This window comes from Miniopterus natalensis, chromosome 4 (genome assembly GCF_054644295.1).
Source record: "Miniopterus natalensis isolate mMinNat1 chromosome 4, mMinNat1.hap1, whole genome shotgun sequence".
NCBI lineage: Eukaryota > Metazoa > Chordata > Mammalia > Chiroptera > Miniopteridae > Miniopterus > Miniopterus natalensis.
The window spans coordinates 62,604,226-62,734,751 of NC_142084.1; the positions used below are offsets into that span (position 1 = coordinate 62,604,226).

At 55.5% G+C, this 130,526-nt stretch overlaps 5 protein-coding genes across 5 annotated transcripts; 1 reads left to right on the top strand and 4 right to left on the bottom strand.

Moving 5' to 3' along the window:
• The first annotated feature begins 27,430 nt into the window (after nt 1-27,430).
• ONECUT3 (one cut homeobox 3) lies at nt 27,431-45,674 on the top strand. Its single transcript, XM_087815992.1, has 2 exons — nt 27,431-28,601; nt 45,385-45,674. The coding sequence occupies exons 1-2, from the start codon at nt 27,431-27,433 to the stop codon at nt 45,672-45,674; spliced, it is 1,461 nt and encodes a 486-aa protein (XP_087672118.1).
• Nucleotides 45,675-50,515: 4,841 nt separating this feature from the next.
• Nucleotides 50,516-70,456, bottom strand: ATP8B3 (ATPase phospholipid transporting 8B3). The gene is given in 28 exon segments (XM_087815993.1): nt 50,516-51,220; nt 51,296-51,429; nt 51,621-51,759; nt 51,953-52,186; nt 52,763-52,846; nt 55,357-55,580; nt 55,663-56,047; nt 56,292-56,409; nt 56,626-56,701; nt 57,572-57,683; nt 57,813-57,977; nt 59,497-59,609; nt 59,687-59,875; nt 60,310-60,480; nt 60,483-60,575; nt 61,940-62,139; nt 62,236-62,426; nt 63,274-63,362; nt 63,761-63,919; nt 65,445-65,527; nt 65,974-66,044; nt 66,177-66,249; nt 66,767-66,828; nt 67,206-67,304; nt 68,375-68,488; nt 69,000-69,091; nt 69,571-69,629; nt 70,350-70,456. Coding segments are annotated over 28 exon segments (4,338 nt in total). The 5' UTR covers nt 70,454-70,456.
• A 2,882-nt stretch (nt 70,457-73,338) lies between these two features.
• Nucleotides 73,339-95,102, bottom strand: REXO1 (RNA exonuclease 1 homolog). Its single transcript, XM_087816602.1, has 16 exons — nt 94,946-95,102; nt 83,364-85,129; nt 82,285-82,386; nt 81,235-81,445; nt 79,217-79,371; nt 78,251-78,382; nt 78,011-78,134; nt 77,221-77,334; nt 76,949-77,086; nt 76,691-76,804; nt 75,963-76,036; nt 75,601-75,711; nt 74,918-75,033; nt 74,627-74,765; nt 74,341-74,461; nt 73,339-74,244 (listed from the first exon to the last, which is right to left on the bottom strand). The coding sequence occupies exons 1-16, from the start codon at nt 95,100-95,102 to the stop codon at nt 74,156-74,158; spliced, it is 3,663 nt and encodes a 1,220-aa protein (XP_087672728.1). The 3' UTR covers nt 73,339-74,155.
• Nucleotides 95,103-99,103: 4,001 nt separating this feature from the next.
• Nucleotides 99,104-107,879, bottom strand: KLF16 (KLF transcription factor 16). Its single transcript, XM_087816603.1, has 2 exons — nt 107,329-107,879; nt 99,104-100,666 (listed from the first exon to the last, which is right to left on the bottom strand). The coding sequence occupies exons 1-2, from the start codon at nt 107,783-107,785 to the stop codon at nt 100,365-100,367; spliced, it is 759 nt and encodes a 252-aa protein (XP_087672729.1). The 5' UTR covers nt 107,786-107,879; the 3' UTR covers nt 99,104-100,364.
• Nucleotides 107,880-118,887: 11,008 nt separating this feature from the next.
• Nucleotides 118,888-127,684, bottom strand: ABHD17A (abhydrolase domain containing 17A, depalmitoylase). Its single transcript, XM_016209734.2, has 5 exons — nt 127,619-127,684; nt 123,539-124,074; nt 122,172-122,366; nt 119,447-119,626; nt 118,888-119,359 (listed from the first exon to the last, which is right to left on the bottom strand). The coding sequence occupies exons 2-5, from the start codon at nt 124,006-124,008 to the stop codon at nt 119,134-119,136; spliced, it is 1,071 nt and encodes a 356-aa protein (XP_016065220.2). The 5' UTR covers nt 124,009-124,074; nt 127,619-127,684; the 3' UTR covers nt 118,888-119,133.
• Nucleotides 127,685-130,526: the final 2,842 nt, after the last annotated feature.

Genomic DNA, 130,526 nt, shown 5'->3' on the forward strand with positions numbered 1-130,526 from the left:
ATAAAAATAAAAAGAACTGCTAACCTTTTGGTGCAGGTGGCAGAGAAGGTATGAAGCCATTTTTGTAAACTTCTCGAATATGTATGTACAATTGTTGTACATGAGTGTGCACACGGGCGTGCGAGAAACCACACAAGCTTTCTCTCTGGAGCAGTGAGACGGATATTTTTAGTTTCGGTCGCAGATGCACTTCATTTTACTATAATTTCACCACCATAGACATGCAGCCTTTGTGTAATAAAATAATAATGGTTTTATTCTTTCCAGCCGAAACACCCCCCATGGCCTACTTCAAATTTGCCCAATGACCTTTCCCGATACCCACAATACCTGATCCTTAATCAAATATTCAAATGGGGGCTTTAAAGAAAGACGCAGCAATTCGGCAATTTTGATGATAAATATGTCTTTGCTTTGCCCCCTAGCTTCTCTGGTTCCCCCCTTTTCGCAGCCCCGACATCACCCTCCTCAATGGAGTCTTGCAAATATCTTTTGGTTTTAAGAGTTCCCCGGGGAAGCCTTGTTCTAAACGAGGTGTAAAAATCTAAGCGGCACAAAAAAAAATATAGCGTGAGGTGGGAATCAATATTCTCTTCACAGCTCCATCGATTAACAACCATATTCTTCATTTATTAATTATGAAGGGGGTTTCAGAGCCGCAGCATCCTTCTTTCACTGTGACATGGTGGCTTCCCCCCCATCCCTGCCCCTCTGCTACCTCCCAGGTCTGGGGCCCAGGTGCCCTGCCCTCAGCATCCAGGGCCTGGGAGAAGGGGACACAAAACACCTGCCCCACCAGCCAGGAGCACAGTTTCGGAATCGACCTTGCGGCAAATCATTCTATTTCCTTGCTCCTTTGCTTTTTTCTTCCCTTCCTGTCTCCTCCAGTAGCACGTAAGCTCCATGCAGGACCCTGCCTGCTTTCTTCCTGCTGGGTTTCGAAGGCCAAGCACATGTGCTCAATAAAGATCTGCAAAGTGATGGAGCAGGTGGAGACAGAGAGGGGGCAGCCTGAGCTGGGTACTGTGGGGAGAAGAGTTGGAATGAGAGCACTAACCAGAGTAAATTCTTGTGGGTTGGCCCACAGCAGTCTTGCCAAGGCCACCACGGAAGTGACAGCTAGCTTTGGCTCCAGGCAGTCCTGGCATCACCCTCCCTAACTGTGCAGGCTTCTGTTTGCTTATCCCTAAAAGGGAGCCTTGTTCAGATGAGGTGCTTCCCTCATGTCAGCCCTTGTCTGGGCTGACTCTGGTTGTACATATGAGGGTGACATGCCCTTGGTCTGGGAACTCATAGGGCAGACTCATCTTATCCTCAGAGTGCAGCATCAGGGTAGCCAAGAAGTTGCCAGAAAATGCTTGTGGTGAATGTGAACGAATGGGTGGATTGCTAAATAGATGGGTGGGTGGAAGGGGGATGGAAGGAGGGTGAATGAATCAGTGAGTGGGTAGGAAGGTGGTTGGATGGGCAGATGAGTGGAAGGGTTAATAAATGGGTGATAGGTTGGTACATGAACGTGTGGATGGATGGAAAAGTAAATGGATCAGAGGAAGGAGGAGTGGATAGCTAAAAGGATAGATAAGTGGGTGCATGAAGGAAAGAATGAGCTATTGAATACATGGGTAGGTGGGTGAATGGTTTGGTGAATGGATGCATGGATGGATGGATGCATGCATGCATGGATGGATGCATGGATGGATGGATGGATGGATGCATGGATGCATGGATGGGTGGATGGATGGATGGATGGATGGATGGATGGATGGATGGATGGATGCATGGATGCATGGATGGGTGGATGGATGGATGGATGGATGGATGCATGGATGAATGGATGCAAGGATGGATGGATGGGTGAGTGGATAGGAAGATGAGTAAATAGATATGTAATGTGTGGGAGAATGGATAAATGGGTGATGGATGAGTGGGTAAATGAATGGGTAGATAAATGGATGGATGGATGGATGGATGGATGGATGGATGGATGGGTGGATGGATGGATGGATGGATGTGGATGGGTGGATGAGTCATTGGGTATCTTAGTGAATCGCTTGTTGACTGTCTGCATGAATTGCTAAAAGGATAAATAAATGGGTGAATAGATAAATGGACAAGTTGGTGAATGCATGGATAGATGGGTGAATGGTTTAGTGAATGGATACATGTACAGATGAATGGCTATATGGGTGAGTGAATAGGTAGATAAATGAATAGGTATGTAATGTGTGGGAGAATGGAGAGACGGATGGATGGATGGATGGATGGATGGATGGATGGATGGATGGATGGATGGATGGATGGATGGGAGAATGAACGGGTGAATCAGTGACTGGATGAGTGATTGAATGAATGGGTGGATGAGTCATTGGGTGCATTGGTGAATGTACAGTTTGTTGACTGTGCGGGTGAATGGCTGGATGGCTAACTGGACAAGTGCCTTGGTGAAAAGGCAGATGGATGAGTGGATTGGTGAGTGAATCAATAGGTACAAGTCTGTATGAATACGCGGATGGGCATGTTGGTGAGCAGGCATCTAGGTGGATGAAAGAAAGGGCTTAACCTGCACATCCCCTAAGCTTTCTGGAACTCCATTTCCAAGTATTTACTGTACCTGTGCAGATGCTGTGGGAGAAAACCTCAGCCAGCATTCTTTGCAGAGAATGGCACACGGGTCGGGGAGGAAGGGGAGACCTATAGGAGAGTGTCACAAGAAGCAGAAGTAGCCCCTGGACTTGAAGCTGGCACAGGCGCAGGCCTGGGGGGTAAACAGAGGGACTCCGGGCAAGGGGGCTTCTTACTGAGGGGTGGGAAGCCAGAAGGCCCAGTCGCTGCCGTCTCCTAGCCTGGCCTCCTTCCTGAGGGATGCCTCACACCTGCAGCTGCCCCCACCTTCCAGAGCCTTTGCCTTTCCTCCCTCACACACACAGGTTCTGTTCACTCTGAACCTCCCTCCCCCCCTTGTCCTGTCTGTGCCCCGCCCCCAGTCCTTCTCTCCCAGTGTTGCTGGAAGAGAGGGAGCTGCTCTGTGTGGGGTGCTGGGGTACAGAGCCAGCAGCAAGAACTGTCAGCGCCAATCGCCAATCACCAGTCACAGGGAGGGTACCTCCGCCTGCCCGAGGTCGATGGGAGCGGGGGCTCAGGCTGCGGTTTACACTGAACCCACGAAAATCACCGAGGCTTGAAAAGTGCTCAATACACCATCGATCGCTCTCTGCTGATCGGTTCTGCAGCAGCAGGCTGGGAGCAAAGGCAGGCAGCTCCCCCCACCATGGGCCCCAGGCAGAACCAGGCTGCACACCTCACCCCACCTACCAAGGCTCCGGCCCTCCCCCACCTCCACCTCACGTGTCCCCTCTGTGCCCATGCAGACTTCAAAATCCTCCCCAACTGTTTTGGGTGACAATAGAATTAAGACAGAAAACCAGACTCCTCCATTGCTGGGCTGTGTGACCTTGAATGCATTTCTTAACCTGTTTGGGTCTCAGTTGTCTTCTCTGTAAAGTGGGTATTATAACAACTCCTGGTGCCTTCCTTTCCTTCTCAGCTGGGGGAAGGGTTTCAGGCAGAGGGGAACAGCATGTGCAAAGGCTCGAAGGCTGGACATCACATGCGGCATTCAGGTAATAACAAGGACAAGTGCAGGCTCGATCCCCAGTTAAGGGCATGCAGGAGGCAGCCAGTTAATGACTCTCTCTCATCATTGATGTTTCTATCTCTCTCTCACTCTGCCTTCTTCTCTCTGAAATCAATAAAGATATATTTAAAAAGAAAAAAAGAGAGAGGGGGGGAAAGAAAAAGAGAAAGAGAAAGAAAGAAAGAAAGAAAGAAAGAAAGAAAGAAAGAAAGAAAGAAAGAAAGAAAGAAAGAAAGAAAGAAAGAAAGAAAGAAAGAAAGAAAGAAAGAAAGAAAGAAAGAAAGAAAGGAGGGAGGGAGGGAGGGAGGGAGGGAGGGAGGGAGGGAGGGAGGGAGGGAGGGAGGGAGGGAGGGAGGGAGGAAGGGAGGAGGGTGAGCGGGGAGAACTGAGATCTGTGTGCAATGTTTGGAGCAGCTTTGGTGTTTAATTCCAGAGGGAACAGAGTCTGCAGTGGCAGGAGTAGATTAGCATCTTTCCCCCAAGACCTATGCCTCCTCTGTCCCACCCCCAGGGCCCTTGAGCCACCACTTCCTGCCCTTCTCCCTCAGGGTTCCTCCCTGCCTGACCCCTCTCTGGCTCCCAGGGACCTTGCAAGTCCGGATCTAAACTCGCCCCTCTCCTGCTCTAAGCCATCCCATAGCTCCCACCCCACTGCCAGTCCAGAAGGCTTGGCCTGATGGTCCATGAAGCCTGTCCCACTGAGAGTCTAGCCACACATCTACCAGCCTTCCCTGCTCTGCCTCACACTCTAGCACAGCAGTTACCCCACCTGGATTTGTCCTCCTGCCTGAGTTCTGTCCCCACCCAACATGACTGCTAAACCCCTCCTCACCCCACCAAGTCCCTACCCCAGCCCCCCACCCCTGGCAGCATCTCTCCCACACCCTTAGCCCTGGGCTCTGTCTGGTTCTGTTTCCTCCAGCCCAGAACTGGGGGGCTTCCTGGGGAGCTTGGCATCACCCTCCTTGGGACTGGGCATGTGGGGACGTCAACTAGGAGCTCTGAAGGGTAAACAAGGAGAGGTCGAAGAATGGGCCCTTTGTAGCAGAGGCTGGGAGGGGGCATTGGGGACACAGAGCCTTCCTCCAACAGCCAGGGAAACTGAGGTCCAGCTGGGGAGTCCTGCTCCCCCCCCCCCCCCCCGTTGCCTTTGAGCCCAGCCCCCAACCCACACCCAGCATGACTCTGCACCCCCCAGTGGTTCCCAAGAGGAAAAGAGAAAAGAAAAAAAAGGAGAGAAAAGGGAATGAAACCAGTGGCTTCCCCCCCTTTCTTTTCACTAGACCCCCCTTTCTGGGCTCTTCTGAAGGATTCCTCCCTTCACATGTCCAAACCCCATGACCCCCACCTGACCTCTGTGAGCAGGGGCTGCCCCACCCCACCCCACCCCCATGTCCTTCTCCCCAAAGGTCAGGGAGCTAATTTCATTCCTGTGTATCTCTCACACCTCAATGATTAATAATTGAAGAAAAATGTATTTCTTCAGGGGCCCAGGGTAAATCAGAAAAAACTACAGCATTCATATGAGTCTGTAGGGCTGGGAATGCGGTGAGGAAGGGAGAGCCAGGAGGCGGGTGTAGATCTGAGGGTCCAGCACCATTATAATAGTAAAAAATCATTTCAAAATCGCAGTAATGGCAGCAATGGCAAGAATCTTTACTAGGCACTTGTTCTGCTTCACAGGAGCACTGTGCTTGTGAAGTAAAGGATCCCGCTGCCCCCAATTTACAGATGAGGAAACAGGCATAAATCAGGGTAAGTGAGTTGCCCAAGTTTACACAGCTGGGATTCAGACTTAGGGGTTCTATCCCGAACGTGGGATTCTGTCCAGGACCTCTGGTGACATCTTCTCTTCAATTGGGATCTTGAGACACCGTCCTACATGGGGTGGGATGGGGGATGCTTGATCCCACATGGGGTCTGTTCACTGCCCCAAACCTGCTTTATGGAAATTGAGGTCAGTCATTGAGGTACACCCATGTTCACAGCGGCATGATTCACAATGGCCAGAAGGTGGATCCAGTCCAAGTGTCCAATAAAGGATGAATGGATACACAAAGTGATCATGCCACACACTGGAATATTACTCAGCCATGAAAAGGAGTGAAGCTCTGACATGCTACCATGTGGATGGTCCTTGAACAAACGATGCTCAGTTAGAAAAGCCGGACACAAAAGGATATAACAGTGGTACCTTGGTTTTCTAACGTCTCCGTTGACGAACATTTCTGTTTAGGAGCATCATAAACCGAGAAGTAAATGCTTCGGTTTTCGAACACGCCTCAGAAATTGAACATGCCACGAGGCTTCCGCTGAAGGCAAGATCCTGAGGCCTAGCTGTCAGTTTTTGAACATTTCAGAACTCGAATAGTCTCCCAGAACAGAGTACATTTGAAAACCGAGCGACCACTGTACTCTGTGATTATATTCATATGAGGTCCCTACAGGTGTCAGATTCACAGAGACAGAAAGTAGATGGTAGGTGTCAGGGGCTGGTGGAGGGAGATGGGGAGTGAGTGTTTTACAGGGACAGGGTATCAGTTTGGGAAGGTGAGAAAGTTCTGGAGATGGATGGTAGGAACGAGTATACACTATGTAGATTTACTTAATGTCACAGAACTGCACACTTAAAAATGATTATGATGGTCAATATTATATTATGTATATTTTACCACAATGTAAAAAAATAATTTTAAAAAGGAGTAAAGAATTGACACGCTACAACATGGATGAAACTTGAAAACATAATGCTCAGTGAGAGAAGTCAGATACAAAAGGCCACATAGTGTGTGATTCCATTTATGTGAAATGTCCAGAACAGGCACATCCACAGAGATACAAAGTGGAGGATTCATGGTTGCCAGGGAGTAGAGGAGGGTGGTGGTGGTGACTGCTATAGGATATGGGCTTTTATTTTGGGGGATAATGAAAATATTTAGAAACTAGATGATAGTAATGATTGTACAACACTGTGAGTGTACTAAATACCACTGAATTGCTGAATCTTTAAAATGGTGAATTTTATGTTATATGAATTTCACCTCAGTTAGAAATAAAAATGTACAGTAAAAGTGAAGCAAACCATCCCCATCACTGGGCATCTGCCTGTGTTTTGGTGATTCTGGCTCCCTATGGGTAGGGTAACACACTTTAAATACTTTTTATCCAGTGTAGAGATGCAGCAATAGGGTCTATGTTACCTACATTCTCACCCCCAGTGGACTTCTGTCTGTTATGCTTACCCTTGCCATTTGCCAGAACAAAGTGCGCTGGGCCTAGCCTTGCTGCCCAAGTAAAAAGGATTAATAAATAGTGGATTTCTCTTCCATTGGGGGCAGGGGATGTTGGGTGGCTATTAAAGGCGATGGAGGTGGAAAAATTGTAATAACATGGAAGGATGCCTGTGTGATTAAGTGGAAGACACAGACCACAGGACAACCAGGGATTACATGAGCCCAATTTGGTAAAACCCTGGGGTTCTGTCAGCATTTTCCTGGGGTCCTAGCCAGAGTCAGTTATACCCAGCAATTCCTGGAACCCTGGAGAAGACCACCCTATGTCCCCGTCCCTCTATGTCCACCTATAGCAAGTGCCCTCCAAAAGTCATGTCCATCCAGAACCTCAGAATGTAGACGTATTTGGAAATACAGTCTTTGCAGATGTCATAAGTTAAAATGAGGTCATACTGAATCAGGGTGACCCCTAAATCCAATGACTGGTGTCCTTATAAAAAGAAGAGACACACACACACACAGAGAGAAGAAGGCCATGGGTCTACGGAGGCAGCGATAGAAGTGATGCAGGCACAAGCCAAGGAATACCACCAGAGGCTGGGACAGGCAGAAAGGACACCACCCTGCCCATGCCTTGGTCTCAGACTTCTGGCCTCCAGAACCGTGCAAGAATAAATCTATTGTTTAAGCCTCCTGGTGTGTGACACTTTGTTACAGCAGCCCCAGGAAAATCCTATGTACATCCCCAATCTTGGAAAAAGAAAGAGAAATGAAGGAAAGTGCAGGAGGGAGTCCTATGGAAAATGTCTGGGCTTTACACCCAAACAACTCAGAGGAATGAGGGGAAGAGAGGGGAGATGGAGGGAGGAAGGGCAAAGTAGGAGGAAGAGTGAAGAGAAAACAGAAGACGGTGGAGGCGGGGGAGGTGCTGGGAAGGTGCTAGGAAGGAGAGAGAAGGGCCCTTTGCTTTACCGATGCACTGGACTTTGCAGAACCAATGGGTTAAATATGTGCAAAGCACTTAGCGCAGTACCTGACTCACTGTAAATGCTCCATGAGTATTATGCAGGTAAGTCGAGGCTGAGCAAAGTGAGGGTAGCAGGAAGACTAGGGGCCGCCCTATTCCGTAACAGCTGCGGACTTTGAGCCAGGTGACTTCCCCTCTGGGGCCTCAGCATCCCCACCTGAGAATAAAACGTGGCTGAGGCCCCTGAGAAACAAAGCACGTTACCGGACAACTCACAGCGCCCTTCGGGCAGGTGCTATCTTTACCCCACTTTCCAGGTGAGAACCCTGAGGCCCAGAGAGACTAGCTCAGTTGCCCAAGGCCAGTGAGCTGGGGTGGGGTGAGGATGCTGACTTGGGGAGCTGGCCCCTGCGTCCACCTCCGGGACGAAGCCGGACATTCAGCGACTCGCTTGGCTGGGACGTTGGGAGAATTTTAGTGCAATTGTGCCGCAGGCAGGAAGCGCTGCGTGAATGTGAGCTGCTGTCATTATTATTATTATGGAAGGGAGCAGCAGGGGAGGAGGTGGTGGGCGGCGGGGGCGCCAGAGCCCCTCCCTCAAGCCCTTCTCCGAGCTTATTAAGCGCCTCTGGCCGCGGCGATCGATGGCCACTGGGCGCCGGCTGCAGCCTCCCTCCAGGCCTCGGGCCACGCATGCGCACGGAAGTCGGATTGATCGCTGCCATCTCGGCTCCGTGGCTGCGCCGGCCCCGCCCCTTCTTCCCGGGCCCGCGTTGCCCGGCAACCAAGGTCCGGCGCACTCCCATTGGCCCGCGGCCGGCGGGGCTCCGGGGCAGCGCGTGGTCAGTTGGTCAGCGCGGCCGCAGCGTGGCCGGGGGGCCTGGCTCCGGGCGCGGGTCGATGCCACCTCCCATCTGACCTTTCCCGGCGAGGGGAGGGAGCTACAGGCGGAAAGGGGGCCCGGGAGGATGAAGCAACCCGGCGGGTCTTGGAAAAAAGTTTATTGACCCGTTTCTTATCTCCGTGTCACACGGCTTCCGCGGCGGGGACGCCCGGATGGCCGGGTGGGGTGGGGGGCGAGGGCCCCTTCCCCGCTTTCCCGGGCCCCGCACGCACGGGGCTGCCCTGGGAGCTGCACCTGCCGCTTCCCACGCGTGTCCGAGTCACAGGATTTATAGGGGGGACAGGGGCCTGGTAACCAGAAGCTGTGGCCCAGGGCCTTGGGATTCCCTCTGGCACACCAGGCTGGCCCCTAGGCCCCCCTCCCCCCAAAGGGGCCAAAACATTTATCCCGCGCACGCTGGGTCCCACACACCCGCTGCCTATGGCCCACAACTCTATAGATGATGGACAGTGATTTTTTTTTGGTGTGTTTTTTCCATTGATTTTTAGAGAGAGTGGAAAGGAGGGAGGGGGAGGGAGAGAGAGAAAGAGAAACATCGATGTGTCTTCCCTCCCACTGATCTGAATGGCGGGCCTGGGATGGAACCTGCAGCCCAGGTACGTGCCCTTGACCTGGAATCAAACTCTCGACCCTTCAGCGGGTGGACAGACGCTCTAACCACTGAACCACACCGGCCAAAGCAGGAAGGACAATGATTTAAGTTAATAGGTAAGGTTGACATTAAAGGGCTTGGGAATGCTGTGGAACCTTCTTGCCTAAAGAGCACCTCCTCCCACGAAAGTCCAAGGAGGGGCAGGCCCCGACCCAAGGCAACTGACTTCAAAAAGGACACTTTATTTTGAAGGGATGGTTTGTGATGTCCTAAACTTTCCAGCTTAGTAAAAACACAAAATCCCAAAGGCCCCAGCAACCACTTGGGTTTATGAAAAGGAACAACTGGATTTTTGTCAAAGGAAGGTTTATTGTAAAAATTAAAATGCTGTTTATAATAACATGGTAGGTTTCCCTCTGTGGGGCCAAAAGTATTTTCTTCTTCAGGGGTGAAAAACAAGGTTGAATCATTTAATGCAAATGGGTGATTGTTTTAAAAATTTAGTGTACATGACAGTTTTACTATGCATTCTGTGCCAACTCCAGTGCTAGGAGACTTATTTAAATGATCTCAATTAATACACACACACCCAAACTCCCCCAAAATCAGCATGGTTTTACAGAGGAGGAAAGTCTCAGTGCAACTCTAAACCACTTTAAATTAAATAGGACAAATCCCTCCGCTACAGCCTCCACCACCTAAAATCAGCTGCGGTCATTTGTTCAGAGGTCCCTAGCCTCTGTGTCACCCACAGATATGCTTTACAGAGCTGTAGTCTTCACGTCCCCCCCCCAAAATGTTTGCATTTATTTTACTTTATTTTTCACATAATACTGCACCTGATGAGTCTCCAGTCTCCCTCCATGGCTTTTGCATTTCTAATTCTTAACAGCTGAAGAAGGCAGCACTGACCGTTGGTTGGGGGGGCGGGGGTGAGGGTGGGGATATTTTTTAAAGCAGATGCTAGAATTCAATTTTCATTTTAACCTGGTTATTGAGTGGGGAGGAGGAGGGAGGTGGAGATGGGCCAATTCAAGTGCAAGATAAAAAAGCTGGATTTTATCAAAAGCTGAGCTATTTTGAACATGGCTGGTTGGGTTTGTAATGTATGAATGGTCCTATGAGTGTGAGTGAGCATTCAACTGTGCATTTTAGTGTGTGAGTAAATGTATGAGTGGGTGTGGGTGTGTACATGTGTATGAGTATGTGCTCGAGTGGGAGCACATGAGTGACTACATTTGTGTGTGCACATGTGTGACATGTACATGAGTATGGGTGTGTGTGAAATGAGGAGAGAGGCAGGCCAAGGCTGCTCAGTGTATGTAACTGTGTATTTACATGTGCATGTAAGAGTGCACATGCATGTGTGTGTGTGTGCATACATATACATGAACATGTGAGGGTGTATTCGAGTGTGTTTGTACATGAGTATGTGTGAGTATATATATACATATGAGTACATGTTTGTGTTTGTGTGTGTGTGTTTATACACATGTATGAGCATGTGAAGTGTGTCAGTGGTTACTGGTCACATGGATGTGTGAGCATGTACCTGTGTTTGTGCACACGTATGAAGGTGTGTGGGGTACACATGGTTTTGTGTTTGTGCACATGCATAGGTGTATAGAGGTGTGCACAAATGTTCCTGCATTTCCGCCCCTACAGCCCTTCTCTCTCACCCAAGCTCCCAACTTTCTGTGGACACTCTCCCTGCCTGGCCTCCTGCTGTTCCTGTCACAGGGACATGGTTATCTCTCTCACCTGCTGACCCTGCTCATCTCAGGTCCCCTTCAAGTACCACCATCTCAGAAGCCATCCCAGGTCTGCCAGGCCCAGGTGCCCCACTTGGAGAACACTGGCAATTCTATATAAGCTTTCATTTCATAAATGTTGGCCATCCTTGGAGGCCCTCTGAGAGCAGGGGCCTGTGGTCTTGAGCATTACTTGGTCCCCAGAGCCGGAACAGGATGACTGGATGAGAGAATAACAATCATAGGTGGGCTGTGAGACAACTGGCTTGGGCTGTGCCTGGCACGAGGTGCCATTGCCAATGGATGTCCCCTTGCTACACGGAGAAGCTGAGGTCAAGACACCATGTACCCCTCCACCCCAGGATGTGTCCTCCTCCCAACCAAGTGCCTGCCCGGTGGGTGTCAGCTGCCCTGGAACGCTGCCCCAGGTGGATGTGGTCTGGCGCATGGATTTCCGAAGCCATCTCTCCATCTGGCAGCTTTATTAACCCAATTCGACTGATCAAGTGATTGACGTGTTTGTTTATCAGCTACTCCTGCCCCTCCAGGGACCTGTGTCAGGTGCCTGCCCCCTCCATCTTTATCGGCCCAGAAGGAGAGGGGCACCAGAAGCCCTCACAGCCCCATCTCACACACACACAATTATACACTTTTGATGATTGGGTCAATTTGTGTGGATCTTTCCAGGGGGCAATGGGCAGTGTCTAACAAAATTTAAAAGCCAAATTTAAAATGAGAGCTTGGTGACTTTTATCTGTCACCTTCCCCACTCAGTCCTGAGCCCCTTAAAACCATGGTCAGCACATAGTAGGTGCTCAATAAATGGTAAACAAATTCTTCAGGCCCCTGTGTTCCCATTGCTGGACATTTATCCCATGGGTATGCATGCAGAAGTGTGGCAATATTTACACAGGAGCATGTTCCCAGAAGCATTAATTCTGGAAACAACCTAAATAGGCAACAATAGGATGCTGGTTGAATGAGTTACAGACCATCCACGCCACAGAGCACTGAGCAGCTGCACCGGGTAGCGGCACTGAATATTCCTAATGTATATTTGATGAAAGGTTAGCTGCCCCAAAGGAGTTAGCAACCTCAGCCACACAAAAACCTGCACAAGGGTGTTTACAAATTTTAAACATAACTGCCTAAACCTGGGAGCCACGGAGACGCCCTTCAAAAGGTGAATGGATAAATCAACCCAGACAATGGAATGTCATTCAGCACTAAAAACAATGAACTATTGAACCACGAAAAGACAGGGAGGTACCTTAAATGCATATTACTGAGTGAAAGAAGCCAGCCTAAAAGACTACACACTGTATGGTTCCAACTCCAGGATATTCTGGAAAAGGCAGAACCATATTAAGAAAAAGATCCACAGGCACTGGGACCTCAAAATGAGTGGCTGAAATACAGAAATTTATCGTCTCCCAGTTCTAAAGGCCCACAAGTCTGAGATCAAGGTATCAGCAGAGCTGGTTCCTTCTGAGGCCACGATGGAGAACATGTTCCATGCTCTCTCCAACTTTTGGTGGCTACAGCTATCCTTGGTGTTCCTTGGCTTACAGACGCATTACCCCATCTCTGCCTCTGTTGTTACATGGCCTTCTCCTCCCTGTGTGCATATCTGTGTCCTAATGTCACCTTCTTATAAGGACACCAGTCATACTAGATTAGAACCACCCTAATGACTTCATCTTAACTTGATCATTTGTAAAGATCCTATTTCCAAGTAAGAGCCCGTTCACAGGTCCTGGGGCGAGGACTTCATCTTTTGGGGGAGGGACATGATTCAACTCATAATACTTAATAATAATGTATTAATATTTGTTCATTAATTGTGACACATGCACCACACTAATGTTATAATAGAGGAAACTGTGTTTGTGTGCATGTTGTGGGAATATATATATAAATTCCCTATACATTACTCTATTTTTCTGTAAATCTAAAAATATTCTAAAAAGCAGAGTATATTATTTAAAAAAAGAAAAGCTAGGTGTCAGTGAGTAGGGGATGCTGACATGTGCATAAAGAAATGGGAGCATATCTATATGCGATGCTCACATTCTTTACACACCTAAGGGGATCCGGGAACAGAGGCTCTGCGCAGATGGTGACTGTGGAGCGGGACAGGTGAAATGGAAATGGAGGTTTATGGTTCCCTGTAGGGTTTTTGTTGCTTAAACAAAATTTCATCCCTCATGCATATATTCCTTGCTCAAAAACACTTAGAAAATATAAGAGTACAGAGATTCCTATTTGTAACTCAGCTTTTCTGAAGTTAACTGTAGCAGGGGAGCACTGGCCCTCCCGCCGTCTCCTTTTCAGATGACTCTGCATGATGTTCTCTCTCCCCTGGGACCTGGGATCTGTCCCCCATCACCCCTGCCTGTGGCCTCCAGTCCTCCCAGCTCATCAGCTCTGAGCAAGAAGGTGTCGGCGACTCACATCGATACAATGCAGTTTCCCTTCTCCACAGTGAAAATAACACCGCTAGCTTATCTTGAAAACGGTGTTTGTTTTCATTAAAATAATAATAACCATGCCCCTCCCACTTCACACCCCCCCCCCCATGGGCCCTGCCTTATCCAACCGCTCATAACCCCTCGGTCCCCTGACCACCAAGCCTTAGCATATTCTGTACCCACTGCCTGGAATGCTGTTCTCACTTCTCCTCAGTGAACTCCTGCTCCATCTACGGTTATCAGGGCAAATGTCACCTTCTCAGGGAAGCTACCAGTCCCTCTTTCAGCCCCTTTTGTCCGGGTCATACCTTAGAGTCTGCAACAACCCCCCTTCCCGCGCCCAGGTCTAGGCTTGGCACACAGTAGGCACAATAAACATCCTACGGGCAACTGCACAGAAGATGAAAATACATGGAGATTCCACAGCTTCATGCAGCAGGAACTCAGCAAATGGGGTCAGCAATTAAAGGGTTATTAGCAGCCCTCTGGAACCCCCCTCCCCAAGCCCCCCAAGATGGGTGGGGTGGGGAGAGGGGGCAGAGGTCCCTTTAAGTGTCCAGCACCACTTTCTTTTCTCAGCAGCCCGACACCCACCCACCTGAGTGAGGCTCAAGCTGCCCATTAAGCGATTTTTCCCCTCTACTTACAGCTAGTAGCATTGACAGGGATGCTCAATATCTGAAGGGCTGTTGGCCTTGGAAGAGAGATCGCAGCCGCCTGGCTAAAATATTCCTTCTTGCCCATGCCTCCCCCAACCCTGTAGAAGGTGCATGTCTGATCTCCTCCCCTAATGACCTCAGTTGTCTGCCCTCCAGGTGGGTGAGGCGCTGCCCACCTCCCTCAGCCTTTCAAGCTTAGCTCAAGGTTTGTGGGGGGAGGGAGGATTTGGATGGAGAACCATCCCACCTTCCACTTGTCTGGGCTTTGCTGGGGTCACCTCCCCCAGGAAGTCCTCCTAGACTACTTGAGCCCAGGCTCTGGATTCCTGCAGCCCTGATGATCTCATGATTTGAGGTAGGGGGGGCTGGTGTACACAGAGGGACAGGAGCCCCTATGGAGTCACACCACAGTGTCCGGATGCCAAGATTCTTGTCTGTTCATTTGTTCCACACAGGAGGAGGCAGAGGGGGGCTCTTGTACTCCCAGCCCCGTGGGGCCAATGTGAGGGGATGGGTAGGATGGGGTGGAGGCACGGGAGATGAAGGGCGGGGGAGGGGACGAGACAGTGTGCAGGGCTGGAGGGAGGCTCCTCAGGATGCAATAATGGCAAACTGGAGGAAAGACAGTCCCAAAGTGACTGGACTGGGCTTGTCCAGCCTGCCAGAGAGGGGAACATAGGATCTGACCACTGGGGCAGGGGAGGGGACTCAGGTGGCTGGGTGAGGAAAGAAACCCCAGAGCCAACACCTCTGTTTCTAGCTTCAGCACCAAGAACAGCTCCTCACTCCACTGGAACTGGGGAGGGGTCCCCACTAGTCAGAGCGTCTAGAGCCTGGGACCTCACGAGAGATCCCCCAGATAGACCCAGGTGCCTCCTGGTGGGGCCTCAGTGTCCTCACTAAAATTAGAATAATGCCTCGGCCTCTGTTGGGGGAGGACCGAGAGCTGCAGACAAGGTTGCTTGCAAACTACGAGTTTCTAGTGCCCTCCAGGCATTTTCCTGAGCTTCTAGAACATCACAAACTCTTCATACAGAAGGGGCTCAGTGTTGGGGGGTGAGTGAGAAAATAAATGATTCCACAATTTAAAATGTGATCCAAACTCCTTGTTTTATAAAAAGGGAAAGAAGCCTGAGAAGAATGTGGCTTTGCTTCTCCTCAGCCAGAATCCAGAACCTTCTCTCCAGGCCTAAGGGGAGGTGGGCGTGAGCCCAGTTCATTGTCCAAATACCAACCCACCCTGCGGGATGATGCTGAGGTCCTGGAGGGACCAGCTCTTGCCCAGTCAGTTCTCAGGAGCCCCCTGGCTGTGGGTGAGACAGAAGGACATTGGGTGGGCCATAGAGAGAGACACCTAGAGCTGGGGAGCCCCTGGGGGGAGTGAGGGTTCTGTGGTTGGGGGATGGGGAAGGGCAGCAAGGGTTCTTTCTGGGAAGGGAGGGGAAATTGTATAAAGGAGGGGCATTGGAGCTGGGTTTTGCAGGTAGAGCAGGAGTTCTCTAGGGAGAGCAGAGGGGCAAAGGAAGAGCAGAAACAGGCAGGAAGTTGGGAGGACATGGCCCATTTGGGGAGAGTTGGAAGGGGCTCAGCTGGGGCGCATGCCCCCCTTCAGAGGAGGATAGAGGTGGATAGGGGGGCCACGCTTATGGCTGGAGGCCTGCTGGGGGCTCTGTGAAGATGGGGAACAGGTGGGAGTGAGTCAGAGGTAGGACAAGTGGGACAGCTGCTCAGAGGGACTAAGGCACCCACTGGGAGCAAAGCAAAGCCTCTCCCTTTCCCCACTCACTACACATCAAACCCAGACTCCCCCTCCTCTTCCAGGTTATTAATTTTTCAGAGAAGAAAATGCTTTTTGTATTTTTTCCAGGCAAAATATTGATAATGGGCTTAATGTGCCTTTCCAGCTTTTGTGTGTTGAAAGGGCTTTTCTGTCCTGGTTGCCGCAGAGGCTGCACACTACACACAGGCACCCACGTGTACACACACACACACACACACACACACATCACAGCCCCTTACCACCAGATCACACTTGTCTGCAGAGACGTGGCTGGAAGTAGGATGTGGGGTGTTTTGATTGCCGCCCAGCAGGTTAGTGCAGCCCCCTCCCTGTCTGGAGCCCCCACCTCTGCTCCACAAAGCCAGACACTCATCAGCAAGGGAGCTGGCGTTTCTGGTGGCTTCAGGCTGAGATACAGCTTCGAGTTTAAAATTTGCCTTCCTTTCTCTTGGCAATGGGGAAGCAGGAAGGTAGGGCTAGACCTCTGTTTGTGCATTCGTCCATCCATCCATCCATCCACTCACTCACTCATATACCAGTTACTCATATACCAGTTACTATGCACCTATTGTGCACCAGCCCCTGCCTCCTTGAAGTTCACAGTCTGGTTGGAGAGAAGGGTACTAAGCAAAAAATCCTAGGGGGGAAAATATCACTATGAATCGTGATAAGACTTCTGTAAGAGACACGGAAATGTGAGGTAGTAAAACAGGGCGGGGCTGATGAGTCTGGGGGCTGGAGGGCTTCCCTGAGGTGGTGACACCAGCTAAGACCTGAAGGAGCAGGAGGAGTGACCTCTGCAAAGAGAGACAGCAAGGATCTTTGTCCTCCTCAGGAGGGAGCAGCCTGTGCAAGGGCCCAGAGGCATGAGACAGCAGAATTCACTCTCTCAGCCCAGCCGGAATGGTTCAGCGGTTGAGCATTGACCTACGATCCAGGAGATTGCAGTTCGATTCCCGGCCAGGGCACGTGCCTGGGTTACGGGCCTGATCCCCAGTCGAGGGCATGCAGGAGGCAGCCGATCAATGACTCTCTCATCATTGATGTTTCTCTCTCTCTCCCTCTCCCTTCCTCTCTCTCTGAAATCAATAAAGATACACTCTCTCAGTTGTCTCCAAATGTAGGCATGCATCAGGATTGCCTGGAAGGCTCATGGAAGCCCCACTAGCTGGCCCCCCACATCTGGAGGCTCCCCCACATATGAGGACACCAATTCAGCAGGTAGGATCCTCACTCTAAGAGCCACTGTGTCAGGGGAAGAGTCAGGAGGTTGGTGAGATGAAGAAATGGGACAAATCTCCAGGGACAATCAAAGGGGGACATAGGGGCCAGATACCCTCAAGCCCCCATTTACACCTATGTGCTCTGGGATTGCTCACTTAAATCTCCAAGCCTTAGTTTCCCCATCTGGAAAATGAGCACGATTTCCTGTGCCTGGAGAAAAGATGAATCAAGATGATCCAGATCAAATGCTTAGTGCACAGCCTGGCACATAGTAGGTGCACATCAATGCAAACATCAATGATGACCATGTGTGCAGTTGATTAAGGAGTAGGCGGCCTATACTGAGCCGGTGACAGGCAGAAAGCAAGATCGCGTCACCCCATGTATTAGCTAATTAGCTGTGAACAACCAACACGAATTTACCAGCCTTAAACAACATATGTTACCAGGCCCTCTGCTTGGGTCCCACAAGGCCTCAGTCACCTGTTGGCCAGGCTGAGTTCCTTTCTAGACTTCAAGGTCTTTTTCCAAGCTCTCCTGGTTGTTGGCAGAATTAAAGTCCTTGTGTTTGATGGACTAAAATCCTGTTTTACTTTTTGGCTGTCTGCTAGGGGTTGCTCTTAGGAACTAAAACATGTCAACTGTTCCCTAACAACGTGACCTCTCCAGGGACCCCCAAAAACATGGCAGCTCACTTCCTCAAGGCCATCAGGAGAATCTCTACTAGGACAGGGTCTTACATAACAAACCACAATCATGGAGGGACATCCATCATCTTTGCCATGTTTTATTGCCACATTTCGTTGTGACATGGGTGCAGAAATCACAAGGGCCATTTTAGAAGTCTGCCTACACACACACGTACCCATGACCATGCCTTCTGATGGTCACAGATGTGTGCATGGCCACAGATAGGTACATTTTTGTAAGTGTTTCTTTTTGCATTGCCTGCTGAGGAGCTCAGAGCCAAAATGGTAGCCCACCTGTGGCAAGGGTTTAGAACCACCTGAAGTAAGTTTTGTGGACTCACTTCTCAGCTAGAGCTTCTCTCCACCTCATTTCTATTTTCTTTTCTCTGGCTGCCTTGCCTCTGCAACCCCCTTCACCACAATTTTCTGGACCCCAAACAGGCTGGAAAGGACAGCAACTCCCACCTGGTCAGCCTTTAAGGGCTTTCGTAAATTCTCTCAGCCCGGCCAGGGTGGCTCAGTTGGTTGACTGTCATCCTGTGCGCCGAAACATTGCTGGTTCAGTTCTGGGCCAGAGCACATACTCGGGTTGCAGGTTCCATCCCCAATCAGGGCACGTAGGGAAGGCACAGAAAGCAACCGATCGATGTTTCTCTCTGCCTTTCCCTTCCTCTCTCTAGGCATGTCCTCGGGTAAGGATTAAAAATAATAATATAGCCTTGGCTGGTGTGCTCAGTGGTTAGAGTATCGGCCCAGCTCTAACCACAAAGGGTCTTGGGTTCAATTCCCAGTCAAGGTCACATACCTGGGTTGCAGGTTCGATCCCCAGCCCCAGTCAGGCATGTGTGGGAGGCAACCAATTACTGTGTCTCTCTCACATCAATGTTTTTCTCTCCCCCCCCTCTGTTTTCCCCCCTCCTTCCATCCCTCCCTTCCACTCTCTCTACAAAATCAATGCAAAAAATATATCTTTGGGTAAGGATTGACAAAAAAGGAAAAGATAGCCAGGGAGCTGGAGCCTCAGTTTGCTCACCCATAAAATGGGTGACCACCCTGCCAGGATATGGGTGAGGTGAACTGAGGCTGATACACTCTGATGATGCCTAAGGATGCATAATCCAGGACCCCCTACCCCGGGCCAAGCTCCATCATATCTGCCACAGTGAAAGGAACCAGAAAACCAGCCCTGGTTAGGTCCAAGGAACAAAAAATCAGGGGGTTGGTGAGCAGAGGCTAACCCAAGGCTACCTAAATCCTCCCGTCATGGGCCCGTGCTGCCTCCTCCCAGAACCTCCTGTGAGGTGGGGTCCACTTTGTCCACCTCAGAGGGTCCCTGAAAGCAGCACATGTACCTGCAGAGCCTCCCTCTGCCTCTGCCCACACTTCACCCTTCTTTCCTGCCTTCTCCCAGCCAGGGAGCTCCAGTTCCCTCAGGATCAATAGGAGAATCAATCCCAGGCTCCAGTCCTCTGAGCTCTGGCTCAGGGTCCCTCTGTCCACCCACCGCCACCTGTAGGCTCTCACTCAGTCTGGGTGAGGATAAGGCTTGATGGCTGCGCTCACCACAAGCACTTTCTAAGCATCTGTTGGACACCACGGAGTTTGCAGTGAGAGGGTGTTTGTGCCCATTTCACAAATGAGCAAACTGAGGCTCTGAAATAATCAAGGAGGTGGATAAGGGGGCACTCGGGCTTGAATCCAGAACCCACTCTTAATCTTGTGGAGGTGAAGCCAGTGGCACCTAGGAGGTGCTCAGGGAATGATCCCCTTCAACACTGGGCACCTCAGAGGGATGTCAGCCCAGTGGTTAGATCAGCTGCTCCACTGAGCAGCCAGTACAGGCTCAGTCTCCCCACCCATAAAATGGGCAAATGAATTAGCCACAGTGACCCTGAGCCAGCCCCCTCCACCCCCCCACACCCACACCCACACCCACACCCACACCTCACCTTTTTTTCTGCTTCTGGGATCTAAAGGGCTTCCACTGTCCCAAGTAGCAGAGAGGTGGCTGCTCTGGGAGGCAGAACCCTTTGTTCCACCTCAGTTTCCTCCCCTGGAAAACAAGCAAGGAGTCACCAGACTGCACTCAACCCTCCCCAGCCCCTCCCCCTCCTGCTGGAGCTATGACCCCAGGAGCTCTGGCTTCCCAGGCCTGGCAGCCCACCCAGGGCCCTCCTGATGGGTCTGTGAAGGAAGGAAATGACCCTGGTTTCTCACTCCACCTGGGCCCCAGCCTTCTGTTTCTCTCCTCCTAGTGGGGGGCTGGCAGGGTGAGGAGGGGGCTGGAGGTGGTTCTCCCCACCCCATTCCCGGGAGGCAGTGCCTATGGGCGCCTGTCTTCTTACCTCCAGATGCACAGGAGTTCAATAATAATAGAAATGTCATGCTGTGCTTGGTTTTTTTCCAGCAAGGAGGAGGAAGAGAGGGAACCCCAGCGGTTCCTACACAGCCAAAGTTTGGACCTTCATTATGAGACAATTACAGAGGGAAGCCATGGGGCGCTGCTTGGAGGGGTGGAGGGGTGGAGGGCTGCGGGTGCTCCTCAGGGGGGCTAACTAGCATGATAGCTTTTGGCACTGGAGGGGAGGAGAGGGGAGGAGTGAAGAGGGGAGCATCAAGAACCCCCTTTCCACCCTGGCCGGGTGGCTCAGTTGGTTGGAGCATTGTCCCATGCACCAGAAGGTTGCAGGTTTGATTCCCGGGCAGGGCACATACCCAGGTTGCGGGTTTGATCCTGGGTCAGGGTGCATAAGGGAGGGAACTGATCAATGTTCCTCTCTCACATTGATGTTTCTCTCTCTCTCTCTAAAAATCAATTAAAAAGAAAAACATTTTTTAAAAAAGAACCCCCTTCTCCTTACCAGCAGGAGAAACAGGCTATCCTCACCCTGAGCCCCTACAAACCTCGCAGTGTGGGGGTGCCTGCACCAGGCTCTGCTTCCCCCACTCCCCATGCCTGGCCTGAGGGCTCCCCAAGAGGTCAAGTTCAAGAGCCTTTGGGGTGGGGACAGCAATGGTCTTCTTTAGGAGCCCAGTTGACTCTTCCCCTCTGGATTCCTTTAATGATTAACTGGCAGGGGTTGAGCCATGGCAGGCAGGCACCACAGACACTCTACACCTTTGTCCCCACTGCCTGGCTGCTGGTCACAGGCCCTGGAAAAGGAGATCCTCCTCAAGTGCAGGCTGGACTGTCCCTTCTGGACTCCTCACCATTGCCCCCCAATGCCACAATCTGGGAGATCCTGGGTTCCCTGGAATTGTTTGAAGGGCTGAATTAGAGAGAATGACCCTAGTTGAGGACGTTCTGTGTAGCTGGAACCGTTGTTCCACAAATTCAGCCAGGGCTTCATTCAGTGTTGCCTCCGAGACCAACTCTATTGCTGGCTGTCCACATAACTCACAACTAGAGGCACCTTGAGACTCAGCTCAAGGCCACCCAGTCCTGCAGATGTGAGGTCAGCTCACTTGCTGGGGGTTTGGGCAAGTCCTGGGACCTCTCCGTGCCTCAGTTTCCTCATCTGAAAAAAGGGGATAATTAGCCACTCCCTCAGTCTCAGCCCAACGAAGGCAGAGTTAGGGGACAAATAGAATGGGGTTCTGCTGGGAACATCATGTCCCCAGGTTAGCACGACCCCCATGCCCACCCCCTGGGAAGGGAGGAAGGAGGCGGCTGATGATTGAAGGAAAGAGAAAGCCTTTTCTTTCTGCACACAGTGACTCACCTACTGGGATCAAGAACAAAGAGCTCTCCCTGCACTATGGGAGGGGGGGTGTCAGTCATTCTACACTCACCATGTCTCTGATGACTCCATTTGTGCAGTCTGAGGCTGGAGGGAGTTGTCCTAAAGGCCACTTAAGACCCTCTCTTGCTGGCCTCCCTAACAACAAGAGAAAGTGCAACCTGTTAGCCTGGCATTCAAGGCCTGGCTTTGACACCTCCCCCTCCTGTCCTTCTCCAGCTTTATCTCATTGACTCATTCAACAAATGTATCCTTAATGAAGGCCAGCAACTGTGGGGCTAGTGCCAGCCATCTGCCCTGGCTCCACTTCCTTCCTTCCCAAATTATAAGGGGTCTTTTCACCCCTTCACTCACCTGCCTGACCCGAACATCTACACATCCTACAAAACCCAGCCTCAAGGCCCTCTCCCAGGAAGTCTTCTCTCCCTGCCCAGTCCTAACCCCAGGGGGATGAGTGATTGCCTATGTTTTGCTTTCCCCTCCCCAAGCACTTAGAAGGCAGGGGCTGAGGCCGCAGCTCTAAGGAGAGGACTACACAGACAGGTTTGTTAAATCAAGTGATTGGCCCAGCTCCCTTCCTCCATTCTCGACTTGCAGATGCCTACACCCCCTTGCCCCAGCCTCAAATCCTCAGTGTCCCTCAGAGAGGTCTCTTAGGCCCCCTCGTCGCCAAGGGGTACTGGCAGAGGAGACAGACTGGAGGGCAGCGGGGAAAGGGAGGAGGGCAGCCTGGCCGCCTCGTGGGGCACGAGCCCTCCCTATCTCCCCACCCCCTCCCGGGCGGAGCGGAAAGGGCGCGGGTTTGTTCAGATAAATGGCGCGTTAATGGGGCGCCAAGCAGGGGCCGGGCTCCCAGCCAGAAGTCACCTGGGGCGGAGGCGACGGACGCTCAGAGGGCGGGGTCCTCACTCCCCGCTCGGCCTCGGCCTCCGGGCCTGGAAAGTGGGCGCTCGCCCCTGCCTGTCCGCGCTTCTGTCGTCGCGTCTGGGGCTCCCGGCCCAGAGCCCCGCACTCGGGCTGTGGAAGGCGGCGCGCTCGGGCTCCGCGGAGCAGGCGCCGGGACGCGGGGCAACGCGGTGCCTGGAGGGGCCCCGTGGCAGCCCTGCTTCGGCCTCGCCGGATCCCCAGCTTGGGGCCTCCGCAAACTGACCCCAGGCTCCAGGGTCCGCCGGCCGCCTCTCTGCCCGGGAGAGCGTTGCGGACGAAATACATCTATATTTACATTTTTAATTGTCAGAGCCTCCTTCCCAGGAAGGTCCAGAGGGCGCTCGGGCCGCGAGTGGGCAGGGGTCTCACTCAGCTGCGGGCCAGAGCTCCGCCGCGGGGCTGGTGCGTGGGCCCCTCCGGAGCGCTGCGCCGGACGCGGGTTTCGCTGCGCGCGGGAAGCCCGCGGCCTCCGGGACTGGACTGGCACGGTCCGCGGAGTTGAGGAAGGGGGGTCCTCGAGCCCCGCGGCGCGCGCCGTCCTCCTCCCCCACCCTCCAGAGGGCCGCAGCCCCGCCCTGCCCGGCCTAGCCTCAGTTTCCCCGACTGCAAACTTCGGAACAGACTCCTTGTTTCCTCACTGCCTCAGCTGGGGGTGGTGATCTCGGCAAAGCCCAGAGAGAAGGGGTCTGGGCCTGAGGTCGGGGGGCTCATTCGTGTCGCCAGCTCTTTCTGGTTGCGCCTCCAGCTGGATCTCGCCGTACTTTCCACCTTGGGGTCGGAGACTCGAGCCCCTAGCCCAGCCCCCGGAGACGCCCTGAACCCGAGGCGCGCTGAGGAGGCCAGTGCAGGCAGAGGGAGCGGGACGGGGCGAGCGGACCTCGCGCGTCCTGCGACCCCCGGCTCCTGCGCGCCTCTCTTCAGGCGGGGAAACTGAGGCCCAGGCCCTCGGAGTCTGCCCCGCCGGACTACAACCATCCACCCCCGAGTAATGAGGGGGAAGGGAGGGGGTGGAATTCCCTCCGCTGTGCCCCTCCAACTCCGGGCCCGCTCAGGCCCAGCAGCTGGCGGAGAGACCCAAGACGCGCGGCCCCGGACACACACCCTGCCCGCCGCCGGCGCCCAGCCCCGGGGCCCCAGCGCAAACAAGCGCCGTGTTTGCCGAGAGCGCGGCGGGCGGCGCGGCCCCGGGGCAGTGAGGATTCGATGGAGCCGCGCGCGGCGGCAGAGGCAACGGAGCCCGGGCGGGCGCGGGGATCGATCCCGCGCAGCTGTTGCCGACATGCCCGCCGGAGCCTCCAACCCGCGGGCCCTCGCGACCCGGCGCCCCCCGACCGCCCGCAGGAAGCTCGGGACGTCTGGCCCGCCAGGGGCGAAACCCCAACGTCGCTGAGCCTCAGGTTGGCCCGCTGGGAACGTCCCCGCGGCCCGATGTCCAGACGGTGAAACCCCGCGGCGTCAAGTGCGCAGCGTAGCCGGGACCCCCGCCAGGTCGGAAAATCCTAACACCCTTCCCCCCAAGTCTAAATAAATCCTCTGACCCCGCGCTAACGAAGGAGTCCGAGTTGGGCGGGAGGAGCGGCCCAGCCAGGTGCGCACCGGCCGGGATTTGGGGTGTCTGCAGGTTCGAGGGGCTGGAGCTGGGGCCGACGCGGATCTTGGGCTCTAGCGAGACTGGGGGAACATTAGTCTCGTCACTATTTATTAAAACCTCGCTCTAATAAAAGAAGGGGTGCGCAGCAGCCGGTGACTTCCACTTCCGTGGGAGACAGAGCGAATCAGAAATCAGCCGCGAGCCGCGGAGGGGCCTTGGAGAGGTGGAAACTTCAGTGTGTTCTCCCCCCTCGGTACCTTCAGCATAGCTGGAACTCGGGAACCAGAGCAACGCCGATCAGGGCCTGTCCTAGAAGACGGGAGGTGGAGGGTACGGACTGAAGATTCCAGCCTGGAGGGTGGGTTATGAGGTTGAGGGGTGGAGATGGCTGCGCCCCCCAGGGCGAGGAGTAGACCCGAACCCCAGCAGGTCCTCCCACTTCTCGCCGGACACTTGGAGCCTCCGGGTCAGTGAACCCGAGCCTGTGCTTTTCAGTTCTCTCAGGGCTGGCTGGACACAGAGAGGGTGGGCATTGGCCAGGGGCAGGCCAGCACCTGAAGAGGCGCCCCGAAGCATAAGCACAGGCTCCAGGGATCAAATTCCAATTTTCCTGGAGGGGATACTGAGGTGGGAGATCTTCCCCCCAGTGACTAAGGTCCCCACAGAGGCAAGAATGGGGGGCACCCTGCCTCCATCCAGCCCACCCCTCCCTGGCTGCAATTTGCCTAATGATTCAAAATCGATCAGGTTCCAGCCACCAGCCCGCCCTGTGGCAGGCTCAGTTCTATTTTACTAATTACTAAAAGGCGGATGGTGGGGGGAGCTGGTTCTGGGGCTCCCGGGGGCCATCTCCCTCTCTTTCTGGAGGTTGGAAAATTTTTCTCAGTCTCCCAGTGGGAGGATAGCCTCTTTGGGAGTGAGACCCTGTCCTGGCTGAAGCTGATTCTCTGCATCCAGGCAGCCTGTCCAAGACTTGGGAACTTAGGGGGTCCTGAGGCAGCAGAAGGGAGGGAGCTCCTTCTCAAAGCCATTAGTCCCACCTCTTTTCTTTCAAAATGGTTGCTTTCCTTATTAAAACAGAAAATCCACAATGCTCGTTATAAAAATGAAAATGATCACGGAGCTGGAAGAATGTAAAAAGGGCACAAAAGACTGCATGGCCATGGACCCCATGGAGCACCCTTTGGTTGACATTTGGGGGTTCATCTTTCCATTTTTTCTTTTCCACCCACAGAGACTCTGATGCCCAGTTCTGGGCCTGGGATGTGATCACATTATGAGGCTGATTGATTTTTAAATCCCATGATTATTTTAAATTATGTTATTTGTGATCGTTGGAGGGTGGGATGGGGGGGGCCAGGCTGGGGCTCAGCACAGCCAGAATCTGCCCCCCTCAGACTCAGAATCTGCACAGGGAGGGGAGTAGTCAGTTGTCCAGACCCACCCCTCTCCCACCTGTTTTCCCCCTAGAGATGGGTGTAATGACATATAACCTGAAGTTGTATGAAAACTATGAACTTGAAATGCCCATGGACCTTGGACAGTGTCACACTTGGACAGAACAAGGGAACCAAGGGGAAGCCCATGCCGCTCTACCTGGGTCCTGAGGTAGATGGAGAATGTGATTGACTCCCCCTCCAGGATGAGTGAGGAGAGAGCGTGCCTTGGAAACAGTAGGCAGTCACTAAACGCTGAGTCCTCAACACCAAGCAGGAGCAGGGATCCCCTTTAGCCCTATCCCACCCCAGGGCTTGGATCAGACTGCTCTACTGTCTGATTCCCCCCCCCCCAGCAGGGGGTCGGCTCACCCAGGCCCCTGGCACACAGAGAGGGTCATCTCCCACTCTGGTGCTCTGCACAGATGCCCTCTGCTCTCAGCTGGGGCAAGCAGGAAGGGGAAACTGAGGCACAGAAAGGGCCCTGCACAGGTTTGCAGTGCAGACAAGTCCCCAAGGTGTAGCCACAACTACAGTGGTGGGGAATCCCACTGAAGGTGGGGTAGGGGTGCCTAAACGGTTTGCCTAGGGGACTCCAGCAGAGGCCTTAATAGCTTTACCCTCCCTTCCTTCTTCTGGAAAATGGACACAGGGCCCCCTGGGGTCAGATGTAATGGGGAAGTGGGGAGTGGGTTGATCTGAGGGTTCCCTCCCCACCCAAGACTCTGGCCTTGAGATGGAAACACCCTTTGGGGGCTGGTCTGGCCCCCTCCTGACCTGCATCTGGCCCCACTTGAGGGATCACCCTGGGGTCTCTTTGAGTGTGGGAGGCCCCAATTTATCCCAGTTCCTGGGGGCCCCTGGGCCTCACCTGTCTCCAAATGACGAGGAAAAGAAGGGCCTTTGCCTCCCCACCCAAAAGAGAAACCCTGGGGAAGGGGGTGTTTGAAGCAGGAGCTCTTTGGGAAGCAGAGAGGACAAGCGTTCTTTAGGGGTCAGCCCCAAGCCACTCCCACCCTGAGGTTGGAAGAAAGTAGAAGCACCTGGAATTGGGAGGGGCCTTTGGCACCCCTGAGGCCAGGTGCTCCATTATACAGCTTTGGAAACTGAGGACCAGGAGCAGACCCAGACATTCCAGCAAACAGGCCCTGAAACAACCTGAGGACCCTCCTTTCCTCACCCCTGCCTCCTAGAGAGGTCCTGTGAGAGGGCTGGGCTCCTTGGTGTGTGGGGAGAGGGAGCTGAACTTGCGAGGGACCCACCTCCTGGGATCTGTGTGTGCGCTGTGGGGAACACGTGGACCGTAGGTACCTAGTCAGCCACAACCCCACCACACCGCCTTGAGAAGAACTCAGGAGTGCTTGGCGGGGAAGTACTCTTCCTGACCCTCTAGGGACGGACACGGAATGAGAGACCCTGAGAGAGGAGGCCCCAGCCCCAACTCGCTGGAGTCCGTCCCCAGAACCCCTGCGGTTGTCTCCGGTAAGTCCGGCCCCCAGGCGACCCGCGCAGAGGCAGGGGATCCCAGAAGGCCCTCTCTGGCCTGCCTGACGCTCGAGGGGACCCGGGAGGGCGGAGAGCAAGGTGGCGGGAGGCGGCGGCGAGGGGAGCGGGTGGGCGGGGGCGCTGACGTCAGACCCGGGCCCGGCTGCCAGCCGCCGATCCCCCGCCACATCCTGGTGGCCGCGCTCGCAGCCAGGCCGGGCCCTGCGCCGCGCAGCCAGGCAACCTCGCGCGCAGCCACCGGGGAGCGGGCGGGGGCCATGCAGAGGCCTTGAGCACACCGGGCCGGCGCCGAAGAGAGCGCGCGGCGGGCGGGCGGGCGGCCCGGCATGGAGCTGAGCCTGGAGAGCCTGGGGGGCCTGCACGGCGTGGCCCACGCGCAGGCTGGCGAGCTGCTGAGCCCGGGCCACGCGCGCTCGGCGGCGACGCAGCACCGCGGTCTGGTGGCACCTGGGCGCCCGGGCCTGGTAGCCGGCATGGCGAGCCTGCTGGACGGCGGCGGCGGCGGGGGCGCCGGGGGCGCGGGCGGCGCGGGCGGCGCGAGCGGCGGCGCCGACTTCCGCGGGGAGCTGGCTGGCCCGCTGCACCCGGCCATGGGCATGGCCTGCGAGGCTCCCGGCCTGGGCGGCACCTACACGACGCTCACGCCCCTGCAGCACCTGCCGCCTCTCGCGGCCGTGGCCGACAAGTTCCACCAGCACGCGGCGGCCGCGGCGGTGGCCGGGGCTCACGGCGGCCACCCGCACGCTCATCCTCACCCCGCGGCCGCGCCGCCCCCGCCGCCCCCGCCGCAGCGCCTGGCCGCCAGCGTGAGCGGCAGCTTCACCCTCATGCGCGACGAGCGCGCCGCGCTCGCCTCCGTGGGCCACCTCTACGGGCCCTACGGCAAAGAGCTGCCCGCCATGGGGTCGCCGCTGTCGCCGCTGCCCAACGCGCTGCCACCTGCTCTGCACGGCGCCCCCCAGCCCCAGCCGCCGCCGCCGCCCCCGCCGCTGGCCGCTTACGGCGCTCCGGGCCACCTGGCCGGGGACAAGCTGCTGCCGCCCGCTGCCTTCGAACCTCACGCCGCGCTTCTGGGGCGCGCGGAGGACGCGCTGTCCCGCGGGCTGCCGGGAGGCGGCGGCGGCGGCGGCGCGGGCGGCGGGGGCTCCGCCGGGCTGCTGGCGCCGCTGGGCGGGCTGGCGGCGGCCGGGGCGCACGGTCCGCACGCGGGCGGCGGCGGCCCGGGCGGCGGCGGCGGCCCCGGGGCGGGCGCGGCGGCGGAGGAGATCAACACCAAGGAGGTGGCGCAGCGCATCACGGCGGAGCTGAAACGCTACAGCATCCCGCAGGCCATCTTCGCGCAGCGCATCCTGTGCCGCTCACAGGGCACGCTCTCCGACCTGCTGCGCAACCCCAAGCCGTGGAGCAAGCTCAAGTCGGGCCGAGAGACCTTCCGCAGGATGTGGAAGTGGCTGCAGGAGCCCGAGTTCCAGCGTATGTCGGCGCTGCGCCTCGCAGGTAGGAGCGCGGCGCACACCGCCCGACCCCGGGACGCGGGCTCGGGGCCCCCCGGCACCAAGCAGCCCCGGCCGCCTCCCCACGCCCGCTGTGCGCCCCCGGCCAGCTCCGGGCTCCCCTGGAGGAGGTTAGAGCGTGACCCGCGCCGCTGCCCGTCCGTACCGTCTCCAAAAGGGAGACAGGGGTTATGCCGCCTCCGCCCCCTACCATAGCCGTGCGCCCAGCCTGTCCTGGAGCCGAGGATCCCCCAAGCAGCCTGAAGGGTCGATTATTGTGTGTGGTGTGTATGTGGGGGTGAGGGTGCTGTGCCCCAGACACGCCGTCTCTGTTAGCTCCGGGTGCCACCCTCTTCCCGAACAGCCCCTCGCTCTGCCTCCAGCCCCGGGGCAGAGAGCTCGGGCGGCGCGCTGGGCGAGGGCGCGCCGGCGGCCCGGCAGGCCGGTGCTCAGCCCCTGGCCCCAGCGCGCGCATCTTTGTGGTTCAGCCCGTGCGATCGATAGCCCCCTCCCCATCTCCGGCCGCTGGCAAAGGTCACAGGAGAACGGGCGGGGGAGGGGAGGCCCGGGGAACCCTCGTCCTTGCGATCCGATCCGGAGGCCTTCACACCCCTGCCTGTCGCCCGCCCGAGCCTTTGCTCTGGTCCTAGGTGCGCACTCCCCTGCCTGCCTCGCTTTTTTGTTTTTGTTCTGTGTTTCTCTCATTCGTGCCCCTCTCTGTCGGAGCAACCTGGTATCTATTTATTTTTTGCTTGCTCGCCGTTTTTCTCCTGTTCCTCCTCGTTCTTTCTCCTCTCAGTCACTCTTTTTGTCTCTCAGCCTCTGTGTCTGTCTCACTCAGCCCCCAGCCCCCCGGGGGACCCCACTCCCTCCTCCCTCCCAGCTGACAACAGCTGGGTCCACCCCTGCCCCCAGAGAGGTGGCCTGACCAAGCCTCCTTCTCCTGGGTGCATGTGGGGGTACAGGAAAGCACCCCCACTGTCACCTCCTCGATGAGCCTGGCTTGTGAGGGGTGGTCTTTCCCTGGCCACACTGGGGAGGGGGCTGCAGATGCTCCAGCCACCAGGACAATAGCTGCCGCAGGCGCTGGATCGATGGCTTCTCTAAGCACAGGGGCGAGGGGCTGGATGGAATGGGCTGGGGCTTACACTAGGCACCCCTCAAGCAGGAAGGCAGGGAGGTCTTGGCTGTGCCCCTCCCAGACAGGGGGGGCTGGGGAAGAGGGGTCGCTGGTCTTCAGATGGAGAGGGATCCTATATTCATTCCTCCCCTCCCCCCAGGTTTACTAGACAACTCAAAGCCTGCACCGTACTCTAGCCTCAGTTTCCCCCTCTGCAGAGTGAGGTGACTAGCTGAGCCGCCCATGGGCTTCCTCGATGCTCCACTTTGGGGAAAGTCTCCTTCGTATGTGGCAGGTGACTGAGTGTGTGAAGTCATTGTGACATGTTAGAAATGGTCTCAGGGACTCAGACAGTTTTGTGTAACGGCAGCGCCGGCTCTGTCTTGCTCCCCATGACACACGCAATGACGGGTGCGCTCCAGCGGGACACTCAGCCATGTCCACACAGCCACAGCCTGCTGTGTGCCGCGCAGGTGGCACTAGGTGGTGGAGAGCACCCCCCATGCTCAGGCCAAAGGTGTCTCCCAAACGCCTTAGATACTAAGTGGCCCTCCTTAAATGGGCAACACGTGGCCTTTCACATATTGCCATACGGGCCACCTTCCACCTCCTCCCCAGCGCATATATTTTGGGGACATTGTGTTCAACATAGTCGTATCCCGAAGAACAGACGCCACTTCCCGTTTTTCTCACCGTCACGCTTTGTAGCTAGCAGCCCATTAGCGGTATCTCAGTCTCACATTCCGGGCCACCCAAAAGACAGGCCAGGGCGTCAAAAGGACAAAGCGCGGGTGGGGGGTCCGGCGGAGGGCGCCGCTGCCGCGGGGGGCGCGGGGAAGCGCCGGCCTGGGCGGGGCCCTCCCTCGGAAGCCTGGGCTTCCCTCCGCGCTGCCCGTGGAGTCCCGGGCGGGGACCGAGGCCGGCGGGCGGGCCTCCCTGGCAGGGCAGCCCCGCGGCAGCCCCACCTCTTTGAGCGTGGGTTTCCTCCTTTGGGGAAGTAAGAGTCAGAATAGGGGTGCCCGAGAGAAGCGGAGAGGGCGAGCGCAGGGCCTGGCAGCGCTGGGGCGTCGGGGATAATGAACCGCCAGCCGGCGTGTCCCCCGCTCCTCCTGCCGAGGCCCACGCCGTGACCCCACCGACCCTCCGGGTCCGCGCGCGGGGCCCTGGGGACCTGCGGCACCTCTGGCGCGCTTGAGGCCTCGTCTACACGGCGGTGCGGGCTGGGGCGTCAGAGGTGGCGGAGGGCTTCGGGCGGTTAGACACTGGCTGGCTTCGAGGCCTTCAGTTCCGGTCGCCGGGCAAAAGAAAAGCGGGGGAGTGGCGTCAAATCTCCGCAGTTAGGGGCAGGAGGTAGGGCGCATCCCCCTCCGAAATGTGCACCCCGGGGGGCGGCCTGAAGGGCCTCCAGGTGCCCCCGCCTGCTCCCCGTCTGCACGTTTCCAACCCTGGCCTGGGGGACTCCGCGCCCTTCCTCCTCCCGGCCCGGGTCCCGGGCCCAGCGAAAGCCGCCTCCTTCCCCGCGGCCGCCCTGCCCCCGAAGGTCCAGAGCTTTGCGCCCGGCCCGGCCCGCGCGCCCGCGCGCCTCGGGGCTGACCCTTCCGGACGTCCGGTCCCCACGCGGCGGCCGGGAGGGAAGGAGACACAGGCAGGGAAACAGACGCAGAGAGAGGCAGAGCTAGGGAGGAGAAACAGGGACAAACACAAAGAAAGAAATGAGGCCGGACTGGAGAGACCAAAATAAGAAAGACCGAGGAGAGAGAGGAGAAGGGGAGGGGGAGGGGAGGGGGAGACCCGGGGGGGGGGGAGATGAGAGTCCCAGGGGCTGGAGCCCCTCGGTGTGGGGTCCGCAGGGCCTGAGTCTCTCCCCCACCCACCCTACCAGCTTCTTCCTCCTCTCTTTCTCCTTCAGGGGCCGAGGGGGGAAGGGTGGTTTCTTTGTTTCTGGAAGGCCTCCGAGAAATCTGACCAGGTAGACCTCGAAGTACCCCCACCCCGCTGCACGCCCCACCCCCGCCTGCCTTTTCTGTGTGCCTCAGTTTACCCATCTGTGAAGTCTGTGCATTGGGGGAGCCAAGTTCCAGGTCTGACATTCTTAGATTCTGAGACCCCCGTAGTCCTGGCAAGGCCAGTCCTGCAGCACCCCGAAACCCACTGCCACGGGGGCCTCACCCAACCCCATCCCAGGCCCTCCAATTTCCCGCAGCTTCCCAGCCGCCTCCTCTTCGAAGCCCTCCCTGCTGCGTCTCAAACAGTAATTATGGGAGAGGGGCTGGGGGAGGGGCAGCAGGCTCCTCGGCAGGGGCGGGGCGGTCGATGAATTCGAATTACCGTCTCTAATTCATCACCGTTGCCCGGTCGATAGCTTCGGCGGGCTTCAAATATTGTTTAAATTGCAACTCCGGAGAAAAAATATTTTTTGTAACTAATCAGAAAAAATATGTGTAAAATAAAATATCAGATGGAGGCAATTGAAAGAAGGGCCCTCTCCTTCCCCTAGGCCCTCAGAATTCCTGAGCGATGAGGCAGGCCAGCGTGGGAGAAACTGATGTAGGGAGGGAACCATTTCTGGAACCAAGTTGCTGACGGGAGTGGGTGCAGTGATGGGGCCATCAGGATTGGCAGTGGGTGGCAGAGCAGTGGTCAGGGTCTGGAGGTCTGGAGGGGGTGGTAAAAACCTAACTTGAACTGCAAGGGGGCTGTGCCTCTCACAGAGCCTGTCCCACCCCTGCCCCTCTAGAAAAGTCATCCCAGCAGCTGCAACACTGACTGATCCTGGGCCAGGGCCTGAGCCTCAGTTTCCTCACCTGAGAAATGGACAGAATCAGATACCAGCTAGCAGGTGCTTGCTAAGGTTAATCTAGTCAACCCTTTTTCCCTCCTCCCATAGAGATCCTCAGGGTGCCTTCATAGACCCTGCACCCTGAGGCCATGTTGCTTAATCACCCCCTCACACCCACTTCTCATCTTGGTGTGGGGGGAGGTTCTGGTCACCTTTGGCAGCCTGGGCTCTGTTGGATCCATGGAGACTGGGCAGGAGCTGCTGGAAAGGGTCTGGGCTCTCAAGGGGACACTGTAGGACCTCACAGGGCTGCACGGAGTAGGGGGAATCTGGGTCTGGGGCTGTTTGTGCCAGAGCCATATGAGGCTGTTCACTTGACCCTAGGTCCCCTCAAAACAAGTCCCCTTCTTCCACACCACAGACCTGGGTTGGGCCAGCTCCAGGACCCTGCCCAGGTTCAATGATTCTGCTTCACCCCACTCATGCAGAGGGGGAAGAAGAGGAGAGAAGCTGGCTGGGGTGCTGAAGCCCGCTCCCTGTCTCTCAGTGAGCCCACCCGGAATGAGAGATGGAATCATCCAGAATGACCTTTTAAGCCAAATGGGGTTATTGTGCCCACTTTATTGTGCCTAGGCTGAGAGGAAGGAAGGGACTTTCCAAAGGCACATACCCAGTTAGTGAGAAGTGACACCAGTTCCAGCAGGAGGGGGAATAGACCCAGCTCTCAGCAGTAAAGGGGGACAGGGGTTGCAGCCCCTGTGCAGCCCCAGAGTCTGGTAGAGCTGCAAGCCCAGTTTGAGATGCTCAGGCTCCCACCTCCTGAAAAGATGGAAACATTCCAGGCAGGGGGGCCAGTGGAGACAAAGGCTGGGGGTGATGCTCAGTGAACTGAGGTGAGGACAGTGGGTGACCCTTGGCTGAGTGGATAGTGGGGGCTGGGGAGGTCTGTGCTTCAGAGCTCTCCTCAGGGTGGCAGGATTGTGGGCCCCTGTGAGCTCCTCCCCCAGGGACCAGCCAGAGACCCTCAGGGAGCTTGTGTGGAGACCAGGTCCTAATTCCCTCCCTGCCCTCATCCAACTCCAAGTCGCTAGGATCCCTCCCACCCCCATGCTTTTCCTAGTGAACATCCCTTCCTTGATACCACCCCCTCCTTGATGTCCGACCCTCAGGATGAGCCTGGGCCCAGGGTTGAAAGTCCAGCACTGTCCGAGCCCAGGACCAATGATAATCCCTTCCTACCTGAGAAAGAAATGGATGGTCACCCCCCAGTTCACAGTTAAGTACACAGATGAGTCTGGGGGAGTCATTTGCAGGGCAAGAGGCTGGAGCTGGCCTTTGGCTTCTTTACTCTGAAGTAATAAAGTTCTAGAACTAGCCAAGACCTGACCATTCTCCTCCTCCATCTGTCCCACTCCTGTGCTGCTTCCCTATCAACCACCACCACTCTAGTCTGAGTGGCCTGTCTCCTGTCGCTGCCTCCTCCTTGCTGGTCTCCTGGCTCTGCTCTCACTCCCGTTGTCCTCTCCCCCAGAGTGGCAAGGGACTTTTTATGATCACTTTGAAGCTCTTTCCTCCTCTGCTTTGCGTCCTGACAATGGCTCCCAGAGGCCTGAAGATGTGAAGGAAGCTCCTGCACATCCCTAATTTCCCACCCCGTGTGAATGCGGGAGGGCACCACCAGCTAGTGGAGCCTGGAAAACAGGCCGGGAGTGGGAAGTTGAGAGCAGCTGTAAGGGCTGAGCCTGGGCCCCTGCAGCTGGTGTCTTTGTATGCAGCCACGAACCTGAGGAGCTCAGGCTGTTAGAATCAAGTTTTTAATTAAATATGGCCCTTGATCAATATGAAAGGCAGTGCTAGTGGGGGAGGGGAGAGACTGGCCTGGGAGAGCCACCTGACCTCCGCCTGTCCCAGGACCCCTGCAGCCTCAGTTTCCCTTCTGCCTAGTAGGCGTAGTTGTGGGTGTAGCTAGGGAACGGGACCCTCCTGCCGCTGGATTCTTTTTTCTTTTAATCCTCACGGGAGGATATTTTCTCCATTGCTTTTCAGAGAGGGTGGGAGAGGGAGAGGGAGAGAGAGAGAAACAGCGATGTGAGAGAGACATGGATTGGTTGCCTCCTGCGAGAGCCCAACCGACCGGGGCTGGGATCGAGCCTGCAACGTAGGTATGTGCCCTTGGCCGGAATCAAACCCAGGACCCCTCAGTCCACCCACCGACTCTAACCTCTGCGCCAAACCTCTAGGGCCTGGTGCTGAATTTTTGCCCTGTGAGCAGATGTAGGGGAGGTGGGGGCGCCCGTCAGACCTACCGAGGCACATGCACAAGGCCACAGAATCACAGCAGATAGAAGCAGGGACAAAGAGAGGGGTCCATGACTGGCGCGGGGAGGGGGGAGGTGCAGGGAAGCAAATGTAGACGCCCACATTCACTGGAGGACCAGCGTTGGCAGACTCTGCCTCAGGACCCCCATGCACCCTCGGCCGGGTCTGGCATATTCGGGACCACACCGGGCTGGGGGCATCAGGAAGAATTCCCCAAGACCTGCGCTGGCGGCTGGGAGTCATCCACGCGCCCCCTTGGGTGGGTCCGCCCAACGACCTCTTCCCTGCGTCAAGGCAAATGCCGACGGACCCTCCTGCCTAGCGCCGAGAGCCTGGGAGGGCGTCGCATCAGCCCACAGTGAGGGAGGTGGGTGAATAGACCTGGTTTGGGGACAGCGAGGTCCACGCGTCTCCAGGCGCCCTTGCGCAGTGGGATGGATGCCTGCACCTGTTTCCCCCACCAGAATAATGGTACCTCGAATTGCCCGGGAAACCAACCGTGGTCCAACCAGGCAGGGTCCTCCCCACTCCCACCTAAACCCGAAAGAATCGAGCGTGCACTGGCGCTCCGCAGGCTGGCAGGACCTGTGTGCACGCAGCCAGGCTAAAGGGACTCGGTCCCTTGCCCTGCGCGCGGCCTCGGGCCTCAGGTTAGCTGTGCCCGCTGCGCCGAGAGCGCAACTCGCCAGGGGCGCACGCAGCCGGCCCCGGGGGAAACCGCAGCCTGCCAGGTGGGAGCGCCTTTGGGCCGCCTGCTCACGGGCTCACCTCCCCTGGGTGGCGGTGGTCTGGGTGCGCTGGGCTCTGCACGCCAAGCGTCGTCGTGGGCTTAGCGCCAGCTCCCCGAGGAGGGCTGGGTGGGGGGGAGGTCGGGGGGGACTCGCGAAGGGATGGAGGGACGAAAGTGGACAAGTCTCCTCCCCCCCTCCCCTGCGCACGTGGTTTCCCCGAAGGAACACTGGAATCCCCAGCCCACACGGAGCAGGACGTGGGTAAAGAAAAAGTCTCCCCCACCTCCCTTCTGTCCCCACCCCTTTAAAAATGCTGTGGCCGGTTTTAAAGTGTGCACATTCGCCAGGCTCCAGGCTTAAATGGAACCAGAGGGCACCCTCCCTTCCCCTGCTTTCTGCCAACTAGTTTCTGTTTCTCCTGGAGGGAGATTGCACTGAATCTGCAACTGCAAGGGCACGGTCTTTTCCTTCTCCTTTTCTTGAAGACACACACACTCTGGAGAGTGTCCACTTCGGACCCCAGAACTTTCCGCATCAGGAAAGAGAGCGCCTCCGGGTAGCTCTTGCCAGCCAGGCTGCATAGTGCTCTTCTCTCTGGCCATTTCCTTCTTTATTCCGCCACCTCCCTGCCCAGTGATCCTTTATCACCCTAGGGCCGTGGTGAATGCCTCTGAGGTGGACCATTTCGCATGTGAGTTGGTCTGTGCACTTGTTTCTCAGTTATTGAAATGCTGGGTCCCCCCACCCCCATTTCTGCGTTGACCTCTCTGTTCTTTTTCTTATCACTGGGTTCTTTCCTGTCATCTTTTTCAAATCCATTTCCAGCTGCCGGCTGCTGTGACTTCTCAACATTTTTTTTTAAAGTAAAAGGTGTGTGTGTGTGTGTGTGTGTGGTTTGCCCCCTTGTGACTGTGCCTGAATGGGGGGGGCGTCTTTGTGCCCCCTCACCCGGCAGTGCAACCTCCAGATGAAACCCCAGGAGGGGTGGCCCAGAGTCCAGTGGAAACACTTATTTTCCTGATAAGTCTTTGGAAGGCTCAGAACTAATTTGAAAATTCGGCTATTAAAATCTCATCAGGGGGAGAGGAGGGAAGGAGGGAGGGAGGGAGGGAGGCGGGGCCTCTCCCCGGGGCCTCTCCCCGGGGCCTGCACCTTGGAGGTCCCTGAAGAGGCGGGGCCCAGAGGTGTAGGCCAAGGGGCAGGGGAGGGGAACACAGAGTGGAGAGGCACCCCACGGCCAGAGTGGGGATGGATGAGGGGCTGCGGAGGCCTCTCGGGGTCCTCATCTGAGGGGCGGGGCCTGGCTCAGACCAACTTTATGCCCCACCCATGGGAACCCCTTCCTTGGCTCCCTCAGGGGTTCAGGGTGTGGATAAAGGGGGTGGACGTGTGTTCTCCAGGCCCCCCTCAGAGTGGTCTCTAGTCACCTTGGGCTAGTCACCCACCTTCTCTGGCCTGGGGAGGCTAGCAGAGGATACTCAGGGCAGCTCAGCCCAGTGGGGACAAGCCACCAGGGTGAAGGCATTAATGTTCCCCACATCTGGGGCTGGGCAGCTGGTGGCCAGGGGCGGGACGCGTCACCAAGGAAACCGGTCATCATCCCAGCCGGAGACTGGGCTCCGTATTGAATTGTCTGCTCCGTGAAGCCAGAGCTGAGCACTGGAGGTGGCGGGAGGGGAGGGGAGGGGACAGCCAGCTCCAGCTCTTGCTCCTACACCCCCACTCTGTGTGCCCCAATTGACAGGCACCGGGGCAGGAAGGCTGGGGGTGGGGCGGAGAGGAGAATGCTCAGTTGCTGCTTTGGGTGCTGCCCAGACGGTAAGACACAGAGGCACCAGAACTATCCCTCAAGTGCCCCCATCACCAGATTCAGGGGCCACTATCCTGTTGTCCTTCCCTGTCAAACCCAGCCTTGGTGGGGGCACGGCTCACCCTCCTGATGCCACTCTGGCTCATGCCTCCTCCCCTCCCCTTGACTTTACTATCCCCTCTCCCCCACTGTCCCAGACACGAGCTCGGCGTCTGTCCCCACGTGGAGGCCTCTCAGAACCCAGCCCTGCTTATGTCTTCCCCCCAAATTGCCCGCCCAGAGTCCACTTCCCTTCCCCCCGCCCCGCTGCTCTGAGCGAGGCGGCAGCAGCCCTGTTCTGGAGCCGAGCTTGGCAAATGCGTGAGGAAGGAAGAAAGAGGTTGCGGGGTCCCATTCATTCAGCACTTGCTGCACAGATCGCATGACCCCCGCACAGTGACACCATCATCACCCCCACTTATAGACAAGGACATCAGGGCCGTGGGTCTCTGTCCCCTTGTAAACCAGGAAGCTTATGTCCACAGAGTGTGTGTCAAGGCCACTCTGCCCGTGGAGCCCAGGCCTGGCATCCCTGCTGACCAGGAATGTTGAGGGGGTGAGTGAGCAGCTAGCTGGGGCCAGGCGGACAGGAGCTGTCCTGGGGGAAGGGGGTCTGGATGGGCACAGCCTGCATCCTCTGTACCCAGACGTGGAGGGCTTCCGATGTCACACCCAGTCACATCACATCATACCGTGAGCTCTTCACAGCGCATCCTCTTGTCTGACATTCACACTGTGTGTCCCCAAGGCCAGCTACAATCAAATGCCATGCGGAGCTCTGCAGGCCCCTAGGTCTTCCCCCCCAGCACTGGGCCTCTCCCCTCCATCACCCCTCCAGGTCCCACATTGCTGCCCATCTTTCCTGCCTAGACGGCCCCTGCTACTGTCACAGGTTGTCCTAGTTAGTTATTCACAGGTTCGCACACATGTGGATTGGTTGGGTGTGGACACCCCACCACACACCCTGTCGCAAAGTACACCACACGCCCCCACCCACACCCGCCCTTCGCCTGGCCAGACCCCTGTGTAGCCCCACGTGGTCACATTCTGAGGACGGGAACAGACGGACACCTCAGTCAGTGAGCTCAAGGCCAGGGATAGAAACCATGAGCAGGAGAGGGAGGAGAGGAACAAGACAGGACAGGGGGCAGAGAGGGGGGCAGAGGGCTCAGGAGGGGGAGGGGAGGGGAGGGAGAAGTAAGGGAAGAGGAGCGGGGAGGAGGGAGAAGGCAGAAGCTGGGTGTCTTTCAGAAGATGATGGGGGTGAACAGGTTGGATCCCAGCTTCCTGCAGTGCAGCCCTGATTCTGCTCAGCCTGCTGAGGAGTGACTGAGTCCAGGCTCCCCCTCCCCACCCGTCAGCGCCCCCAGCCACTCCCTTACTGACTGGGGTTAGGGTGCTCCCTGCTGAGGATGCTCCCAGGGGTGCCACTGGCCCTCTGGCAGGGTCTTTGAGTCTGGGCTGAGTCCCCTTACTGCCACACTACCCACTTTGGCGGGTGTGGGGTGTCACCAGGGGCATCAGTCATTGAACAAACACACCCAGCCAGCGGTCAGCTGTGGACCATTCCATGCTGGGGGTCTTAGATGAGGGAACTGAAGCTCTGCTGGGGGGGGGGGGAGGTTTCCCTAGGGGAAAGGCCACTGCTGCAGAGCTTTGAGGGATATGTAGGAGTTCTCTGCCCAACTCCCTGCTCCTGAGCTCAGTTTCTCCATCCCTCCTCTCCAGGAAGAGTCCAAGAGAGGTGTTAAAGCATGAGGCCTGTCCTGAGAGGGGGAGAAACTTCATATCCTCCCCACAAGTGTGGCCCAGAGCCGGGCTTCTCCCAGGGAACCCCAGGTGGGAGCTTGGGGTCTCATCCCAGCTGCACCCCCCCATGGTATTCAGGACTTTTCTGGCTAAGTTCCTTTCCACAGCCCAGCAAGACTGGGGCCATGATTAAGACCATTTTCCAGTTGAGGAAACTGGCGCTCAGAGAGCTGACACTAGGCAATGATCCACCAGATGGTGGGGCCTAGCTCCCTTTTGGGCCCCTGGAGGGGTCCTGATGGGTGGGGATGGTCTGTTGAGCCCAGCAACTTTCTAGAGAGGCTGGAAGCAGGAAGAGAGAGGTGCTGTGGGAGCCAGTTCCGGGGGTTCTGAAACGAAAGGGCTTTCATCTGGAACTTGAGGGTCCCAGTATGCACCTCCCTTTGCCCCCACAGAGACAGGAGCCAGAGGCCCCGGCCCCGCCCCTTCCACGCGAGCAGGTGAGGGATGGCTGCCCTCTGCCGGTAGCGTCGGGAACCTCTCGGGCCAGATGCTGCAGAGAGGACCCCGTTAGCGCCCTTGATGGGTGAGGGGACTGGTTTGGGAATGGGGTTTCGGCCTCCTCGGGGTCGCCTTTGATATCCTCCCAAGGCCTCTGCCCAGGAGCCAGCCCCAGGCCTTCCTCATGTCTGGACTCTCAAAGGACTGGGAGCAGTGGGGGGAGACAGGTTGGGGTGGAGCACCGGATGTCCTGAGACCCAAGGGCCTCAGAATCCTCAGCTCTTAGCATCAGGCTCTTAGTTCCTGGGCTCATGGAAGGCAGGGAGAGAGAGAAAGTTGGGACCCAAATCCTCACTAAAGGGGCCTTTGGTTAGAGTGGGTGAATCGTTGTAAGTGCTGTGGACCCAAAGAAAAAGGAAAAGTGTGTGTGTGTTGGACGGGGTGTGTGTGTGCAATATTAAATTGAGGGTCAGGGTAGGCCTCGTGGAGGAGATGTTTGAGCAAAGACTAGAAGAAAGCTAGAGACCCATAAAGAAACGCGGGGAAGAGAGACTCAGGCAGAGGCGACAGCCAGTGCAAAGGCCCTGAGGTTGGAGCATGCCAGGGATGAGCCCCGGGTGACAGTGGAGTGAGGGCAGCAGTAGGAGATGAGAACAGAGAGGCAACTGAGCGGGAGGCGAGGAGGGGGAGGAGCTCAGTGAAGTGGGGAGGGCTTGGAGCAGCTGCTGTTCACTGAACAATGTTTGAAGGAGGCCGTGTCCCAATTTTGCAAATGAGGAAACAGCACCTGCAAGGGACCGACTTGCCCAGGGTACCAGAGGGTATCAGGTGTCCCAACCCCACCAACCAACCCACAAGCCAGCCCTGCTGGCTCCTCCACCAGCTGCCATGGAAACCATAGTTATCTGGGAGGGTCTGTGTCTGGGGCCACTCCCTCTCCCCCCACCACAGGCTGAGCCCCCTGTGCTGGGCACATTCAAGGTGGACCCTGTGGTGGTGGTGGGTGATGCAGATGAGGGTAATGGAGAAGATGGCAGTGGAGGTGCTGGTGCAGGTGATGGTGAAGGAGGTGAAGGAAACGCATAGGGGGATGGTGGGAATAAAAAGACAGGTGATAGAGTGATGTAGGGGAGGTGAGAGCAATGCAGATCATAAAAATGGAGGTGATGCTGTTGATAGAGGTGATGGTGCTAATGGCGGAGGTGATGGCGGTGCAGGAACTGATGGGGTGGAAGGGATACTGATGTGGAGAAGGTGATGGGGGGGGAGGGATGAAGCACTGATACTGATGGTGGAGGTGGAGGTGATTGTGGTGATGGTAATAGGCATGATGAGGCAGAAGTGACATTAAAAGTGGAGGAGATAATGGGGGAGGGCAATGGAGATAGAAGGGATGCAGGTGGTGGAGGAGGAAGGAGGTGAGGGCACAGGAGATGAGGGATGTAGAAGGGATGTAGGTAGAGGAGGTGATGGTAGAGGATGTGATGCAGGTGGCAGTCCCTAGTGGAGATCATTGTGGAAGGGGTGGCCACAGCAATGGCAGCACAGTCAGACTGGTGATTGGTGCCCCGGGTAAGTTCAGGACTTCTCATACCCGCTCGCTATCCCCTGCCCTGCTTCCAGGTCAGTCCTTCTCTCCCACCTCAGTTTTTGCTTCCATAAAAGGGGCTCATATCCATGGCCTCTCCCCTTCCTGGGGCTGCCCTGGGCGACACAGGAACTGCAGTGGCCTTTAGGGCCAGTCGGAGTGATCCTGAGTGCCAGGAAGGATGCAAATGGTGGAGCATTTTGGCCCAATGGCAGGGGCCTCCAGGCTGGCTGGGGGTGGGGGCCATAGGGGTTGGAAAGGATGACAAAGCTGCTCAGGGTAAACAGCTCCAACTGGAGCCTGGATCGATTGGGGCTGTGAGGAGCTGTAATTAGATTGAACGCCAGGAAGGAAGGGGGGGCTGTGAATGGAGCCTCTTTTTGCTGTGATCAACAAAACATGAAGTTTTTTCACAATTCTGTTTTGCCCGGCCTCTCCCCATCTCTACCTTAGGGGCACCCATTGGGTATTTGATTAGATAAAGGGGAGATGGGTGGGAAAGGAGTGACCCACATCTTAATCCCCTCCCTGTCTGGGCTAGTCAACCCTGATTCCTGTTCTGTTCTGCCCTGCATGGCTTGCTGGGCAACCTTGGGCAAGTGGCTCATCTTCTCCGAATACTTAAGGAAAAAAATCCCTGCCTTATGGAATTATTATAGGATTAAAGATAAGATACTTGTAAAGTTCCTGTGAGCTGTCTGGGGAGCATCTGTATCTCTGTCCCTACTGTAAATGTATGATGAATCTGTGAGTAAATTGCTAAGTGAATGAGTGAGTGGATGAATGGATTGAAGATTACAACAGGTGGTCAAGAACAGGAATTTAAAGATCTGGAGCTGTTTTGACTTTTTCCCCTACCTGGCCCTGCTGCCTGAAACCCAGGTTTCCCTTTGAAAGAATGGGGGATCCTCTCCCATGACCCAGGTTCCAAGGAGATGGGAGGTCAAGCAGTTCCTTACACTTCCTTCCAGTGTTTCTTTATGAAGATAAAAAATGAATATAAGTTCTTGCTCCCTTGTTTTGTATACAGAAAGCTACCTAATACCTTATTTATCCCATAGGTTTGTCTCACCATCTTTCCATATTCATACCACACTTTCTCCCCTGTCAGCTTCTCAGTATAGTTACAAATACATTATTTTGACTAAATAAATATTCGGTATTAACATTATTACGATTTCAGTGAATATTATCAACAACTGAGTCACAGAGAACTGGGATTGCGTTTCCTTTCCTGTACAACTGTTTGTTTTTTCCAGAAGTTAATAGTTGTCAATCACAAATTCTTCCCACACTCTCCAACAAAATGCAAAAACAACTCAATAGGATTTTCCACATATATTAGGTCATCTCCCCTACATGCTTCCCTTGGCACTCCTGCTCTGATCTGGGTAGGGCTTCCCTCTTGCCCTTGGTGCATTTGTCCTGCTGTCTTTTAGGCTCTCCCCTCTTCATTTGAGGGACCTCTTTTCCCTTTCTCCTAGATTGAACCACATTTTCTGAATCCCAAACCTTCCTTTTTTGATTTGCCTCCTCATTTTTAAAAAAAATATGTCTTTATTGATTTCAGAGAGAGAAGGGAGATGGGGAGAGAGATATAGAAACATCAATGATGAGAGAATTGTCATCGATCAGCTGCCTCCTGCACGCCCCCTGCTGGGGATCGAGCCTGCAACCTAGGCATGTGCCCTCACCGGAGATCAAACCGTGGTATTCTGGACCACATAGGTCAATGCTCAACCACTGAGTCACGCCAGCTGGACAATTTGCCTCCTCATTTTGATGGAACACATCCTGCAGTAGCTTTCTCAGAAAGATGTTGAATGTTTGACTATATCTTTATTCCACTTTGTTTGATGTTTGGCAGGCCATACAATTTTAGCTGAACATAATTGTCCCTCAGGATTTTAAAGGTATCACTCCACTGTCTCCTAGTTTTTAAGAATCTCAAAGACACTCTGATTCTTAGTCCTTTGTATGACATCTGCCTTTCCTCTCTGGGGGCTTTTATGATCTTCTCTTTTTTTTTTCTGGGTCTCTAAAATTTCACAAAGATGGACCTTAGGAGTGTCTACTTTCATTCCTTGAGCTGAGCACTTCATGGGCTCTTTTAAACTGGACTTTCATATCCCTCAAGCCTGCATTCTTTTTTTTTCATTATTTATTTGACAATTTCTTCTACTTTTGATTGCCTCTTGACCAGATGACAAACCTGCTGAGTTAATCTTCTAACTTAATTATCATTCTCTTATTTTCCATCTCTGCATCTGCTTTGTTCTGTTTCCAGGGATATTTGCTTAACTGTATGTTCCAATCCTTACATTGATTTTATTCCAACTATTATATTATATATTTAAATTCTGATGCATTCATTGTGTGACCCTTCCATTGTCCTTTTTATTGAACAGCATCCTGTTCCCGTTTCATGGATACAGTGTGTTTTTTTTTCATGCCCCTCTGAGAATGTTAATTATGGCTTTCCCCAATTTGTCTATTTCTTTTGAGATAGTCGCCCCTTCAGCTCCCACCATTTTTGTTGTTCTTTCTCACTTTCTCTCTCTCTCATATTAGAGACTTTTCTAAAATGCCCAGTAATCTCCAGCCATCACTCTTATTTAATCATAAAGCCCGAAACGGCCAATAAGAAGTGCCATGACTTCCAGGTCAGACAGAGGGAGACAAGGAGTGCAGTGGTGTGTCAGTTCACATGAGAGAACCTGTTGTCCCTGAGAAATGAGCCACAGCACAAGGAACATTCATCTCTTTTTATGGATGTGTACGGACATTGATCTGGTGTGCCATCTGGTTCAGACTGTTCTGGAACCAAAAAAGCTCAGTGTGTGGTCCCAGCAGGCCTCCACCAGGGCTGGCGGTGGAGATCTGCTGAGACAGCCTGGTCACTGCTGGGGAAGTAGCTTGGGGCATGGAGTTCATGTGGAGGCAGACTCTCCACCACCTGCAGCCCAGACTGATATGTGGCAGAGAAATTAAGACTCTGATAGAGTCTATGCTGAAGCTATAAGCATCCCCCTGAGTGAAGGTAGCCCACCCAGGCTGACAGAGGCCATTTTTTCCACCCACTGGCCCCTAGTGCATTTGAGGAAGAAGTCTACTTTGGAGCTGGGAGTGGGGGAGGAGCAGAACCACAGGCCCCAGCTCTGCTCCACACCCCTGAGCTTCTGCTCTTTCCCCTTTGCAAACATCTGCCAGTCAGAGGCAGCCTCCTGCAGCCTCTCCCTGCTCTGTGCCAGGTGGCCCTAGGAGAGGGAGGGGTGGTCCTGCACCAACCTCCCATCCTTCTCAGATCCTCCCAGCTCCCTTGGACACTTGAGCAAAGCCAAGTCAGCCTGCCAATGGTGGGGGCTGGGGTGGGGGGGTGAAGGCAGGCCAGGGTGGTGGCTCAGATATTGGAATCAGGCTGTGGATGCCAATGTTAGCCTGATACAAGGTCCCTAAGGTGATCAGGCCTCAGACGACAGCCCAGGGAAGGAGGCCTGGACCATCATAGTCCTTATGAGAACCAGGTTGCCCCATCATCCCAGGAGGAGGTTACTGGGATTTGTGACTCACCCCAAGGACCTATTAATTAACTGCTTCTTTTGCCCATCTATAATGAACCCAATAATTCAGAGTTTCAAAGTCATTTCCCCCAATAGCTCCCAGGTGTGGGCTGCAGGGAGAGGGAGGGAGCCACCAACACCAATTGTTGTACTCCTTGGGGTAGGGAGCCTCTGGTGGGGGTGGACCAAGAGATTTGGGGATTGAGATGGGGAGGGCGCTAGCCTGCAGAAGAGGTATTGGAGGGTGGTGACCCATGCCTGTAGAGGTGTGCTCACACTGTGTCCCCTTCTTTGTCCCCTACCCCCACCCTACCTACTTGCCCCATGTCTGTCTCCTCACCCATGACCGTCTGCCCCACTTTCTGTTTGTCTCTGCCATCTTCTTGCTGCCCCTTGGTCTCTTCCATGTCTCCCTATTTACATTTACGTGCCTCCTCGTCTCTTTCGGCTCCGTCCCCTGCTGTCTGTCTCTCTGTGCTTCCCATATTTCTGTGTTCCTGGTGTCTCTGCACCGGGCTCTTTCCGGTGCTGCCTGTCTCCTTGCGCCCGGCCGCGCGGTGGCGCTGTCTCCGCTCGCCCGCCCGCCCGCAGCCTGCAAGCGGAAGGAGCAGGAGCAGCAGAAGGAGCGCGCGCTGCAGCCAAAGAAGCAGCGTCTGGTGTTCACCGACCTGCAGCGGCGCACGCTGATCGCCATCTTCAAGGAGAACAAGCGGCCGTCCAAGGAAATGCAGGTCACCATCTCGCAGCAGCTCGGCCTGGAGCTCAACACCGTCAGCAATTTCTTCATGAACGCCCGGCGCCGCTGCATGAACCGCTGGGCCGAGGAGCCCGGCGCGGCTCCCGGGGGGCCCGCCGGCGCCGCCACCTTCTCCAAGGCCTGAGGCGCCCCAGCTCCCCGCCCTCCCTGCGTCCACCGCCTGGACGCTGCCCTCCCGAACCTCCCATCCAACCCTGCCGGCCGGAGACCCGCCCCGGGGGGCACCTGGAGGGGGTGCAGTCCGGGCCTCCCACACCCAGGGAGGGGACGCTGCACATCCCTCAGCCCAAGTGCACAAAAGGGCCCCCCTCCTCCCTCCATCCCACCCCTCCAGGCCAAAGGAAGCCCTCCACGACCACCCCCAGAGGGTGGGGGTGACAGAAAGGGGCTCCCCAGCTCCCTCTCAATTTAGGATGCGCAGGGGCCTTGGGAAAACCAGGGCTCACCCTGTCCTCCCCGAAAGCGGGTCAAGAAGCACATACTAGAAATATAAACCGGGTATTTAAAAAAAAGAATTTTCAGAATAACCCCTCCTTCGCCAGCCCCAACCCCCCACCCCCTTAGAGGGAGGCAGGAAGAGCCTTCCTCACCGGTCCTCCCGTGGACCCTTCCGGAGAACTCGGCCCCTTCTAAAGTCGCCACGTCCAGCGAGATCCCTATAGTGCCCCCACCCAACACCAAGACAAACCCCATTGGCTCGCAGAACTGCCCCCACAGCCAAGAACCCAGCTGCTCCTCCTAGCGGCAGCCAGGATTCCTTGTGCCAAGAATTGCCTGCCTTAACGTCTGGGGAGGGGGCCTGCAGCAGCGACTGCCCAGCACCCAGAGGCGAGCACCCTCTCCCACCCCATCCCAGATTGGAGGGATGGCATACTCATGCCGATAAACTCCAGATGCTTCCCCTCCCTCTGCACCCTTCTGTCAGTTCACTTTAGCTTTAGGCACCTTGATGAATGAATGCCACACAGGGAGAGACAGACCCCAGGAAACAGAAGAAGACATCCAGATTCCACAGAGAATTCCATGGACACAGAGAGAGCACTGGATCTGGGGTCATGGTGTTCCTATCTGCTTGGAACCCTCTGGAAGTCATTCACCACCTCTCAGTGCTTGGTTTGCTGCACTGGGTCTGTAAGGGTGACAGGGGTGAACCTGCGCTTGCCATGTCTCTCTCCACAGAGAAGAAGGTGGAATCTGCTTGCTCTGTTTTTTGCCAAAAAAAAAAATTGACAAGGGGGTAGGAAGGGACAGAAGTGAAGATGAGCACCTCCCACCTCCCCTGCTCATCTGGTCCAGGTGACCTCCAAGACTGGCCTGCAGCTGGATCCTAAGAGCCTACCTCCTCCGGGTTCATGATCTAGAGGCTAGAAGGAACCTCCCCCAAACCCGGTCCTCTTTGCTGCTTCCCAGGGAGGTGGCCACTGCCCCCTTGAGAATGCAAGAGACATTTCTAGTGAAATGCCCCTCCCCCTCCCCCAGGTAAAGGCTACCTCACTCAAACGTTCATGTCTGTGATTGGAAAAATCACGCCTGATACCAAAGATTTCCCCCCAAGGACTGTGCTGGTTGCTATAATTCCCTCGAGTTCGCCTCCGACTGTGCTCAAGGGCCTGCCCTGGGCCCTGCCCTCTAGGTACCGACACCCCCACCAGAGAAAGAAAGAGAGAGAGGGAGGATAGTGAGGTCGATGAGTGCCTTTTTCTTGAACCAAAGATGTGTGTGAAATGTTCTCTTGTCCTTATCGACTCGCTATTGTCCGGGCTTTTTAAGCAACTGGATCTGAGTGATGCTTCTAAAACCTTTGGGTGTTGGAGCATTATCCTAAGAGTCCCCATTCTGGCTCAGCAACCAACTCCTTCCCCCAAACACAGGTGGACATAACCCCTTTTACCCACACCCAACTCCTCCACACTCCCACACCCACTAACACTTGGGCCCCACTGGCCAGAGCAACTGATTTCAGGGGACACAGCTTCTTGGACACCCTCTGCTGGGCAAGCCACTTGCTCTTCCCGGCATTCGAGGCCCAAGGATAAGAGGCCAGGAGCCTCCTGCTGGAAATTTAGAAATTGTCTTGGGATCCTTCTGGTTGTAGAACATTCTAGTTATGGTGAACTGTGGTCAGATCAGGTCAAGCCCCATTGACACAGGTCACAGAAGCATCCTCCCATTCCTGGTTCCCTTTCTAATACTTTCATATCACATATGTGCACACGTGCACACACACCAGCTCCTACACCCCTTCCCCCAGTTGGCCAATCCCCCTCCAGCAGGCCATTCTCCATCCTCTCCCAGAGCCCCCTTGGGTCCCTCCTGTCGCCAACACCCAGCTGGTCATCACAAACCAAAGACCATTCTCCACACAGGGAACAACACCTCCAGCACAGCTCCTTCGAGCCTTTGACAATTTTCTCTGAAATACCTCAAAATATTTAATGTATAGTTTATGTGATTAAAAAAAAATCCTTAGCTAGTTTTGGGAATACGTGACTTGAAGCTTTATACCGTTAAATTATAATTTTGCAGATGATGGTATGTCATTTCTTTGACGAGTTCTGTGGGAGACATATTGAATGTCGGGGCAGCGAAAGCTGGGTGGTCAGAGGAGAAAGACAGAGGGAGCGCGAGCGAGAGACTGAGCTCAAAGGACCAAAGGACCAGGCGTTTACAGATTTCTTATTTAAACGAGTCCTTTAGAAAAGAGAGGAAGAGAGAGAGAGAGAAAGAGAGGGATACTTTTGTGTTCTCTGGTGTGTTCTGTTTCTTGTTTTTGGTGTCATGTCTTATAAGAGTATTTATTATTCTATGTGGTCTGTGTTCAAATGTAATTTAAGAAAAAAAAAAGGAAGAAAATGGAAAAAAAGACACAATGGAATTTGATTTGATGCATGACTAATGTACTCTTTCTTGATAATGTACTAAGTGGAGGGGGTGGGGGGTGGGGACGGGCGCGGGGCCCCGGAGTCCATGTGCATCCTTGTGTTTTGTGCCTGAGCTGTGCTGTTTGGGCCCCTTTGCACTGCTCTCTGTTCATTTCTCCCTTTCCAGCTGGCAGGAGGTGGGAAGGAAAGAAGAAGGCAGACAGCAGGGCTTAAGCACCCAGACCAGGTTCCCACTTCCTGGCACCCACATGCCACCCACCTGTGCCTGCTGAGTCTTCTATTGCTGGTTCTTGGGCGCAGGTGGCTGTCACTGCCATCTTGGACCCCCGTTGGTTTCACATTAGCATGAGTTCCCAAGTGTCTTGTTCAGAGGAGAGAGACAATCAATTCGAGTCTTGTCGCCCAGGGTGGTGTGAGGCTGGTGTGTATCCCAACTTTCTGAGATCCTAAGAACCCTCCTGAGACACCTCCCCACCCCCATCCCAAGGACCCAGGACAGGCACCCGGCCAGGCTCCACCCAGACACCCTTAGCCTCCTCAGCTCTAGGCTGGGCCTGAGTACACCTTTCTGTCTGGCCTGGGAGGTGGGGAGAGGCATTTCTGTGGAGTCTTCTTTCCAGCCTATGTTGGGACCCTACACAACAGAGGGATCCCCAAAATCATGAAGGGGGACCCTGGGAGAGTCTCCATGCCTATAACTCCACTCCTGACACCAGGCCCCACACTCCAACCAGGAGAGCCCACCTTCCAGGACAGGGCCCAGGAAGGGGGCCCCTCACACCCTGAAGGACAGAAAGCCTCAGTTTGGAGGATCAACCCACCCAAAATGAGGGTGGGGTGGTGCATGCCCCAGGGCCACTGCCACTCAGCTCCTGCATCAGCTGGAATTTTGGCCATTTCACGTTCTCTGCCTCAAGCAGTATAAGCCACACCAGCCCATCAGATCCTTGGGCTCCTCCTTGTGGCCCCAGCAGACCACCCCGGCCCATCCCAAGGGTTGGTCTTTGGGTGGATTCCCTCCACCAGGGGTGAGGGAGAGCCCTGAGTGTTTAACCAAGACTGGACACTAGAGATGTTTTCAGGGGAGATACTACTGGGGTCATCCACAGTTCCTCCCAATGCTAGAGGGAACAGGAGCCCTCTTCACCCCACCCTCAGGCGACAGGCTTAAAAGTTAAAGAATCATCGTCATTGTCAACCATTGCTCTGCTGGATTTGTTGTTTTGTTTTCCTCCAATAAATTATTTTCTAGCCACTCACCTGGGCGTGTGTGTTGGCCGACAGTGGGGATTGGTCGACAATGGAGGTGGGTGTAGGGGGGAGGTGCAAGAGGGGGAGGAATGGGGCTCACCCACCACAAAAATGGGGAGGGACAGAGGGGACAAAGGAGGAGGAAGTCTGCCTCACCCAGCCCAGCCCTATCGGCTCCAAACCCTGCCCTCTTCTATGGCCACAGTTGTCCCTGAGCCCCCACCCTCACAGGGCTCCCTTCTGTGGGAACCATTAAGAATCAAAGAAAAACTCACAGCCTTTGAGCCAACCAAGCCCAACAACAAAGATCCTGTTCGGACTTGAGTCTGAGGCATCACTGCCCATTGCTTTCTGGACCCTGCAGTGTAAGGTGGTTTATTTGAAGGGAAGAAGCCAGGACAGCTTGGTGGGGGAATAGGCTGGGTTGGTTCCAGAACTGGACCTTATCAATTGCCCTAGGAGGGGCCAGCAGGCAGCAGCCAAAGAACCAGGACTGGTAAGCAGAATCTGCTCAGCACATTTCTCCCTTCTGAGAGCAATAAAGTTTTATCCACATTATTTACCCCAGGGTGAAGAAGGAAGAATAAACAAATAAATAAGACAAGCTCTCCCTGCAAATTGCTCATCCAGCCACTAGAGGTGAGTGTTTTGATTTTTAAAACCAGGAAAAACTTCTAGGATGTATCACAGAAAGAAGCATAGGAAAAGAGTGAGCTCAAGGAGCCCTGGGGTCAGACGGACCCTGGTTTATTAGAAAAAGAAACGGGTGTGAAGCCCTTGTCATCAGGGAATGCCTCGTGCTTGCTGGCTGACATTTCCTGAGCCCAGGCAATTACTGTTCCTCCCAAAGCAGAGGTGGCTGCCCCGCCAGAGCAGGTAGAACTTGGTTCCCACCAGGCACTGGTAGCCTCTCAGAGGGTGAGGGCTCCACCTCCATAGGCTCTTTATTTGTGGCTGATTCTCCCTTCTCCTCCAGGGATTCTGGCTGGTTCCCTAAAGATGACTGGCCAGAAGGCAGTGGCTGGTTCCCAAAAAGTGGTATCTGGCTTTCTCTGGGCGAGGGTGACCTCTCCTTGGTTGGTGGCAGATTCTCAGGAGAATATGGCCTTGCCTGCTTCATTGGCAATTTCTCGTGGAAAGACCCAGACTTCCAGTTTGTGGAGGGAGCCATATTTTTGGTGAAAGACAACTGCCCCTCCACACTAATGGAGTTCATCGTGAAGGTGGGCTGCATGTCCTTGGAAGACACCTTCCCCCAGCTCTGGTGCCTCTTCTTCCCCAGGAACGACATCTTCTTCTGGTATGAGGGTGACTCCCTGATGCTTGGGGCCAATTCTTCATTAGATGGGATTGTGTGATCAGCCGGAGTGTCGCTGTTGACCCCTGGTGACCTCCACAAAACGGTGCCCTGCGTGATAAGGTCTGCATAGCCTTCCCGGTGGGAGAAGGCATAGCTGGAGCGCCGGGCACGTGACCCCCGGCATAGGTAGGGCAGAGACTCCACAGCAACCTCCTTAGTCGGGGCCTCCTCTTCCCCCTGCACAGCAAAAGGGCAAGCAAGGGTCATCGGGCTCCCCCACTGTGCTGAATGTGCAGTGGGGACCCCAGCCACCCTCACCTTGGCGTGTGGCTTCTTGAGGGCTTGGTAAATGACACGCAAGGCCAGCACGGGCAGGGTGTTTAATGACACATTCAGCAGAACCACCAGCAGGATGGAGGGATGGGACAGCACATTTCGGTCAGCATCTGGCAACAGGGGAGGGTCACAGGCTGGCCCAGGGTGGAGCCTCCCCAGAGCCTGTTGCGTGCCCCTCTTCCAGACACCCCACCTCCTTCCTCACCCTTCACCCCCAGGATGCCTTTGTGCAAATTCCCTAAAGACACAGGTCCTACCAATCTCCAGGACTGCCACCCTATTCCCTGCTGGGGGTGCTCACGCAGAAATGGGAAGGTCTTGGGGGAGATAGTGAAGAGCCAGAAGCTCTGGCTGGCCCAACTTATGACCATGTAGAAGCAGAAGCTGAAGAAAATGGCCAGCACGGACAGGACTGTCCAGTACTTGATGATGAGGATGACCTGAATGGGAAAAGAAGGTTAAGCCACGAGGGCCAGAACCCCAGGCAAGGTTACCTAGAGGAGGGTGGGGGCCAACCTCCAGGTTCAAAGGGCACCTGATAAGGCCTTTCAGGAAAGGTCACTGGGTGATGAGACCTGCATGGCCTGTGTCTAAGGTCCCACTGGGGGTGGGGTGGGCAGCAGCCCTGCCTACCTCCACGGTGATGGATAGCAGACCCGACAAGGCCACGACCACCGCAAAAGACTGATAGTCACTGAGGGGCCCAGCTGTATCATGACTTATCCACAGGGTCATGAAGAAGTTGACCAAGGAGGTGGCCATGCCATGGGCAATGGCTTGGAGGAAGATCCAGTAGTTGAAGAGCTCATCCTTCTGGCCGGCAATGTACAGCTGGGGCAGCTCCAGGCTCTGCTCAGCACTCACATCCTGGGGTGGAGGGTAGGGGGTTCTGGAGGTTGGTTGCACAGCAACATGCACGTGCTGGGCTATTCTTGGCATGCCTGAATCATGCACGTAAGAATGGTGAATTTTGTTATAAAACTTTTTCAAAAAATGAAATGAAAAGTCTCATTCCTCAGATCACACCAGGCACGCCTCAAGTGTTCATCATTAGCTGGTGGCTGCCATTTGGATAGCATAGGCAAGAGACACTTCCATCATCCTAAACACTCTACTGGACCACCCTATTCTGGATCACTTAGCCAGACACTCTTGAGGAAGGGAGCAGGGTAAACAGGAAAACCATCTTTTCTGACCCCCTCCCCACTGTTGTACAGATGGGAAGACAGTGGGACTGAGATTTGGGGGTGGTCCCACAAAGGGTGAGGGTAGCTGGGTAAAAGGGTTTCACCCACTATCAGGTTGGGCTCTGGTGGGAACAGTTACATGGTTGTGATCTTGGAGCCCTGCTCCCATCCCCCCCAGCCTCCCCCAGGAGGAGAAGGTGTGGCAGAGACAGGAGCATCTACAGGGAAGGAGGAAGTAAGCCTTCAGCCTGCTCACCTGCTCAAAGAGCCCAATGTACAGAACTGGGAGGGTGGTGTAGAGCAGGTTGAAAAGCACCAGGAACCAGCCTTCATACAGAGGCTATGGAGGGGGAGGAATGGGAGAAAGTTGTTAGTGGTCAGCCTTCAGATGCCAAATGTCCAGAAATGAATATGCCCTTTACCTAAGGAGACCCATCCAAGGTAGTTTTGCACCTGGGGAGGATTCCAGGTGAGTTAGAAAATTGCGTTATAATCAAGGATTGGGTTAAGTGCGGCTGGAAGATAAAAGGCAAACCGGAAAAGCAGGGTCTAATTCTTTTAAAACAGCACTTTTGAACATTTCCTTTAATTGGAGGGCTTCAATAAAGAGCTGCAGAAGGAAAAATGGCTAGAGAATGTGGGTTGTGGTCATTTTAGATTTAAGGAGTCACAGATGGGTGGGTAAAAGAGTTGAAGACCCTAGCCGGTTTTGCTCAGTGGTTAGAGCATCGGCCCATGGACTGAAGAGTCCTGGGTTCCATTCCAGCCAAGGGCACATACCTCAGTTGCAGGCTCAATCCCTGGCCCTGGTCATAGCATGTACAGGAAGGCAATCAATAGATGTGTCTCTCTTATCAATGTTTCTCTCTCTCTCCCTTCCACTCTCTCTGAAAAGCAATGGGAAAAATATCCTCAGGTGAGGATTTTTTAAATTAATTATTTTTAAAAAGAATTGGAAGAGATCCCACAGACAATGAGCCCAATTCCCAACTTCCTTTCCAATGCATGAATCCAATCCAGTTAAAGGATGTGGGTTTCAGTTCCAAAAACCATTTTATGTGCATTCTGCGAGTGAGCAAATAAGTAATGATCAATAATTTTACAAGAATCAAGTTTCTCACTGCAGGAGAAGGGTCATAAATCAGTACCTGGAAAAGGCTAAGGTGAGCTTTGTTCTGTGGGACTGGAATCAGAGGTATCAGTGTGAATGCATAGTTTTTTAATACCCACAAGATATATGATAAATAGAGCAACAGATAGATATCTAAATAGAAATAGGCATAGAGATGTGCATCTATCCATGGGTTAATATGCGTACATTTCCTAGCTCTGTCTGCTGAGAGGGTAATAGCACCCAGAAGCAATGAGCACATCAAGCACTTAGCTCTTGGTGTCTAACCACCATTCTCTAATGAAAAGAACTGGGCTCCTCATGAGAGTGGCTGATTCCAGGGTTGGGGCAAAGGAAAAATAAAATGAGCTTGGAACCTCTTGCAGTGCCAGAAAGTGAAGATGTGCTCGGGGAAAAGCAGGACCGCGTCAAAAGGACAAATCAGGGATAAATGGAGCAATGAATTATACAATCAAATAAATATCCATGGGTCCATACTGATAAAAATGAGTAATTTCATAAATAAATGAGGGAGAAGAAATGGTTGATTCTTCCTACAAAAGAATTCTAGTCAACAAATATAAAAAGATAGAACACTGTCCTCACTAAGATCAGGAACAAGACAAGAATGCCAGCCCTCACCATCTCCCTGGGAGTTCTAGCCAGAGCAATTAGGTAAGGAAAGGAAATAAAAGGCATCCAAATTGGAGAGGAAGAAGGAAAACTATCTCTATTTTCAGATGACATGCAGAAAATCCTAAAGAATTCACCAGAAATCTCCTAGAGCCAATAAAGGAATTCAACAGATTTGTAGGGCACAGATCAACATACAAAAAATAAAAAAAAATCAAAAAAAAAAAATCTGTGCCTGGCTGGTGTGGCTCAGCGGTTGAGTGTCGACCCAGGACCAAGAGGTCACCGGTTCCATTCCCAATCAGGGCACATGCCTGGGTTGCAGGATCGATCCTCAGGAGGGCACATGCAGGAGGCAGCCGATCAATGATGTTTCTCTCTATCCCTCTCCCTTCCTCTCTCTCTAAAAATCAATAAAAATATATTTTAAAACAAAAACAAAAAAAACCATCTGCATTTCTACACACCAGCAATGAGCAATTCCAAAAGAGAATTAAGAAAACAATTCCATGTACAGTATTAGCTAAAAGAATAAAATATCTAGAAACAAAAAATATATACTTATCAAAGGTGTCTCTGTAAATCTCCCTCTCAAATGCCTGGGTATCAATGACGGGGAGCTTATTCCCTGTCATGGCTGTCTATTTTTGGATAATTTCCTTACTCCTAGGGGAAATCATCACTCTATGACTCTTCTAAGGCTCCAGAAGGCACATCTATTCCTCACCATGATACTGTCGAGAGTCTTAAAGCCAGGGAACCCAGCCCCCCCAGTCTTATCTTCTCTGGGTTTCAAGCTTTTCCTTTCTCCCCTAGAAAGATCTACCTTTGGAGTATCTGCCCTGCCCTGGTTTCAAAGCTCAAATCTGCCAAATATCCCTCAAAATGTTGGGCACAGAGCTGGGTAGGAACTATCCCCTCCCTTTATCTGGACTCTATACCTCTATGAATACAGCCATAGAAAAGGTTGCATTGCCTTGCGACCTCAGGCAAGCCCTGTTCCATGAGGACCCCAGAGTGTGAGTGTGCCTGCTGCCCTCCTGGAGGTCATGAGAAGGGCACAGCACCCCTAGGGAATGTTCAAAAGGCTGTTCCCTCCAGCGCACCTGCGCAGTGAAGCCACTGTAGAAAGCGAACCAGATCTGAACCATCATGCTGGCCAGTGTCTTGTAGATGAAGTAGCGTAGGAACTTGCAGATTCGCATGTAGGACCAACGCCCATGCACCAGCAGCAACCGCCTCAGGAAACAGAACTGGGCCAGCATGTAGTCACTGCTCTGCACCACCTGCATGCCCTCCTGGCCCGCCAGCCCTACGCCGATGTCCGCAGCTGCAGGAGCACATGCAGCCTGTTGGCCCTGGGCCACCCCCACCCTCCACAGGCCTCCCCCAGGCCGGGGCCCACCACCCACTCTTGATCATGTTGATGTCATTGGCGCCATCCCCGATGGCCAGGGTCACCACGTTCTTATATTTCTTGACCAGTGCCACAATCAAGGCCTTCTGCTTGGGTGTCACCCTGCAGCAGATGACTGCTTGGCATCTCGAGGTCAGTTCCACGAAGGCCCGCTCTCGCCGCACCTCGGGGCTCTCCTGGGTGTTGGAGTGCTTGTTCTGCGGCACCAACCCTGGGCTCCTCAGCTGGATCCCAAGGGTCTGCCGCATCAGAGAGATGCGCCTGGCCTGCAGGAAGTCTATCCTCTGCTCACCTGGCTCCTGCCAGGACTCCTCCACGTCCACGTTCACATTTTGGACCAATGCCCTGGATTCCTTGCTCACGGACAGCAGCAGCTGGTCCTGGCCAGCGAAGGGGGGGAACGGGGTGCATCACTCTGCCTACACCCCTCCTCTTTGTGAATACCCCCAGCTGGCCGTTCCTCCTGCCTCCTGACCCGACCCCAGACTGGACTTGAACTCAAGGCTCCAGTCCCTCTGAGAATCATCTATTGGTGTAGCATTCACTTTGGCTTTTCCAACAGTCCACCCCCACCCCGTCTGCTGCTCCTCCCAGCCCCACAGTCAGCCCTGAGCAGACACTGACCAGGAACTCTCCGTTAATGACCATGGCCATTTTGACCTGTGGCAGGAACCGGTTCTTCAGAGACCCCGAGCCACTCGGCAGGTTGTTGTCACTCTCCCAGTAGGCGTCCAGGATCCTACTGCAGGGACCCAGCTGGAGCTCAGCCACGCCCCGGCACAAGCTTCCCTCCATCCCCTCCCCAACTATGCCTCAGTTTCTCCCTCTGGGAGTCCAGCCAGGTGGAGGTTGAGGACGTTCTGCAGACCCCCAGGGCCACATCTGAGCCATGGGTGTCCCCCATCCCCCACCCTCACCCTGCTCCCACCAGCTCACCCACCCCCACCCCACTCCTTACACTATCTCCTTCTCCTCCAGAATGAGCATGTCCTCGGACAGCAGCTGGCAAGCAAAGCCGATATTCACCGCGGTCTCTGCAAACCAGCCCAGCTCAGCCCCTGGGCAGGCCCCTGCCCTGGACCATGCCAACCCTGCCCCACCCCCTGGCTGTGACGATTGGTTCAGAGAAGGGCATGTCACCCAGGCTGGCCAATGAGAGACAGCCCTGAAACTTTGGCGGCAGCTCTGAGCAAAGGGCCCTGCACTCTGGCTGGCTGGGGCTGGGCTGCTGGAGGGAGGCGAGTCTGGGGCCAGGGCCAAGGGATCCTTAGATATTTCATGCCTAGGGCCCACAGGCACTTCTAGGAACCCACAAAAATGAATTAATTTATTTTAAAATCAGAAGAAAACAGAAGTGAATGTATTCCAGCCTGGACATTTGTCTTTATACCAGCACATCTGTAAACTGTCATTTTAAATATTTTGTGTGTATTTGCCTCCCACCCACAGAAATGCTAATGTGGCCCTGCTGGCACCCATGCCTAGTGGGGTCCCAGAGAATCTACAATGGGGTGGGGGAGAGTCAGGGCTCCAGGGCCAAAGGACCTGAAGTTCCATGCCAGCTTTGTTTCTAAGTGGCTGGGCAACCTCCAGCAGGTGCCCTGAGGTCTCTGAACTCACTGGGCCCATCTAACATACAGGGTAACAAGTTTCCAACTCATGGTGCTGCCATGGGCGCCAAACACTCCAGAAGTGCTTGACACAGTGCCACCCATCTAAGGGAGATGCCCGGGGGACCCCAGTAGTTCTAATCATCCCATTTCTCCCTTCCCCAGGACAAGGTGGGAGAAAGGATTTAACCCAGACAAATGGAACAGGCTGATGGTGGCACTTGGGGCACATATGAGTTCTCTCCCACCCATCTCCTTTCTTTCCCTGCTGGGGATGGCCTCCCTGGGACCTACCTTGCTTATCTCCTGTGAGTACCCACACTTTGATGTTTCCTTGTTTGAGACTCTGGATGGTTTCAAGAATGCCATCCTGGAGCCTGTCTTCAATGGCTGTGGCTCCCAGCAGCTGAGGGTTGGGGGAGGATGGGAAACAGACTGAGCAGGACCCAGCTCCCCTGGCAGGGATGGGAGACCCCGGGCCCCACAGGGCTGGGACCTGGGTCCTGGAGCCCCCTCAGCTCCTGTGCACGCCCACCTGGAGGTTCTGCTCCATCTCCTCATACACTTGGTGCAGGGCGCGGGCCCGGTTCTGAAGGAGGATGCTGGCCTCCCGGTGCCGCCGGCGCCACTCCTCGTACACAGCCTCACCCACCTTCTTGTAGGCCAGGCACAGCGTGCGCAGGGTCTGCTTGGCAAAGGACTTGGGGCCCCCCGGCAGGAAGGCGCCACCCTGTCACTACGTTGCCTCCCTGGACACTTCAGTCACCTCCTCTTTCAGCACCTCTCCCTTTGCCTGAGCTCCCTGAACCTTGACCCCTCCCCACAATCTATTCTCCCCAGCGGGGGCTGGGATGATGTGCTGCCATGTTTCCTATTTCCTCTGTTTCAGCTCCCCAAGAGGTCCAGCTGTAGTTTGCCTCCACAGTTTCCTACACTCTGTGTGGCAATTTCTAACTATCGCTGAAGACCCTCAGTGCAGCCCTGCCAGGGCTCCCACAGCCCTGGACCTCTGCCTCTGAACCCTGGCCTTGGGAATGTCTATGCTCCACACTCTGTTTCAATTTTCAAGGGGTTCTGGGAGTGGAGAGGGAACAGAAAGAATCCTGTGGGTCTCCAGCGTCCCCCAACCCCCGCCTGGATGGCCCAGAGCTTCTGGGATGCCCTGGGGTCTGGGTGGCCCCAAAGAAGGTATCTATGGGCTCCTTACGTCCCTCCTGCTTCTCCATCTCCCAGGGTTTCTGCCCCAGTGGGTGGCATCAGGTCTTGCTTTTGTTCTTAACTGGAGGTGGGCCTCAGAGGTTGGGCTTGGACATAACAGGGGCTCCCTGGCCATCAGTAAGTCCAGACAGGACTTTGTTCTTCTTGTGCCTCAGTTTACCTATCTGTTCGGTGGGGCAATTGAGCCAAGCCATCTTGCCAAGCTCCTGGGCTCTGGGTCATTGTTCAGATTGTACTTCCCCAGTTCTTAGAGACCAGGTGGCTGCCCCAGACTCCCCATCCTAGCAGAGCAGGGAACTCTGAGAAGACCTGAGTGAGAGGCTCAGGGCATTCTTTGCATAAACACCCTCCCTGGCCCCTGTATTGAGTGATGCTGGGGACCCAGCAAAGCCCTTGGGGAGTCCCAAAGGGTCAGGGTTGGGCCAGAGAGGGGTAACCTGGCATGACATGTCAGCCCCATGTTGGGATCAGGCAGGAAAGTCTCCCTGGAGGTGGCATAGCCTTGAGGACCAAAACATCCTAAGTGACAGAGTAGAGGAAGGCAGCCAAGCAGAAGGAACAGTGTGCAAAGGTCCTGAGGTATCACCTGAGTATAAGGAAAACTGCAAGCCTGAAACTGGCAACCTGGGGAACACCCTGTGGGGCAAAAAGAGCTCATCTAGAGAGGCCAGTAGAGACACAAAGATACAGCTTTGAAAGCTTGGCTGAGGAGTCTGGGGTTCATCCACTGAGATAAAAGATTTGGGGCAGGCCTGGCTGGAAGCAGGGGTCAGCACCCAGGGCCAAACCACAGAGGGTCCTTGTGTGACTTACAAAAAAATGCCTCCTCTGTGCAGGTGTAGCTTGGAGTTCAGCTCCTCCCTGCCCATGGGGGGGGGGGGGCACAGATCGGCCAACTGTACACGTCACCTGCATACCTGAGACCGCTTCTCTGCACACCCTCCTCCTCTGCCTCCCTCCCTTTAGACCTCTACCCTCCCTCCCTTCCCACAGGGTCTCACGGTTAAGGCCTCTTCCGTGATCCCCTCGGTCAAGCCTTTCTTATACAAGCGATCAAAGATGACAGTGTCTGCGCCTTTGGTGTAGAGGTAGATGGAGCCCTCGGGGTTTCGGACTGTGGAGGGAGAGGCCTGGCTGCCCATAAGTGCTCCCCTTCCTGCCCACCTCCATCCCCAGGCTGAGGGTGCTCACCCAGCACAGACATCCGCTTTCGGATGCTGTTGAAGTCCATCATGGCCAGGACCTGGTACACCCGCTCCTCCCCGAGCTCCACCACTGTGATGCTGTCCTGTGTGCGCGCCAGGAACACATAGCCGAAATTCCGGGCTGCTGTGACCAGCGCCTCCTCGTCGGGGGAAGCTGCCTGGTACAACAGCTGGTCTGGGGGGGAGGGAACCATGGGAGTGGGGTGGGGGACACATTCACTGGGAGCCTGCTCTCTTTTGGGGACCCACCACCCATTTGCGGCAGGTCCCCCTTCCATCTCCATAGCCCAGGGGAGGAAATGGACACAGTGGGTGCTCACTAGATATTGACAACTCAATGGTTTCTTGAGCCAGTACAACCTCTAAGCCAAATAAAAGAAGGTGGGCACTTGGGTCCCAGGCCAGATGACCTTCTCCTCTAAGCTCAGTAACAGATCTCGAGCCCCAGGCTTAGACACCCTCTAGGTCCAGAAGAGGTGGAGCTTGGGACAGGGCCTGAGAACCCTCTAAGCTGGATGACAGGAGCTCTGGGGGTTGGGCTGGACAACCTCTAAGGCCAGAAGACCGCCTCAGGACCCTCACAGGCCGGGCAGCCCATGACACACTCACTGTCTTTCTCCTGCACCATCACTGTGTGGCAGATGGCCAGCAGGCGCCAGAACTCCTGCACCATCCTGTCCTTGTTGCCGCACACAACACTCAAGAGCTTCGCATTTTGGAAGAGCAGCTTCCCATCAGCATATTTGTTCCAGAGGTAGGGGTTCTCCTGGGGTGGGGGATAAGCCAGTTATGGGTGGGTCACTGCCCGACACCCCCACCACCCAGTGCTGCATGGCCAGTGCTCACCTTATGCAGGGCCGCTTCCTCGTCTGGGCCTGGGAAAAGAGCCTGCTTCAGGTCTCAGTATCCCGGACAGTTTGGGGTCCCGCAGTCCCCAACCCCAACGCCAGTCTTCCTAGGGCCTGGACTCTGAACCAGACACACCACACAACAAAGGACACTCAGCCTCAGTTTTCCTTCTGCACAGAAGGAAAGATGGGGCCCCATCTCCTGGGGAAATCTTAGAAGGGCCACCGGAGTGGGATGTGGCCCCACTGAGCGCATCTTGTTTGAACTGTTTGTGGTGAGTTTTAAAACTTGGCCTACTTTGAAAAACTGGGTGATTTCAAATAAAAGTCTAGCCCTAGAAACATGAAACATGAGAGAAACCAGCCCCGGTTGATGCCACTTACCACAGACCCCACTCTTCTCTATCACCCACCCCCTAGACCCTGGCTGAGGGTTGGGTGGCATTTCCATTTCTCATACTGATGACTGCCTGCTACACCCAATTCTTATCTAGCTGGGCCCTCTGTCAGCTCCTGCTCGAAACTTTGTCCCCTAGTTATAAACTAGACAAGCTTTTGTGTGGCCTGCGAGCTAAGAAGAGTTTTCCCATTTCTAATTGGTTGGGGAGAAATTAAAAGAAGAATATTGTCTCGTGAAACATGAAAATGCTATGAAATTGAAAATTAGTGTTCTCAGTAAAGGTTTGACAACAGAAGCAGAATACTCTATTTCGTGACACATGAAGATGCTATGAATTTCAGATGTCAGAACCCACATTAGAGGTTTATGAAAACCAAAATAATACTATTTCGTGACATGTAAAATGCTATGAAGTTTGAAGCTCAGTGTTCACACCCAGCAGCAGCTGCTGGCCAGGGACAAGGGCTGAGCTGAGTCTCCACAGAGACGGTGGAGCAGGGGGAGCTAAAAATATTGACTTGAGCCCAGCCGGCCGCGGCTCAGCGGTTGAGCATCGACCTAGGATCCAGGAGATCGAGGTTCAATTCCCGGTCAGGGCACATGCCTGGGTTGCAGGCTCAATACCCAGTCGGGGGTGTGCAGGAGGCAGCCAATCAATGACTCTCTCATCATTGATGTTTCTATCTCTCTCTCCCTCTCCCTTCCTCTCTCTGAAATATATATATTTATATAAAGAGAGAGAGAGAGACTTGCTGGCCCATTACAGGAATAGCTTGCTGATCCCCAAAGAGAGGACGCCTTTGGCTGCAGTTCTGTGATTCGGATCTGGGTGGGAGTGCTGGGGGTGGAGCTGAGGGCAGGGCAGGGCAGCCGACTATGAGACCCACTCAGGCCTCTGGCGGTAGCAGTTCCCCAGGGGCCCTCCTGCATCCAATGGTCGGTCCTTGCTGGGCAGCCCCACGGGGAAAGGACACGTCAGGGCCAGGCCCACCGTAGACAATGCCGTTGATGCAGCACTTCTTGAAGGTCATGATGTTCTGTGTGAGCGTGCCAGTCTTGTCCGAGAAGATGTACTCCACTTGGCCCAGCTGGTCATTGAGGCTGGTGCTGCGGGCTTTGGCAGGCATATGCTGGGACATCTGCATGTCCCAATTGATGAAGATGCTGTTCCCCAGGTAGATGAATTCCACTCTGCAAACACACGCTGGGTCATGCCCTGGCCCCTGACCCACCTGAGCTCCCATTCTCTCTAGCTGAGTAGTGGGTGGGGGAGGCCCTGGGACTCACATGATGAACATGGCCATGGGCACCATGGCACTGAGGAGGATGAGGAAGCTCCAGAAGGTGAAGAAAGACTCGGTGGTTACACTATACATGAGGTTCTCAGACACATAGTGGTGCTTGGCCTTGAATTCCTTCACCTTATCCCAGAAGCCCAAAGTCAAGGCCGTAGAGATCAGCACCAGGCACATGAAGATCTGCTCAGCAAATGGGAGATGGTAGAGCATGTGAAGGGACCCGGGGCAGCACCGAGGCACCCCAGGGACTTGCCAACAAGGACACACTCAGTGTAAAAGACAAACAAGAGATGGGAACCCCCCACACACACACCTAAGCTCTTCCATCAGGATCCAGGAGTGGGGCTGGGGGGAGGTGACTGGCAGTCCTAGGGGGAGGGGAACTTGCAGGGCTTTTGCTGGGTTTTGTGGTTGCTATTTTAAAAATTACTACAATAACTTTTAAAAAGATAAAGTTGAGCCCTGACCGGCATGGCTCAGTTGTTAGAGTGTGGGCCTGGGCACCAAAGGTTCTCAGGTTCAATTCCCAGTCAATCCTGGGCTGCAGGTTTGAACCTCAGTCAGGGTGCGTGCTGGAGGGAAGCAGTCAATGCGTGTGTGTCTCTCCCTACCCCCACCCCTGGCCTCTCTTCCACTTTCTCTAAAAAGTGATGGGAAAAAATATCCTCAGATGAGGATTAACAACAACAACAACAAAGATAAAGTTGATTAGGCAGAAAGTTAAGAATTATTAAATAAATGTCCATGGAGGGTAAGTGAGCATTTTATTATCTTCTATGGGTTTGGGAAAATGTTAGGATCAAAATTTATTTTATAAAGACATTTTTTAAAATAGCATGATTATAAGAAGATTATTTGGCCCACAGACCTTGAATTCCTTCACCTGTAGGATCAGGCTGCACATTGTGCAGAGGAGGGAAATTGAGGCCTGAAAAATGACAACCAAGGCTTCTGTCTATGGGAAGGGGCTCTTGCCCTTCCCTCCTCTGTTCCCCACACTCCAGGGCAGGGGTTCTAGGCAGCTCACCAGGGTCACCAGCCTATTCATCAGACGGTCTATCTTGGTCCTCTTCAGATGGATCTTGCCACAGTTCCTCATTATCTTTGTGTTTAAACCTGCAGAGTTTGCGTCGTCTGTTTGTCCATCCATCCATTCATCCATCCATCCATCCATCCATCCATCCATCCATCCATCCATCCATCCATCCATTCCATCCTCCATCCCTCTGGCACCCCACCCCTCTACCCACCCAATCACCTGCCCAACCACCCATCCATCTACATACAAACAAGCACCCCATTTTTTCCAGCCAATTAACAAAGGTGCTGGCTCAATATGTACATTTCCACCATTTTAGAAACCAGGCCCCACAGAAGCCATGCCGGGAGCCTCACATCTATGGCAGCAGACACACAGCAGCCAGGCCTGGCCTTGTGAGTTCTTGCCAACGTTAGGGTTCTCACCCACCCTCACCAGGCCAGCTCATGCCGCAGAGGCCCCAGAGCAGCCATACCAGCATAGATGACCATTCCGTAGCATGTGTCTGTGTTTCGGATCTTGCAGCCACGTAGGAGGATGTTGCCACTGTCCAGGGAGTATTTCTTGCCCTCCCACTTCAGGTACCCCATAAAGTGGTGCATCCGACTGTTAGGTTCCTCACATACCACTTTGCCTATGGGAGACAGAGCAATCAAGGAACTGAGGGCATGGCTGGGGTCAGGCCACCCCTCTCCAACGCAGGGTGGGGCAGGGTATAGGGAACATTCTGTCACCCTCTGGCTCCAGCAACCTCCATGGGCCCTGCACTGCCCCAAACTTGCCCCACTGGCACCTCCACCCCCTTGCCATGCAGTCTCCTCCTAGATGCTCCAAAGCTGACTGATAAGCCTCAGGGCCTTTGTGCACGCTCTTCCCTATGCCAGGACTCACACCTCATCAGGGAAACCTTCTAAGATCCTCCAGCCAGATCCGGTTCCCCCCACCCAGAGCTCCCTTCCTCCTGGTTACAATCCTGGGAGGTCAGTAGACATTTATTCCTGCCAGTGGTGTCATGAACACCAATAAGTTCTTTGAAAGAAGGTGCCAGTCTCGTCTCCATAATGCTGGGGACCCAGGGGCCTAGCCAAGCACCTGGCACACAGTGCGTGGCCCTCCATGAAAGTGAGGCTTTTCCTCAGATATCATGGAAACAAATGCAGCCAGTGCTTGAATATCAAGAGCAAAAGGGCTGTGATTTGAGAGAAAGATTCTGCTCCAGAACCTATTAGATTAACTTGTCTTTGCAACAAGACAGGAAAAAAATAATGTATCCCCTTGCTGAGCTCTGGCAAGCAATAGTTGTACCCACAGGCATGAAATACCTTCCTTTTCAGGTGGAAAATAAGAAACTGCGATGGATGGGTCAGTTCCCTGTCTCTGTGCACACAGACTGCCTTTTTGATTAAAAAACCAAAAACATCTGCTTTAATGTGATCACATTTTAAAAATAAAATGTAGCTGGGCCAGCGTGGCTCTGCAGTTCAGCATCGATCTATGATCCAGGAGATTGTGGTTCGATTCCTGGTCGGGGCATGTGCCCAGGTTACGGGCTCATTCCCCAGCAGGGGTCCTGCAGGAGGCAGCCAATCAATGACTCTCTCATCATTGATGTTTCTATCTCTCTCCTTCTCCCTTCCACTCTCTGAAATCAATATAAATAAATAAATAATAAAATGTAATGCCTGATAAAATGCTGCATGTTTTATAACAATAATAGAAAACACCCTGACTGTTACATGGATTCAAAGGACATGAAACAGGCCTGGGATAAGCTGGCCTACTGAAAGCTATTTTACTCTGGCCATTGTTACTGAGTGGTTAGAGCATCGACCCAAGCACCAAAGGGTCACAGGTTCAATTCCCAGTCAAGGGCATGTACCTCAGTTGCAGATTTGATCCATGGCCCCGGTCAGGGCACGTGCAGGAAGCAACTAATCGATGTGTCTCTCTCACATTGATGTTTCTGTCTCTCTCCCCCTCTCCCTCCCTCCCTTCCACTCTCTCTAAAAATCAATGGAAAAATATTCTCAAAACAAAAAAGCTATCTCGACCCCCAACACCCCCAGCAGACCCCATCACCATCCCCAAAACCTTCATGCCTGCTGTACAGAAGGGCAGACGGAGGCCCAGATGGGTTAGATGAACAGGCCACCTCTCACCTTGGAAGGAGGCCATCTTCCTTACACTGGTCAGCTTGTGGTGCGTGACCATCAGGGCCTGCCTGAACTTCAAGTTGGTCTCCCTGGTGATGAGAAGGGAAACAAGGTGAGAGGTAGGGACAGACAGCACCCAGGCAAGGCACTCCTAGCCCCCAGTCACTCAAGCACTTTCACTGAGCCCCTACTGTAGGCCAGCTGCCAATCAGGAGGCTGAGACCCAGAGAGGGAGAGGGCCTTGCTCAAGTTTACACAGGACACTTGTGAAATGGCTAAGGCCAGACCCTAGGCCTTCTCATTTTCGGACAGCCGCACCTGGAGCTCAGTAGGGCCTCCAGAAATGTTGGTGCAAAGAAGGTAGGTCCCACTGTCTGATTTAATGTTCTTGCCCCCTGCCAGCTTGCAGGTGCCCCACGAATGCTCCCAGGACCTACACATTCCAGTGGGCTTGGGAAGCCACATTTTGTGGCCATTGGGGAAGGTCTCTCTGGCTCCCAAGCCCCCAAACCCCCAGTGATGACCCGCGCCTCACCCATCGATGTCTGTTGTCTCCACGTAGCACAAGCTGCTGGGCTCCGTGCTGGCCAGCAAGAGCACATCGGCCTGGGTTGGGGAGGAGGAGGGTGGGAGGAAGAAAACAGCATTGTGGGGGGGAGGGGAGCAGGAGAAAGACAAGCAGAAAGGCAGCCCTTCCCCAGGGGTGGGGAGTTCTGAGCCAGGTTGACACCAGCTCACCGGGACAATGTTGTCTTTGTGCAGACAGACCAGGTCCCCCACACGCAGGTCCTTCCATTTTTTCCACAGAAAGCTGTAAGGGGTGGGCAGCAGGTGTGAGAGGGGACCCCAACCAGGCCCATCTTTGGAACCCCTAGAACCTTCCACCATGCTACCCCCAAGCCGGAAGAACAACAAGGGGGGACAGCCAGGGACTGCAGCTGCCCTTCAGGTGCTCTGAGCAGGTCTTTGGCGAGGGGCTCAGCCCATGCAGGAAGTCCAACCTTCCCTAAGCCCCTCCTCCCAGTTCTTCATCCAGGTCCCTTCAGACTTTCTCTGCCTCCCCCTTCAGCTGAATTCTCAGCCCTGTAAAGGTTAACAATCAGATCCTCAGCCTCTGTCCCCATCACAGTGCCCACCCCCTAGCCTGGTACACAGCAGGCTGAGTTCCTGTCAGACACCAGACTCAACCAGGTCGCTCGGGGGCATGGAAGGTTCCGGGCACTCTGCTGGGCACCCCTCCTTCACCCTCGCATACATACATACACACCTCAGCTATGCTGGAGTCCCTTCCTCAGGATGAACTCCCCACAGAGAGCCAGAGGCCTCACCTTGTCCCCACCAGCATCTGGCAGGGCCTGTTGTTGATGATCCTGTCACTCCTATGTCGCCCCTGAGTCAATAGGGGTGGGTCAGAGGGGTCACCCCACCCAGCCCTGCCCCCACCCAGGGTGGTCCCACCCCCAGCCATGCCCTATCCTGCCTCCACATGGCCCTGGTGAGGGCCCAGGTGCAAAGCACAGTTCCAACTCACACCCATGGCACTGACAGTGAACACATGCCAGCCACAACTGTCCGGGGACCCTGATGGAGGAGAGGGGCTACTGGGACAACTGCTATTGGCAGAGAAGGAACGTATAGTCCGCCTGTCACCCAGTGTGGCAACAAGGGCCAGTGAGCCATGGGCACATGTCCCTTGTGACAGTAAAACAAGGACCTCACCCTGCCCCCGTTCCCCTCCCCAGATGTCCCTCTACCGACCCCACTCACGATGTCATCTGCCAGGTCTCGGGTGCCCCGGATGATGAGGAGGCAGACGAGCGGGGCGAAGAGCGTGAACCAGGGCAGTGTAGAGATCTCGGGGATGCCCTGACACAGAGGGTGGGTCATGCTGGGAGGGCAATACTCAACCACCATCCCAGGCACTCCCCTAAACTGCTTCCTCCTGCCCTCCCACCCAGTCCCTCAACCTAGCATCCTGTGTGCCACCTGCCAACCACCTGGACTCCAGGCGAGGCACCTCCCCCTACAAATCTTGGGACAACTGTCGATCTATTTCCTCTCCCTGCCCAGAACTTCTCCCTAGCAAGCTCATGTCCCTTCCATGCCCAGTCCCCATGTCACATCCGCCAGGAAGCCCTACCAACCCAAAGCTTCTTCCCTCCTTAGCACCTTGGCTTTACTGTTCCTCTCCCTATAGCCCTGCTCCTCCCAGTCACCCTTCAGGACTGAGCTCCAACTGAACCCCAGACCAGCCTGGTTGGGGGGTGGGTCCCCTTCCCATCACTGGTCCCCTCCATATGGTTTAATGACAGTGGGTATCAGGGCCACTGCCAGGTCCCCAATGTCCAGCATAGGACCTGTGCACAGTATGTTTATTGGATCAATGGGTAAAAGCAGAGGATCAGAACAGAATGAGATATTGAGTGGGGGTCAGGGCACTCTGTAAACTGCCCACTCAGAGAGAGAGCTGCCCAAGCGGGACATCTGCTCCTTTGGCAGGGCCACCCAGGTCCTAGGAAATGGCCTGGCAGGTCCCGAGAACTTGCTCTCAACCCTTCTTTCTTCTTCAGTGAGCTGGGGCCAAGAGAGTCATGTGGCCAGGAGTATCCATCTTGAAGAGGGGTTGCACCCTCCTTGGACCTGGAGGATCCATTCATGCACCGTCATCATTGACCATATACTAAGAGCACTTTCTGTGTACCAGGCCCTGGACTGGGCAGTGGGGACTCAGCCATGAGGGTGCTTCCAGTGTATGAGGAGCCAGACACTGACCCCCCCAACCATACAGACAAACACACATTTGAACCTCTGTGTGTCTACAGAGCCATGGGGCTAAGGTGGCAAAGGAGGGCTTCCTGGAGGAGGCAACTCGAGCAGGCAGAAGGAATGGGGTGTGTGCAGGTGCTGACCCCTGGGACCACCTCACCCTGACCCACCTGGAGAATGATGATAAAAAAGAAGTAGAGGTTGGACATCCGGTGGAACTGCTCGTACAGGTTTAAGGGCAGGAAGGAGAAGAAGTTGTACTTGGCTGTGTGGATGACATTGCCCTAGAATGAGAGCCAGCATAGAGGCGCTGCCCAGGCCAGAACTCCACCCTGGCCTCGCCCTCCCCTTTGGCCACAATTAGCAATAATTAATCACCCAGTGCATGTAAAACCTCCAGCCAGTATTAACTGTCTACCAAATCCAAGACCTTGAGCCAGCTCCACTGAGCACCTGCTGAATACAAAGCCCTCAGGGCAGCATTTACTGAGTGTCAGCTCAATGCAGAGCTTTGAGCTAGTATTAATTGAGCCCCTACTGAATGCAAAGATTCATCAAGTAGAGCTGTGACCCCAGTATTTCCCAAAGTGAGACACACCCAAGGGGATTTTAAGCAGAGCCTAATGATCACACTGTAGTTTGAAAGTTTAGTATTTACTTATTTTAACATGAACTGGGGTGGAGCCAAGGAAACACAGGAAACTCCAGCACCATTCGTTCATGATTAAAATTGGGGGTAGGGAGTAGGCTGGGTGGGAGAAGGTAGGGGAGGGCAGTGGGGCTAGGGCCACCCACCTTGTACTTTTTCCTCTGCCAACACAGGAAGGCCTTCTCCTTGAATTGGCTGTTGTAGGTCTGGTTGTTGGCTTTCACCTCCCAGGTGAACGCTGAAGCCAGAGGGAGTAGGATGTTGCACGGGGTGCAAGGGATGCAAACGAACACTGCCTAAGGATCCCCCAGAGGAGGTCTAATGGGCCCCCAGGGGAACCACCATGGGTGTGGGAGCCAGTAAACAACACCTCGCTGGGCCAGTCCCCAGGCTAAGAGGACAGGCCCTGGGAGATCCATTCACACCCACTCCTTCAACAAAGTGGGGTAAAACTCTGGTGCCCAGCTCCAAAGTGTGCAAAGCTGCTCGCCCACCCCGGGCAGCCCAGCTATTTCAGATCAGCAGCCCCCAATTCCTGAGTCTAAATTTCAGTTATGGGATTTGGGACTATTTGTAACCCAATGAGAACCCCATGATGGGCCTGTTGAATGAGCTTAGAGGCTATCCCTATCCCCACATTTCAGCCACCACACTCTGCAATGCCCCTTGGCTTCCTCCACAGACCCTGCACCCCACACTTGGCCCCAAAACATGCACCTGAGTTCTTCTCCTCCTCAAGGTCCTCGCCGTAGGCCAGACTGTCCATGATGGTGGGGCTGTCAGGGAGAGGGGCCCAAGGTCAGCCCTTGCCAGACACTGTCCATTACTCTGCCCTCTCCAAAATGTTACCTCCCACTTCCATCGGCTGCCCCCTCCCCAGGCTCTGAAGGTCCAGCCACTGGCTGTGTGTTCTTACCTGGGGCCTTCACTGATCCCCAATCCTTCAACAGCCCCACATCCACCAGTCTTCCAGCTACCAAGCTGAAGTTGCCTTTACTTCCATTACAGCCGGGCTCAGGATGGATTCTATCTCTGACTGCTGCTGCTGCCCACCCCCAGTCCCATCCTCCAGCCAGGACACCATCCCTCTCCTGGGATGGCCACACCCATCTCCCCCTGGGTCTCTCTGCTGTCCCTTCCTGACCCGATGCCCACATGGGACACAATGCCCACCCCAGTGAAGGGCTCCGTCAGTATTTGTTGATTGACTACACGGGCCCTAGAGTTACTCATTATATCACTAAGCAGATAGAGGGCCATGCTGCTCTGAGAGATCTGAACACGGTCTCAGGGCAGTTAACCATGATGGAGGCAGACACCAAACCTTCCACAGAGCCGAGAACCTTCCCACAGCCTACTTAGTTCATGGTCACTCCTTCGGTGCCAGGAATTTGTCTCACCAGGGGACCCTCAGCAGCTCTCCAAGCCCTTGCCAGGGCTGTTTCCTTGGCCCCAGGGGAGCACTCTTCCCGCATACTTGGTCACTGCCTCCTCACCCTTCTGGATTCAGTTCATAGTTCTCAGGCGGGCCCGGCTTGCTCAGGCACCTCCTCTGGGCTCCCCCTCTGCATGGGTTGTCCCCCATATCAGGTCTCATCATCCTCTCTCCTCTGCTTCTTTGCCTCTCTGGGCCACGTCTTAACTGGAAATCTCCCAGGGCAGGAGGGCTGGTGTCTGAGTCTAGGGTTTCCCTGGAACCATGGCTCAGGGCCAGGACCTGGCTCAGGGCCAGCTCTGACTCTCCTGGGAGCCTGAGCAGTGCTGCGTCCATTCCCCAAACGAAGAGAAGCGAGACTCAGTCAGTGGGACCTGGAGCCCAGGGAGGCTCCGCACTGGGCAGGTGGAGTTGGAGAGGCGCTGGGATGGCCAGAACTCACCCAAAGTGTATCTGGGGTAGGAAGACACTCTAGTGCTTGCCCCCTCCTCACTCCCACTCAGGTCACTCAGCGCCCCATTAGCTCCCCCTCCCCCCCCCCACGCCTCAAGGCGCAGGATTTAAGGCCCAACATCCCCCTCCTGGGGCCTCCCTGAGCTGGGTGATCCGCAGACACAGACACAGAGTCCGCACCCCATCCGGAAGGTGGAGCCAAGACAAATCGGGGCGGGGCCTTACAAAGAGGGCCAGGGTAGAGGGGAGGCTGGTCGGGTCCTGTGGGCGGGGCCAGGGAAGAGGCAGAGCCTGGGAGGGTCTTTGGAGTGGTGCCAGCCTAGGGGCGAGTCAAGATCCAGGGTTGGGGCGCTGCAATGGGTGAGGGGCTGCAGTGGGTCAGTGGGCGAGGTCTTGCACAGAGGGGCAGGATGATTGGTGGGGGGCTCTTTTAAAAATTTTTTTTTATTGATTTTTTTTAGAGAGAGAGGAAGGGAGAGAGAAATAGTGATTTATTGTTCCACTTATTTCTGCATTCATTGGTTGTTTCTTGTATGTGCCCTGACCAGGGATCAAACTCTCAATCTTGACATATCTGGACAACGCTCTAACTGAGCTACCAGGCTAGGGCATGGGGTCTAGGGGTCTTAATAGCACCAGAGTATTAAGGGGACTGTTATTTAGGGGCGGGACCTTGTGAAGCTGGGCCTTGAGTAAGGTGGATTGGAGCCTGCGCAGATTTTGCGGGATCCACATGGGACCCGCATGGGACTAGAAGCAAAAGAAGGACACACAGGTAGGTAACTGCAGGTTGTCACCTCCTATGCGCAGGCTCAATGTTGGGTGCCGGCCTGGGGGGAGCCATTAGAGCCACTAAGACAATCCCAACCCCAAGAGGAAACCTCTAGGGCTCGGTCCTGGTGTGTCACCACTCAGCGGGTGGCCAGGGTTCTGGGGAGGCCTTTCATAAGGAGGTGATGGGGGTGGGAGATGGTGGTTAGGCTGGGGGAGCCGGAGTCAGAGATAGGGAACTGGAGCCAGCATGGGAGGGTGTGTGGAAGGGGCTACTAAAGTTAGAGTTCCCTTGAGAGTTAGAGCTCAGGGGGAGGGACAAATTTGGGGGCACAAGGGAGATAATTAAGCTCCATATTTCACATTTTCACTTTTAGGAGCCCCCTGAAGCACAGAAATTAGGAAGGCAGTGGGCTCTGGGCACTTTACTCATTCCTGGGGTCCTCTGCTTTGGCCCAGTCCTGACCCAACGGATAGGGGTGCCTGTGTCTGATTCTGTGCCCTAGTGTCTTTTCCCCACCTGGGGCTGGGGCCCCCCCGAGGCACCAGCTGCACCTATGAGCAGATGTTGGGTGAGTGAATGAATGAATGAATGAGGATCCCCATTAGAGCAACAACCTATCAATCACATTTCTTTGGAAACCCTGTCTGCACTTCCTCTTGGCCTCTGGGGATACCAAGTTAATCTCTCCTTTCACTCATTTGTTCGTTCACTCAACAAATGTTTATCTACCCCTACCCAGTGGTTAATGAGAAAGACCCTGGGTAAGGGGCTTTAGGAGAGGCCTTGCTGGATTCAGCTGTGAGGAGAGTCAGGGGACCTGATTTCCTCCCTGGGATAGTAACAAGCAGCGAGAGGAGCTTCCCAAGCAGAGAGAAATAGGTTTCAGCCTCCAAGAACCAACAGGGTTGGCAAGCTGAAAGCTTGCATACCTCCTGAGCTGAGGAGCTCCTCTCCCAGCTTCCCCTCATTCTTGCTGAGGAGGGGTACAGACACCACACAGAAACTGGCTTCTGTAATGCCACTGGCACCACTTAATTAGAAAACTTTACAGAAGAGGAGGGTTAAGTCAGCTGGTTACAAAAACAGCCCCAGAAGGATGTGACAGTGGTAGGGGCCTAACTGGACCAAGCCCTGTCCCCCTCTAGGGCACCAGGACCTGGAGAGGAACCCCGATGCAGCCCTGGCCCAGGAAGCCCCTAGGAGAGGGGCTGCTATGTCCCAGCCCAGGATGCTGACCTCTTGGCCTTTAGCAAAAGCCAGAGTGACAGGGTGGCAGGAACCTCCTCCTGACAGCCTTCTTCCCAGCACCTTTCTGCTCCATCAGGACCTGGACACTCCCAGCATCTCCTATCCCACAAGTCTTTTTCTGCCTTCATTTTTCACTTTGAATAAATTAAAAGCCGAATCCTGAACAGTCCTGGTCCTCCTACCCACCAAGAGCCACAAGACACAAATGGGGTGAATTCAGGGTGCTGGGCACATACATTTCTGGGGATCAGCAAATGGTGCAGTGGGCTGTGGCTGCCCTGCCCTTTCCATGGTAGCTTCTCAGACATTCAACCCCTCATAGGACTTGGCTGCTAGCTCCCACCAAGGCACTGGAATTGTGTCAGGCCCCAATCATTAAGACTGCCCAAGGCTCTTGGTCTGTTCCAGAACACTTCATCCCCAGGGCAGGGGGTAGACCCTAGGGATAGCCTGGGAACTGGAGCTGGTTTTCCTGCTCCCCCATTGGGGCAGTCCTGGCTACAGGGACAATGACCTCCACAGTGTGTGTGGAATCACACCTGGCACCAAGAACACCACTGCATCCCACGACATCTAAAATCCATACAAACATTTATTCTGTCCCTGCCTGGGGGTTGGGGCATTGGGCGGGAATGGGGGGGATGGGCACTTTGGGCCTTGACAAACAGCTCCCAGGTAAGAGCAGGGCTCGGATGGGAAGTGCCCAGATGCCAGGGCCCTGGGGGCTGGTTCAGTTCCTAGAGGTCAAGGAGTCCCGGTGGGCTGGGGGAGGCCAGTTCCCACCCAACCAGGCCCAGGCAAGGCTGGAGTCTGGGATCCTGGTGGCTATAGTGGCACCAGCTGATTGCTCCTGTCCCCATCCCCCATCCCCAGGAGGGAAGGCAGCACCAGGGTCTTGCTCCTCCAGGTGGGGGAAGACAACTATGCAAGTCATCAGGTTTAAATTAAAAATAATAAAAATAACAATAAAAAAAGACAACCCCTGTCCAAACAAACCCATGACAAGCCTGCCTGGCCCACTGGACACTCTGGCAGGTGAGGGGGGAAGGAACAGGTGGTCAGCCTATAAGGGTCACTGCTGGGGACACAAGCAGGGCCCAGGCAGGTGGTCCCAGCCTCCACTGTCAGCAGCAGCAGTCTCCAAAAAACAGTAATTTGGGGCAGAGGCAGGGAGGGCACAAGGGGCCACATAGGCTGGGGCTCCAGGTAGGTCTCAAGCTGGGTCTTGGGTGCCACGCAGCTCCTCCTGTGCTCTCTGTTTCTGTATCTTGGTGATGTGGACAGGGTTAGCTCTCGAGATTTATTGCACTGTTTTGGAAGAGGCCTGGGGCTAGAGGATGTGCCAGGGCAGTGGGAGGCAGGACGCAGGAGGGCAGGGGGGCGGGCGGCGGTCACCGCTTGGTCTTGGCATCTTCTCGAATCTTCCAGATCACCAGGTGCATGCAGGCGCTGGCATCCTCGCTGGAGCTGTGCCCATCCACTGTGGAGCGGGTGGAGGGTCAGAATGAGCCAGCCCTGAGGCCCCACCCTGCCCCTACTAAGCCCCCCTCCTGCCCCCACCAGCCCTACCACTCACCATTGTCCTGGATGATCTGTCTGAGGTAGTCAGCCATGAGATTCCGAAGGGAGCGCTTGTAGGGGAGGCCCAGGCGGTGAGGGAAGAGCACAGATGTGTCCACCACAGTGCTGTGGATGACCTGTGGGAATGGCAAGCCTGTCAGGGACCTAAGGGCCCACAGGGCCCCAGGAGGGCTGGGCCACAAAGGCAGCCAAGGCTTAGGAGGATTCCAGAGCAGTATGTCTGGTTACTGACCCACAGCCCCACCAGCCCTCTGATAATAGAGCATGGGGAGCCAGGATACCTTCAAGGCCAGCAGGTCGCTCTCCAAGCTGTGTCCAATGAGGATGGTATCAGCATTGAACATACTCAGCAGGACGGCCTGGACATCCCGAAGCGAGATGCTTGTGTCAGCAAGGTCAGCCTCAGTCACTCCTGAAAACCTGGTACAGGAGGGGCAGGGGCCTTAGGGTGGCTAGGAGGGCACGAGGGGTCTCCAACTTGGGAACATGGTCAGGGTCAGGGAGACTGGGTCCTAGTGGGGTGCAGGGATCCCCCCCCCAGCATCCCAAGTCCTTTGAGGGTCAGGCCACACCTTGTGTTGTAGTCGACAATCTCATTGTCCGGCTTGACAAAGGTGTCGTAAACAACCTGCATGTCGGTGTCCACCACTGTGACTCGTGTCAGCTCCAGGCCATATGTGGTGTAGGACTGCAGGCCAGAAGGACACTACTCATACATGCCCCACGGCCTGCCTTCCTCCCTGGACACCACTGACCAGACAACCCCAGCCCAGTGCTCGCAACAAGGCTGCCCCTGGTTCCTGAGCCCTGCAGCAGAGGTGCTGGCTCCAGGCCAGAGACCTACCGGGGCCTATCTAGGGGTCAGAGCAGCTGTGAACCAGGTGCCCTTTACCAAAGCCTGTACTGTGTACACGTCCGCACAGCATCTGAATGCAGAGGGGACCCTGAGTAATGCTGGCTGTGTCCAGAGTATGGGTGTGCGCTCAAGTAAGGTAAGAGCATCTACTTGGTAATGGGAGAAGAGTCCTTTCTGAGCAGATGCTGGCAAGGCTGTGAATGAGCCTTAGAGCTATAGACACAGCGTGACCCACAGGGAGGACCACCTAACTGTTGTTCACAGCTCTTTATCCTAAAACTGGCACTGCCCAAAGCTTCAGGCAGAGGAGCTGGGACAGCCCCATGGAGCAGCAAGACCCCTGCAACCTACAAGGGCCATAGTCCTCAGCAAGTGCCTGTGGTCAGCCAGATGACTCACCATTTCACAGTCAAGGGCGTAGATTCCTGGGTGAGCATCCTCTGGAAGCTCTTTATCAAAGGTCTTCATGAACCCCTCAAGGTTTTCCTTGCGGCCGTCTTGCACATGTTGCTGAGAGTGGGGAGGGGAAAGAATGTGAAGGTGGCAGAATCAGAGGGTAGGGAGGGGACCTCAGGAAAAGCCAATGAGGCTGAGTCCATGGGGCGAGGCTGGTGCTCGGGGTTTTCATGAACTGAAGTCCCTTTCCAAGGCAGATAAACCAAAGGACAGGAAGAGGGTAGCTGAAGATAACCTGCTCCAATCAGGATGGGGTGGGGGGTTCCTGGGACAAGAAAGTATCAGGCAGGGCCCAGGAGACCTACCTTGGCAACCTGGCATCCAGTCGAGCCGATGGCAGCTGAGCAACACATGTACTGAGTCTCCCAGCCACCAGCCACTGAAAGGGAGACAGGGGTCAGTGGCAGTGCCCCCACACCTCCTGCAGGTAGTTGCTGACTACATACTTTGCCTAGGCTGGCAAGGAGCTTCCCAGGAGAAGGGACCCTAGCCCTGGGTAGAAGGCAAGGATTCCCTGTGAGGCAAGGGATTCCAGCTCTATTCCTAGGAGCAGTGGGCCCTACAGGGGAGGATTTGGGATAGGCACAGCCCCCTGACCCTGCAAGGGCCCTTTCTCAGATTAGCAGTGAGGACATATGTAGGTGTGGACTCCCTCGGGGCCTGCCTAAGGGAAAGCTGTGCCCCAGGGAACCCTCCGTGTGCCTCCCAGAAGTGGGTCCACAGGCAGCCACAGGCACTCCAGACCTGTGCGTCCCTATGGGTGAGCACCTGGTCATATTGGCCATTAAGTGAAACCAGCAGCTGGACAGGACAAATCCTTTTTTCCGAAACACCCACAAGCGCTTATGTATCACGCTTATGTATCAAGGAAGGGCAAGTGGGGGTGACAAGGTTGTGGGGAGGCCTTTCTTTATCTGTGTCTCAATGCTGTGACAGAAAGGTCTTTAATTACTTTTGTCATAAAGTACAACAAAAGAAAACTAAAAAGAGGTTAGAGGGGGTCAGAGGGGAGGGGGCCAGGCCAGGGTCTCACCTCGGTTCCGGCGGAGCCGTCCCCAGTGGTAGTAACATTCTTCCTCACGCACACAGCGGCCCGAGGGGGACACGAGGTACTCAGTGCCACAGCGGCAGCAGACCCTGCAGGAGGCTGTGGCGTGCAGACAGGTAGACAGGAGGGAGGGCAAGGAGTCAGGTGAGCCCTCATGGCCTGAACTCACCTATGCTGTTCTCTCTACCCAGATGACCTTCCCTGTGTACCCTTAGAGGAGCACAGTGGCAAGAGGCAACTCACAGTCTTTGGGCAGCTTCTCCTCAGTAGTGAAGATGACAGCGCCCCCCGGCCTCTTGGGGTGCGGGAAGGGATAGCCGTTCTCCTTGAGCTGGTCCTCGGTGAGCAGGTACTCTTTGAGGCGGTCATACAGGGCGGCTCCTGCAAACAACCAAGGATAGGCTATCAGTCCACAGTGAGGTTAGGGATAGTCAAGGGGTAGGCAGTGGGTGGAAGGGAGGGGTGGGGGTAGGAGGCAGGCACTGCACCCCAGGCTCTGGAGGAGGCAGGCTTACCTTTCAGATCCTCCACACGGGGGCTACTCGGGCGGTTGAGCGAGAAGCTGGTCTTGGCTGCCAACTTGCCCCCCAGCACCACCTCATGGGACACAACCCTCCGGCCACTGGTTTCTGGAAGGGGGTAAACTAGGCTCAGACTCCCTCATCCCTCCCAAGTGCTCCCCCACTTCCTCCGTGCCCTGTTTCCAGGACAGCTCCCCACCACCCAGAGACAGGGGAGGCCCAGCCTCATGTGACCCTGGGCCAGTTAACTCAGGATCAGCAGGCCTTGGGCTGCCTGGAAGCCCCTCTGTCTTCCCTCCATCTCCCCCTGGGTGAGGGTTTTCATCCTCATAGGGAAAGAATTTAACATGAGATATATTGTGCATCTCGCCTAGGAGGTGTGGATGGGGGTGGGGGGGGCCAGCTGAGAACAGAACAGGGAAGCGCCCACTGATGGTTTAATGTGCCCTCGAGAGGCACCATGAACGTCTTCCCAGGTTAATGCACAGAGCAGGCAGGCGAGCTTTGAAGAGGCAGCCCCATTAGCAGGCAGGAGGCCCCTCACTGGAAAGACCCCGATCTCAAAGGAGGAGGGTGGTTAAGAGCGAGAAGAGGCTGTTCTGAGGGCATGGGGCCAATGCCAGCTTAGACAGAGCCTGACAGCAGGGGACCTTTTGTCTGAAAATCTTACCGCTCAGAGCGGCAGAAAGGCTGCCAGGAGGGTCCCTGCCACCCACTGCAGGAGGCACGGGGCCTGAATCTTCTAGATGCAATACCCAAGCTGCCCCCACCCTGCCCAACTTACTGCTGAGACCAGGCACAGTGCTGGGGACCAGGCCCCGCAACTTCTTGAGGGTGTTCACAGCAACGTTCAGGTAGATGTTCTTGCTGGGGCTGCGGTCGTAGGCCACCTTCTCCTCATTCAGTGCCTAAGGATGACACACCACTCAGCCCTGGACATCCCAACAGATGGTCCCAGCTCCTCTGCCCAGGACCTGGTCTGCACCCCCCAGCTGGCTGGCCGCCACCTCCCAGGATCACCTACCTTCTCTATGGCTTCCTGATTAGAGGAGCAGAACTTGAGACACTCCTCAATAAACAGGTTGAGATATCGTTGGCGGATGACAGTGGGGACTTTGCCCCCAAATTCTTTTGGGATAATAGGCTTCTTTAAACTCTGGAGGAGACATAGAAACAGTAAAGGTGGCACACCTCTGCCTGTTCCTGTGACACACTTCTTGGAAACCCCTCCACACAGAGTAGAGCCTGCTGGAAACTGGGCCTTAGTGACCATGGGGGTCATCATGGGTGGCTGGTGCCAAGAGATGACCACACCAGTGTTAACAAGAGGGGGGGGCTCATGGCAGCTCTGTCCTCTCTCTCCTCTCAGTATGAACCAAAACTACTCTGAAAAGTGAAAGGCTAGCCAGGCATGGCTCAGCGGTTGAGCATCAACCTAGGATGCAGGAGATTGAGGTTCGATTCCCAGTCAGGGCACTTGCCCGGGTTATGGGCTCGATCCCATCGGGGGTATGCAGGAGGCAGCCGATAATGACAACTCACTCATCATTAATGTTTCTATATCTCTCTCTCCCTCCCCTTTCCACTCTCTCTGAAATCAATAAAGATATATTAAAAAAGGAAAAAAAAAAAAGGTGAAAGGCTAGCCCCAGTAGGTTTGGCAGAGTAGTTAGAGCATCAGCCTACAGACTGAAGGGTTCTGGGTTCGATGCCAGCCAAGGGCACATATCTTGGTTGCAGGCTCAATCCTGGGCCCTGGTCGGCGTGTGAGCGAGAGGCAAACAATTGATGTCTCTCTCTCACATCGATGTTTCTCTCTCTTTCCCCCCCTCCCCCTTCCACTCTCTCTGAAAAAGCAATGGGGGAGAAAACAAAATAAGGCTGTGAATTAAAGAAGAAAACAAGGGAACAAGAAGAGGGGAAAGCAAGCCTGTGATGCTGGGTGCGTCATGAACAGGGTGCCCTGGCTCCTGCAGGGAGAACCAGTTACCTGTAAAGATGGGCTGTGTGCCACACGCTTGGGGGTGACAGTGCTGGTGGTCTTGGACGCCATGCCTGACAGCGTGCGCGTCTTCAGATGCTGGCTGCCCAGCTCAAGGCCATTGGGAGGCTGGCTGCTGCTGGCTGGGAGGGTCCTTTTGGCACCTGTGGAGGTTGGTGGGGGACAGGGGACGTGAGTGCAGGAAGACAGCGCACCCATCACTGAGCTGCAGAGCACTAGGCAGCTGCGGTCATTCAGCATCAGCAGGATGTGCATCTCAGAGCACAGGGGGAAGGGCAAGGGGTGGGAACACGGGCTGTGGAAGGACATTAGGCTCTATCTGCTTTTGGGCAAGTCCATCGAGAGTGGGGACACAAAAATGGGGCTGTGAAGGCCGGCAGGGTGGTCCGGCAAGTGGCTGGGGGCATGGGGAGCCTCTGCCACATGTTCTGGCCCCTGACTCCGAAGCATTGACGTCTGAGAGAGGAAAGGCCCTGGTTCCTGGACTGAGGACCAGAGGGTCTGGGATGCCCCAGCCTGGTCATTGTGACCCAGCTGGCTGGCTGCTGCTGCCTCTGTGTTCTCCTCTCCCTTTGATGAGGTCACAAACCAGACAGTCTCCCGCCCCCAGGTAGGGCAGTAGGGCCAGGGAAGGTGTATCCCTGAGTGTGTATGCACAGAGGGGACCTCTGATCAGCTCTGAGCCTGGGATCAGCCCTGATAAAGGAACAGGAGCAGATGAGGAGACCAAGGCACTAAATGAAAGGCTTAGGTCCCTAGCTCCTAGGAGTCCTATGCCAGGGTGGGCCTTGCAGGCCACATGGGAAGGAAGGGAGGAACATTCACTTTTCAGCTTTTAGGCTCACACAGATGCAGAATTTCCTGCAACACAAGTGCACAGCACTGAGTGGGTCTCCCGAAACTCCAGGAGAGCTGCCTAGGCTCCGGAGAGCCAGGCAGTGTCCAGGAATGCTGGCTGCCACAGTGGTGACTACGGATGGCTGAGTGCAGAAGTGCAGGTTTATGAAACTGTACACATCTCAGGGTGCAATCTCCCTTCCCTAGCTAAACCATTGCTAAAAACCCACAACCATGCCTATCACTGTCAAGTTCTAACTCAGGCGCTCTGGGGAGCGAGGGATAAGAGTCTGGACACACAAGGGAAAACCAGGGGAGAGCTGTAGATGCCTGCCTGTACCTGCAGGACCACCACATGGAACATGACTACCCACTCAGCTGGCTATTCTAGGGGGTCTTTAAACCAGCAGCACACCCAGAGTGGGGAAGACCCTTGGGCTGGGAAGGCTAAGCCTGCATCTAAAGAGGCTTCCAGGTGGCTCCAACAGCCTGGCCTGGCACATTTCCTCAGCTCCAGATACCACCACATAGAGACACTCCCACTGAATGTGCAGCCCCACTTTCAGACAAGGCCCGTGGGGAAAAGTGCCCCTCAGAGCAGAACGAGGAATAAATACAGCACCCAGCCCCTCTCCCAGATCAGCTGGCACAGTTCAATTAGGGCCTGAGACCCTGGGTTACATCCCCAGGCCAGCTCCCCGTTCCTAGCACCACTGTCTGGAGCCCAGTGCCCACACTCAGACCAGCCCCCACCAGGTCACAGGCCTCCAATACCCCAGGAATCTGGGGGAGGCAGGGACACAAAGACCAGGCAGGGACAGAGTGGGAAGGCCACAGGGTGACCTCTGGGTCAGGGCCTTGGAAGGAGGCGGGAGGCTAGTGCTGAAGAAGCCTGGGTCTGGCAGACAAACACCCCTTAGACTCTCTACAGCCAGCCCCCCAGTGCCAACACCAAAGCCGGGAGAGGCCCAGAGCCACTGGGCACCGTGCCCAGCCTCTCGCTAACAGTTGGAAGATTTTCAGGCCTGCCCTAGCCTCTTGCTAACAGTTGGGAGACTTTCTCCCATTTTATAGACAAGCTCACTGAGGCCAGGCCGGGCCCTACTCAAGGTCACCACCGCAGGTACACTGGGAGCCTTGCCTCCCAAGACCCCTGCCCTGGGACTCACCTGCAGCCAGGCAGGGGTTGGGGACGTGGGCAATCCTCCTCTTCTCGCCAGGAACTGAGATGTGGATGGAGGACGGCTTCTCGGCTGGCTGCTGGGCAGCCTGGAGCCAGCTGGCTGACTCCCTCTGAGCCTGCTGAGCCCGCCGGTAGCACACCTCCTGGGCGGTGGGGAGCCGGGTGGGGGGGGCCAGGCCTCTCCTCACGGGCTCTGGCTGGGTGATGAGAAATTCCAGGGCCCAGCTGTATGTGGGGGGCACCCAGAGCAGGCCACGAGGGGCAATAGGCTGACGGTAGGGCCACTGGCAGGGAGGCAGGGGCTCCAGGATTGGGGCTGGGCAGGATGCACCCAGCTCTGCCTTAGGAGCTTGCAGATGCCCTGGAGGAAACCAGCTCAGCACTAAGGCCCTCAAGCTCATGTTGCCCGACTTATCCTGGGTGCCAGCATGGCCCTACTCTCCTGACCTCCGATATCTAAGAGCCAGGCTATGTCCTCACCCGATATAGGCACAGGGCAAGCGGAAATCCCTGCCCCTGATTAGATTAACATGTTGATCCAATCCCACTTGATCTAATCTTCTCTGGACTTGCTTCTAGAATCCCAGAGCTCCCTGAGGACTGAATCAACAGGAGGGAGCTCTGGGTAAGGAGTGCGGGGCCCATCCTCTGCTCAGCCCTCCCTGTGCCAGCTCACTGAGTGCCCCACAGTGACCCGACAACCACTCCTGTCTCTGGGCCACAGGGGAGGAAGCTAAGGCTCAGAGAGGTCTGGCCACTTGCCCAAGATCACACAGCACAGCTCAGAGCAAGACAGGGACCAGGCAGTGTGACCCTGTGGGAGGGCTCACCTGCAGCTCACTCTCCCTGCTCTGGGCCCTGCTCCCCCCAGCATGGAGCACAACTCAGACTGGATGTGGGTCCCAGGCACTTCTCTGCCAGGACACAGGGAGTGCTGGACTGCATCTGCCAAAGAAACCCGTTGACCTTGTTCTGCAGACAAGAGATCCTTTCCCTCTTGCCAGCCTCTACCCAGGATCCCAGTGTAGACCCTTACCTCCTTGCCTTGCTTGGAGAGATGAGAGATCCTCCTCTTTTGCCCTGGGAACAGAGTGGTCAGACCCAATTGCTCCTTGTCCTCCACTTTCTCTTTGGGGGGCTGGAACACAAGTTCGTCCCTCAACAAGGCTCCCTCCCCTGGCCTCACCACCCACACCACGCTACACAGTCAGCCTGGGAAGCACTCCCAGCCCCACCTTACAGGTGAGGAAACAGACTCAATGCCTCCCAGCCAAGGAATCCAGGCATCAGCACAGTCCTGAGCCCACTTCCCAGGCGTCGCTGGAGGTGAGTTCTGCAGATGTGCCCAGCCCTTCATGGGCCAACTGCCTCCTGCTCCCCTCCTTCATCTGCCTACCTGCCTGCTCACCCTGCCCAGAGCAGGGTTCAGAAATGTGGGAATCAAGGGGAAGAAATCAGATGGCAAGTCCTCAAAGGACTGTGAACAGGGTGTTGCTAAGGGAACAAGGAGCCAGGGGTTAGACCCTGAGATCCCACACAGAAGCTGCAGGTTTCTGTGCAGGGACTGACTGTCCTGCTGTTTAAAGCAAGCTCCCTCTGGTGGCTGATATGGGCACACATGGCACAAGGAGACTCTGGCAAAGATTTGAGAGGGAGGCCCGAGGAGGGAGGGGAGAGGGAAGAAAGAGAGAGGTGTGAAAAGGGGCCAGGGAAGAGGGAGACAAGGGGTAGAGAGGAGGAGAGAAAAGGTAGTGGAAGAAGTGGGAGGGACTGGACGGAGAGGAGTCAGAAGAAAGAAGAAAGGGGCTGGGAAAAGGAGAAAGGAATTGGGATGAGGGAGAGGGGATTGAGGGTGCCGATACCCCATTGCTGGATGTTCTTGGAAGCTGCCACAGAAGCCCCACTCACTGCACAGGCCAGAACTCCACCAGTGGGCCATAAGCCAGTGTTCTCTTTCTGCACAGGGCTCGGGGGGGGCAGCAAGTAGCCACCAAGGGTTCCTGAATTTTGGACAAGTTAAGAAGCCATCTCCACCTCTGCGCTGAGACTCCAGTCACAGGGAGACTCTGGGGACAGTGCGCCAGCAGCCTTCCTGAGCCCAGCCCAGACCCTCACCTGCCGGGCCTTCCGGCCCCTGTCCTCCATCTTGACACAGGTGGATTCATTGAAAATGCGCAGGCACTCCTCCATGGGGTCAGAGTCAAAGTCGACCTCCTTCTCCAGGGCAGAGTAGTCCACGTCTTTGCCTGCCCGCGAGGAGGAGGAGGAGGAGGAGGATGTGGAGGAGGATGACGAGAATGAGAGGGAGGCCGGGCAAGGTGAGGGGTGAGGAGAGGCCTTGAGGCGTTTGTGCGGCCCCCGCATGGCTGAGAGGCCCAGGCTAGAGTCAGAGTCAGAGTCAGAGTCTGAGCTGGAGCTGAGGTTGGTAAGGGCAGAGGGATGCGTTCCAGATGCCACAGGCCCTGGGTCCTCATCCTCACTCTCATCTCCAAAGAGGTCTGCATGGCTCAGGGTTCGCCTCTGCAGCTTGGGGGCGGCCTGGGAGGTGCCCTCGTCCAGCGAGTGGGCTTTGCGCTCCACCAGCTTCCCAGATTGGGTCTTCCCACCCATCTTGTCTGGCAGCTGGGAGGTGTCCCGAGTGGGGCTAGGGCTCGGCTGCAGTCGAAGACGGTCAGTCCGGCCTTTCCCTGAGCTGGCCACTGAGGTGGCCAGAGATGGCTTTTTCTTGGTCCCTTGGGGCCATTCTGCCCTGCGCTGGGGGCTGCCGGCCTGCGAGACCCTCTTGTCCACACAGGGCTTCACAGCTGGCCTCCTGTGCTCTCCATCCTTACCCCTTTCTGTTTTCCGGACACTGTCCTTGAGGCCAGGGGTCAATGGTACCCCACTCTTCCTCTTCTTGGGTCTTCCTTTCTTGGGGCTGCTGCACTCTTGGGAGGCCCTGGCTTGGGGGGAGCCAGGCTTAGCCAGGCATGCCCCATTGGGGCCCTTGGGAGGCTGCCCAAGGTCCCCCACATCGTACTGCACGGCTATCTCCTTGGTCTCCCGAAGGACACCCTCCTCAGGCTCTTGGCCCTCCCTGGAGCCCGGCTTGCCAGGGGCTTTGCTCTCAGCTCCTGCCTGGGCCCTCGGGGGGCTGGCAGTGGCAGGCCGGTCTCCCAGAGCTGCAGTCGTGTCATCATCTGAATCAGAGAACCTGGCATCACAGCCACTGAAAGGGTCACAGGGCTTCTTGAGTGCAGGTGTGTAGGGCTCACTGCTGCCACGGGAGCCCCGGGGCCGCTTAGGGGCTCTGTCATCCTTGGAGCTGGCCCTGCTGAGTAGCCGAGCGGAGAAGTTGGACAGTGGGTCATACTCCAGGTCAGTGGACGGCTTGGAATCGTCCACCACATACTTGCTGCTGGAGACTGAGCGGCTGTACCGCCGGGGCTGGCTCACAGCCTTGGGGACGTACTCCAGGGCACTGCTGCCCCCTCCACCACGGCCCTGAGTAGGGTCCAGAGAGGCCAGCAAGTACTTGCTGCCCAGCTCAGCAGGAGCAGCCAGTGGGGTGGGCTGGTAGCTAGCACTAGGGCTTATCAGGCCTCGGCCACCAGGGTTGTAATCAAAGGACAGTGGGAAGGCATCCTCATCCAGGCTGGTAGCAGGGCTGTGGGGTGCCAGGGTGGGGACCTCAGCAGAGACGTGCTCTCGGGCTGTCTCCAGGAGTTCCTGGTACCGCCGCTGCTCTATCTCCACCTCAGAGCGCACGGCCTCAATGGCCTGGTTGACCAGCTCCAGCTCCAGGATGTCTGAGTGGGACTCGTCTCCTCTGCCCAGGACCCCATTCTCCCTCTGTGCTGGGAGCTTGGGCAGCTCAGGGTTGTATGGGTCATAACCAAGCCCTGAAACGGTAAGAGAGAGGAAACAGCGGTGAGCAGGCCTGTGAAGTAGCAGCCACACAAGCCAGCAACCAGCCACTGCCTTGACCCAGAGAACTGGACTTCTAGAACCTAGCAGGGCCAGGCCTACAGCAGACCCTCCACTGAGGCTCAGCCTACACAGCAAGGCCACTCCATGCAGGCCCTAGCCTGCAGAGGCTGATAAGTGGGATGAGGGGTAGAGAACCCTGGCCCCGGAGACAGCCACAAGGTTAAAAAACTGGCATGGCCCCTGGGACAACAACTTAAAGGGGTGGAAACTTGACAGATAAGACCAGAAGATCCAGAAGCCAGGGTGAGATGGTGATGGGACTCCCCCTGGGCATGCCTACATGGAAGCCACCCCACACTGCTTCCTGCATCCAGGAGCTGGAAGAATGCCAAAGGGGGCTTGACACCCAGGCAGGTCTAAGGGCACAAAGATGCTTGACAGGGTGGAATGAGAGTGTGTTCAGAGCTCCCTGATTCACGGCTGAGGGTGGGAGGGGAGCAGACACAGCCCACCCAGCAGGGTTTGAGGAGTGCAAGACTCTGTTCCACACATCCTCCTGCAGGAAAGTCTGCCGGGTGTGCCTGTACAAGTAAGAAAATGGAAACCACTGAAGTATCCACCACTAAGTAGCACTGTGGACAAAGGATACCCACACACTTTTAATGGAAAACAAGAAGCAGAAGGCAATCTATGGGGTGATCCCATGGGTATAAAAAAGGAAAAAGCACATGCTAGAGGTAAGCACAACCCCAGTGCCACCAGTGTTGGCACAAACCTTAGGATTCACTTATGGACAGAGGTGCAGACATCTTCAATGAAATGTGAATACATACAGCACATTTCAAGAAAGGAGTAATATACATATTCAAATATACAGATCTACCATAAATATTCCAGAGTTTAGTGTTCATCACTAGATATTCTACTGAACATAATTCCATAGCATCTCTAAAGAAAAGGCCAATAGAGTTGATGCTCTATGGTTGGAGAATGACAGCCGATTGTCCCAGAGCCTCCAGGAGCCAGCCCTGAGCATACCTGGACTTAGACCGTGAGGCCAAGTGTGCACCTCTGGCCTTCAGGACTGTCAGGGAATTAATCTGTGCTGTTGGAAGGCCCCCAGTGTGGTGACTTGCCATAGCAGCCCCAGGAATTTCACACATCCTCATTTAGGGAGAAGCCCATGTGTCTGGCTGCCCACAGGTGACAAGCTTTGCAGAGGACAGTGGCTGGGCCTGGGCTGCCTTCAGGGAGGGGATGGAGGAGTTCATTATAGATTTGTAGTCTGGCTTTTAACTTGGATCCCATTTTTGAAATTATATTTGAAAAGGAGAAAGGAAGCATGTATCTATGCTTCAGATGACAGAGGACATGCCCGGGTAGGGGTGGGAGAAGGAAGGTAAAACGACAGAGGGCTGGATACCAGCGGCAGAACAAGTTCCAAAGGTCCAGGGGCTCTCCTTGTAGGGCATTCACACTGGGAGAGGGAAAAGCCACTTCTTGCCTCCCACATCACAGCTGAGGATGCTGGGGTGTGAGGACCCGGGGTCAAGACTCACAGTCCTTGCCCAGGCGGCATGGCTCATCAGTTGAGCACTGACCCATTATGATCCAGGAGATTGTAACTGGATTTCTGGTGAGGGCACATGCCCAGGTTGTGGGCTCAATCCCCAGCAGGGGGCATGCAGGAGGCAGCTGACCAATGACTCTCTTATCATTGATGTTTCTTCTCTCTCTCTCTCCCTTTCTCTCTCTGAAATCAATAAAAAGGGAAAAATATTTTAAAGACTCACAGTCTCTCTGTCCCCAGTGAGGGACAAGGTGAAGGGACCATCCTGAGGGAAGGCTAGAGACCTAGCAGTGGGGTCAAAGCCACCCTCCCAGCCCACCCTGACCCAGGATGGGTCCCTAGGCACCAATGGCAGACCCACCCCAGCCCAGCACCCACCTTCATAAACAGAGAGGAGCCAATATGCCCTCCCTCCCCCAAGTCCTAACTGCCAGCAGAGTGGAGGAGCCCAGGCCAATGCCACCAGCCAAGAGCTGGGGTCACTTACTGGGCATGTCCACAGAAGGATCTGTCGGGTTGCACAGGTCTCTGGGGGGGCCTCTAGCGCAGCTCACCTTATTCCCAAACCTCCCTCCTTCTGTTAAGATAGCTCTTGCCCCACCCTACCCTCCCTGTGGGGAACGGAAGCAAGGGCCCACCTAGTGGGAAGGCCCTCCTCCCCCAGGACAGGTTGGCAGGACTAATGGATGGGGGTCAGGATCGATGCAAAACCATGCCACAAAGGGTTCTCCAAGGTCATATCAGAGTGCAGAGTCTGGGGATTTTCAGCCACTTTGGATTTGAACCAAAGGAGTTTTCCCCAAGGAGCCTGTGCTTTGGTAGCCAGGTGGAGGAGGCGCTGTGCCTGGGAGCGGGCGGAAAGGGTAGGAACCCTGCAAAGTTCCTGAGGCCATCTGGCCTCACTGGCTTCGGTGGACCAGAGGTAGAGCTCTGGCTTTCTCAGTGGGAGCCTGTATTAGTATGTTTCCTAAGGGTCATTACACCTGCTCCACTTCCTCCGGTTTCCAGGAAACCCATGAACTTGTCAGGTAGGAAGGGTGGTACACTGAGGGGTCTGAGCCACTCACTCTGAAGGGATGCAGCTCCTGGCCTGGCCCAGACCTTGATCTGAGCACCCAGGAGCTCTGCCAAGGTGGGGCATTTTCAGTACCAGGTGAAGGCTGCCTCCCTGCCCCACCCACTGCACCAAAGAGCAAAAGAAACTGCCCAAGGCATGCCTGAGTCAAGGTCTTGATCCTGCTCTGGGGTCTGTTTCCCCACTGGTGCCATAAGGCTAATTGTCACCAGCTTGAGGAGCTCTAGACAGGTCTGGGAGCTTCCAGGACACAGGCCAGGGGTTTTGCTGTAGCCCTGAGACCCAGAGCTCATCCCCCAAGGGGGGCACCCCCACCAAGCCACCCCAAGGTTATCTGAGGGTTGGCGAGGGGACACAAATACATAAAGCACTTGTTCATGCCATCTAGCTCCCTGCTCCACTTGCCTCGGAGGACCAGGTCTCTCAGGGGACCTGTCAGAAGTGGAGGAGCTCCCAAGAAAATGTTCTGCAAGCTGCCTGGTGCTCTGGGGGCTCTGCCAACCCACTGGTGGAAGCAGTCAGAAGGCAACTTGACAGGTGACCTTTGAGGTTAGGAAGGACCATAGGCACCTTGGAAGGGGTCCTCCAATTATTGGGGATTTGGCTGGAAGAGAATAGCTCTTCTTTGAGGGTTTGTAGCAGTAAGCATGCCTTTAGTAAACAAGATTAATTGGGCTGTTTTCTGGAAAAGGGAGCAATCTGGGAATGGCTGGAAAACCCTCACAAAGGCCCAGCCAAAAGAGTTATACTCTGTGAGAAGTCAGACCCCCAGACATGGGCAAGGGAGGGGCTGGCTGCTCCCCAGCTCCTGGGACATCCATAAGGCAAAAGGCCTGCCTGGTGGTCACTTGAGGAATATTCCTTGGGAAGGCCCCTCGCTGGGTCAAAGAGGGGGAAAGATGGAGAGAGGCTTCTTCCAGCCCCCACAGCTCACCTTCCCTGGTCATTCGTGCTTGGCTCTGTGCACCCAGCACCACGCACCCACCAGGACCTGGCCCAGCTGAAGGAGAGAACAGCTCTAGCACCATGGGCGGCTCCCTCAGTGACCTTGTCCCCCCTTGGACTCTCTGATCACCAGCTTCTGGGACAGGTATTCAGCATGGCAGAAAACCAGGCCTCTTCCTCTAGCTTCTGGGGCCGTGGGATGTTAAAACTGTACAGGCCGGGGCATGAGCTGAGGAAAGGACACCGCTGAACCCTGACAGGCTGACCCACAAACAAAACAGTTACAGGCCTTTCCCAATCCTGGTGGGCACCGCCAACCCCTCCAGATCTTTCCTCTGCAAAAAAACCCTTCCCCCTTCTGGCCCTATCCCAGTCTCTGCTCCTCCCTGCTCCCACCACACCCTCCATTCTAGAAACCACAAGCACCCTTCCCTAACTGCTGCACATGGAATCAACGACAAGACATTGAGGTAAAGACCCCACTCAGGGAGAACATGACCCCACCGTCTGGCTTCTGAAGGCCCGGCCATTACCCACCCCTTTTCTCCCTAGTCTGCCCAAAGACTGAAGATAAGTGTGGAACTGTACAGGGGTCCCCAAGCTTCAAACCTGGTAAGACATCAGCAGGGGCTCCTCTAACCCAGGTGGCAGTCATAGCCTGCTGATCTGCCCTCCCACCCTGAGCAGGAGCGCTGGGGACACCAGTTGGAGACACAATCTCTGCCACACAGGAGATAAGCAGGAACACAAGAACTAGTCATGGTGGAGCGACGAGATCCACCCTGGTGGCAGAGGCCTTGAAGCGGAGGCAGGAGACCAAGGATATTCAAGGCTGCAATGGTGCAACAGGTACAGGGGGAAGTGGAGGGCTCATGGTCAGAGTGCTCTATACTTGGGGCTTTTCTGGGAAGTGGGATCTGGCAAGCAGTACTCCCGAAGACTACCCCCAATGGAGGGCAGAGTAACCCCCCAGGTCCTCAGAGGGGCTAGCCACTCCTTCCCTCCAGGGCCAGCCTCTCTGCTCCTGGAGGCCTCCCCCAACACCCTATTCCTGTATATTGGGGCACTCCAATGGACAGGCCTAGAACCTGAAGCCTAGGGGTGAAGGCACCTGGTGACTCACCCATTCTGAATCAGAGGAGAGAGCCCCACACTGCCCAGGGCACCCTAGACACCTGGGGAGGGTACATGTAGGCCACCAGGAATGTGCTCTCAGGTGTACATGGCAGAGGCATCCAAGACATGCCCCTGCTAAGGCTGGCTATGCCTAGAGAAGCAGGTCTGGGGTCCTTCTCCCCACTTGGCAGGGTCCACACACCTGCCTCTGGGGCTAGTAACAACACTGGAAGACCTGGGACACTGATTTGAGGCTCGGACCTCCGAAAGCCTCCCTTAGTGCCCTCCCCCAGGGCTTCCCCTCAGCTCTAGTGCCACCTGGGAAATAGTGCAAGGCTAGGGCTTCAGCACAGTTGGCACCACACAGCCAGCTCCAGGGGAAGGAAAAGAGGACCCCGGCCAGACATGGGACCACCACCAAATCCATTCTCTCTGTGCCCCCAGAGCCACGCTGGCATCAGTCATTATACCCTACTCCCCAAACCAGGATCCCGGAGCCAGGCTGCCCTCAAAACACCCACCGCCTGGGGCTAAGCAGCCTGGATCATAACCACAACAGCCCATATTTTGGGCTAAGCTTCAAAATATGCAGAAATATACAGGATGGTATAAAAACTCAGGGAAAGAACCACAGGAGGGGGGATAAGGGCAAAGACAGGCAACCTGGGATGGGATAAAAGGCATCCTTTTCTCCTTCGAACCTATCCATCCTCACCGTCCATGACAGTATGAATCATTTCAGTGAGCCCAATAAATAAATCTTCAAAATAGAGTGCTCCCACTCTTTCTGGCCCCAGTGCATTTCCAACTCCCCAAACACCTGGGGGTTTTCTTTCCAATGAGTGATTCTGGGGTGACCTCCTCCACTGTGCAGGCTCCCAGGAATGTCCCCCCAACACAGAGACCTAGCAACCCCAAGCACCTTTGGATGTTCCAAGTGAAGACAGGTGAATGTGCACCCCAGCCAGGGAAGAAGAAAGGCTGCACTCCTACAGGCAGTCCCAGGACATGGGACCAAGACGAGGGGGGAGCCAGCTGTATCCCCTAAGAAAGAGTCCACACACAGGGGTTACACATGAGCACAGTGGCTTTTATTACTTGACTCTGCAGGCAGGTGCTGGGGAGGGGGTGACAGGTCTGGTTCCTGAAACAGTGCCTACACCCCTGCTCTGTGAAGGCCCTCTTGGGCCACACTCCCAGAAGAGGGGACACCAGTCTCTCCAGACAAGCAACTGTGATATGTGACTGTCAAGTAGGTGGGGACAGAACTGGCCTCTAGGACACAGAGGGACAAGGAACACTAGGATGTGCATGGAGTGAAAGTGGTCCAGTGACATCTGGACATGCCCTCTCTGTCACATTTCAGGCCCTGCCTTCTCCATTCAGCAGTTCAACATGCTGGCCCCCTGGCTCCTCTCTGCACCTGAGCTGACCAATACAAATGTCTGCAAAGGTCTGTGGGACGGATGGATGGATGGATGGATGGATGGATGGATGGATGGATGGATGGAAGAAAGAAACACCAACCAAGGGCCACAGGCCCCTCAATGCCTGGAGCATGTCCACTCCTGAGGACAAGGGTCTCTGTCGTGATCAGTTTAGCTCAGTAGTTAGAGTGTCTGCCAAGGACCGAAGGGTCACGGGTTTGATTCCCAGTCAAGGGCACACACCTGGGTTGCAGATTCCATCCCCTGCCCCAGCTGGGTATGTGCAGGAGGCAACCAACTGATGTGTCTCTCTCACATCAATGTTTCTCTTTTTCGCTCCCTCCTCCTCCCCTCTCTAAAAAAAAAAAAAAAAAAATGGAAAAAGTATCCTCAGGTGAGACTTAAAAAAAAAAAAAAAGAAGAAGAAATAGTTCCTTCTGGACAGACAGCTCCCAGCAACCACAACGCAAAAGTAACTGGCTCTGCATCTCCCCATCTTTAGGGTGGACTAGCTGGACCATGGTGGCACTCTCAGGGCCTATGCTAGAAAAGGACAAGTTACAAGTCAGTGTGACAATGGGGACCCCGCCCGGACTGCTAGGGGTGGCAGTAGTGTTGGGGGACAGCCTCTCCTTCCCCCTCCACACCACAGAGCATGAGAATATCCCAGGCCTTTCAGTGCACTGTCTCCCTGTCCAGAATCCTGGATTGCTGCCTGCCTCCCAACAACCTGCTAGCTCGCCCATCACATTACCCACCAAGTAATACTCCTATTCATCCTTGTAGGCCCAGCTCAATAATCACATGCATGGGGACACTTGCCTGACTTCCATACAACCCCACATGTCAATTGCTCTCTCTCTGGACCCCAGCCCATATCTGTGATGTTGGACACTCCTCCTTTGCATCCAAAGCCTGGTTCACAGATACTGAATTCACACAGAGCCAGGAGAGACCTTTTGGAGGGTCACAGGGTCAGCTCCTCATTTTTCTCGGCCTTCAATCCTGCCTGCCACCCACACCGCTCTGCTGACAGGTACTCCACACAGCTGTCTCCAGAAAACCTAGTGCCCATAGGAAGCCACAGGACCAATCTCCCCAAAACAGCTGGCACACATGCCTGCTCCCTCAAACGGCGCAGGCTGACCACTACAAGGAGACTCTCAAGGACCTGGCATCACAAAGGAGGACAGTGGCCAGAAAACACTTCCATGAATTTCAGTCAGAGTCTGCCCAGACTGGCCCCCCCTTCCCACTTTTCATTTCCTTCTGTGTTCCATTCTCTGTTGTAAATCAGATCATGCCAGCCAGACTCCACCTGCTGCACATATGCAGCTCAAAGAATAGCAAACCCAACTCCTGAGCACCCACCATTCAGCTTAAAAACCATCTGATGGAAATTATTTTGCAAAGGGGATTCTGGGGTGGGGTGGGGTGGGGTGGGGTGGGGGGTGGAGGAACGAAAAGCAGGAAAAAGTTTCTGTAGCTGCTCAGTAATATCAGACAGAGGAGAGGAGGCAGTGCTGCTGTTTGTTGAGACCTAGTTTGCAGAAGAGATAACTGAGGCAAATAACACTGACCAGTGGGAGGCCAGGCTACCCCTTCCTTGTCGGGTTTTTTGCACAATAGAAAGCAAAGCCAAAATGCCTTGACTTGGGGGCCACATACAAGCCCCCCCCACAGTGGTCCCCCAACCTCATCCAGGGTTGTTGGGCTCCTGTGCCTCTAGCCTCTGGGCTGAGGAGCTTAGGGAGATGGTGCTTTTCAGGGTCTGTCATCCCTATAGGTCTTGGCTAGCTCGCCCATCACATTACCAAATACACAACAGGTCAGTTCTGGGACACTGATCACGCTGGGACCACTGATTTTGGGGGCTGATAAACCTGTATGTATAGGAGAAGGGACTATCCTGGGCACTGTGGGGTGTTGGGCAGCATCCCTGGCCCCCACCCACTCAATGCTAGCAGCACCCTTAGTTGTGATAATCACACATGTGCCCAGACATTGCCCAGTGTCCCCTAGGTGAGGGTGGGGGGGTAGACAAACTCGTTCAGGTGCTGTACAGGTAATGTGCACACTCTGCATGACACATCCATGTCCTCCTAGTGCCACCACCTTCCCTGGCCCATCCAAGCATCCCACCTACTCACCACCCCCTTCTGGCCAGCCTGAGCCCAGGCTTTGGGCCACCCATCAAAGACTCACTGCTCTACTGATCAACACTAAGCAAAGAATCCTAAAATACGCAAGCCTGGACCTGGGTAGGTTTTTACAGCTCCTAGGCCATCCGGAGGGGCCGCTTGGTATGGGAACCACAAACCAGGGATGGCCTCTTGTCTCACTGGGGACTGTGGGGAAAACAGAGCCCAACTTAATCACTGTGGCAGGATCACAACTCTGGTGAAAAGACACAATGCCTTTTGTTTTTAAGGCTGGAAGGAAGGAGAGCAAGCTGGCAGAGGGGGGACTTGGGCAAGATACAAAACATTTGTATTTTGGCTTTTTGGTACTCTCCAAAGTTTTTAAAATGAACATTACTCTGCGTCCTGGAAAAAAAACACCCTAATTTGAATGGAAGGGCCTGTGTGGGGCTGAATCAAACAGAAACCCAGGTTCATTTTACCAGTGATACAGCTAATACGAGAAGTGAACTCAGTGCTGGTAACAATTACAAAAAGAGGACTGCTTTGACTACCCACAGCACCTTTACTTCTAACCCCATCTTGAAAAATCAAAAACAACAGAACCATCCACCCTGTGCAGCAGTGAAGGCTCCTTCTCTGGGAGGCCTCAAGCTTCAATCCCAGGAGCCTAGTGGCCAGAGCTCCCTGGGGGTTCCCTGGGGGGAGGGAGCCACACGTGCTCGCACAGCTTCCACGGAGGGACATAGACATGATAATTAAAAAGTGGCCTCAGCAAGAAAATAAACAACCTACGATGAGAAGTTATTAATGTCTCAGCTCAATCTCACAACTACAAGAAGCCCTGCCAGATCCCTCACAGCTCTCACCAAACTCTGCCATGACACTGACAATTACCACAACGATATCTAAAGAGAAGCAAGTCCATTGACGTTCTCTGCTCAACCCAAAGCTGGGAATTCCGTGGAAGCCTATCCCCCTCCAGTCCCTGTCAAGTAGGTTTGGCTTATTCCCTGAGCCGTCGCGTCTGACACTCGGCCTGACACACAGTAGATGCTCCTAATGAAGGCGCAACCGAAGAAGTAGCGCGGAAAGAAACAAGGACTGCCACAAACACTAGAGGTCCGGGGAAGCGGCGGGAATGGTCCTCCCTCCCGAAGAGCTCAGACGCTAATTAGGGCAGGAGTCCTGGGCCTGCTAAACAGTGTCAGCCGCGCTCGCTGCACGAGCCCCGCGCTCGGCCTGCGTTATCTCACTCCACCCTCGCGACACCCTTAGGAGGGCATGTTCTCCGTTGTTTACATTTTACACTTCGTGAAACCGAGGCTCACAGAGGACCGCGACTTAAACCAGGCCCCAAGGTGGGTGGGTCCCGGTCCTGGCTGGGGGAACGTTGCCCGCGAGAGTGTGGGGAGGGGGCTGGGCCGGGAACGGGGGCCGGAGAAGCGCCGGCGGTGGAGTCCAGGCCCGGGCCGGGAAGCCTAGCCTGCGGCAGGCGAGCAGGCGGGCATTACCTGCTGCGGGGGGCGCCGCTCCGCCGCCGCCGGGCGCGCCCGGGCCCCGGGCCCCGCGGTGCCGGAAGTGGCAGTAAGGCCGCCGGCAAGGACCCCCGGGCGCCCCAGACCAATAGGGGCAGTCGATGGCCCGGAAGAAGCCGGTGGAGCGTAGCATGGTCTGTCCCGCGGGGAGGCCCCGGCCCGGAGCCGCCCAGGTCCCCGGGCCCCTCACTGGCGCCGCGGTCGCCTCCGCCCGCGCCTCACAGACCCCGACGCCGCCATCTTGCTCCGAGGCCCCCAGAGGCCCCCAGTACGCCGCGGTAAGGCTCCGGGGAGCGGCTGTCCACAGCGCGCCCGATCAGAAACGCCTGATCTCGCGGGATCGAGGCGGGTCGCGAGCTCCTGAGCCGGGACAGGCAGCTGCAAGAGATGGGGTGGAGATTGCAGACTGTCCTGCCTGAGGCCTCCGGGAGCCTCGCCGGCGCCGCCTCCAGGTCATCAGCGGCGGCAGTAGAGCCATTTTGAGCCCAAGGCCCCGGCGGTGCCTGGGCTGTCCACGGCTCGCCTGATGAGAAAAGCCCCTCAGGGCCCGCCTATGGCTTATTTGCGTTTGATTTGCGTCATTAGCATGTTTCTCTAAAGTGCCCTCTGCTGGACAAGATGAGTCCTGTACCTGTACCCAGCAATCTCAGTACCTTAGTTACTCCACGCTCTAAAACTCACCTCCGCCCTGGTATACCGTTGGCTCTCAGTGCGTGCTTTATTTCTCCCACCTGGACTCCTGTTAGCACTCTGATCCTCCCAAGGCCCACAGGAGTCCTGTTTTCATCCATTCATTTGTGCACCAAATACTGAGCACCTGCTCTATGCCAGCTGTTCTAGATGCTATGCTGAACCGTATTTTATCCATTCATCCGATTATGGACATTTGGGTTGTTTCCACCTTTGTCTATTGTGCATCATGCTGCTATGAACATGCGTTTAGGTATATTTGATTATCGTTTTGTTTCAGTACTAGTCTTTAAAATGATGTAAATTTGTTGCCCATGTTTAGAATTTGGGGAGATGTTACATAAAAACTGCAATTGCCACCCTCTCTATGAACCGTTGGCTACCCTGGCCCCACCAACTAGCAGTTGCCAAAGAGCCCTCTGTGAACAGGGTGTGGAGATCTGAGCAGTTCTCCCCTCTCTCAGCCCACCTCTCTCCTTACTTCAGCCATCTGGCCCTGAGCACGTTTGAGCTTGAGACCCGTCACCCAAGGGTCTCTCCACACCTCTCCATCACCAACAACAGAAGGGTTGAGTGTAGCCCTAACAATGCTAGTGAGGTGAAATGAAGTCATCCTTGAGCTCGCACTAGTAAGTGCCATTTATGTTCAATGGCCTTGGTCATTCATTCCACAAATGTTTGCCCAGTATCTACTCCATGCCAGACTCAGTGCTAGAAAATCAGTGACCAAAGCAGAGACCCCCTGCCCTGACGGAGGGAGACAGACAACAGGAAATTTAGGAAATAAGTAAATGAGATAGCGTGATACAAGGCAGAAAGTGCTGGGGTTGGTGTAGTAGAACAGGGTAGGGCTGGGAAAAGGAGTGATCCACATAGTTCTATGGGAAAGTGGGATTTGAGCAGTTCTGAAGGTAAAGAGGAGCCAAGCAGACATCTAAGGGAAGAGCATTCCAAGCAGAGGGCACAACATACACAAAGGCCCTACGGCAGGTCTGTGCCTGGCATGTTGGAGGAACATTGTGGAGGCCTGAATGGCTGAAACACAGTGAGCAAGGCGGGGAGAGGAGGTGAGGGCAGGGAGGAAAGGGGTGTGGAGTGGGGCAGGTGGGGCAGGGCCTTGTGGGCCTTGAGAGAACTTGGGCTTTTATCCTGAGGTAGGTGAGAACCCTGGAGAGCTGTGGGCAGAAGAGGAGCAGGGCCTGACAGGTGCTCAGAGGCACCTTATGGTGGCTGCTGAGGGACAACAGTCGTGATGGGCAACTGCAGGACCTGACTCAAGCGCTCACGTCCGCCCTCTGGTGGATGTTATGAGGACAGACTATAGGGGTGAGGGTGGGAGCCAAGGACCAGGGCAGAGGGAACTAAGGTGCTCCAGGTGGATGATGATGGGGGCTGGAGCTGGGCGGAGGCAGAGGAAGGAGGATAAGTGGGCAGATTCTGGATATGTTTTGAAGGTGCAGCTTCAGGGAAATTTCCAGGTGGACTAGATGTGGGTGGTGAGACAAAGAGTAAAGGTCAAGGATGACCCCAAGGATTCTGGCCTGCACCCTTGGAAAGATAGCACTGCCAACTGAAGGTGAGAGCAGGGATACAGAAGGGCAGCCTCGGGATGGGCTGGGAACATTGGGTCTGGGGTTCAAGGCAAGGTCCAGTTGGCGATGGATTGGAGGTGTCGTTTGCGCACAGGGGGACCTGAGCTGGGGGGAAGGGTCAGTGGTCCGCATGCCAACATAGTGTCCAGGAGGCAGGGGGGGACACCTTGGAGCTGTTTCTGGGGCATGTGGGAGTGTCCAGGAGAGATGGAGGGGCTGCGGGCGTGTGGACTCAGCATGCCAGGAACTCCACGGCAAAACAACAGGGAAGCCTGGCAGAGGGGGACAGGGGTCCAGGGAGTGATGTCTGCAGTCTTGCAGGTCAGAATCCGATAGAAAGAGGACATGGGTGGAGTAGGAGCAAGGGAATGCAAGAGGGAGGCTCTCCTCAAATAAAAGCGAGAGCCTGAGCTCAGAATGAGGGCAACTTTGATGGCCACAAGGGCAGGACCCTGAGGAAAGTGGGTCGGGAGCCCGCGGTGTGGGCAGCCACCAGATGCCAGGGCCATGGGCTCCCCCGGAGTGGGGAGCAGAAAAGGCCCCCTAGAGGGTCTTCACTCCCCCAACCGCAGGCCCACCAGCTTTCAGGGCTTTGGAGACTGCCTGAATCTGGGATGCCTTTTTCCTAGGAGGGGGTTCAAAGCTTCAAAGCTCCCACCAGCTTCTCAGTGCTCCCGGGGACGCTAATCTTCCCTCCCTAAGGGCCCCCTCTCCCAACTGAGAGCATACAGTATGCATACAACATAGGAGCTGCAGGATGACTCAACACAGGAGCCTGGTGAGGCACGGATGTTGGGGCGGGGGCCTCTGGGGTCCAGTAGCTCCAGCAAACCGTCCACCAGAGCATGGGCTTCCCCAGCCTCTCCCCTGTGCTGCATTACTGAGTCTTGGTAGGGAGGTAAGAGCGGCAAGATGGGTAGTGGTCGCAGCTGCTAGAGGCATGGGTGACACTAGGCAGCAGCATGCCCTACTGCAGGTAGACCCCTCCCCAGAGTTTAAGGCTGTAGGGTATTTTGCATCCCAACCACTGTGGACTTGCCAAGACCCCCATCAGGTCTCTGAATTCACTAGCCCTCTGCCTCAGTTTCCTCAGAAGATTGGTGACCTTGAGGCCACACTGGCAAATGGGAAAGAGTCCACCTGCTGCGGTCCCACAATGGGAAAAACCACACGGGCACTGAGTTGGGTTTAAAAAAGGGCTTATTTAATTAAATACAAGGATATGGTCAGGCAGGGCAGGGAAGAGGGGTGCCACCCCAGAAAGCACAAGTCCCTAGGGATGCTACCTCCCCCCCCCCCCAAAAGGCCACAGCTACCACTGGCCCCATGAGGGAGGATGGCATAGGTCTCTCCAGGCCCTTGGAGAGGGGCCAGACATTAGCGTTCTCAGCTTCCTGGGCCCTGGGACCTGAAGTCCATCTGTGGACAGGCACCTGTCAGGCCTGGGACAACTAGGGACATCCACACAGAACAAAGGTGAATGGGGCATATACCGCCCTGCCCTCATGGACAAAGGCATTTCACCTCTGGGAGAGTAAGGATTGCGGGCAGATGGACCAACTTTAGGATCTGCCCGTAGGCAAACCTGAAGACAGACCCTCCCCAGCCCAGCTGCAAAAGGACCCCAGGCACCCATCTCTGGATCCTGCCAAACTGAGGGTCCAGGTCCACAACAGTGCATCCACCCACTCCCTCAGCCCCCAATCAGGACACAAGGCAGACTCTGGAACAAATACAGATGCCACAAACCTCCTGCAGCCAATGGGGGAAGGGGGGCACACAACAGGCCCTTTTAGGGTCTGGAGGCAGGGATCCTGGGTCCCTTCCCACTCCAGGGCAAGGAGGCTGGTCCTAAATGAAATCCAACTCTACCAGAGGACATGGTATCCATGCCTTTCCACCCTAAGTTCAGATCATGAGGACCCTCCCCTCACACTCTCATCCCCTGAGGATGATGGACCACCCACAGTGGCCCAGATCAAGAAAGGGATTGGTGCCTGAAAAAATATTCTACCCGGTCCAAAAAAACACAATGAGCTATTCCCAGGGGGTTCCAGGCCAGTCCTCCTGCCTCCTGTCCTAGTGGGTGGTAACTCAATCACTGGTCCAGGCCTGGCAGCCCAGAGGAACATGCGGCAAGGGGCAGGATGGAGCCAGGGCTCCCACCTCCACCTACAGGGTGGGGAGGGGTGCATTTAGCCCAGTGGCTGTCTGGTCCCTAAGGGGAGGGAATGATTGTCACTTGATGCTGCAGAAGGCCAAAGTAGGGAGCAGGGAGTAGCTGTGGCACCAGCTTCTCACTCACATTCACACACCCACCCAGGGGGGCAGGACAGGGCCCCAGCCAGCAGAGACAAGAAAATAAATAAGCCGGCATTCACTCCATCCTCATATCCACCCCCCACCACCATCACCAAAGTGAGGCAAACACTCTTTGGAAGAACCCTGTTCCTCTCCCACCCTCCCTCATCTCAGAAGCAAAACCCAGACTCTATGGATACCCTCCCCCTCCCCCTGCCCCTCTGCCTCCAGTGGGCAGTGGGGCAGAACCTGTGAACACCTGAGATCGAATACCCGAGTAGGGGACGGCCAGGCCGCACCCCATTTCCCTGAACATCTCCAATGGCTTTCCATGGGGTGAGGGGCCCCAGGCAGGTGGATGGGGACAGGTGAGCCCTCAGTCACCCCTGGTTCCTCTATGGCTCTTTGCTCACTTCTTCCCAATCTAGAGAGAGGGGCCTGGGGCTGATTCCAAGCACTGGACAGGGGGTGCCTTTCCTGCCCCCCCCCCACATATCCCAGAAAGCAGGGAAGTGGCTAAGGGGAAAGGGGAGCACCTGCCGGCCACCCACCTGGGGTCCCAATTTAGCAAATGGGAAGAGTTATAGGTCATGGCTATTTACAGACATGGGCCCCAGCTACCCATGGACGGTTAGGGGGGCATCTCCAAAAGGTCCAGCTGACCCCAGTCCAGTCTCAGGCCCCCTCCTTGCTTTCTTGAGGGGATTAGAGGCATCTTAGGGCCCTCAGGGGGAACGCTGGAAGGGTGCCTGGACAACAGGCATGTTGCTGGTGCTCTGGACGGGGCGAGATCCGGGTAGGCTGGATGGGCCCTACAGGCCAGCAGGGGCTGGGCTGGGTGCTGGGCTGGGCAAGGGGCTGCCAGCCAGGCTGCAGGGCAGGGAGTCGCTGGGAGAGGTACTGCGGGTGCCCGGGCGCCGGAGCAGTTCCGGGCGGAAGCCAGGGTGGCGGCGTGCATGCTTGGTCAGGTGGTCACTGCGGGTGAAGCGCTTGGAGCAGAGTGGGCAGGGGAAGCGCTTCTCCCCTGTGTGTGTCCGGTGGTGGCGGGCCAGCTCATCGGAGCGTGCGAACTTCTTGTCACAGCCTTGCCAGTCACAGGCAAAGGGGCGCTCACCTGGATGGATGAGGCAGAAGGCAGAGAGACAGTGGTTAGTGGGTTGTAGGTGTGGGGACAGGGAGAGGGGGACATCACATCAGATCCCAAAGTATCCCAGACACCTGTCTCATCCCCACCCCGGGTTCTAGAGGCTGAATTCTGGGTATAAATTTAAACCATGTAAATGCAACAAATAAAAAAAAGACCCCTGCTCATTTCACAAACCCCTAATGAATATCCTTGTCCTTGATTTCCTGGGAACTTGTAGTAATTACAGGGCTGTGCGAACTCTGTTGGTTAAACGTAGAACCTACAAAGGCTGGATTCTACCAGCCCCCACAGCACCACCATGGTGATGAGGGTCTCCTTCTCCTTGTGTATTTGCACACATGTGCAGGCTCAGATGTATGCTGGGTTTTTGGAGGGGCTTCTCCTCATGGAAACTGATTTCACAGTCCCCACCCTCACACTACTCCTTTCTACCCCTCCTTTGGGGCATTTGGGACCTCCTAGGTGTTAGCGACCCCAGTTAAACTCCCTCCTTTTGGAAATGACCACCTGGGGTGCAAAGTGGAGGACACAATCTAGGCAGTTTCCCATGCCCAACTCCTCGGCTGACCCTCGTGGCCCCTCTACGTGTAGACAGACATGTGAAGGGCCATCTGAGCCACCTGCATCCCTGCATATTCAGGTACAACGGCCCCATATGCAGGTCTGCAACGCAGCACCTCCAGGAAGGGGTGGGGTGCAGAGGCATGGGCGGGTCGTCACCCTACAACTTCCTCTGCAGACCACACCCACTGCCCAAGCTGGCCTTGCCCATCCTGCCTCCCCCCAATCCAAGCCTCACTGATCCCCCCCCGGGGGTCTCAACCCCCAGGGTCTCCCCAGCTGGCCAGGTGCCCCAAGGGCCCCAACGGCCCCAACCTTAGACAGTCCAGCCTGGACCTCCACCACACCCCAGCCAAGGGGCCGGGCATCTGGAGTTTGCGGCCTGCAGGACTCTGCACTAAGTATCTGGGAGCCTGAGATTCCTGGTGTTGTTCCACTGGATGCCCAGAGGTTTTGAAGTGTGTGTGGGCGTGTGTATATAGAATGTGGACACACGAGCAGGGGCGCCCACGTGCATGTGCAACACCTCTCCTGGCACTGGATGGAGCCCCACATAGGAAAGAAGCCAGCTGGAGGGCTGGGGGCAAAGCCCCATCAGGGTGTTACCTCATGGGTTGTACACTGAAAGGTTCACCCTGGAACACTTCAGTGTCTTGGGCTCACCCTTTTTCTGGGAACTCGTCCACCGGTGGGGGGCAGGTGTTGGGGGGAGACAGACAGAAGGGGGCTTTCAGCCAGGGGTCAGATAAGACTCCCAAAGCCAAACCCATGGTGGGGGATACAGACAGAGATGACCAGGAGACAGCAGGAGGGACCGTAGAACAGACCTGCAACCATGGGGAGAACAGGGCCAGGATTCTCAGGGTAACCTGGTGGCATTCTGCTGTGAAAGCTCAAGGTCTGCCCTGGAGAAAAGGGCTGTAATGGGGGACACCGGTGGACTCCACGGGGACTCAGCCGTCACCCTGGCCCAGGAAAGAGCTGTACTAAAGCCTCCACTCCCCCACCCCTTCCTCCAAGCAGCACATGAACACCTCCAGCACAACAGAAGGGGTTCAGAAGCCTAGCAGGCCCCCCAGAAGGTTTCATGCTCACAGCTGGGGAAGGGCAGTCCCTAGGAGGGTGTGAACCCAGGTGTCTGGAAAAGGGTACTGGTGCCACCTTTCCCGGGGAGTCACAGGCCACAACTATGCTGCTGAGGGGAGAGAAGCTGTCCCTAAGACCAAAGACAGCCCCAAATCCCTGGGGCTGTCTCCTCTACACCCCCTATTTCCCCCAAACAATCCACAAGGCAAGACTAGCAGCAGTTGGGGGAGGGGTCGTGGCAGTGATGTCCTCTCCAGAACCAGGGGGGCTCAAAAGAGCCAGAGAAGGGACCCCAACCTCACTTCAATGGTGGCAACCACTCAAGAGGAGTGATCTGGGGAAGGGGAATCTGGTTACCACGGCAGGGCTGCTGGCTTTGGACTAAACCTGGGATCTGGGGCAGCAACACCCCTCTGAGGGACACACAGTCATGTCGCCATTTTGCAGGGCACATGGGGGAGAGCAAAAGGGGGGAGAGTATCCTGCAGTAGGCTCACTTCCCCATTTAGGGTGCTGGGGCTGGCCCCCACCTTCCCGCCCCTCCACCCAGCAGTTCCACCTTACAAAGAAAGAGCAGGTTGCACAAGTGGCGATAGTGTCCACCAGGGCAGGTCGCAGGCAGCTGAAGCCGCTGGGAATACAGCCGCCGCACACAGCTCATTGGCGTGGGGACATATACCAGCCCTTGCTGCCCACGTAGTTCCACTCCCACAATGTTGGGCAAATGCCTGCAAGATGCCAGGTCCTGCCACCTTCTCACAGTCCACTGTCGGGGAAAGGTGGAACACTCAGGGGTTCAGGACTGGTGAGGGTCCTAGATATGGCCTGCTGGCTGCCCCAGGCAACCTGGCTGAAACAGGTGCTGGGGAGTATGCTGTGGGTAAGGCCATGGTAGACTTGACCCTGTGACTGGCTGGGCCAGGGTTAACTAGGGACAGCCAGGAGCCAACACGAAGGCTCAATGTCACCGCTCAGAGTGGTCTCTCCTTACCCAGCTGGTGCCCTGCCCTGCCCTACCCCATCCCCTTTCCCAGCTTTTCTATCTTTGTGCTCAGCATCTCCTGGAGGTGATAATGCATCCCAACCCCCAACCTGGTATACTGAATACATCTCTGGAAAAGAGTCTACAGGCCCAGGAACTCAAGCCCAGACTTCTGGCTCAGCTTGGGCAGCAGCTAACATGTTTGCCGATCTTGTTTACCCACCACCCGAGTTTGGAGCTAGGACTATGCCCATTTATTTAAAATGATAGTCATCTGCAGTCCCTCCCTTGTCCCTCTCCTCCCTCCTGGACGACCCAGGCTGCCCCAGCTTGCTTCCTAACAGACTGGCATCTTTGGCATAGAGAGGGGCTCTTGGTGCCAGAGATGAGGGGGAACAGCTCCCACAGGCGCACCCAGAACGTGTGTGTCAGAGACCTGATGTTCTTGAAACATCACTGGGCGAAAGCAACCCACCCAGCCCCACTCCCTCCCTGGGAGGCCGGCTCCTCACCCCCATATCATTTGTCCATTGCCTGGCCATCTGGGCCACCTTTATCAGGAAGCCTGGGTGGGGGGTGGTTATCACTCCCTGCAATATTGGGGGGCCCTCCCCACCCCCCAGCTGGTGGTGCACAAGCACCTGCAGCCAGTTGTAGCTGCTCTCTGTACCCCTGCCCGCTGGAGGGGACTAGCTGGGGAAGCAGTTCCTGGGCACCCATGTCTCCCTCAGGCCTAGCAATGTCCCTCTGCCCCAACCTCAGATAAGCGACCAATCTCCTGAGCCCCACTTGACCCTAAGGGAGCTCCCAACTCTGCCTGGGGGGCATGGTTATTGCCCCTCCAGGCCTTAGTTTCCCCATCTGCCTCTCCTCCTGGGGGACTCTTCAGCAAACTATAATCATCACCACCACCCCACTGCCTTGGGCTGTTGGATCAGAAAACTGGTGGTCACCCTAGCCTCCTGCCCCCAAGTCCTGACGCTTCCCCCTCCTACCCAATTCATAAATCAGCCCACCCCTCTCCTCGACTCAACCTCTAATCTCTTCTCCATAAACGGATTTTCCTTTGCAAAGCCCAGCTGCTCCCGCCTGTCCCCCACCCTGCCCTTGGGATTAAATGGAACCCTTAGGCTGCTCTTCCCCCTCCCCACCTCACACCACCATCTCCTCAAAATCCTCACCCCAGCACCCCTGCCCCCACCCCCTGCAGCCAGGGTGCTATCCCCTCTCCTGGGACACACCCCTCCCTGCCCCACCTGATCCCAGGGCTTCAGGTCTCTACTGAGAAGCCTCTTCTTCCAAGGAAGACTTTTTCTCCATCAACTCCCAAGGTTCCAGGGTCCCAGGAGACAGGACTGGGATCCCCACAGTGCCTTACCCACAGTAGGTGTTCAGCTACTATTTCTCAGACTAAAATAGAGCTTTAGAGTGAAACAGGGTCTCAACTAGAGGTAATCCTGCAACCCACCCACCATGGAACACTAGATGTCTGGGGAATTCTACGGTTGTCACAGCTGGGAAAAGCTCCTGGCACCAGTGGGTGGGGGCCCAGAGGAACTGAGCCCCTTCGAGGCACACATGGCTGACTACGTGCTGGGCACTGGAGGCGCAGGCAGGAGAGCCCTCCGGAGATGAGGGAGGCTTGGGAGAGCAAGTAGACAGCCAGCCTCTCCTACCGCCCCCGCCCCATCTCCCTGCTCTCACTCTCTCGTATCCACAGCAACGCGTCAACATCTCCAGCAGCTTCCAAAGTCCTTGCCCGCCCCACGCAGGAGAGCTCAGTGCTGGGCCAGGGGCTGCCTGCTGGGACAGCCCTACCCACACCTTGTGCAGCTGGATGGCCCTGTGAAAAGATCCCAGGGCCTCTCCTGGCCTCCTCACCCCCCATGCACCAAAAGAAGCAGGGATGATGAGGGTACCATTTGCTCCAGTGCCTCAGTCTGCTCATCTGTACAGTAAAGCTAGACCAGGACTGGCACTGCCTTTACAGAAAGAACAGACCTCAGACAGGGGTGGGAGGGGGCAGGACTCTCTCCCAAGGGCCCTTGGGGGGGACAGCTGAGCAGACCACTAGCTCTAATTATTCTGTTCCTAGCCTTGGGATACCCAGGATGCGCATGGATTCCCCGCCCCCCCAAACAAGCTCCACTGGGGGCCAGAAAAATCAAAAGGCCTTCACACAGACTCCAGCAGGGCTTGGTGGTCCTGGGAATCAGGGAGACACTGAACAAGCAATCATTAAGCACACAAGTGTCCAAAATCCTTGGGAAATGGAACTGCCAAATGGGTCCAGGAGCTGTGCCCCACTAGGTTCTTGCACTATTTGATATAAAGCTCCAAGACACGACATCCAGAGCCACAGCTCCCACAGGGTGCAGGACCCAGCACAGACGGCATCCTCCATTCCCCACCATATGCACCCATCCCTGCAACACCCCAAGTGTCCCTTGGGAGCCATGGTGGGAGGTGGCCTGGCCACCCCCTTCACCCCATCCAAGAAGTCTGACAGAATGGGGGGCAGGGAACAAACCAGGTCAGGGCACTGGGGGGGTCCCCAAAAGGTTCTGAGAACAAATACCTCAGGCCAGAGATGGGACAAGTGGAAAGGCACTGTGGTAAGTGAGAGATGGGGTCCCCCTGTCCCCTCTGTCAAGTCTCCCACTTCAGCTGCCCCCCAGGCTACTGAAACGGGAAACTCACCCCAAATGAGGCACTGAACTCCTAGACACCAACCCACTACCCAGAGAGGTACTTCTCCATCTTCACAGACCCCCGAAATGTCCTTCCCAAAGACACAAGGACCCCATTATCTTGAAGAGCAAACAACATCCAGTGATCACACAGAGGAAAATAGTAGGTCCTTTTAAGAAAATATAGACGCCACCCAAGTCCTGTCCTGGCTGTGCTCACAGGTGGACAGAGCCTCTATCCCCTGAGGACAAGGGACAGGGATTGAAGAAGAGGTAGGAAGAGTGGAGAGTGGGGAGGGGGGCTGCTAGCACCCACGTGGCATTTGAAGCCTGGCCACTGGCCTGAGGCTGCCAGCTATGTCTCTGCCACACCACTGGGGACAACCTGCTTCCTGAACCCTGTCCACGTGTCCCAACAATGGGAGCATGTACATTGGGCCAAGGCCCACCATCCCGGGTCCCCAGACCAAACTCAAAACTTGAGAGTCATTCTCAGGGTGGAGGGTGGGAACCTACCGGGAGGAGAGGAGGCCAACAGCAGGACATGGGAAGAGGGTGACAGTGAAAGAGTGACCAGCACCCCCTGCCTCCAAGCATCCCTAGCAGTCCTAATCCACCCCCCACCGGGCAGTGAGAGGTGACAGTGTCCCAAAAACCTCCCCCACAACCCTGTGAACCTTCCGGGTTCTGCAGCAAGCGGGGCCAACAAACAAAGGTGAGGACCTGATTCCTTAACGGGATCCCCCTCTCAAATCTCTCTCCTCCCAACTCAGGCCCCAACCCTCACTCCCAACCCTGCTCTCCGCTTATTAAAACACTCCCCCCACCCTGGCCGGGCCAGGCGCTGCACTGCCCTCTGGGGAGAATTCATCAGGCCATCCCGGAAACAGCGACACTGCTCCTCGTCCCTCTCTACAGCTAAAGAAACTGAGGCAGAGGAGCGGAAGGAAGGGGACCTCAGAGCTGAGTGCTCCAACCACGGTGCACACCACTCAGACCCGAACGCAACATAAAATAAAAGAAAAAGCAGCCACCGGGGAAGGGGGCTGCCTGGGAGCCCCGACCCCACTCCGAGACATCGCGGCGCCGCGTGCCCTGTGAGCCCCCGCCGTGGCCGCCGCGCCAACCATCCGCGCGCCACCCGACCGCGTGGCCGCCACGCCCCCTGCGCGCGCCCCACCCACTGAGGCCCCGCCCTCCCGGCAGGCGCGGCGGCAACCCGGGCGCGCCCCCCACCCCGCCCCCGACGCGCCACGCAGTTTCGGGGTCCCGGCGGGGGAGGGGGCCTAAGAGGCCCGAGCCGGACTTACCTGTGTGCGTTCGCAGGTGCGATTTGAGGTGCGAGGACTTGTAGTACGCTTTGGCGCAGCCCGGGAAGGGACAGCGGTGGCTCTTGGCGGCGGCGGGCGCGGCGCCGGGGGCGCGGCCGGAGGACGGGGACGAGGCGGCCGAGGAGGAGGAGGCGGGCGAGGCGCCCCCCGGGGCCGCAGTGGACCCGCCTCGAAGGTCGGCCAGGATGCTGGCAGCCAGCAGGTGGGGCGCAGCGGCAGCTCCGGCGCCCGGGCCGGGGGCAGCCCTGGAGGGTGGCGTTGGCAGCCCTGGGGGCCCGGGTGGGGCGGCCTCGCGGCGCGGCGCGCGCACATCCAGGCCGGCGGCTGGGCCCGCGCCCTCGGGGCCCGGCCGCCCGCGGTGCACCACAGCGCCCGAGGAGATGGCCATGAGCACGTCGGCTGCGAAGTAATCCACACATGCTACCGCCGCGGACATGCCGGAAAAGGGCGCGCTGCGTGGACCGAGCAGAAGCGGCGGGAGCGGCGCCCGTCCGGCCGGCGGCGGCTGCTCGAGTGCGGGAGGCGGAGGAGGAGGAGGAGGCCGGTGCGCGCCGCCGCCGCCGCCGCCGCCCGCGCTCGGCCCGCCCCGCCCCGCCTGACGCGCCCTGACGCACCGGAGCCCGCGGGGGCGGCCACGTCCCGCCCCGCCCGGAGGACGCCCCCTCGGGGCGCCACGGCCACGCCCCCAGCCCGGCGCGCCCTCCTGCGCCCCGAGAGCGGCGCGCTGCCGCCGGGGGCGGGACCCCGGCGGATGGAGCCGCCTTCCTGACGCGCCCCCTCCTACCCGGGAGCGCGCCCCAGCCTCCTGGTCTGTGCTCTCCTTTCTACGCGGGGTTCCAAGCCCGGACCTCGACCCTCCTGACGCGCCCCTTCCCCTGCCGAAAGGCCCTCAGACCGCTCCCCAGAGCTGCCCCTACGCCGCGGGGAAGCCCCGCCCCCTTCCGCGGAGGGCGCCCCGCCCCTCCCGGCACGCTCCTCCCCCCTTGGAGGCCCCGCCCCCACCCGGCGCACCCCTCCCTTCTCAGCGCGCTCCCCTCCCCTTCTCGGGCACGCCCATCCCACGGCACGGCGCGCGGCCGGCAGGAGGCCGCCCCTTCCCCGAACGTTTCCACCCAGGCCCCGGCGCGCCCCCGTTCGCGATGGGGGAGGGCTCCACACCCCACGTGGCTGGGTGGGGGTACGGAGACGGCCAGCCCCGCCTCCCGGCCACGTGCGCGACCCTTCCCCCCCTTCTCCTCCTCGGCCTGGTGCGCTGCTTGACTGCGAGTATCTGCGTCCCCTCTCTGCCTTCGGTGGTAGTCCCCCTTGCTGCTCCCGGAAGCCCCCGGGGCCTCCCCAGCCTAGGCACCGGGAAAGGTGGGCCGTCCCACCCCGCTGGGTCCAACGAGCCTGTGTTCAGTCCTCTTTTTGCGCCCCTTTTGGAAGTCACTCGTGCTCGCCTCATTAGGGTTGAGGAGGACCGTTGTGCGTTCGGAAAGGGCTAGTAGAGGGGTAGGGAAAAGGAGCCCACTGGAGTCACAAAGGGCTGGGCTTGGGGCGCCTTGGCCAGGCAGAGGATCCGGCCCTGCAGGGACACGCCAGTCGCAGACATCGCTCCCCTGCGCTGGGCAGGGATCCTTGGAGCTTGAACAATGAAAGTGGGGTCTCTGCAAGCCCCCGAGGACGTCCAGGCCAAGTTTAATAGCTGGGGACGCAAATGGTGGGGGTACTCAGGCCCAAAGTGGCGGGTGCACCCCAGTGGGCGACCACGCCCCCACCCCTTTCTATGCTGGCGGTAGCGTCCGTGCACTGGCCTGAGCGGCCTCCAGGGGGCTTGCACCGCTTCCCTGCCCGGGTTCCAGTCGCTAATGCCGGCTGGATGACCTGCCCTGACCTGCGTGTGGACAGGGGGCGTAACCGTGGCCCCAGCCCCATCCCGGAACTCTGTCCTTAACCTTTCCACCTGCAACTCGTAACTGACCTGACATGGCTGAGCCCCTCTGCCCGCAAGCTGACCACTGCCCTCTCCCCACCCCCCTATCGTGCTTCCTGCTACCAGCTTGTGTCAGCCCCCTCTGGCAGCCCCTAGGGAGGACTGGAGCATGGAGAGTTGACTTCAGGCTGGAGAGACGAAATGCAGCCCAGTGGGCTCCCTTTGACAGACAAACCCACTCTCCCAGGCCTGGGTCTCTGAGGCCCACTCTAGACACTCACTGGGTGCTGGTGGTCAGCATTCCTGTCGATCTGAGCCCACTGTACCTTTGAAGATCCAGGAGGTGGATCACCTGGGCAGGCCACAACCCCCCCCCCCCATCTCAGCAGCTCTTAGGGGCCTCAGGCCCCCACCCACAAGTGCTGCTCAGTCCCCACAACCCAGCCTCTCCAAGTCCAAAGAGGAAGGCAGCACCTTGCAGGCAGGCAAACAGCAGAGTGAGAAAAAGCTGAGGTCTTTCCTTCCTTCTACCCATGCTTTTTGGGCCAGAGCGAGTCCCCTAAGGGCTGATCTCCAGGCTCCGTCTAGGGCAAGGCAGCTGGAAGTCTGACAATAGCGTGGGTGAGCAGGCACAGGCCTGACAAGTGGAGGAAGTGGGGGTAGTGTTCCAGAAGCAGCTCCACCTGGGGCCTGAAGTGTGAGAATCCCCAGCTAGTGTGGCAGGAATACGGGGCAGTGGCTGAAGAGTTGCCCTCTTCCCACAGGCACAAGGGGGTAAGCTGTGGCAAGACAGGGATGCTATACTGGCTGTGTCCAGCAGGCTGAGTGGCTCAGACAAGTCACTCTCTCAGGCCTCAGGTGTGCACCATTCCCAAGGATAATAAGGGTCTGGGGCCTGGGGCCTGGGACCTTCATCTATGGGCTACAATGGCTGCTCTGCAGGCAGGAGGCCTCTGTTCCACCTGTGGGGTTTCTTTTTACACTCTGGCCCCAGGGCGACCAGCACATATATAACCCTCAAATCCCAATGACCCCCCAGCCCCTCTTTGACCCCATGCTCAGCTCAACCTCGTGCCTGGTCACTCTGTCCTTGCTACAACCTTCAGGAATTGTCACCATTTCACACATGCAGAAATCAAGGCTGCAAGAGGGCTGAGCAGCAGCCTGCCACACAATACACAAAGCTAAGTGGCAGTGAGGGTTTGGGGAAAATACAAAGGGAGATGGCCTAAGGATGGGCACCCACCTGGCATCAGTCAGTCCCTCCTTTCTCCAGACCTGATTCCTCACCTGTAAACCAGAGACCATCTTTGCCCTTCACTGACAGTACTGAGGGGCTCAGGAAGTGGGGCAGATGCAGCCAGGTATGGAGGTAGAGGGCACAGAGGTGCAGGTGGGGTGCACCCTGGGGCACATGTGCCCATGGGGAAGATCCACAGATAGGTCAAGTCAGAATCAAGGCTCCAAGGTATGTATGTATGTGTCTATGTATGCATAGACATGCTGGAATGGCCATATCTTCTTTTAAGACAGTGAAGCCTTAACTTTTTTTAAAAAAATGTTTTATTGATTTCAAGAGAGGAAGGGGAAAGGGTAGAAACATCGATGGGAGAGAATCAGCTGCCTCCTGCATGCCCCCTACAGGGAATTGAGCCCAAAACCCAGGCATGTGCCCTGACCAAGAATTGAACCGTGTCCTCCTGGTTCATGGGTAGACGCTCAACCACTGAACCACGCCAGCCAAAAACTAAATTTTTAATGGTACTTTCTGTACAATTCAACTTTTATCCATGTGTTATTGTTTTTTTACTCATCTGAGTATATTTTTTCCATTGCTTTTCAGAGAGTGGAAAGGAGAGAGAAACATCCACATGAGAGAGACACATTGATTGGTTGCCTCCCACCCACACACTGACCAGGGTGGGGGATAGAGCCTGCAAGAGAGGTATGTGCCCTTGGCTGGAATTGAATCTGGGAACCTTCAGTCCACAGGCTGATGCTCTAACCACTAAGCAAAACTGACTAGGGCCCCATGTGTATTTTTTACTTTTGTTATCTTTAAATGTCAACAGGTATCTAAGCAGTGTAATTATGGGTCATGTACCCTTTGTTTTTTATACTTTTCTGTATGAAAAATGATTTTCTAAATAAATCCCCCCTTTACTGTGGGCTGGACTCAGGAACTCACTTTCAAAGACAGGGCAAGAAAATGGGAAGACAGCAATCTGGGAACACCCTGTTGGACCCCACCTCAGCCAGGTGTCAGCCAGGTGGTCAAGGTCAACTTCAGGGTGATGTCCTGTGGGTGTTGGGAACTCCTGATGGGATGTGACCACCTCACATTGGTGTGCTCTTCCCAAAAACCCATGACCCCAGTCTATTCATGAGAAAACAAACCAAATTAGGGGACATTTCACAAAATACCCCCCAAACTGTCAATGTAATGAAAAACAAGTAAAGAAGTGCCCTAGCTTATAAAGACTAAGGAGATGTGCTGACTAAATGTGATGTGGGGACCTGAGTTAGATCCTGGGACAGATAAGGACGTCAGTGGAAAACATGATTATGAGACTGGCATACAGTCCGGAATATAGTTGGTGGGAATGCACACAAGTCCATTTCTTGGCTTTAACACAATATTAACATGAGGGGCGTTGGGTGAAGGGTAGATGGGAACTCTGTATTGTCTTTGTAACTTTTCTGTAAACCCCAAATGATTCCAAGACAAAAATGTTAAAATAAATGTGAGTGAACATAGGAGTCATTTAATAATAATGACCACATGGATAGTAGCAGCTTATGTCTAATAGGAAGTGCAAATGGTCTCACTGCTCTGTATGTAGCTTACCAAAACTATAAATGTGCCCTTTGACCTGGTAATTCCACTCCAAAAAAAGGTACCCAAAAATATTCATAAAGAAGTATGTATAGTTGTGCTATTTGTAATTAGAAAAAAGAAAGGAACCACCTCAACATTAGTTACTAAGTTATGGAGAACATGCCTTGAGAAAACCAGGACACAGGACACAAGGTTAGGAAAGAGAAGCCAGCTCCAACCCCTGAGGAGGCCCGTGCATGCTGTGATCTCTGTGTTTTCACCCATATCTGCAGCCTATCCACAGTGGTTACCTCTGGAGATGCCTGCAGGGACCTGGCAGGGACATGGGAGGAGCAAGATGGGACACTGGGGTTTAGGAGGCAGTGGACCAGCTCCTCAGAGGGGCATGTCGGATAGCAAATGCCCTATTCTGCCACCTGCCTGGTATTGGGCATTGGTAGATATGAGTCTGACCACTTGGTGTTTGTCCTGCTCGCTACTCTGGTACAAATACTGCCCTGGCCGGTGAGGCTCAGTTGTTTGAGCATTGTCCCGTGCACCAAAAGGTCGCCAGTTCGATTCCTGGTCAAGGCACATACCCAGGTTTCAGTTTCGATCCCTGGTCAGGATGCTGCGGGAGGCATCCAATCAGTGTTCCTCTCTCTAAAAGTCAATAAAAAAATATGTTTTAAAAAACAAAGCTGCTACTACTCCTCCTCAAGTCGGTGTTGCAGCAGTATGTCAGCCTTTGATGAATGAGCATTTTAGAAGTTAATGCTCACTTCCCACTCTCTTAAGGCATCCATGTTTATTTCTAACATGTGTGAGACTACTTACCATGGTTCAGGGATCCCTCACACACAGGAGTAGCCAAGATCTCAGGGTGGGACAATGGACATGGCCAGGACAAAGCCAGCCCCAGGCCAGGCCTAGCCAGATGGTGGGCATGTGACTGACCTTCTGCTTGCATGTCACACAGGATGCACTAGCCCCCTCCTCAGAGCCACTAGGGACAGACCCAGGGCCCTCATTCCTTCTCCAGGAAGAGGGAAGAGCAGGATCTGGCTCTAACCTGTTCACTCACTTCCTTTCATGAGGGGATTCCCTCACCAGACCTCTTGCTCACCCTCACTCCTTGCCTGGGACCCCTGAAAGCAGAGGCTCACGGAGGCACAAAGCAGGTTTCATCTGTCCGGCTCTCAAGGACACCCAGGGGCCTGGCCTCCGGGCCACTTCTCACAGGCCCATGTTCCTCTAGTCCCCACCTGATCTGTTAAAGAAGAAAAGCCCTTTTCAGGATGCCCTCATCTTCCAACACAGTTCAGGGCAAGCTGTGCTAGGCACACTGGGCTTCAAAAAACAGCCTCGGCCAGGCCCAGTCCCCTCCAAGTGTTTCATGCTACAGACATACATATGGCTGTGGTCTGTGCCCTGCCAGTGCCAGGCACTCGGGTCTGGTGGCTCAAAGCTCACTGTCCAGCAGAGGCCTGCCTGTGACCCAAGACTGTGAGCACCATAGGAGGCCGAGGCCAGAGCTGCCCAGGCAGGGTCCCAGGGCTTGGCCCTGGACACAGCTTTGCCTGAGCTATCTCCCTGTAAGTGGGGACAATGGGGATGGTGAACCCAGGAGCCCAGGGTTTTCATAAAGATCAACTTGGCACATGGCAGGAGCTATGAAATATAAGGGGGGCTCTGATGCTGGACCACCAATCCTGTCTGATGAATACCACAGCCAACAGGTCAGTCCTGCACACTAACTGTGAACCAGACAGGTTAGTGCTGCCCCAGGAGGGAGGATGGCGCCCATGCCTAGATTAGGGTACCTGGGGCCCTGAGGGGTGGCACCCACTAGAGGCCTCATCTCAGATCTGGGCCCGGCAGGGGCCCACATTTGAGGTGTGCTAGGCCAGGACCGAAGGTTCCAGGGAGTCGTGGACTGCCTTCCTGGAGAATGGGGTTTGTGCTCAGGGTCCCACTGGGCAGCAGGAGAATGCCACTGCTGGGTGTGAACACATGTCCGAAAAAACTTACAAAATGGAGAACCGAAAGTTGGCCCTTCTCCCAGGCAGCCTGGCCCATGGGCCATACCAAATGGAAGGGAAAGGGGGCACATTCTGGAATGTACCACTGGCTTCCTCCATCACTGCCCCTACATGATAACCCCGAGTCCAAGTACAGAGAAAGGCCCAGGACAAGCCCCTCACAGGAACCTGGCATAGAGAGTAGTAGTCTCAGCAGACTGCCTCACTAACGTCAACATCAGGCACTGGGGGGGGCGGGGGTCTCAACTTAAATTTTCAGAATCCTTTCTATCATGGAGTGGAACTAGCACTGCATGGTCTATATGCAAGGGATCAACTATTCATTATAAGATGACAATTTTCTCTCGACATAGTCTATAAATCTAAGCAATCTTTGCAAAAAAAGGCCAGGGTAGGGGCAGTAGATAAGCCCATCTGAGGTTGACAAGAAAAAAGAACCTGCAGGAGTGGGGAGAGGAGACCAGGCCTCTAGACCTCAGTGATCAAGACTGTGGGGCTCAGGCTAACTGGGATGACAGCTTAGAACAACCCACATGAGGCCAGGGCTCAGCATACCATAAAGATGGCACTTCAGTGGGGAAAGACGGCTTTTTCAGGACCTGTAGTTGGGCAAATGATTTGGAAAAAAGCAGTTTGCGTTCTTACCTCACTCCTTCTAAGGAGTACTTTCTAGAATTAGACCAAAATTTAAATAATTTTTTTAAAAAGAAACTATTACATTTCCAGAAGAAAATATCAAATGTTATATAATCGTGGAGTAGAGAAAATATTTCTGAGCATGACACAAAATGCAGAAGCCACACATGAAAAAACTAATAACTTTAAATATCTGGAAAAATAAGTAAATTTGAAGACAAACAAAAAGGCACAATCCAAGTCAAAGACAAATGACAGAATGAAAAAAAACACTTTAACAGACAATGGGCTAATTGCCTTAATATTGAAAGTGTGCCTAGAAGAGAATAACACCAACAACCCAATAGAAAAGTGGGCAAAGAATATGAAATACGAACAGCTTTTTGTTGGTGGTGTTAATCCTCACCCAGGGGTATTTTTCCCCCACTGATTTTTAGAGAGAGTGGAAGGGAAGAAGGGAGGGGGAGAAAGAGAGAGAGAAACACCAATGTGAGAGAGACACATCGATTGGTTGCCTCCCACATGTGCCCCAACTGAGGGGCCAGGGATCAAACCTGCAACCTAGGTATGTGCCCTTGACCAGGAACTGAACCCACGATCCTTTGGTTTGCAGGCCGACACTCTAACCACTGCGCCACACCGGCCAGGGCCAAACAGTTTTTAAATATAGGCATGTTTATAATAAATATAGGTCTTTCCAGTTTCAAAATGGTAGAAATGATCAACATAAAAAAATAAATCTGACAGCCCAGCCAGGCATGGCCCAGTGGTTGAGCATTGACCTAGGATCCAGGAGATTGCAGTTCAATTCCCGGTCAGGGCACATGCCCAGGTTGCAGGCTCGATCCCCAGTCGGGGGCATGCAGGAGGCAGCTGATCAATGACAACTCTCTCATCATTGATGTTTCAGCTCTCTCCCTCTCCCTTCCTCTCCCTGAAATCAATAAAAGATATATATATATTTTTTTATTTTTTTATAAAACTTGCCATTTTAACCATTTTTAAAAAAATATCTTTTATTGATTTCAGAGAGAGGAAGGGAGAGGGAGAGATAGAAATATCAATGATGAGAAAGTCATTGATTGACTGCCTCCTGCACGCCCCCCTGCTGGGGATCAAGCCTGAAACCCAGGCATGTGCCCTGACCGGGAATTGAACTGCAATCTCCTGGATCCTAGGTTGATGCTCAACCGCTGAGCCATGCCCAGGCGGGGGAAAAAAAAATATATATATATATATATTTTTTAAAAAGGTAAAAAAAAAAATCTGACAAAAGCATTGAGATCCATTTTACTTCTAGGAAACACAAATAAAGCTACAACGAAACACTATTTTATGCCTACCAGTTCTGCAAGATCAAAAAATGGGGGACACTAGTCCCTTCCTTTGTTGGGAGGGGGACAATTTGGTATGACTGGTTAATAGGTTATGTACCCAGTTAGAGATCTATGGAAGAAAGCCTTTCAACCTAGCACTTCTGCACCAAGGAATTCAGCAACAGAAATATTCCTACTTGGCCATAAATATAGTAAACCTAGCACTACTTGTTACAAGACTAGAAATAACCTAAACTTCAACCAACAAGAAACAGGGTAAATGGGCAGTACTAATAAAATATGGTACAGCCATTAAAACAAATGAGTCCATAGAAAACACTCTCCAAGCGGGACCACATGAACAGTGAGTAAGGTTTTGTACAAATGCAACAGATATACGTGCATAGTATTTCTCTGTTGATACATGAGAAACTCGTTTATCTCTGCCCCAGGGGAGGGGGAACCAGGCCTTGGAGGTCAGGGGTGGGAATGATACTGAGTTTTCACCCGACACCCTTCCATATTCTGAACTTTTTACTCTATGTATCTGAAAACATTTTTGTTCAGTTGTAAGCAGTTTCTTTGAACTTGCTGTATTGTGGGGTCCTGTCTCTCAATAAACTTACATTCTGATAGGATGAAAGACAACATGCTCTGTGACAAATGCAGTGGCCAGGGGTAAGTGGGACCACGGGTCAGAGGGGTAAGAAGGGTTGCTTTGGGGAAGCAACTGAAGCAAAAGACTGAGAGGAAGTTAGACTTAAGAAAAGTTAGCTATGCTGGGAGCCTTGACAGAAGACCAGAGTTTAGTGAAGGTATATCAGGTTCAAAGAACAGTCTGTGCAAATGTCCTGGGGTAACCGGGCAACCAACCAAGAGCTAGAACCACAGGTGTTCTCTGCTTTAGTGAGTACACATCTCAGGTTTAGTCTGGCTTCTAAACATCCCGTATTATCAAAAATTACCCCAGATTCCTTGCAAGAGGGGCCCGTGGGGCTTGGGAGGGCCAAAGCCACCAGCAGCTTCCCCACCCACTCCCAGGCCAGGGCACTTTCCAGTGATAGAGAAGGGTGGGACAGGACTCCATAGACTCAAAGGCTGGGTTACTCAGAGGCCAGGATACCGGAGCAAGCCTGGATGGACCACAGAGCCAGGGGTCGGCAGAAGAGGCGCCTCCCACGTAACCCCCGGTGAGTCACCTCTGGTCGGGCAGTGACACTCTTTATGCGCCCGGCAGACCATTCTAAGCTCTCTGAGCACCCAAGCCACTCATTCCCCATTACGAGCAACAAAAAGTTCTGCGGAGCAAAGTATTAGGAGGCCAAACACAGCTGGACTGACGGGGAGCAAGCTTGATCCCGCCAAGTGTCAACACTGAGATAGGCGTAGGCACGCGGTCCGACCCCGCAGCAGCGCGTTCTGCACGTGGGGAGGTTAAGGCGCGTGGGGACCGAGGGGAACCGTCGGAAACGGCGGACAGGCGGAAAGGGCAGGGGCCAGCCGCGCGGGGTCCGAGCCTCCGCCACTTACCCGCGAGGCCGCGGCCTCCTCGGGTCCGCAGCCGTTCTGGGACAACGTCCCGCCACTTCCGCCTCCGCCTGGGCCATGCACGTGACGCAACTGCCCCGGGACTCCCCCTGGCTGGGCCCAGGCTGAAGCACCGCCCCCTCTTAAAGGGGCCACGCTGGCCCCAGCCGGTCTCAGTGGTTAGAGCTGTCAGCGTGGGCCCGCGGACTGAAGGGTCTCGGTTGGATTCTGGTCAAGGGCACATATGTTGGTTGCAGGCTTGATCTCTGCCCCGGGTGGGGCGCCTGCAGAAGCAACCAATGGATGTCTCTCTCACATCTATGTTTCTATCTCTCTAAAGCTCTCGAACAAGCAAAGGAAAAAATGTCCTCCGGCGAGGATTAAAAAAAAAGGGGAGGGGGGCGCACAATGCCATAGGCCTCAGACTAGGGCCAGGTGGAAACAAGCAGCTCTGGGTCCTGGCCCCGCCACCTCCTGGTTCTGCAACACAAGCTAAATTGCCGCCAGGCCCGGAGGTGGACGATAGGCCATTCCTTTCTGAGGTCTTCCCAGCTCTAGGGCTTTGTCCCTGGAGGTCCCAAGAGGAACTCTGGGCCTAGTGGTGAGCCCGGCCTCCAGCTAGGGTCCAGAGAGACCCAGTATCTCAAGGGCACCCCAGGCAAACACAGTCCAAAGTCCCCCGTCCCCCCCCCCGCCCCCGGCCGTGTTCCGGAAACCCAGCCCCCAGGTGGCCCCTTTCCTGGGAAAGACTCCACAGGGCCCTCAGACCTGCCACTGCCGCCCTCCCCGGGCTTCAGCCTCCCCATTTGCAAAGGAAGTGACCTGGCCCAGCCTCTCAGGACCCCGGTGAGCCGTCTTGGCCATCAGTGCAGCCCACCCACCAGGACAGGCAAGACAGGAAGAGCAGCCTTGTGATTATCTACCAAGTCCTTATCTACCAAGGGAGCGATTGTGCAGTGTCCTTATCCATCATGGGAGCACAAGAGTGCCTCACTGGGACCCCAGAGCAGGCAGAGCAGACCCACTGTGGCCACTCACCACCACCCCAAGGAGGAGCACCCAATTTAGGCAGGTGCTGCCCGCCCCCCATCACCGACACGGAGAACATCAAACTCAAGCAGTGCTCTGCTTGGGACCTGAACCCTACCCCCTCTACTGCTGGGAAAGTGATGGCATCTGTATTTGTGAACTTTCCTGGGGGGTTAGGGGCAAGCCCAGCACCTTCTGAGAACTTGCTGAGCCCTGGGGAATGCACACATGAGCCCATGAAAACAAGGAGAGGAACGCTAAAATTTTAAATCTTTAATTTGTTTTCACGTTTTTCCTTCGTTTTGCTTCAAAAAGGAGCGCGTGGCTCTGCCACTTGCACATCGTCCACACCCCCGGGGCCAGGGCAGTTCCGACCTCATTGCAGGCCAGCTGCCTCGGGGAACCGGGGCACACGAGGGGTACACATGCAGCCCCCGGGGCCGGGGCTGGTGCCGCCTTATTGCTGAGGTCTGTCCCAGCTTGGCTCGAGGTGCAGCGGCTCCACTAGGCGCGCTGGCTGGGTAGTTCCTGGGAGATGAAGCGGCGCAGGCGCTCCAGGTACTGGCTGTAGAGCTCAATGTCGTTGTGCCCGGCGCCCTCCACCCACAGCGGCTCCACGGCCTTGGGACAGCGCTCATAGAGCGCCAGCCCATGCGAGAAGTCGATCACCTCGTCCTCCGTGCCGTGGATGATAAGCACTGGCGAAGTGATCTTGGACACCTTCTCGATGCTGCAGGGTGGGGCGAGTCAGGCCTCCAAGCCCCGCCCCACCGAGGCCCCGCCCCCACCCAGGTTCCCAGGGCAGCCCAGCGCTCACTTGGGGAAAGCGTCGAAGCAGTAGGTTTTCTTGGTGTCTGGGAAGGCAACACGCATGCCCGAGGTGAGCGGGGAGTGCAGCACCACCGCGGCACACTCGTAGCGTGAGGCCAGGTCCACCGTGGGCACTGTGCCGATGCTCTGCCCATACAGGACGATGCTATCCGGGCTGATGCCGTACCTGGCAGCGGGGCAGGGTCAGCTGCAACTACAAAACTCCCTTCCCACAGCCCTCCCTCCTTGGGCAGTCAGTCCCCCATTCTACTCCGGCAGCTCTAGGCAATTAGGCTGGTCCCAGGGACCCTCCCCTGGCCCCCAACAGAGGCGCTCCACTTAGTAGGTAGGCAGGGCCGCCCCACAGGTGTGAAGGCAGTTGCCCTCACCCTCACCCTACCCCTTTCCACCAGGACCACAGCCCCAGGTCATCTAGCTCTACCCTCAGTTTCTCCAACAGGATCTACTTCCTCAGGAGTAGGGAGTGCACCTGGTGAGGGCCCCACAAAGGCTACTGGGGGAAGGGTAGCCCTGGGGCCTCTCTTACTTCTCCAGGTCACCCTGGCCAGGGCCACATCCAGATTCTGCTTGGGGTTTTCCTAACCCTGCTGTTCTGGACTAGATAGCCCTCCTGGTAGCAATGGGGGAAGGGGCTGTCTTCCTCCCTGCACCCCCTTTGCTGTAGGATATTGAGGCAGCTGTCCCCATGTCTCGCCCCATGGTGTCCCCCATGCCCAATTAAGTGCCTAGTATAACACTGGTAAGTATTTATCCACTGCTGTGGGGAGACGGGTGGGTGTTAATTCCTTCTGCCACCTTCCCTATGTAATGGCCAAGTCCTGGGCCTCCCTCCTCAGCACCAACTCCCACCACCTTCAGGCCCCAGCCCCTTCCCCTGCTCTGCCACCTCCTCACATGCCTCCCCTCAGGTCCCCCCAGCACAGCTGATCCAGCTCCAAGCCAGCTCCACGGCCCCTACATGCCTATTCCCAACCACACTGGGACCCATTTGCCACCCTCCCCATGCAGGTGGCCTCCAAGGCTCTCCTCCAACACATAAGACCCCAATCCCAAAGGGACATCCCTCTTCCCAGTGGGCAGGGGCCAGGGCAGTTCTGCATCTCACCTGAGGAACATACGTGAAAAGCCAGACTCCACCTCCCTGTCCTACAGGGTCGTCCCCACCTGTCCCTGTCCTGGTGGCACTCCAGGTTAACCCCTGCCTACTCCCAGACCTCAGGGATGCCACCTGGCCACTCCTCCCCAGCCTGCTCCCAGGTTGCCATGGCCACTGCTGAGCTGAGCACCAACATAACCCAGCACCAAGCAGGGACCCCCAGCAGCCCCTGGACATCTCCACCTGAATAAACTCAACAGGTGCCAGGTAGAGTGACTCTTCTCCCCCAGGCCTCCCCAGCCCAAATACTGCTTGGGCCCAAGCCTCCTGCTTGCTGCCTCTAAGCTGGTGGAGCTTAGGGGCCAGATCTCCGGAAGTCAGTGCTGGTGAAAAGACAGATAGACAATGGACAGAGCTCAGAGCCCTCACCCCACAGCAGGGTATGATTCTGCCAGCAACCCCCAGCACAAGCAGGGACAGCAGGAAGGACTGAGGAAATTGAGGGCAGGCATGTACCTGTACCATACCACCCAAGACAGGTCCTTGGTGCCAGGGGGCCCTGCTCCCAGGGCCTGCCAAAGAGACTGCTTGGTGCATCACTATGAGCCCCATCTCCCCAGGGCAGACTGACTTTGGCCCCTGAAGGAGAGGGTCCAGCAGGTCAGCCAAGCAGGGCTAAGGTAGGGCATCCCCCATCACACAGTGGATAAGGTGCCACCTCCAGGAAGGCCAGAATTGACCTCCTTCTAGAGTAGTGCTGGGAACACAGCAGCATGTTGCAAACTCTGACTCAGACAGAATGAATGTGCTTCAGTCATTGAGTACTAGGGTGGGAGGGGTCTGCCCAGGATCTAGATGACCAAGATGGTAGAGGTCCAGAGAGTGAATGGCCCTGTCTGAGTCAAGCATGTGGGTATGTCCTCTGTTTGCTGATCTCCCATCAGCCACCAGAGCTGTGCTGGGCACCAAGCTGCCCAACAGAACCTTCTAGACCTAGAGGAGCCCCACCCCACCCACTGCCCCCAGGATGAGGTCAAGTTCCATGGCCACAGTGCCTCAGGCCTGCCCCCAGAACCCCAATGCAGCAACCCAGCCCAGCCCTGTACCCCACCCCCCATGTGCTCCCTTGGCCTCCAGGCTCTACAGTTCATTCACACCCAGCCCAGCCCTGTACCCCACCCCCCATGTGCTCCCTTGGCCTCCAGGCTCTACAGTTCATTCACACAGCCCTCACATGCTACCTCCTGAGCCCAAAGTCCTCTGCCCAACACTTCTTCCCGGGGGGAAACCTCCACTCCCCTGGGGAAAGCTCAGGCCATCTCCATCCCTCACCAGGGAGATTCGAGGACTGCCCACATGCCTGCTTGCACACCAAGCATGCCTGTTACCACACTGAGGGGACAGGGCTCAGGCCTTATCTTCCGGACTACTGTGGCCAGTGACAGTTTCCCTCTCCAGCAAGGCCACCCACCAGGACGTGGCCCAGGCTTCCTCCCTCCCCAGGGACGGAGGCCCAAGTCCTTGGTGGGCGCCTTCCAACCCATCCTATTTCACAGGGTCTGGTTCCCCCCAAGGGGACACTCTAGGTTGACCAAGTCCCCAGCACACAGCTCACCGGGTGCGCAGGGCCTGCCAGGCAGCATCGATGTCGGCGTAGAGGTTCTTCTCAGAGGGCCTGCCCGAGCTGACGCCATAGCCCGAGTAGTCATAGGAGAAGATGTTACAGTTGATGCGTGTGCCCAGGCCTATGTAGAAGCTGCTCATCTGGCCCAGGTCCACTGCGTTGCCATGTGAGAAGAGGACTGTGTACCTAGGGGATGGGAGAAGACAGGTCAGAGGACAAGAAGAGATAGGACTGCTGTTGGAGGGGACAGGCCGCCTGTGACAGAGTAGCCCAGTTCCTCCCACCTGTGTGATCTCGGGCAGGGAAAGGCCTCAGGCTTCTCCTCTATGAAAGGGGGCACAGGGACCTTTGGTCACATTCTGAGCACAGGGCAGGCCCAGCCACCTCTCTTTGGGTCTACTCCTCTCAAAGGGACTCAGACAACCCCTGAAGATAGCAGGCACATGGGCCCGCTGCTCAGAGCCTTCCTGGAGAATGAGACAGCTTCTCAGCCAACAGTGCTATCTCCTCTCCTCCTGATAGCTGGCCCCTGCCCCAGCCCCACAAGTGAATAAAGCCAACCCCTGTTCACAGTGGTTCAGATCTCCCTCTCCTGCAGGAAATAACCATGGCACTCATTTCAGCTTGTGTCCCATGACAGCCCTGCCAAGCTGCCACTAACAGAGCCTGCCCAGGTCCTGCCAAGAGAAGGTAATCAGGCGACTCCTCGCCAACAGACTCTCAAGGTCCTCTTCCTCCAGCATCACCGGGTCCCAGCTCCCATTCCAGCCAGCCCACCCTGGCCCAGAGGAAAAGAGTTCCCCCTCTGGACTTAGACCTGGAGTCAAAACCTGCCTGGTCTGAGGCAGAAGCACCTGGAAGGCTCGCCTCTGCCTCACCCCTCAGGCTCAGTAAAAAGCTCTACTTGCAGGACCTGAGGCACCGTTAATGGGAAGCCAGACTGAGCCTGAGTCACGGGCCAGCCTCAAGTACCAAGACCTCACTGGGCATCAAGCGCCTGAGACCCTGCTCCTTTTCGAGCAGGTGCTGTTGACACAGCTACTTCCCTGAGCCTCAGGATCCTCATCTGCAAGATGGGGTACTGAGAGGGCTCCTCAGAGCTGCACATGGAAGGACACTGGGCAGTAAGGGCTTAAAGCAGCTGGGCAGCGGCCATGAGCAGAGTGAGGAGCACCCTTGGTTGTTCTGGTCTGCCAGCCCTTGGCAGGAAGCATCCCTAGGCACCCGCAACCCCTGGTGGGCTTTCATCCCACTTTAGCACTCCAGGGACCCTGAGGATAAGCATGAGGCACTGCCTGATCCAGCCCCTCCATCCTTCCTGGCTCTGGGTCTGTCCGGGTGGAGTCTTGGAGGCTCACCTGGCTCCGGGCACGCAGCGCACAAACATGCAGGCAATGCGGTTGCCCCGGCTGCTCTTGGTCAGGAAGACCTCAACAGTGTCCAGCTCACGCTGGCTGTATTGGAAATCAGAGCGCTCCATCAGGTGGAGCTTCCAACGTCTGGGGGTGCCTGTGGAGGCCCTCAGGGCCCTTGAGGAGGTAGCCCCGGCCCCACCAGGCCTGGGCTCAGGCTCAGGCACCAGAGAATAGGTGGGCTCCGGCGGCAGAAAGGCGAGCTTGGCAGCAATGCGACCAGGGCAGGGCGGGCAACAGAAGAGGCAGCAGAGCTCAGTCACCGACAGGCCGTTCATGGCGGGCACTCGGCCGCAGTGCGGGCCTGGCTCAGCAGCGGAGGAGTAGGGGTGCTCTAAGATGCGGGTGGGGGGAGGGCAACCCCCAGCCACTGCCCCAGACAAGAGCCCTGTTAGGAGGCAGCAGCCCAGCCCCATCTCGGTCCAAGCCGAGCCCTCGGGAGCCTTGCAGCTTCACATCTCCATGTCCTGCACAGGGAATCCCTGCAAAGAACAGCAACATGTGAGTTCCCCCAGGGCACCACCAGAGACGGAGACCCAATTTCGCCCAGCCTGAGCCTCTAGGCCTTCCCCAAAGCTCAGTCCACTTCTCCTGATTAGGGTGTTCCACCCTCTGGGCTGGCATAGACCTGCAAGCCCAGCTTGCCCTCCAAGGGGACCATGTACCTCCCAAGTGACCTCTGTGGGACGCAAAGCTGACCTGCCCCCACCTGCTACCACCCTTCCTCAGCTTGAAGTCACAGACTGTTGCCATTTAAGCCCATTCATCAGCCCAGCCACAACCTGACGGCTGTGCTGGGCAAGCAAATCCCTGGCCCATCCCAGCTCCCCTCCCGCTGCTCTGGGCCCAGGGAAACCCTGTCACCACCCCTGACCCCCATGCCTCTGTCCACAGAGCTGGCCCAGACTCTACCCCCACCCTCCCACCTTGCCACCCTCAGGTGACACAGAGCAGCTGAGGCAAAGACAAGCTTCAGACCCAAAAGCACGCTGACAGGGGCTGGGCCCAGCTGGGCGGCCTGAGGACTTGAGACAGAGGAGCCCAGAGGAAACACAACAAACAAAGGCTCTGGGAACAAAAGCAGGATACATCTCAGGCTAAGAGCTGAACAATGGCTCTCCCCTGTGCAGGGGGCCAGGCCTAAGGGCCAGGCTGTTGAAGGGGTGGGGGTCGCGGGGGCTGTGGCTCCTCTTCCAGCTTTGCCAACTTCAGGGTCTGGGACCTTGGGCGAGTCACTTACCCTCCAGGGCCTCAGTTTCCTTATCCATCAACTAAGACACCACTCACCTCACAGGGGAAGCAAAAGAAATGACGGGTTTAGTGGTGGGCAGGGGGCATGGCTCAGAGTAGAAGCTCAAATGTTCTTCCTTTTGGCAAAGCGTCATGAAACGCTCTATTAAACAGAATACAGTTAAATTGCTAAAGCAACTAGAATCGTATACAGAGAACTGCCAATGGAGAGAATAGGAAATACACAGAGGTTTGAGAAAACCTGACCACTTACTACACTTTCCCTACAGGCTGGACCGAGGGAGACACACACCACTCAGCTTTAGCATCAGAGCAGCAGTTTTGAGGCCACAGCATTTGAAAACCACTGGGCCAGGGACATGGGAATTCAGAGTAGGTCAAAGATGTCTGAGGCCCAGAACACACCTGCTCCCTCCAGACCTGTGACCTGAGACTAAGGGCTGGAGAGAGCCACATCATGCTGTCACCCAGTTTCAGGGCACACAGGGGAGAGGGAGAGCTGCAAAAGCCAAGGTGAGGACATGGACTGCTTCCAGAAGTCCCTGAACTTCCAAGCAGGATGCACACTTTATGTGCAAGTATTTTTCAGAGGAGAGGCTCTATCATACTGGTTCTCAGATGCAGGAGAGTTTGTCCCCACCAGGAACATTTGCCAATGTCTAGAGACATTTTTGGTTATGAGGACTGGGAATGGGAGCTCCAGCATCAAGAAGGTGGAGGCCAAGGATGCTGCTTAACACCCCACAGTGCACCCCCCCAAGAAAGAATTATGTGTCCCCAAATGTCAAACAACACATTCTCAAAGAGGTCCAGGCCCCAAGAGGTGACAGTCCATTGCTGCAAGTGGGGAGTGAAGGGTCTGAAGTCTAGGTGGCACTGTGAAAACTGGTTTTGAGAGGAAGACCTGGCTAAGAGACAGGCAGTCAGGAGGTCCCCAGCAACCCTGAGAATGAAGGGGCACACCAAGGTGGCTAAGCCACACTAACAAAACCAGAAACCTGGATGTGGTCCTTGATTCCTCCCTGTTGGCTCTTCCTCTCTCTAACTGCCACCAGTCCCCTCCTCTATCATCATCCGGACTTTAGCAGTCTCCTTCCTTGCTGGTCCCCCCTTGGCCACCATCACCCCACTCCAGGTCATTCTCCCTGCCCCCAGCAGCTGAAGGATCTTTTCATAACACAAATCTAATCATGCCACCTCCCTTTTGGGATGCCCCTGTGGCCTGCCTCCCACTATTTTCAGAATAGAGATCAAATCCCTCACCACAGCCTGCCAAGTTGGCAATTGTCTGGAGCGACCTCTCCAGCCTCACTCATCTGGTACCCCAGTCCCCCTCACTCTCCCCAGACAAGCCACACTGCCCACTCATGCCTCAGAGCCAGAGCCCACGCAGCTTCCCTCCTGGGGATCTCCTCCTCAATCTCATTTGACAGTCCTTGCCCTTGTCCTTTCCATCATTCACATACCACTTCAGTGCCTTCAAAGGGGCCTAAACCTGGTCAGGTACTCCCACCTCAGGGTCCACTATGCTCTCATGGTTCCCCATTCCAACCACAGAAAAACTCCACAAGGGCAGGACCACTATCTGGTTTTGCTCAATAAACAATGGCTGAACAAATGTTCAAATGACAAAGGGAAAAGAGGAAATGGGAAAGCTACAGAGTTTGCCAGGTTTGACAGGTAAGGGGGACAGTCTCTTCTCAGGCCATACACAGGTGGGACCTCCTGCACATCATTTATGGGTGTCACTGAGTGTGCCCCAAGAGCCAGGCCCCAGACTGGGCAGTACATATCCAGGTGCCTCCCTTACTGGGCACACACCCCTGGCACCCAAAGCCTCAGGGATTCCACTCACAAGCACATACTGGGAACCCTGCTGCCAGACCCCATGCAGGCTGGAGGTAGGTGTTAAGAGGACCAATGAGGAACCAAAGCAATTGCAATACTCTAGGACGACCTAAATACTGATGACTGTGACAGCACCTCACCCAACCAGTTAGGGTGGGAAAGCTGCCTGGAAGGTGCAATCTGAACGATGGAGAGAAAGTGGCCAAATGACAGAAGACAGGGCAGAAGGAAGAGCATGGGCAAAACCCCAGAGGTGACAGAGTGTTCCAGGAACTGCAGGTCCTGGCTAGAGCAGACGCTGGGAGGAAGAGGTGAGCAGAGGGGAGTCCCGGAGAAGGCCAGGGTCAGGCCGCGCCCGTGAGCCCTGCTGCAGAAATTGGACTTCATTCTGGAGGAAACAGGGAGCCCCAGAGGAGTTCTGGACCGGGGTTAGGGGCTGTGGATGTTCCTTGAACTGGAGGGGAGGCCGGGAAGCCTGAGAATGGGCAGAGGCATCTAGGAGGTGTTTAGGAAGCAGGGCTCGGCTACGGGCTGCTGCGGCTGGTCTGGGTGTTGGGGTGGAGGGCCGGTTCCGGGACAGAGACAGAGTCCGCGGCACGGACCGCGCACTCCCGGAGGGCGGGGGCCTCATCCCAGGGGGGTGGGCGTTCACCCCACGTCTGAATGAAGGGGGGGAAAGAGGCGACGGCCGCGTCATAGGAGGGTGGGCGCCCACCCCACGTCGGAAGGCTGAGCGGAGGACAGGGCTCTGCCGGAGTCCGGGACGCTGGCCCGCAGTCCTCACCCCTGGTCTGGGTCGCTCCGGGGGCACTGCGGCTACCCCGGGAGTGCGGGGTCTCGGGGGAGTCCGACTGGGCTGGCCGGGTCTCGCGGCCCGGCCCGGCTCCCCAAACGGCCAGGCCACGCCCGCCCCTGTTAGGCACTCACCGCCGCGGCCCGCGCACCCCAGTGCCGGGGCCACACTCCATGGCTTCCGCCCTCCCGCCCGTGCGTCAGTCGGTCCCTCGTCGGTCCCTCGGCGCCGCGGCCGGACCTCCAGCACCGCCGCCGCCGCCGCTCCCCCGCGGGCGGAAGTCACCCTCGCTCCCGCCACCGCCCCGGAAGTGACGCGCAGGCACGCGCGGAGGCCTGAGGCTGCTGGGGGCCGGAGGGGATGGAGTCTGGACCTGAGCCTCGGGTGCAGGCGTGACGCGCGTACCGGGTCTGGACTGGGCTTGGGACTAGGCTCAGGACTAGGCTCCAGCGTGCGAGGCTGGCTTAATTGATGGATGGGACCGGGCTTGGGGGCGGAGCTAAGCGTGGAGTAGGCGGAACCGAGTTGTGGTTGGCGAGTGAGTCTTGATTGGGGGCGGGGCTGTGGTGGGCGGAACCGACACGGGGCGGACGAGGCTCTGGTTCCAGGTTTCAGCTGTGGTACGTTCTTTTACTCATTCCAGGGCTAGGAATAAGGTGAGGCGAGTGAGGCAAGGTTGTGCAAGTGCAGGGTCGGATCCAGCCTTTATTTAAAATCATGGTATTTTCGCCCAGGCTGGTGTGGCTCAGTAGTTAGAGCGTCGCCATCGCTCCGAAGGGTCGCAGGTTTGATTCCCGATCATGGTCACCTACCTGGGTTGCCGGTTCGATTCCGGGCCCTGGTCGGGGCGCGTGGGTGAGGCAACCAATTAATGTGACTATCTCTCTTTCTCCTTTCTTTCCACTCTCTTAGAAGAGTAATGGAAAATATATCCTCAGGTGAGGATAAAAATAAAATAAAATGCATGAAAATACTATGAATTTTGGTAGCTGAGTTTTTTGGCATCCCTTAAATTTTGTGCCTGCGGCAAGTGCCTCACACTCCTTACCCTAGTCTCTCTGGGCTCTGCTCACCCTGCTTGGAGAGGGTAAGGGTTGTGAACACAATGGGGGTATGGTAAAGGTGACTTGGGTGGCCCAGGTAGGCCTTTCTGAGGTGGTGACAGTGACAAAGGCAGAAAAACTGCGAAGGCCAACAGGGCCCAGCTTGAGGCAGGTCTGTGAATTAGTTGGACAATCTTGCCCTTCCAGGCCTCCTGCCTTTGCAGATGCCTTTTCCAGCTCAAAATGCCCCAGCCGCTGCAGGCAGACCCTATCCTACCCCAACTCCTCTCCAAAGGCTCTAGTCTTTAGCTTCCTTTACAGAGATAAGCCTGAGGCTCTGGGCTCTCGGGCCAGCCCCCCCCCCCCCATTCCTCCAGTCACCTACCTGAAGAGGACTCCAGACTCAGGAGTGGACACTGCCCAGGATTGTTTTCCAGCTGGTTTCCTCTGGCCCCAAGCTCTGCCCCCTTACCTGGGCTCAACCACCTCTTCCCCCACTCTGCTAGGGGGCTGTCCAGGTGTGCTCCAGAGTCCTCCTGACTCTGCCGCACAACCCCCCCGCCCCCCCAAGGCTCCCAGCATCAGCTGAAGTTCTCTTAAGGCCCAAAGGTAACAACTTGGTCAGGTTCCTTCTGATTTCCTTGTGACTTCAGGCACTGGAGCAGAAGGAGGCCTGTCTACAGCCTCCTTCCCCAAACCCATCTTCCCATCCAGCCCCTCTCCCTCTGGGCTAGCAAGGGCCAGAGCTGCAGCTGCACCAGAAATCCCAGGTCCACCTTCATGAAAGGAAACACCAGCTGACACTGCAAAGGGGGTGGGTACAGGAGGTAGGAGGAGGCTCAATTCCCATCCAAATGTGGTTTGTCCCTGCCCTCACCCAATTACCCCTCTGACCAAAGGGGACTCTGCGAAGATAAAGGCACTGCTGTAAATTTCCCAACGTCTCAGGACAGTCACCCTTTCTTCTCCCCTCCCAAAGGCCCTGCAAGGTCCAGCCACTGGCCCATTTTTACTCCCTCACTTCCCACCCTTTTTCCCTTGCTTTCTCTGACCCAGCCACACTGGCAATGCCAGATTCATTCCTGCCTCAAGGCTTTTGCATGAGCTGTGCCTCCTTCCTGAAGTGCCCTGTCCCCAAATAGCCACATGGCTGGCTCCTCATCTTTAGGCGTCCTCTCAAATATCTCCCCTTCAGAGAGCCCTCCCTGACCACCCCCAAGCCAAAGTCCCTACTACACGCACCCCCATCCCTACACCCTATTTATTTCCATCAGAACTTTCCATCTTATATCATTTTATTGAGCTGTTTCCCTGTTAATCATGTAACTTCCCCATATTTCACCCCCTTCCCAGGATCTCATCCATCATGTTCCCAGCTGTTCCACATGCTGTCTGATGAATTGACGGATGCATAACAAACGCGATAAAGATAATTCCCAACCCCAGGGGATGGCTTCCGTGAGGGTGAGGGGAGGCTCAGTGCCACCCATTACAGACCTCAGGCCTTCCCTCACTCTCTCCTGACTTGAGATGCTCACCCTGTCTGGAAAATAACATGGCCACACAGGAATTAATGGGTCTTAAAAATGTTCCCATCAGGGAGCCATGAGTTCCAGCCCCTAGGTTTCCAATATGGAACCATTAGCCCCATATGGCTATTTATTAAATTTAAATGATTAAAATAAAATGTGTCCTGGCCGGGTGGCTCAGTTAGTTGGAGCATCATCCTATACACCAAAAAGGTTGCAGATTTGATTCCCAATTAGGGAACATACCTAGGTTGAGGGTTCAATCCCCAATTGGGGCATGTCCAGGAGGCAACCAATCAATCTTTCTCTCTCCCTCAAATCAATAAAAACATATCCTCTGGTGAGGATTTGAAATAAAGCCAATAAAATTTAAAATTTAGTTCTTCAGTTGCAATAGCCTTATTTCAAGTGCTCAAGAGCCACTTGGGACTGGTGGCTCCCATATTGGATGGCATAGATGGAGAACAAGG

Coding starts and splice junctions, on each gene's coding strand:
- ONECUT3 (XM_087815992.1), top strand. CDS start 27,431: ATGGAGCTGAGCCTGGAGAGCCTGGGGGGCCTGCACGGCGTGGCCCAC. Junction 28,602..45,384: donor GTCGGCGCTGCGCCTCGCAG/GTAGGAGCGCGG, acceptor GCCCGCCCGCAG/CCTGCAAGCGGAAGGAGCAG.
- REXO1 (XM_087816602.1), bottom strand. CDS start 95,102: ATGCTACGCTCCACCGGCTTCTTCCGGGCCATCGACTGCCCCTATTGG. Junction 77,335..78,010: donor CACTGTGCCTGGTCTCAGCA/GTAAGTTGGGCA, acceptor ACCCCCTTCCAG/AAACCAGTGGCCGGAGGGTT. Junction 74,462..74,626: donor GCGACCTGCTGGCCTTGAAG/GTATCCTGGCTC, acceptor CCATTCCCACAG/GTCATCCACAGCACTGTGGT.
- KLF16 (XM_087816603.1), bottom strand. CDS start 107,785: ATGTCCGCGGCGGTAGCATGTGTGGATTACTTCGCAGCCGACGTGCTC. Junction 100,667..107,328: donor GCACCTGCGAACGCACACAG/GTAAGTCCGGCT, acceptor TCATCCATCCAG/GTGAGCGCCCCTTTGCCTGT.
- ABHD17A (XM_016209734.2), bottom strand. CDS start 124,008: ATGGGGCTGGGCTGCTGCCTCCTAACAGGGCTCTTGTCTGGGGCAGTG. Junction 122,367..123,538: donor CGCTGCGTGCCCGGAGCCAG/GTGAGCCTCCAA, acceptor CCCATCCCCTAG/GTACACAGTCCTCTTCTCAC. Junction 119,360..119,446: donor TGCTTCGACGCTTTCCCCAA/GTGAGCGCTGGG, acceptor CCCACCCTGCAG/CATCGAGAAGGTGTCCAAGA.